Below are 108275 nucleotides of genomic sequence, written 5' to 3'. Positions count from 1 at the left end.
TTCGCTGAGAGGTAGTACAGCGGACAAAGCGAGCTCAGTGTGGCGCGCTCAACCTGAATACATGGCAGGCGATTCGAAGAGGTAGCGCATGCGCACAGAGTGATGACTCATTCGGCGTTCCTCCTTGCAACACAACGCAACTAGTACGTCTCACGTCTCACGTTTTTAGTGAAATTCATATTATAAATAATCATAATATTGGTGAAAGAATATATTTATAAGTTATACATGAAGAGATTCAAAGACAGGTAGAAAAATTATTTTATTCTTTTCAAGATTTTTCACATCATCTTCAATCAAGGATAAAACTTCTATGAACTGTTCGTGACTCAATCTAAAATAATTTTTAAATTTCTGTTTGTCCAGCTCCAAATCTTGAAAAAGGTGATGAAATTCCCCATACGTTCCTCTATTCTGATTGATTGGGTGTACCCATTCTGTCCTCTTGCTGGCAGAGTAGAGCATCACCAGTTCCTCATCACTGTCGGAACTGCTGGTGTCCCAAGGTATTTTAATTGACATTGTTAATTAATATTGCTAATTGACACTGTAATTAATATTGCTAGTTGATCAGTGCTAGCTCGACTGAACAACTTGCGTGAATGCGTACTTGCTTGAGTTGCCGAGTACAGTGCTGAGTGCTGTAGTCACGCCCTCCCCCCACTAATAGACTCACTACTCGGAGACTACCGCTAGCGGACGTTTTTTGGTGTGGCGTGCTCAGCCGAGGAAACTACCACCAGCGGTACTACCTCGGCGGTACTGGCGAGCTTGGTGTGGCGAGTCCTTAAAATGGAACATATCTTCTCTCTCGCCTGAGTTGCACAGTGAGCATGTTCCACCCCTTCCCTCTATCCACGGCCTGTCATTCAAGTACAGCATTTCCCCTCTCACTTTCATTATCCACCTGATATCTGGCAATGCAAATCCTTCCTTCAGGTAGCCTTCATCTTCCAAATTCACACTTCTAAGCCTTTTATAAATTCTGTGGTATCTGGCTGTATTTGCTGCACTTTTGAACTCCTCCAAATCTTTCAACTTTCTCTGCTTCCAAAGATTATTGAGTTCATTTTTCCAGTTAGCCAAATTGTTTAGACTTAGGTCGACATCAGCATTCAGCCCTTGCGCCTTATCTAGCCAGCTCTTATACCAGAATACTCTACTTTTCACAACATCCGCTGCTAGCAGCTTTGGTAGGCGCCAATCTTGCATTGCCATCACCTTATTTATGTAATTGAAATGTAATCGGAGCATGTATTCGTGAAGTGGTGGCTCTCCCGTTTCCAAAAATAAAATATAACTGGGCATATTGTAGGGGAAGTTAAACGGCCGCTCAACAAAGAAACGCCATAACTTTTCTACTTGCTCGTATCTTCTGAATCCCCACACCTGAGCAGCGTATACCATGATTGCTCGTGATACACTTCTGTATAGAGCCCATTTAGCCGAAAACGGAACCTTCTTATTGTTTATTAACTGTTCCCAGCCAGCATTTAAACCCGCCTTAGCACTTCTTAGTTTTTCTTCCAGATGTGGGGTCATAGTCAGCGACGGTGTTATTAATACTCCCAAGTATCTATATTCATTCACCCTCTCTGTCCTATCTCCCTCAAAAAAAAAAACAATTTTCCCGACTTCCTTGTTTCACACCTTTTTTGAAAACCATTACTTTTGATTTATTTAAGTTTACTCTCAGGTTCCACCGTTTGCAGTAAACTTCTAAACTGGAAATCATATTTTGTAGTTCTCTTTCCGATTCAGCAAGTAACACGATATCATCAGTGTACATGAGAAGTTTAATCTGAATATTACCAACTCTTGCCCCTCCTCCCAATTCTCCCTCCAAATCATTTAAAAAAAGAGAGAACAAAAGTGGGCTCATCTGACAACCCTGTTTTAGGCCTACCCCTGCACCAAACTCTTCCGTCAGCCCATTCTCACTCCATACTCGTGCAGTGGTTCCGTTATTTCCGCAATACATATTTCTAATCATCTTTATAAACTTTGATGATATCCCCATGCACGAGAGTTTGTAGAAAAGCGACCGTCTATCCACCGTGTCGAACGCGGCCGAAAAGTCGACATAGAAACAGAAGAGTTTACCTCGTTTTCTACTAATTTTCAAGTTGGCTATTGATAGTAAATTGAAAATGTTTTCTACCGTGCAATATCCCTTCCTGAAGCCAGCCTGATATTCGTTCAGTATTTTATTCGTGTGTACCCACTTCTCTAGCCTCATCAGTAAAGTTCCTGGAAAGAGTTTTGCTACGGCGTCTATAAAAGCTATTCCTCTGAAATTCATTGCTTGATTTACATCTCCTTTTTTATGTAGGGGAAAAACTATTGATCTTTGAAAAGAATCAGGTACATTTGCTGTTCTGTAGATTCATCTGTGCCGTTTTTATAAAACTCATAGGGAATACCATCTTGACCTGCTGCTTTGTTATTTTTTGTTTTTCACAAGACTGATTTTAACTCTCCCAATTCGAAATCTTTGTCCAGCATATCATTTAGTACCAACGGTACTGCGTACAAGACTGGATCGGCGCTGACTGGTGGATTCAGTAGCTCTTTAAAATGTTTCACCCAATCATCTGGGCTTATACTATTTGCTATCCACCTGACCGGTTTTTTAAATAATCTAATCGCGCTCCAGAATCTCTTTGTATCATTGGCATTGTTCAACTCTTCATAAATATTCGCATAATACGTTTCTCGTTTAGTTTGACATAATTTTCTGTAAATCTTTTTCTCTTCGATATACATATTCTTCACAGTAGCGGTATTACATTTCCTGAATAAATTCAAGAGGCCAAACATCTTATCTCGTGCTCTTTTACAGTCGTTATCGAACCAACGCTGTTTAAAGTTAACATGACCTTGACCGTGAACGAATGATGAGCTCGCTGCCTTTTCTATGAAATTACAAATTTCTCTTATCGCAATCTGATTGTTGTTATCAATATCATTGCCAGATTCTCGCATACTTTCCGTTAATCTATCCTTATAAAATCTTTCGTCATTTCTTCCCCATATAAGTTTTTTCGGCAAAATCTCGCAGTTGTCCCTCTCATAGTCTATCGCTACATTTCTAAGCTGCAAACTAAGTGGCATATGATCTGAGTATGGCTCTTTTCTGACTCTAAAATCATTAACTAAATCCAACACATTTCCTGCAACCGCAACCAAATCATTGACTGCAACTCCCATACCTCCAATAAACGTTAATTCACCCAACCTATCACTTGGCGTTCTCCCATTAAGAATAACCAAATTATAATCAGCACAAAGTTCTAAAAAATCTTCGCCCCCTATTGTTTAGATCTTTATCTTTAGAGACTCTGTTGTATGCAAACCTCCCGTTATCAAATGTTGTAAAAAACAGGGTTTTCGCGATTTTCTCGAAAACGGCTCCAACGATTTTGATAAAAGTTATACCTAGAACTGTGCTAGAACTGTCAGCAGAGCATCTCCAATCTTCAACCTCATGGTTCCAGGCAAATCGCTTTCAGTTGAATGAGAACAAGACACAAAACATAATCTGCAGTTTGTCTCGCAGCCTGCCAGCTGAACAGAACCCTGTAAAGCTGTTAGGGTTTGTCTTGGACTCAAAACTGAACTGGGCTAGCCACATCCAACAAGTGACCAGGAGGCTGTCGCGAATTTGTTTCTTGTTGCTGAAGCTGAGGGGACATGTGACAGAGGCATATCTGGTAATGACTTACCATGCACTTTTCCACTGCCATATCTCCTATGGTCTGCTCATGTGGGGTCATTCAGCAAGGGTGGTGGAAGTACTTAAGCTGCAGAAACGGGCTGCACGGATTATAACTGCTAGCGAACATCGAGCACACTGCAAGCCCCTTTTTGTAAGACTGGGTATTATGACAGTTGTCAGCCACTTCCTTCTTCTCTGCCTGCTGCATGTCAAGAAGAGTCAGCATGGTTTGTTGACTCGGAATGATGTGCACCATCACAACACTAGGCATCGAGAGCTGCTTGACATCCCGAGGGTACGTCTTCAGAGGTCGCAGGTGTGTTATGGGAGTGCAGCATTACGCTACTTCAATAGACTGCCTGCAGGAGTGAAGCAGTTGGATTTGCGTGATTTTGAGAGAGTGGTGACCGGATTTATAAGAGTCAGAGCCTACTATGAAGTGCGTGAATACATGAGTGATGATCTGACTCAAATTTCAACTACTTAGTCACTTTCTGCCATCTTGATCTTGACTTGAGTATGAAAGTGTTGTTTTTATTGAATAATGACGCCATCAATCCCACAGATGTGGGTAATGGATGAAGAAGGAGGTATATAAGGTATATAAGGTATACCTAAAATAGTCATCGAGAAGCTCTATCAACTGCCACAAGTCCAATATTTGGAAGTTTTTCAAATAGGATACTGTTCCATTTCTTAGCAGTCTCTGCCACTTCTCTCTCAATTCTTCAGTCGGTTTTTTACATAAGACAAATAATAATGGAATCGACCAGTCATTAACTGAATGACCAATTGGTTTTAGTGCTGCAATATACTCAGCTAAATGAGTGATGAATTTTCGTAGCGATTCTGGTTGCTTATTAACTGCTGGCATATCAAAAATTGCTTGCAAGTATGCGTCAGTCAGCTTGTAAGAGTCATTGTAGCGATTCAATGATATTTTCCATGCCTCAGCATAATGATCACTTGTCAATAGGACTACAGAAATGACTGACTGTGCATCGCCTCTCAGTACAGACCAAAGATACATATGTTTTTGTATGTCAGCAATTTGACCATTATTATGAACCGTGGCTTTGAATAAATCTTTAAATTGACTCCAAATTTTCAAATCGCCGTCAAAAGTCATTAAAGGAAGCTTAGGTAGGGCAACTGACAAGATATTTCCAGTTGTAGGTGAAGAAGCTACATTGGAAGAACTAATATTCAAATTTGTTTGAGTGGATGGTAAGGTTTCGAGAATAGCCTTGACATTGAAATAAATCTCATCAAATTCGCTCATCAGTGTTTCAAGTTCAGTTGTTTCCAATTGAGGATTTTGTTTGTTATAGTAGCTCAGCATCTTATCTATTATATCATTGAACTCCACCTGGTGGTGATCGATATGCTCACCCATAACTTTCAATAAATTCTTCATTTTTTTATTTTTTGGATCCTTTTCAACAGCTTCGGCAATTTCATTAATCTGTTTTATTTTACGAATTAATGCATCTCTTTGAAATGTCAAGTCTTTGATAACACCCATAGTGAGGCGATAACAGTGAGCACTTGTCGAGAGAGAGAGTGAGACAAAGAGCCAAACAAGAGTAACAGGGAAAACAATGAGAGCAGGTGCCACAATGAAGTAGCCTACTGTAACAAGCAATGGCTAGCTTATCTAATCATACAAGCAAAGCCAGCACTTCAAGTTATGCTCGGTAGAGAATGATCAGTTACAAGGCTAATAATACTGTATCAATACTCATTGGAACAAACAATAACTGCTATTAATAATGAAGTAATGACAATAATCAATGCAAATAACTGCAAGTATCCTTTGAAAAAAATAACAGTTCCAGTTACTGTAACAGCTAGACGATGTATAAATCTTTCTCTACTTATCGACACAAACTTGCCAGTCCAGCCTTGTAGCGCCAATGCAACAATCTTATGCAATAATACTACAACACAATTATTTACGAAAATATTACTTGTTCTACTCAATTTCCACCTTAAATTGAGTCAAAATTTCTAAAGAATACCACAAATAAACTGTATATTCGTCTATGATGAAAAAACAAGCCATATACACAGAAAAACCAAGAATAAAATAGGCATAAAAAATGACAAACCTATTAGATGATATTTCAAACTTATGTCCTATTCAAATTTGATTAACAAATCAATCCGGCCTGGAGGACCATGTTTATTCAACAGAGGCTGGCTCAAACAGCACTCTGGTTTGTGGACTGTATCAATTACCTCGGGAACATTTTTGGGTTGTCTGGCGTCAGGTAGCATGTGGAACAATTTAAATGGCTAAGTGCATAATAACATAGGCCTACCTTCAAGTCCAAACCCTCCTTGCTTCCAGGATCCCGGGTCCAGATCACGATACAAGATGAGACGACACTTGTAATAAATCACAATAAAATCACTTTGCAAAAATCAACATTACGAGAAGTAAGCTGTTCGATTGGCTGGCAGTCGGCAACTGGCACGTATTATGCTATGCGCATCACCCTTTGATTGCCCCCTCCACCACACACCGCCAGACAACAAAGGGGAACATTGATATAACATCCAAACACTTCTTGTGTCCAATAGATTAAGTATGAAGTAGGTGTCCTAAGTATGGTCCCAGTATTGAACACTGAGGCACTCCAAAATTCACAGGGAGTGAAGAGAAGGCTGCCCCACCCAAAGACACCACCTGTGCCCTCCCAGTCAGGTAAGGCTGGCCACTAGCGGCAACAATTTAGCCGCCATTCATTTTTCAAAGTTTATTCATTCCTAAAGTGTGCAAGACATTTCTTATGCCACTGATTATGAATACTATCCTACATAGGTTATTGAAGGGGTTTTACTTCAATTTCGTAGTGTCATATAGCTTATAATTATCCTTTGAAAAACCATGTATCTCAAGCACTTTAAATTGATTATACTGGTGTTAGATTATAACAAGCCTGTATTAGGTATCCATTATCATTATATTATATGCCATTCATATAACTATCCACACATTGTTCAAGTAGTAATATTTGGCCATTCTTGAAATTATTTACATCACAGGTATTTTATAATTATTGATTTTTACTTTCCTTGCCCTATAAACATAATCTAATCCACTTCCATGTCTTCATGTGATTGTACGCATTTATAGCATTCTAGGACAGGATGAATGAAGCTTACTAACATTATTTTGCAAAATTTCAAGTGAAAACATCCTCATTTATAAGCGCTTGCGACAGACGGCAGATTGACCGCTCACCAGACTTCACTTGTTATAATTTAGTCCTATGCTCAAATGAGTAATTAACTGAAGTGGACAAAGGCTAGAAAAGTGAGGAGAGATATTGAAAGAAGAATACTTACTGGACTAACACCAAACTCTAATCGACATAATAGAAAATAAAAAATCTTGGGGGGCACTTCAGTTTTTGTAAAGACCGCTATTTTGCTGCCTGCATAAGCGGAAGAAAGGTAAAAAGGTTAACTTAGTGATTGATGATGACTGTCTAATTAGTTATAGAAAGATTATCTTTAAATAGAAACGTAGAGAAATATGAACTTCCTACCTGCTAATTCAGGCTATAGGCTATTCGACTTGAATTTCAATAACAGCACAATTTTGTGGTTGAGGATTCCCAGTAGCATCCATTTGAACAAATAAAAACTTATATCAGAAAGTTTTCCAATTCAGATTTTAACAAAAGTATTAACACTTCAATAAGATTTTATTTGTTAATAAGAAAATACTGCACATGTAAGCAACGCATAAAATACACATTATTTTCATATTGATAAGCAATAGTAAAAATGAGAAAATAGACCTTCGCAAACAGACCGCATGATTGCATACCAGTCAGAATCATCAACCACATGATACCATATGCAAATGAGGCAAAATATGTGCCATTACTCTGGATGCCAAGCTTCGGTGGAGAAACCATGTTAAGAAAAAGTTGGATGAGCTCAACTACAAGTACAGTATCGTAGAATGTATTGGCTGATAGGAAGGAATTCAAGCTTATCAACCTACAATACAGACAAATTCTAAGGCCTGTCTGGTTGTATGGTGCACAACTGTGGGGCTGTACAACAGAGAGCAATATTGGCATCATCCATCGATTCCAAAACAAGTTTCTTTGAAACGCTGTCAATTCTCCATATTTCATCAGGAACGCCGACCTTCATAGAGACCTTCAGGTGGAGACAGTCAAGGAGATGATTGTAAAAACAGCAAGGACCTATGAAGAGGCTCTAAATGACCACCAAAATGTTGAGGCAATCCAGCTTTTGGACAACTCAACATTAATGAGGAGATTGAAAAGGAAGAAGCCAACAGATCTGGTGTAAACCACCAGGAGTGCTTAGTGAAAGTGGAAAAAATTAACATATCTATTTAGTGCAGTTATTATGAATGAGCTAATTTATAACAAGGAGAAGCTATTACAAAACTCTTCTTGTAAAATGAATTGAAGTAATTATTTAGGATAGAAATAAACTGATCTTTATTCTATTTTATTCTTATTAATATTTTGGAGAAAAAAAATTAAATACCCAATTACAAATTTTCCATGTGACAATTGCAACAAGCAGCGTTTGTGTTGGTAGTGACACTAAACAAAAACAAACAAAAAAAACACAACATGAACATAACCTAACATAATTGTATGTGAGTTTCCGTTGATAATAATTGCAACATTTATTAATTTATTAAGTATTTTTCAAACAGTTTTTATATTATTTCATAAATAATGTTAGTATGCGTTTTAGAATGATAATTTTAACTACATAAGAGGATGATGAAATCTTATTCAGCAACTCAACTATTTGTTTTTAATAGAACGGTACCTACGATAGGCTATTGATTGATTTAATAAACTTTACTAAGAAAGTTTAATTACATATTTTTTATAATATTAAAAACATATTCTAATGGCAAAAACTGTAAAGAAAAGCTGTACGTCTTGTGGGATACAGGTAATTTCTTTTTTCCATACATAATGTAATTAAATATAAACTAGGACTCTTATTCATGAAATCTACAAATTATTAGCAAATAGATTGTATGATGTTCTACAAATAAATATCCAAAGTCGTAATCAGGGCCAGGTCTTCCTGGATAGATCGTGTCAATTAAACATGGTACATAAAACTGTAGGCAGCGTCACAGTCCAGCAATGCTTTCGCCGAAAAAATCCTCTAACCGGTAGAAGCTCCTTCCAACAAGCCACTTTGACAATGAGCTTCTGAACACATTGACTGGGCGTGCCCTAACCGAGTTCGGCAGGCAGTTGAACATTCGTACCGCAAAACAGGAAAACTGTCATTCACTCTTGACAGGTGACAGCGCGGCACATCCAAGTCAACCCCCCTTCGAGTTCCATGTGAGTGCACTTCCTCCCTTCTAGCAAACGTGTAGATGTTTCTCCTGACGTGTCGGAGCGATGACAATACGTACATGCCATGAACTGTATGGATGCCCAAACGTTGGAATGTGGGCTGACAGTGTGCATCATACTCGCTAAACGTCATTACACGAAGTGCCTTTTTCTGGAGCAGGAGTATGTCCTTCACATGCGCCGAATGTCCCCATATCAAGATGCCATACTGTATGTGGCTGGCAAATACAGCATGGTACAGCATCAACAGGCGTTCAACAGTAAGTAGTCTTCTCATCTTCCGAAGCAGATAAATCACTCTTGAGAGCCTCCTGCAGACTTTGGAAATATGAGACTCCCATGACAATTTTTTATCAACACAAAAACCGAGTAAGGAAACAGCTTCAAGAATCTCTATTCTACTTAGGGTAGGCTACAGACAATCCCCTGAGTCTTGGTCTCATTCAATTTCAGCTTGTTATTGGAGAACCACTTCTTAGCCTCAGAAAAGAGCTCCTGTGCTTCGAATTTGGCATCATGGGGCCGTCTGCCCTGACCAATGATGGTGGTGTCATCAGCAAAAAGCAAGCTGGAACCATCCAGGTGCAAATCGTTTATCAATAGCAGGAACAGCAGCGGGCCAAGTACTGAACCTTGTGGAACCCCATGTGGTACATTTCCTTCATTTGATGACTTACCCATTATAGAAACTACCTATCTTCTATCCTGGAGGTAGTCAGCAACCATCTTCCATGCCGGTCCCTCAAAGCCATATCTAGCCAGCTTCCTCAACAAGATAACATGAGACACGCAATCAAAGGCCTTGTAAGCCTCCTGTATCCTCCAAACAAGTGAAAGCACAGCCGATGTAGTGGACCTGCCCCCTCTAAAACCATGTTGCATATCGCCCAGGAGGTTATTATGTTCCAGATACTTGCTCATTTGCCTCAACATAGCAGTCTCTATGATTTTACCAATGATTGGCACAATGGAAACTGGCCTGAAATTGCTAATATCATCAGGGTTGCCTTTTTTAAATATGGACACAGTTCTAGCAACCTTGAGGCAGTCTGGGAATACTCCATCAGTGAGGCAGGAATTTACCAACAGGAGGAGAGGACTAACCAATACACCGATAACCTTCTTGAGAACATATGTCGATAGGCCATAGATGTCTTGTCTGTAGGTGATTTTAAAACTCTCTACAATATTCACCAGCTCAATGGCATTTAATGGCCTGAAACAATGAAACACATGTGGAGTCTCAGGCACGGATGAAGCTGGATCATGACCCGAATCTGGAATGCCATCCACTATCTCAACCACAGTATTCAGAAAAGCCCTGTTGGCCTCATCAGGACTAGACCTACACTTTAACACTGTGTCCACCTTGCAAGAGTCCTTGATGAGATTCCATGCTGCTTTTGTGGGATTATGGGATCTGTCAATAAATCCGGCATTGAAGTCCTTCTTTGCCGCAGTACTAAACGCAGTACTATAAATCAACGTAGTACTTATTGTTAACCCAAATAACAACGTATTATTGCAAATTCAAATGACTTTGACAGTTCCATATCTGGTGTAGCCTACGTATTATTTAGTAGCTTAGCCAGTAGATTTTGAAATGGAGGGGGTTGACCAAAAATTTGAGACTTTACCTAGTGTAATTTAATAATTAGTGAGCGGAGTGTTATCGTGGATGTTTGGGCTCATGTGGGTGTTGTAACCTGGAACCCCTAGGTCTGAAAATTTGTGACGATAATTTTACTGTTGACCTATCTAACTTAATACTTGAAAAGTTACTGTATATAATACCAATTAGGTTATGTCAATGTTTAAGTTGAATAATGAATATAAATTATAGCCTACTCTATTTCTCTATTTGTTGCTCTGGCTTTCAACAGCCTATAGGTAGTCTTTACTTTTTATAGGTTACTGTACTTGAATAGAGTGGTCGGGCGTTTTGAAAGGGCGCTTCTGACCTTCTGATTGATTTTGTGAAAACTACATTTAATTCTGAATGAGGAATCAATTTTTATCTTTTAAAACTTCCATGACTACATATATTGATCTTGAATTGGTAAAAAATGTGTTGAATAATTATATTTTTACAAAATGTAGCCTATCCAGCAATTGCTAATCATTAATAAAATCTTTTCTATTACTGAATCTTAATGCTACCCAAGAAATAGATAGCATACAGTATCAGAATGATGGCTACAGAAAAAATAAATATTTATAAACGAATAAACGTATCAGACACATTAATTTAATGACATTTTCAGACTCATAATTAGGATTGTTGCATAAATTAGAATTAGTACCGGTTTGGGCTTCAACCTTTCAAGTTGTCTGATTCTGAATGATTGAATAAAAATAAATTATCACCATTCTCAGACACATTATTACCTCATAAACATTATTTATTGGATTTATTATAAAACCTGAAGGATGAAAAACGTTTTTCTTAATTTTTGAAAGGTTGCCGTTGCTTGCAAGACATGCCCTGGCTGCAAAAACTTGTTCATAACTCCAAGGCGGGCTCTGGAGCTGAGCGGGGCTTCAGGTAGCTCGGACGATCCGCCGGCCGCCGGGAGTAGACGACGGACTGAGAGGGTCAAACGAGTCAAGCCCAACTATTATGACGCCTCCGAATTCGAAAAGAAAACTACTAAAAAGGTTAGTCGACATTTCCTTACTAGAAATCAGTCTAATTACTAACAGGTTCAGTGGTAGTGCAATAGTTTTCAGGTTGCACCTGATCAGTTTTAGGGAATTAACATGACTGAACTCTGATTTTAGATAGCCGGAACTAACGGCTATTCCAGTTTTAAATTAAGTGGCTTTAAAGTTATTTCAAGTATGTAAAAGATAAAGATGAATAAGTACCACTACCTCCCTTACCTCAGAAAATGTTGCTTCAAGCCATTTTCTGTGATGACGCAACGATGTATAACGACTTGTGTATCATGCATGTCGTTAGTGGTCAGCTTAAGGGCTATATTCTAACACTACGTTTAACACTAAACCACGTTTACTTGTAGATATGGTTTGCATTTACCATAATGTGTTTCATACGGGGTTACAACGAACAGCTGTTATTTCTCCGTTGAAACTGATTATCTGCATTCGGGCCCAAGTGGGGTTAACACCAAAGCTGGGCCGGGCCGGGCCGAGCAGAGCGGAATCCGCTTACGCGCTAAATATGCAGGATTTAGACGGGAGCATTCAAATCAACGCCGGGCGATGCCGGGCCGAGCCGAGCGGATTTGTACAGTCGGCTTGACGGCCAAGCGGATTCTGCCTTCTTTCAGTTTAGTTCGATCTTCCCACGTAGTGAGTTGCGCAGTACCTATTTGGTATTTTTAACTTTAAAAATCTTTTAAAAAGTGAATCGGCATTGAGAATGCAGGCAGATTCCGCTCGGCCCGGCACCGCTCGGCATTGCATTGCTCGGCTCGGCCCGGCCCGGCCCAGCTTTGGTGTGAAGTCCGCCTTAGGCTGGTATTACATTAAGCCACCAGTCTCGGTAACCAGTGAATCCGAGCAATTCGGATGCGTAAGTTCTTATTGCGCTGATTGCACTAGGCTTGCCTGGGGTAAGCTTGACCCGCTCGGATCATCAGCCCGGTAGCCAATCCTGGTGTCCCAGCAAGTTCTACAGTCGGCTGCCATTGGTAACTCGCTGGCGATCCTCTGGACGCTGAAACTGGTGGTTTATTGTTATACCAGTCTGAAACCATAACTTATACCAAATTGCCGTTGAGAGAGTAACTCTGACATTGTAGCAGAAAGTAAGTCTAGTTTCTTGGTTGGTAATAACTTGGATTGAAAATTTTAGATATAAGCTGTCAGGCTAACAAAGCTCTGAAATTTAGCCGGCCAGGTAGCCGAGTTGACTAAGGCGTTGCACCCTTCAGTCTGCTAGTGCTACCTGGTCGCGGGTTCGAATCCCGTTAAATTTCATCGAATAGGCATGGGCGTTTGATCATCTCTTAATCCACCCTCGCACTTCCCATCACCCACGTACAAGCAAATAGCTCATTTGGGCATCACCCTAATAAAAAAACCTGTTTCTACTTCAATTCCACACATTGAATTCAAGTTACTGCATCACCAACTCATTTTCATAATTCTTTTCACCTTGTGATGCTTATTATTTTCCGCATCCAAAAACCATGTGCAATATTTCAAACTATATGATTTTTATATTTAATCCCTTTCAAGATGGAATTCTCAACGAGTTTTTTCTTGATGTAGGTAATTTTTGTTATACAATAGCTCAAAACTTGTGTATAATCTAATTAAGATGATTAAAATTATGTAATTTATCAAATCTTTCGCTAATTCAATTAAAAGTGATGAAGCTTCTAAATGTCTATAACTTGTTTATCGATATTTATAGAGTAGTTTATTATTATCATTATTAAACGAAAATCCTTATTAAATGCTGCAATTCACCCCGAAGACTTCTGCTACTGCAAATATTGTCAACAGGGTAAACAGCTAGATGGAAATTCGATGAGCGCTACTATTCAAAAATTATCGTTTAATGATAATAATAATTAATTCATTAGCATCTGAATAATTGCAATATCTCAGTAACTTCCATCTGTAGAGTTTATTATTAATTTATTTTCATCCCTGTTCTTATAAAAACTGTATCGTAATCGATTATTTATTCATAATTATAGAAACGAATGGAACGAGGAACAATCGGCAGGGGACGTCCTCCGAAACCAGCACATTTGAAAAAGACGAAAAAGAAAAAATCTAAATCACAGAACGATGGAGAGGAGGACTTGACCGCCATGCTTACTCCTGAAAAGACATTACAGTGTTCTATAATTCTAGCTGAACTAAATAGGAAATTTTCTAGTTCAACATGGAAAGCATAGTAATGACGTGTGTGTTTTCAAATTGTAAGCTATACTATCAACTTAAAACGTTGCCTACAGTCTGTGGGTGAGTTGAAAATTACCAATTTATTGTATTATCCCCTTTGTGTTCTGCTAATATATTTTTATGCTCAAGTAAATAACATGGAAACATTCTATTTACTCAATATATATTTTTTAAATTAGTTTTAGCTCAATTATTATCTTCCTGCGTTTACTGTAAATTAATTTTTGTGAACTCTTTAAACAAATATTTTGATTCTCAATACTCCGTAATTCCAACTCATTTATACTCTTCCAGTGGAGGCATTAGCCCAACTAATATGTATATGTACTAAAGTGACAACTACATTTATGCTGCTTTGCTTGACTAGAATTTAATTATGTTTCGTTTAATTAGTTCATATAAATTAACGTATTTCGATTGTGCCAAATTATTCTATAAACTTACTTTTATCACTGTCAGCTACATACTTTTCGCGAAGTTACTGGTATCTAGATTTTATTCAGTGTGCTTCTTGACGTATTCAACTTTACTATACAAAGAAAATTTTCAATATTGTCATTACAGTATGTATATACTGTAATAAGTATGTATATATACTGTATGTATGTATATACTGTCATATCAGTATGTATATTTTGAAGAATATCAAAAAATAAACATAAAAATATAAATATATAAGAATATCAAGAGAAATTTGTACTCATACATTTGGAAAAAGTTTCAACATAAATTAATTTCCACTTGCCTTGGTACACATCAATGTAATAATAATAACCTAAAAATAATTTCGTTCAAAAATACAATATCACGTGATCAGTCAATGATAATTAATTCTCACTACAATGATTGAAAATTTTGACTTTCTTGCTAATCACTCTGTAAGGAATTAAACAAATCAGATAGAAAATTGACTTTTATTCAAAGACTGTACACAATATTATTTTTCATAGCTATTTATAACGTAATAATATATAACAATAATATCATATTCAAGCATAAAAATTATCACCGTACAGTATATACATGATATGTGATTTCGTTATTCTATAATATAAAAATAAATTTATTTCTTTTAATAAAAGCTAACATTTTACAATAATTAACTCTAGTTGAACTTTGAAAACAAAGTTTTCTAAAACCAGGATATATCAACTTTTCATAAAATTCTAGAATTATTATATAATTCTATTAGTACAGTAACAGTAAATGATTACAGGAGTGAAACTAGCTTCAATCTGCATAAATAAAAACCTTTTTTTCAGGTTGTTTCAAGAGAACAGTAAAATTTCTTAATTTATTCAAAGAGAATACCGCGATCACAATTTACTAAATAGTTGAGAAGAATTGCTTGTTTTACAATTTATCAATACTATTTCTTAAAATTAAAGAGTTGATAGACTCTGCATCAAATTAAGTTTAAGTTATGGTTTCTCTTAACATTTAATAGCCTACAATCAGAAAAACAATATTATTCATACTAAGACTATGGCAATCATACTTGTTTATTATTCACTTATATTTTGTACCAAACTCCAACTCTTAAATACTAAGTAATATTTGGTCATACAGCGTATCAAACAATAGATTACTGGTCGAAAATAACTTCCTTCTGTTTATATACAATACCATAAAACTTGACAACAAACTTCAAATTTCACCCCAAATAGAGTAATAAAATTCCTATCACATGGACGACAGTCTGCATGATTCTAATTCATTAGCCTATTTCATTACCAATTCGCATAAAAAATTGTAATATTTATTAATATTACAATATTTTGTAATTATGATGTTGATCACATTTCTTTCGTGATCACGAATAAGTACTAAGTTCCAAATCAAGAATTTCATCCCCTATCCTATTTTTTTTTGTACAAGATATACTAGTTATGGATTGAAGAGAGCATATAAAGACATTCTTTATTGGAAATAAAATTCTAAAGAGTGGTGTCAGATTATTTTCAAGAATATTCACAAATTGATTGGAGGGTAGGTGTTTTTAATATAAAAATCTAGGATAACAATTATATTCATTCAATTATTTTTAATTCACTGTTCATTCATATTTGATTGCGATACATTCAATCACAGTAGATTCACTGTAGAACTGAAATTTATCTGAATTGATTGAGGTCAGGTTGATTCTTATGTTGAAAAATTAGGATAACTATTAAATGGCAAATATAATTTTTCTCAGTTCCTTACCCATCTAGTTAAGTTTAGTTCAATAATCTGTAATTGGATGCATTGATGAATAAGTTGACACATTGATGCTTGAAGACTGCAAAACATACGTTAATAAACAGGTTTAAAGAACTTTCTTAGCTTATGACGCTTTGGCTGCCTAGTAACAAAAAATATAAACCAATCAAAATCGTTAAAACAAGTTTTAAAGACGTTATAATTGTTTTACTGGAAATTTTTCAATAATCGTTCAAAAGGACGGCCCCCAGTCTTCTAAGAATACGCTGAATAATTAAATCTTATAGCAACACTCATGAATAATTTCTTTATTCAAAATTGGTTGGTTAACATTGAGGATTGAATATTCTAGTATTTGATTGATGAATTTATGTTTATTGTAGTCTATCATGTGTAGTAGAGTTAATCAGTGCAGTGAATTAATGTCATCGTAGAATATATAAAAGAGCAGTCAAAGTCGTTCAAGACTTGCTTCAATTTTTCTTTAAATTCAATTTTCTAAAATATATCATTTCTTTGTGTCTTTCTTGACAAAAGGCAGCAATCCCCATACACTGGCTCCAATAATAAGCGAACAGCCCAAAGCGCTGAATATGTAATTGTAGGAGCCCATCTTTTCATATGCAGCTCCACACAGTGGAGGTCCTATCAATTGTAGTACTCCATTAACAAACAACGATATACCATAAGAAGATGCCAGTCGATCCTCCCCAAGCGAATCGACAATTATCACAGCAGTTATGCCCACATAAGTACCAGAAGCTAAGCCAAAAATACCGCAGAACACCGAGATTCCTTGATAGGAGTTGGCAAATGGAAGCACAGACAGAGACAGCCCAGAAACTAGAAGTCCCCCCACGAAGTACACTTTCTTGTCAATAGGGAGCCAATCGGACAACGCCGATCCTCCAACTCGACCTATCAAATCAAACACCGCAACTACTGACAGTAATAGAGACGCCTTCGATTTGTCAAAGCCCATAGAAACAGCATACGCTGGCAGTAGGATTGTGAAATTCGTGTAACCGATAGCGTTGGATGCATTCGATACCAAAATGATGAGGAAGACTGGATCCCGCAACAAACTGGACAAACTATTAGGATCCGTTTTGTTGATTGTAGTTTGTGAAACAGTTTTCGTCGATCGTTTATCGCTGCAACAAACACAACAGTCAAACGGTTTCGCAACGGATTTGATGGTGAGTTGTGAAGAAAACTCAGGATTTAGGCCTACTAGAGTACTGCCATGAAACGCGGTACTCACATATCTGAAAGATGAGGTTGAAACGTTGGATATAACACTGATCTTTCGGCTCATTTGAGTAGCGCTTCCTACCCGAGGCATTTGACGAGAAATGATGCTTGGTTTTCTAGATATCTGGCCAGTACTCCCCACTATCATACCAGGTCTACCGCCGATAGTCGAACATGATCCAATTTTCCTAGTGAGATGTCCTGTGCTGCCAATACTGAACACAGATTTCCCGAGGTTTGAAGTGGGACTGATTTTGCGGTTGAGTTGGTTACAACTTTCAACATTCAACAGAGGTTGATTGACATCTTTGAAAGTGTCGCCAAGTACAAGACTCTCGGGTGAATCCAGGATCTTGGCATCAACTTCATCGACCCCAACGGTATCTAGTATTACCACATCGGGGAATGCGTTATCTTCCAATTCCAGATTCTTGTTGAGTTGATCGTCAGCGTCCAATTGAGGTTGTTGTTTGCGTACTTTTTTGAGGTGATACTGAACTGGCTCGTACAACATGGCACCGACCCACACGTTCAATGTAAGGCCCCCCATTATCAGCACTGCACCCCTGAAACCACAAATTCCAAGTTATCATTGCCGTAATTCATTATCACTCTTTAAAAAATGATATCTATCATTCATAGGATATTTGTAAATGGTTAAAGTTAAGGAGGGCTCTACTCTACTTTATGAAGCACTTTTATACATTATGAAGTGTACAAATAAAAGACAATTGACTATCTATCTCATGGCTACCTGAGATCGTTACTAGATGAGTTTTGTAAGTGTTTTGTTACTAATCATAGCAGGATAAACCTATCAATTCATCTATAACTGCATGATTCAAGTTTTAATAAGCCAATTCAATTTATTTTATTACGCGTATCCCACTACACCTTTTCCAATTTTATTTGAGAAAGTATCAAGTTAATTTGAGAAATTATCAATTGTATTTGAGAACAGTCACTTGTAATTGAGAGAATGCCAGATGTAGATGAGACTAGTCAATTGTATTTGCGAAGTCATCACATGTAATTGAGAAAAGTGAATTGTATTTGAGAAATTGTCAAATGTAAATGAGAAGATATCAAGTGAAAATGAGAAAATTTTCCAATTGACATGTCGTGACTCTTCTGTAGCCTACAGTACAGGTTTGATTTAAGCAGGATAGGATACTGTACTACATACACAGTATTCCAATTAGTCAATTACTATCATAGGCTTTGCATGGGGAAAATTAATATTTTCAATGATGAAATTATTTCCCCTGTACTGTTTACGAATGATTAATGAGAATTATTTCTATGTATGTATTGGCAACGCGATTTTTGTCTCCAAACATTTTGTGAAACATTGCACTTGATGAAGATCAAATTCTCTATGTTTATGGCGCAATTGAACTTTATCATCAATCAATTGAATCTCTTGATCAAACAATTTAACAATTCTTCAATAGATTTTGGGGCTTGAAAATAATGTTTTATTCAAAAACTAAACGTTTTATTGGAATATTAAATACATTATCATATTATTTTATATGAGTACAGTTATGAAAAATTTCAAGTACTGGAAGTACTGGTTTTTCAAAATCATTTCCCAATTAAAACTGACAACTTCTCGATTTCAAATCGTATGTTCTCAAATTGAATTGATACTTTCTCAAATAAAATTCACTATTCTCTAATAAATTCACTATTACAAGTGATGACTTCTCAAATCCAATTTACTATTCTCATTTACATCTGACGTTTTCTCAATTACAATTGATACTTTCTCAAATACAGTTGGAAAAGGTGTCTGAATTACTATTCAGACATTTTCTAGAAATTCATTAAGAAAATGCGTGAATGCCATCAATCTTTTTTCGTTGTGAATTGACTACAATTTCTTAAAATTATTATTTATTCAAGTTCTTCAACGAAAAATCAATTTTGTGATCTCTTGCAACCAAAATTCCAATACATCAGATTAAATCTGTCTGAATCAATCATATAATATTTAATCCTATTTAAACCATTTATTCAGTCATAAGTACTGTAAGTATGTTGAAGAATCAAATCAAAAGAATCAGTGGGTAGCTAACTATTATGTGAAGATAATAAATTTTAACCAAGTACCTAATATTCTATTGTCATTCAAATTAAAAAAAAAAATAACAAATATATTTTAATCCTGAAAACGAACCAAGATATTTCCAAATTAGGTATTCTAATCTATTTTTTTGTTACTTATGAAATTATTTCTTAATAAATTTTATTCTAATGAGCTTTTATAAAACAGATGGATAATAATAAATTAGATGATTCATTCAAATTAGAAGTTTCAACATTACAAGTGTTTGAATTAGTTTTGGATGCGATGAAATGAATATATATAAAAGTAGATAGGTACATACATATCAAAATAAAAAGGAAGGTTGTCATGATATTGATACTTGGTTAATTATTTTTGAGAATGTCATTACAGCAAATTTAATTGAGTTGTTTATTATGAACATTTTTGGTGAACAATCATTAAAAGAGGATAATCGTTCCCATTTCTCATCCTTTTCTATCAACAAGAATAGATTCTACACATACGGTACTCTGTAACAGTAATTATGTTTTATTTGAAAATAAAAACGTACTTTGTACAAGTCATTCACATGAAAAATCCCTACCCGGTGTTCAAATTTTAATTTTTTTCATTTTATATTTTATCGCTATTTCTCCTCATAATATCAAGCACAAGTATTGGGCTCATGATGGCGGCATTATCTTCAGCAAAAAATATCTCAACTATTTACGATAACTCAGCGGCTATATCAGATTGTTTCAGTAAATTATTCATCAGGAAATATATTTTTATTTATTTATTGACAATCACAAATCATTATTACAATATAATACCTCAGTATTATATTAGCATCACCTTCAGTATTATTATTACAGTATATGATTGGGAGAAGACAAAAGGCATAGCCCAAAACTGTCTTTCTCCCAAATTTTTATGAATAGATGTTCTGAAAAAAGTATGAGATTTATTAAAAGATGCTGGCTATAATACCATAAATAGACTATAATCCTTATACAACTTTGGGGAAATGTTCCTATATTAATCTCGTGATGTTTCGTTGGTAAAAATGGCATTCCTTCTCAAGTCCCTCGAAAACCTTCATACAGGTTATCGGTATGTACGCGAAAAAAACTTCCATTTGACTAATCTGGTAGGTAAGGGAAAAAATATGTTTTTCAAGTATTAGAATATTTTCCATTTTTATCCTGTAGATGAAGATTTAGTTCAGGCTTTAAAAGTATGTTATTCAAGTCTTTCATTGTGTTTACCAATACCCAACATGCAATAGAAGAATTGCAGATGCAGATATCGAACAACATTAGCATTACATGAGTAAAATTGAACAGAGAGAATGTTATTGACATTCAAAACATGGACAAACATTGCTGATGGACATGAGTGTTTGTCAAGATTAGCATCATTGAATTGTTATTTACACTGAAAAAACATGGACATGAACATTTTTGAGGTTGTCCTTGTGCACACAACACTCACCTGTACCCATAAGTTTCTAACAAGAATCTTAGAAAAGGAGGCAAAATGATAGATCCGAGTGCACTCCCCGATATGGCAATGCCATTGGCTAGTCCTCGCAATTTCACGAAGTAGGATGTCACAATGAAAATTCCCGGTGGAAACGAAAGACCTGCTCCTGTGCCCACCAGAATACCATAACTGGAACACACACATCACCAGCCATGGTACCATACCACAATTCACACAACAACAGATAGCCCTACCCTACCATTCCCTATTTCACAGTGGCTACTCAACACGTACACTAGGTAATCAGGTCACACTAACAAACGTTTGACAACATTCTAGCTTATTATTTTTTATACAGTATTCATATTAGAATCATAAAACTATACTACTCATTTTAACCATCCTACTTTTCTCATTGTTTAAATTTTGAAATCATTAAATTCCCAACAGAAATCGGTCAGTTGAAAAAAGTATTCATGTAGTCAATTTGGTGTCCATTTTATAAAATTGATTCACCAAAGCCAACAATCATCTCACATTTTGTAACTCCTATTGATGGTGTTGTATCGTCTAAATAGAAAGTTGAAACAATAAATGTATAGGTGGATGAAAATTAACACATATATTGTTTTACATAATTATTGTTTTCCATGAGCTAGTGATGAATAACACGTTTCATTTAATAGACACGTGGATATTGTGAATACAGTAATGCTTTTTTATTGTAGGCCACTTTTCAGAGAATAATCATTGAACTTGATGAGTACTGTGAGTTACTGATTTATTCCGAAACCGTTCAATTACTAGTGTAGATTTTTTGATTTGCAACAAAATTTGAAATTTGTTCTGCAGTAATGGAATTCTGATTTCAAGTGTATTTTTAATTTTTTCCCCTTAAAATTCATGAACTGTCAATTCCTCTTCCAACTATCCATGTGCTTGGAAGATTTAGCCGAAACAATATTTCAAGATTTGCTTTTTAGAAGTGAAATAAACATTTCAATTGCATAATAATTTATGTAGGTAGGCCTATATAGTAAAAAACACAATTTTCCTATCATAATCTTCATGTCTGTTGCATGATATAATGGGCTTCAAAGTAGACTCACATGAAATTCTCAATACTATTCTAGAGGTTCTATTATTTCTATTTCACAATAGGCCACCTATCAATTGAAAAAGAATATATCTATAGACACTACACAATAGTAAGTAGGGATGGGAAATATGAAACTCAAAAATATTAACAGTGAATCTCTTATCAAACATTATAGTTTATGCTGTTGTAATAGAAAGCAATGAAGCATACTCACTAATAGTTATAATTAAAGATAATTCATTTCAAGCAATTGGAATGTTTGGTATTTTTGTTTGGACATCTTCATGTTTGTCTTTGGCAGGCAAAGAAGTAGCCTATTGCCTATATGAAAAGTGAATATGTGATCATTATGTGATTTTAAGGAGATTGGAATTTATGGGTTTTTTGAATAGTAGCATAGGCCTTGATTATCATGCTAAAACTGGGATTAATAATGAATATTTTTCGGTTGCACAATATCAATAGACTTTATCAGTTTAATCAACACAGTGACAGAAAATATTCGGTCGATTGATTAGTATATTTCTTTGCAAATCCAGTTCAACCAAGTTTCATCCGAAATCTAGAATTTCCGATCTAGATGAAAGTCTCTGATATGCTAGTTAGTAATCTCAACAACTATTCTGTAGTATTAGCCTACTAATTTTCATGTAGTTTAACTATAAACTCTTAAATGAATCTGAACATTAATCTCATGATTTGAAAAAATCTATGTCAAGCTAGAATTAGTTACGAGAAGGAGATGCAAAAGTTAAAAAATTCAAATTTAGTTTTGAAATAATCTTTAAAAAATGTATCATTAATTCACATATAAGGCGAGGTTTAAAGAGTTTCATGATGTAGCTACAAATTTGTTTTCTATTTTTCAAATACTTGTATTTAATGTTTCATATTTTTTATATTTTTTCACTCACCTAACATATAAATAGGTGATAGAGTTGGCAAAAAAGCTGAGAATCATGCCCAATCCAGCGCATGTTCCTCCAATCAAGGTAACAGTTCTGTAGCCCAATTTTCCAGATAAGTAGCTGGCCAATGGTCCTGAAAAACAAATCGAGATATAACGGATTTTAAAATTAAATGGTGCTAGTTAATAGCCTTAGTTATAGTAAACCTAAAATTATATTTTTACAGCAATAAGGAAGAAAGTGTGTCATTATCTCAATCTGTTCGGTAAAATATTTGTCTGGCCACTTTTTTTCTTGATCTCTTTGAATCAAGGAATTTTGAATATTAATTACTAATCACCTCATATTGATGGAAAAGAATATATTATCACCAATTCACTATAAATGTCGCATTAAATATTATGATTTTGGAATCATTTCGTTGACCAAGCAAATCGTATCCGTTGATCATATCCGTTGACCCATCACAATAAAAATATCAACCATGGTTCTTACCCAAAGGCTAGGGAATTACAAAAAGCATTTGTTTGCATGAAATACTTCATAAATATGTTTGATAATGAAAAAAAGGCGTCTTCAATTCACTATAATATAAATAATATTGTTTGATTTTACAAACATTTAATGAAGATTTGTAATGACTGAACAATAGCGCCTTCAATTCACTATAATGATGAAAATAATATAGTTTCCTGGGAGGGTGTATTTCCTACAATTTAACTTGAAACTGATATCTTGAAATTGAGTTATTTCCCAATATCGATTTCTAAAAATTAATGAAAAAAGATTGATATCGTCAAGATACTTATCACACTACAAAGTGTACAGGCATTATACAGTTAAGTATAATATAATACAATAATAGCTTTAAAAGGCATATCAGTTTCAAAGTGTACAGGCATTATACAGTTAAGTATAATATAATACAATAATAGCTTTAAAATATTGATAATGATTTATACGCAAAAATAAAATTTAGTAGGCTACTTGCGAAGGAAAATGACCCTGCAAAGGTTTCTGAGCGCAGAGATGATTTAATTCAATTAATTATGCATGCATATTATTGCGAGCATTAATTAGCATCCGAATAAAACGTTCGTACTCTAAGTACCGTATAATAGTTCTGAGGCCCAAAAGATAGAATAGGAAGATATCTCATAGTATAGGGCGTTTATGTTCTAAATTTCAAATTCAAACATTTCACTTTTAACTCAAGACGATAGTCCAGTAGTGATTGTACGTGAAGCTAAATAACGTTGGTAGTTCTCATAATGTGTCATTCTAACTCCATTTATCACCAGGCCTAAACAGTAATAATAGACCGTTATCGACAGTTATAGGCTAGAGTTGACAAAAATCAGCTTGAAATTTGGAACATAAACGACCTATACCATGTGATTCTATCTTTTCTCTATGGTGAGACCCTCCCGTAAGGGATCCACCAACAAAAGTCGTACGGTACCGTAAGAATATTTGTTTACCTAAAGAGCAGTAAAGGAAGTAGCAAAGAGCAGGTATCCATGACGCAGCCACAGCCGAAGCATTGAAAATCTCAAGGAACTCTATGAACAGGACGCCGAAAGATTTTATCGTTCCGGGTATAAGGAGATTGATAAGCACTGTGCCTCCCAGCACCAACCACCCCCACCCCCCGTCCGGCGGAACGTACTCGTATTCTTCATCTCTGCCCTCGCACTCCGCTATCGCAACTGCAACAACGAAAAAGAAACTCACATTAATCAATCTAATTATCACTTATTATAATTTCTAAAAGGACACTTAAAATAGTTGAAATAAGGATAATGTATACCTACTAGTAATTAATAATAACAATATAAAAATCTTGTAGTACCCTTTATTTTTTAATATAGTTCAACAACTAGTTTCAAGTTGAAAATGACCTAAGTTAGGGTCGAAACTAGTTGTTGAACTATTTTAAAGTTTTTAAAAAAATAAAGGGTACTACAAGATTTTTATATTGTTTTTACTAATTTGTTAAAAAGTAGCCCATGTGAGTGAAGTGTTTCTACTAGTAATTCTATCAAAAAAATTAATTATCACTCTTTTCTTGATTAAACTCGGCAATTATGGAAAAGAGAATACCTACTAGTAATTCTATAAAAAATAAATAAATACTCATTTCTTGATTAAAATTTACAATTATGGAAAAGAGAATGCAGGCTTCAACACTCAATATCTTCATCTCTGAAATAATTCAATTTATTCAATTTCACTAGACATTTACTATTTTAAACTTCCACTTGGAAATATTTCCAGCTTTCATAAAAAATATTGTGTAGTCCAAAAAGGACAAGCCATAAGGATACTGACACCTTTCGCATTTTTTCGGAGTTCTGAATGTTTAATTTTATAGATGGAATCATTTACAATATTCACTTTCTTGGTGAGGGCTACGCGTATTTATGAGAAAATTGAAAAATCCAAGTAGGTACCCTTTTTTCAACTTACAGCATTTTTCGACTTTCATTTACAAGTGAGTAAAATAAATTAATAAGAGTGATAGTATTTATTTAATGTTATTTATTTCATTCACTCACTTGAAAATGACATAAGTCGAAACATGTTGTGAGAAAAAAAGTTGAAAAAGGGTACTTTGATTTTTACATGTAATCGTTTTTTTTATTTCAAATAAAGTGAATAAAGCCTTGAGCTTTCAAATAGTATGATAATGCATCCTTATAATCATATCCTAATACGTTGAGCACAGCTTATAAAATGTATTTTCTGTAGAAATGATTATTAAAAAAAAATTAAAATCAAGTTATAATATTACAGCATAGGCTATTTATCATTCTTCACAAATACTAGAATAATATTTTGAAATCTTCAATTTGATTATTATTTTTGTGCTGGAAACATGGTGTATGGTGCATTCCATAAACATGTATTATGCATAATACATCAAAGATAATTTTTCAATCTCTTTGCAGGTTGACCTTGTGTGATTCACTGAGTTTTCCAATTTGATTATAACAAAAATAATTTCTACAATGGAAACAAAGAGATAATCATTTCGACAAAGAAAAACTCTCGTAATTAAATTCTATATATAAAGCAAATAGCTAACAAATAGCGTTTAATCTTGCTAATAGGAAAGTGAACGCAAGTAGTCTCTAGAGCTGTACTTTTCAGCTCAGTACTTTCAGGTTGACATTGGTGCAGCTGCAATTAGCTTCGTTGTAATAGCAGTTTCTTTATTATGTAATTGAAAGCAGTAATTTTCCAATACTTCATTTTAAAACAGGTTATAAAGCGATAGTCATGTTTAACTCAATGCTTGAATACACATTGACACATGGCATAAAAAGAGCATTCGTAATGTAAAAACACCGTTTCCCGTTTCTTAACATGCGTGCTTCTAAGTGACATTAAACATTCATTTCATTTTTCATTAATGTTCTTGTATTAAACTTTGATAAAAAATAAAAACTAAGGAACGCTTGTGGAAATCAAGGCACACCTACTGGTCAATAGAAACTCTGATAAGAAAAGAATAATAATATTGCAACTTTCTACAGAATTGAAATAAATAAGTATTTACAACCCAATATTTTAATAAACTTTGGTTTAAAGAACCCAACTCACTTGAGATAGGTAGTTTTGAATGTTCTATTATGATTGCAATTAAATGCCACGTCTATCAGTTGATATGAAATATGATTGAAATAGAAATAATAATTATTGTAATTGCGATGTTTTTATTATATGAATATTGCTATTTTGATACAATCACACAATTGAAATATGAGAGAATTGTGAATGGAAAATCCTAGAAATAGTTTCAATTCATTCACGATTTTGAATTTCATCTTTATCAAAAACTAGAGAATCCTGGAGTTAGGTTTTCTCAATTTTTTCCATGGTCTCAAAACATTTCTTCAATATGATCCTGTGTTTCATTGTTTTTCAGTATGTGAGATATCATACTGCGTAACAAATGAAAAAATATATTAAAAAATCCATTGATGTAAATCATGAAAAAATATCCACTATATAATAATGGAAAATCATTCACACAAATAATTGAGATCAATTGATTTTTTCTAGGTCAAGTTAAAAAAAGCTCAAAATCAATGTCACATTTTCCAAAGATGAAATAGAATGCTATTAATAGGGAAAAATAAGAAATAACGCACGCTATTTTAAAATATGCTCATCGACATTTTTCCAATTATTTTTATAACAAATACATTTCTCATCTATTTTCCTGCAAAATCAGATATTTTACAATATCGTACGATTTTAAAAATCAAATTCAGCAGAGAATATAGGATGAATATAATTATTGATCCCAATAATTATCGATTCATTTTAATGAAAATAAAATTATCACAATATTATGAATTACTTATACTCCTATAATTTGACCTAAAAGAAATATATGAATTAGAACAAATAAATTACGCACTCATAGATTTGATCTAATTAAAATAAATAAAATAAAATAAATAATAATCCAATTAATATAAAAAGTAGATGATTAATCAAGCTTAGGATGTGGAAGATTTTCATTAAGCTTCCAAAAACCCCAACAAAATGTTTTATTTTGAAGAGTGGAAAATTGAAAGCGAGGGAGCTACACAGTGAGGGGCGCTCAAACTCAAGCTAAATATAGTAAGTTATAAAAATTGCAATAAGCAATTGTAAGTTACACAATTTCATGAGTTTCCTAATGAACTGTACAGACATCGTAAAAAAATATTACTCAACTCCCAAACAAACCTAATAATGTTACGGTATAGTAATGATAGGTCAGTTACTGCCAGTAAAATCTTCTTTACTAAATATAAAAAATCTTCGTATTTTACACTAGGTCAAACTGCAAGTGCATAGGTACTAACTTTCATGAACGTTGGATTTTCATACTGCAAGTATGCTATTACTTTCAAAACTGCAATATACTATTTCTATGCATAAATGGTATTCTCGTATTCATTATCTGGAAAAACTAAAAATACCCGAATTAGTGGCACACTATTTTTATTATTTTGAACAAAATTGGAGGAATAAAAAATATAAATTGGGAAAATGAAAACAAATGTAAGAAACGAAAATTAGAATGATATTCTATGGTAAACCCCAGTTTTCCATTATTCTGAATAAAATATGGAGGCAGAAATAATATATCAAAATGAATTAATATTTTTGATGCGTCAATAAATTATTGGCAAGTTTAAAAACTGAAACCCAGCCAAGAAATTAGAACCTCTTAAACTATGTGAAGCATAACATCAAGACTGACAACCAGGAAATTGCCTATTACCAGAAGTATCAATTAGCTGAGAGAAAGAGGAAATTGATGTTGGAAGGCAAAGTATCGTCCCATGTTACAAGTTTGTAAAGGTGAAAGTTGATTGGAAATTAGTTTGTTCAAAACAAATTTCTTCTAAATACTAAATAGTAGTCTGTCTATTTACTATCGGGTATTTGAGAACCTATATGTAGTGAATGTCGTGTTATTTTCGAACGTGTCAAAGTAGCCTATTAATAAATGATCACCTTCAACGCCTGTTATAAGAGTAGCCTACTATTACTCATTTTATATAGCCTGCTATATCTTTGTATTTTAAAACATTTTCAAAAATCATTCGATAAGAAAGTTATTATTATAGTAGTAATTATTCTCCATTTATTAATATTCTGCATAGTACAGTAATCACAGTATAACAGTGAAATGCACTACTTCATCACTACGTCATTCTTCTAGATGTTTTCAACGATCGATATCATAAGAAAGAAGCTGTAGAGAGCAGAAAAGAGAGGTAGTGCACTGAGATGCGTTCAAGGGTGGAATTCATTAAATTTTCAGTTTGCTAAGAGCTGAACGTTAAAAGCTGAGAGAATAATTGTCAGCAGTTAGCTAGAGCTTCATTAATTTCACGTTTTACCTCGCTTACATGAAATGAGCTCTTCTTTCAACGTTTGTAGTCTAACATATATTTTTGTGTTTAAATCTATTTTAAAACTTATATACAGTATTCAATTATATTCATGTTTTTGTGAATATTTTAGTCGGTTTAATCTATCTCATGTGAAAAACATTTAAAAAAATTATCAGAGAACATAGCCTATATACGGTGTCTTTTTGAGTCTTTCTGCTTTATGATGTTGTGAAAGGTTCCATATCGAAGCAAAATTCATTTAGTTTGTTTTTATTTCCATTAAAATCAAGTTAACTTTCAAGTATTTAAGTTACTACTTAAATTAATAGGAATAAATTAATAAAGGAAACTCTTATTTTTCAAATTTAATTTTTAAAGCAAAAATAAATTTATTTGTAGCCTATAATCGAGTGTAGGATGATATATCCGGTTGAATTTATGGTTCATTAATAGTTAATAATGGTCCAAAGTTCTATAAAAGTATTAAAACATATTCTAATAAGACGTCTAATTAATTTACCAATTCTATTTACTATTAATACATAAACAAATAAAAAACAATAAAAAATACCAATTTTAAATTTAGTCAACGCGGAGAACCTTAAATTTAAAAAATATATATCTGCGTCAGGTAATAAGTTATTTTGAAATTTAAATTTTAATCTTAAGATGACTTAATTTTTATAACTAACTATTAATACTTTTTGCCATGGAGAATACCACCCAGATGCTAGAGATTACTTTATTTTTGCATTGAGTACCTAATAATTTATGCGTTTAATCCATTTGACTTTATTCTACATTTTATAACATCCATTAATTGATTTGAAATTCAAATTGAGCACGTATTCCTCTTTTTCTAAATGTTATAGGGAAGTAAATGGACAGTATTTATAATAATAAGTACTCCATAAATTGCTAGTGTCTGATTTTAAAACAGCGATGTTACATAACCCGCAATGAATGCTTTCTACTACCACTTGTGACACTTGTTTTTATTTATACTGTCATTAATAAACAATAAATGTTTTTACGACGGCTAGTAGACACTGTTAACTTACGTATTCAAGTGGAAGATAAATAATGACATTCAATACATCGTACGATTTCATTGTATACATTATAATGAAAACTAGTTCTGCCTCGTTGAGAGCGGTTGTTCAGAGAAGATTGATTCGAGAGTATATTTTATAGTCGTCAATCTTTGCTTCTCTTCGATGACATTTGAAGGCCTGTAGGATAACTGTCAAGTGCCTTGAGAGGTTGAAAAACTTACCGGTACTATAGAAACTGTACTACAATAATGTATGTGTACTGTGTGATTTTGTTACTGAATAGAAATGCAATGCAGGACAACTGCATGAAGGCTACAAAGGAGAGGAGATTCAATGTAGTGAGTATAATATGACATTGAAACAACAAAGCAATTGCTAGTAGGTGGGAACTGAAATGAATATAAATATATATAATTATTTGTTTTCAAGGAAGAGCATCAAGCAACTTTTTTTAGTATGGTAGACGGTAGGCCTACAGATAGCAACAACTTAAAACAATGGATGGTAGGTACATTGTTTCAAATGTCACAATTGGAAAAGTTGTAGTGTAATAAAGGACTACCGTACTTAATTGTGATGGAGTAAAGTTTTTCTGTTGATCGATCATCGATCGAACTGATGTTATGGAGTTGGAAAGCGGATTTGGAGATAGTTTCAAGTGTGAAACAATCAAAAGATGATTGACTGGAAAAGTGAGTTTGTCCTCCAGATCTTAGAAGGCCTTTTTGTTTCCTATTTTTCAATCCCTTTTTCTACTTTAGGGAATTTTCCGTTCTATTTTTGGTGATTTGGTATCCTTTCTGGATGGCTAATCATTTAAGATCATGGAAAACTAATTTTCAGTTTTGCTTCAAGAGTTGATAGCTGATAGCTAAAATTCAAATATAATTTTCAGAAGACATTGATAAAATTGAATGTATTTTTCAACTCCCAACAGTCAAAAAGTATGAGGAAACTACATTTTCAACTGGGAAAACCTGATATTAGGATCAAGAAACAAATGTTGAAAAAAGTGATAGCTAAATTGCATGACCTATGCCTATATTGCTAATTTTTAAGGGAGTCATTGAAAAATCCAATGTATTTCCCAACTCCCAACTGTCCAAAAAGTATGAGGAAACCATAATTTCAAATGAGAGAAGGTCAAATAAAAACAAATATGATGGATAAACCAAAAATAAATAAGATATTTGTAAGCTTTAATTGAAAATCCTTTCTTGCTATTGTGAGAATTGTTATATTTGTTATATGACTGATAAAATGAATTGTAAACTTCAATCATAACAAATTAGGCTACAATAATTATCTGCTCCATGATTTTAATAATAAAATTGCACCATTACACTTTCAATGAACTTTGGTTGGTTTATCTCGTTTTGTATTTCCTTCCCCGAGTGAAGTCAGTTTTCACTGATAAAGTTGAAAGGAAAACTTGAAAACTTGCTGATTCATTTAACGTAGAATCACTAAATGTAACAATAACAATTAGTTACAATCACAAACTCCACCGCCCACAAATTAGGCTTGCAAGATAGCTTTTATTATGAACCTTGCAATGATGCAATCATCCAAATCACAAAAGAGTTGCTTTAGCTGAGATTTCACTGTCATTATCTGTTTTTATGATGGATTGAAATATAATAGCCGGAATTTTTAATTGAAAAAATTGCTGAATTTCATCAGTGAGTTTAGGATAATTTATTGTTAATTGGAAATTTTTAAATCGAGTCATGAGTTTTCAACAATAGGTGGCTTGTGCAATGGTAAATTCCATATGAACTATAAATCGACATAAAATAAAAATCCACATGGGCTATCGAACTAAAGATTCAGTTTAAACTTTATGTCAATTTCTGCAACAAATGTAGCCTATCATATTTTAAGGAATCTCAAGCTTCAATCATGTTTGTTTTCTCCATTATTGACCTACAAAGTAATAGCTTGTTATCTGAATAATAATAGCTCAAGTTATCTGATACATTAGAAATTGGAGAAAAAGTTCGACCATAGACAGTAGACAATTTAAAAAAATGTTTTTGATAAAAATCACTCAATTCCCAATATTTTTCAGAACAACTTGAGAGAATCTAGAGCTTTGTGAGAGTGAGTCATACCTCTGGTCAATGAACCTCCTTTGACTCATGTTTGCTAAAAAGTTGAATATATTGAGTTGTAAACTCACTTTACATGGTAATAAAATACGTTGGGAAAATGCTAATTACTCACTCCATGAACATTGAAGTGAGTTGTTTTTATGAATTGATGTAACTCTTGGTCAAGGGCAACTGTAATATTCCTTTCTTCTTCTACAAAAAATATTATGCTAACTCTTTCAAATTCAAATAGTAAACTCTAGTTAACAGTAAAAGTGAATCCTCTTTTAGTCTCCATGCCAGTAAATTATTGAACTGACATGCAATAGTCTTACTTGGTGAGTGAATTATTAAGATATTAAAGGTGATTCACCAAGACTCTTTAGAAACAAAGGTATAAGGTTATTAACTGCGCTTAGCCTTGAAATTATACAGGCATAGAGCATATAAATGTATATTATACATTATGAAATATTGACTGTGTGCAACAGTAGAATTAGTCTGATGCCTATAAAACTGGCAAATAGTACTTCTAATGCCTCAATTCAATTACAGTACTAGAAAATCAGAGAGGAAGTTTTTATCAAAAAAGAGTTATACAGTAGCCTACTCAAGTTTATCTATATTTAGAATAAAATAATATTTTATTTTAATCTTCTGAAGGATTTTTGGTAATTATCAATTACAGAGTTATAAAAACTCTACTCCCATCTTTTTAACAGTCATTTTCAAAGGGATAAAATCTATATAGAAAATCTCCATTTTGCAATTTCTTTGCATATCAAATTGACGCTTCTGATAAAATTGGATTGAGAAGAGCTACCGTAAAAGTTTCATTGAAATCTATACGGAAAGTAAATGAGGACAATAAAACTTAAAAGCTAGGTACGGTGATAAAATAGGGATAAGTGGTTATCATGCCTACTTTAAAAAGAGATGGAGTTAAGGCTACTGCGAAGAATCGCTGGGGATGCCTGATGGAAAAATGAGTGGAATAAGAAAAGAGAGAATCGTGATTTCTCGTTTTTCAACGACCTGACTCAATCTTGCCTCCTTATTTTCATCTCATTTTTGCGTCAAATCCGGCACGTAATATGAACTTTACCTCACAAAAAGTTCTCGACCCGCATTTACAATATTGATCCACTAAAACCAACGCAATCTTACTTATTTCGGAATCTGACGTTAATAGAAGAAATAAAAATACACATCCTCAAGACTCATAAACTCTTGAAATAGCAGATTATTGAACTCTAGGCTTTTCCTTCGGGATAACAAATAATTTCATTGACAGCAAAATACCAAAATTATTACTATATTACTAAAAACAGTCTATAATGAACACATTACTGAACAGAATTACTGTATAGTAATAAATTATAAATAATTTCAAAGTAATATGCGATTGTCGTCAAGTAGACCCATCTACATTATAATTCTTAGTATGTTACAAATAATAATAATCTTAGAGGAATTTGATAGGTAGTCCAACATTTTAAATATTTCATCTCCTCTCCAAATTATAGTAGATACCTTTTTAAATTCGGTAAGCTTTTCACTTCTACCAGTTTTACTTCCTCTAAAATACTGAACAAATAGAATATGCTGCTCCAATTAAGAACTATAAATAATATATTTTCTAAATGGATCGAATGAAAGCAAATCAATAATTTGAATGGTTCCATCTTTCACACAATGCAACAATAAGGCTATTTGCCAATAATTACCGCACTCAGTAAATTCTGACGTCAATGCTTCAACCGCAGTATAGAGCTAAATAAAGCTTATCGTATAGGTACTTTACTATTGTTATAGTTGAAGAAAGAGTTCATCTTGTATCTTGTAAAAGATTTAAATGAGATCTGTCAAATAGGAAAAGGTACAATCAAATCAAGAATGTTGAAGAATGACTTCAAGAGATGTAAATACAAAATTCTCTAGCCTATTTCAAGTGGCAGTCTTATTTATCTCATTTACTCTCATCATGTTCTTATAATTTTAAATTACTACAATCTGTTCCATGTGTAGGCCTAATCCGAAAGCACGTGTACTTCAAGTGTCAATACAGACGCGAGGCGACTTTCCATTCTGGTCTACAAAATATGACTCATCCATAAAATTGATGAAGATTTCAAAGTTCTGCGAAAATTCCTGCTTGTATGGATTCTAATCTTGTTTAACATTTAAAAGACAAGGTTAGAATAATTTCTTTGAACAGAGAAAAGATTTTACAAATAATAGAAAAAAGAGGAAAACGTAATAGATTCTTAGTAGATATTTAAATGACGTTAGCATTCTCAATGATTTTCCTCGTACGTGGTATTATTTCTTATTAAAGGTCTAAACGGTTATTTATCATTGAATGTATCTACTGTACTTGGAATTAAAAATAGTTAAATGTACATGTACTCACATAATAGCTAGTTATTGAATACGCCCAGACAATTAAAAGAACCAAATGGATGAAATTAAAAGCATAATATTTCTTAGAAGTGTTGAAAACATACAATTTTCCTTTTCTGAGAATTTCAATAATTCTTTTTCAAATTAGACTTCTATAATATATTGAAGTTTATCAAGGCTTTGCTCATCGGCTTGTATCACACATAATATTAGCCTAATAAATTAATTTTTATTCCAAAGGCTCGTAAACGTAAAAAAAAACAAACAAATTGTTACTTTGCTTTCCAGTATGTCATGCTCCAATAATGATTTTCAAAAGTTCTTTCGAATTATCTTATGACCGGTGAGTGGATAATGGACTCGTATAATTAATTCTTCAATTAAAGAGAACTATTCAAATTTATTTTGTTATAATTATTTTCAAATTATAAAATGAACCTTTTGCTTTATCGTAATATGTATTATTTTTGCCAACCCTTTTTTATCACCTCACAAATTGTAATATTCCCTATTTATTTTTTGTTGTATTTTGTTTTCAATTGTTTCTTCTGTGTTTTCTTTTGTTTTTATGTAATATCTCCTATTCAAATTTATTTTGTTATAATTATTTTCAAATTATAAAATGAACCTTCTGCTTTATCGTAAGATGTATTATTTTTGTCAACCCTTTTTTATTCCCTCACAAATTGTAATATTCCCCTATATTTTCTGCTGTGACAGGTAATTTGATAATGACCACGAAGGCTTACATTATTCTAATCATCCAATTCCTTCACTATGATAGCAAAAACTCAACAAATTATCTTATTAATCAAGTTCTACCCTTGCTTTGTTGTGACAGGTAAGTAGGCCTATCTAACGCTATAACGAGAACACCAGGCACATTTTGATCACGTAGGCCTAGGCCCATTTTCACGGATGGTTAGAGTTTGGCCAGAGCGATAGGCCTGAAAAAACTGGTGTTACATCTCACAACCTTGACCCGCTATCAGCCTTTATCGGAGAGTATCAAAGGAGATAGAAAGCACAGTGCCAATTCTATCTTCCAGGCTATTCATGTGTCACACAGCCCACCCTTTCACCACCCCCACCCCCACAGAATGGAACTGTATATAATATGCACATAGAACCATGTTCCACCTCAGAGCCCTGAACCAATTGTATAAATATATATACAGTACAATAGAGCATGCTATATAGTTCTATGCATATAGAACTAGAGAACATATATATATAGGGCCTACAATTCTGTGCCTCAGAGCAGAGCTTCTCCTCAACAGAATAGAGCGTGAAATGGATTTTCCACCTCACTCACTCAGAAACGTCTGTTCTGAGGCGTTTTTCTGATAACACGAGTTGCTAATACTTCAACTGAGATTGATGGATGTGAAATGCTTTGAAAAGATGGATAGAATCAGATTTGAAAGAAGTTTGCTCTGCTTTCGTTTCTGCGAAGGTGATGAATCACTACGGTAATTGTATTTGAGTGTTATTGTTGGGAGCAATACAATATACAATATACCTAGTTGAGTATAATAAGGTGTGGATAGATACTATTTATACCTTCTTATATCGTATAACCTTTACAGGGGCGTATATCTATAAAGCGTGAAGCGTCTGCGAACATTTCAGGAAGAGATAGAGCTAGATAACACTTCTTTTTCTTAGTCATAACTTAGTTGTTATAACTATTGATGCACGGTTGAATAGGTAAAAAGGTACTTTAGAAAGTTTGTATGAAAGGTTCTATTTGAATTGTAGATACAAAATCGATAACACATCAAGAAATTAATAATTTATTGAGAGCATCTTCTATTGAAGCTTTATTAAATTCGAATTGTTATAAATGAGGGGGGCAATTCTATTTTGAATTTAGGAACAGAGTAGCCTTTCAGTGTACAACTACCAGAGAATTACTGTTAGAAGCTTTCAGAAAAAATAAGTATACCGTACTATATTAAGGGAGTACATATTATATATCAATTGATAATGGCGTAATAGCCAAAACTACAGTAACTATATTACCCAAATATAGGGTAATATAGTTATTGTAGCCAAAACTAGTATCCCTTCACTCTATAAATAAGTTTTTATGACAATTTCAAGAGTAAATAATGTAGAAGGTGTTCAGAAAAATAATTACTATATTATAGAGAATGATTATAATGCAACAGCCAAACTAATTTACCATTACTAAATTATAATAATTATAATTTTCATTTTAAAATGAAATCAACTGTGAAAATATGTATAGTGAGGTCCACGTTATAATGGCAGTGTTTGATAAGCAATAGTATTGCCATCCCTGTCTATCATTCAACTCAATAGATAAGTTGTGACAAATTCGAGAACCTACTAGTATTCAATATGGATACCTACCATACCTACTTTTAAAACTAGAAAAATGGATTCTAGGTGCTCTAATACAAAAGGGAGATGGCTGTTTCATTCTGGATGGTGTAAAGATGTTTAGCGGAAACTTTAACGGGGATAATTTGAAATTCTAATTGATTGGGCCTCAGTCTAGGTCACACAATAATTCATTTACATTATTGTGATTTTTTTCAATTTTTCGAAACTCCCAATTATCATCAAAACGCGTATGACTTGAAAACCAATTGTGTTATAATTTATGATTGATGCAACGCTTTTGGTGTAGGCCTACTACTCATTACAAATTTACAATAAACTCTCAATTAGGTACACCTTTTATTTATGGTTATTACTGTTATCTTAGATTTGGATTGAACTCATTACACTTTACTCAATAAACTCACATAATTGAATATATTTTCTATTTAAATAATTAGTATTCTGTAACTCTAGATAAACAGATAGAAATATATCATATGGAAAATGTCATTTGTCACTTGACACTACAGTATTACTAGATGACAATAATTTATTAGTCATTGGAACAGAACTTGATAGCATTTATATGTAGCATTAGTCAGGGGGAAGTGGTTCTGAAATGAGATTTTTAAAGTATGAGAAATTGCACAGAGAAGAGGAGATTTTTCTCAGAGGAAATGAATAAGATAAAGCTGATATTATATATATTGATGTTTTGAGTAGCTGCATTATCATTTTACTGAGAACTTCACTTCTCAAAATAAGAAGTTAGGTGTAGGATTTCAAGATATTTTTCACTAGAAAATGCGTGATATCTTGTCGGTAGCATGAGATGATTACAAAGTAATTAAATAAGATTTAATTTTTACACCATACCTTTAATTAACTATAAAATCTTGATTTCACAATGATTGGAACTAACCATTTATAATAATATCAATATATACATTTCAATATATTCAAGTATTACATTTTTTCAATCATTTCGAATAATCATACATATCTATAGGCACTTGAAAAAACCAATTATTGAAAAATCATCCAAATTGTCATTTTTGACAATGAGATTGATCATAGTAGTGGAAGATCGCAGTAACTTGATTGACCGAGCGAAGTGAGGTCTAAGATTCAAGTCGACGGTTTGGCATTTCTCTTAATGTTTATATGTTGCGCATTTACGTCGAAACGCGGTAATTTCCATGAAATTTGACAGGTATGTTCCTTTTTTAATTGCGCTTCGACGTATATACAAGGTTTTTGGAAATTTTGCATTTCAAGGATAATATAAAAGGAAAAAGGAGCCTCCTTCATACGCCAATATTAGAGTAAAAATTGGACTATACAATTATTCATCATAAATCAGCTGACAAGTGATTACACAGATGTGTGGAGAAGCCAGTCTATTGCTGTATTTCCATAAGGTCTATAGTTTCAATCAGGTACTTGTGGATGAGAATAATTAATACTGCGTGAGGTCTACTGTTCACAGAACTACTAGGCTACTGAGGCATTTTTTTATAAAAAAAGTTCAATTTTCTCTCACTGTGTCATGCAGAAGAAGTCACGTGGGTATTTCATCCCTAGTAAAAATACATATGAATATTTCATATTGCAAAAAAATCATGAATTTCATATTCATATAGATTGAGTAAGTTATTAACATTATTAAAATTAAATTGTTACAACAGATATCATTTAGATTGAATATTTAATTCATAATAAATAAAATAATTCAAGTCATTAAATATATGTTTTAAAATTCTATTATTAGTAATGGTACACTTCAAAAATATATATTTTTTTAATTTACAAGGTGTTTAAGATTGTTTCTACATCTTCAATTGCCCTGCCATGAGGTTTGAGGTTTAAGCACTATTTTCACGTTCATGTTAATGCAATGTTTAATGACATTTGATATCAAAATTACTGACAAAACTGTAATGTTTACTGTTAGGGTCTCTTAGAAGAAAAATAAAATAAGAATGGCAAAATAATGCAGATATGATAACATGAAGGTAATACAAATTACATCAGTATTGCAAAGACAAAATACGAAATGTTGAAAAAGTGTTCTTACCTTTCTGATTACTTGTTTTAGCAGGTGGACCCGACTGTGCTGAAGTATTGCTCTCGCATTGGCATTTGGTCATGATGAACTCGTTTATCCATCACAGGGATGGATCACAGGTTTGAAGTCAATCAGGATTCATAAGCAGAAGCCGGTAGTCTGGCAATGCAACCGGCGACAAGGTGGTAGCACAGTTCATAAAAAGAACACTCATAGTCGAGATATTCATCTGTAGAACAGCTTTTTTGACGACTTTAAAAAAATTACGACTAAAAAAAATAATCGAATTTCACAATTTACACAAAGGAAAAAGTACTCTGAAAACAATTATATATACACATATACAGAGGTCTGATCGTAGTTTCAAATATGAGCAAGGAAAGTTTTGTGAGTGTACCACACCACATTTTTGGGTGTTGGTCTGTTGTGTGTGTGTGTGTGTGTGTGTGTATGTGTATGTGTATGTGTGTGTGTGTGTGTGTGTGTGTGTGTTGTGTGTGTGTGTGTGTGTGTGTGTGTCTGTGAACACGATAACTCCATTCCTAATTAACCGATTGACTTGAAATTTTAAACTTAAGGTCCTTATACCATGAGGATCCGACAATAAGAAATTCAATAAAATTCAATTCAAGATGGCGGATAATTACTAAAAACCATGTTTTCCACGTTTTTCTCGAAAACGGCTCTAACGATTTTCTTCAAATTTATACCATGGATAGCTATTTATAAGCCCTATCAACTGGCATTTTTGGGAGTCTCATTTTTGGGAAAATTCCAGGAGCTCCGTAATATTCTTGAGAAAAATGGAGGATAATGGCTAAAAAACCATGTTTTTCACGGTTTTCTCGAAAACAGCTCTAATGATTTTCTTCAAATTTATACCATGGATAGCTATTCATAAGCCCTATCAACTGGCATGAGTCTCATTTCTGGGAAAATTTCAGGAGCTCCGAAATATTCTTGAGAAAAATGGCGGATAATGACTAAAAAACCGTTTTCTCGAAAATGGCTCTAACGATTTTCTTCAAATTTATACCATGGATGGCTATTCATAAGCCCTATCAACTGACATGAGTCTCATTTCTGGAAAAATTGCAGGAGCTCCTTAATATTCTTGAGAAAAATGACAGTTACTGAAAAACCATGTTTTTCACGATTTTCTCAAAAACGGCTCTAAAGATTTTTTTCAAATTCATACCCTGTATAGTTATTTATCAGCTCTATCAACTGGCATGAGTCTTTTTCCTGAGAAACTAATGGGGGGTCCACCCCATCCTTGAGAAATGGACTTTGTAACCCCCTTCTCGTGCATGAGGTAGGTAGGTAGAGCAGTTTATAAAAAGAACACAGTCATAGTCAAGATATTTCATCTGTAGAACAGCTGTTTTGACGACTTTCAAAAAAATCATCGAATTTCACAATTTACACAAAGGAAAAAGTATTCTGAAAACAATTACACACATATACAACAGTAGTCTGATCGTAGATTGAATATTTAATTCATAATAAATAAAATAATTCAATGTTAATGCAATGTTTAATGACATTTGATATCAAAATTACTGACAAAACTGTAATGTTTACTGTTAGGGTCTCTTAGAAGAAAAATAAAATAAGAATGGCAAAATAATGCAGATATGATAACATGAAGGTAATACAAATTACATCAGTATTGCAAAGACAAAATACGAAATGTTGAAAAAGTGTTCTTACCTTTCTGATTACTTGTTTTAGCAGGTGGACCCGACTGTGCTGAAGTATTGCTCTCGCATTGGCATTTGGTCATGATGAACTCGTTTATCCATCACAGGGATGGATCACAGGTTTGAAGTCAATCAGGATTCATAAGCAGAAGCCGGTAGTCTGGCAGTGCAACCGGCGACAAGGTGATAGTACCCTAGCGAAATAACAACCACACTGGCCAACTGACGACATATTATTGTATTATTCTATCAGTTATGTAGTCAACTATTTTAGTGTTGACAGATTCGTACCGCGTTATTTGGCACTACTAAATAAATGTGCACGCGTCTCATCATGAGATAGACTGCTTGACGTTGTAATAGTGTTATGTGAGCTACACAAAGGAACGTCTTTGGATACAAAAGTCACCCGTTGCATCATCTACGGTAGTTGATTCACCTAGTAACCTACTTTTTTGGCAGATAAAAAATAAAATTAGATGACACCGGTCCAACATCGTTGGACAAGTAATCGGAAAGTGATTGGTCCTCTTCATGGGTGATTGCATCTTCTCCTTCCTGTATATTGTATTTGTTTTGCCTCATACAATAATCAGGACGTTGTAATCATGACTTTCTGTATTAAGTAGGTATTGCTAATAATGATAATTGAAGATCAGATCATCTCAGATTCAAAATAAACTTGCATCATTAGTTCCACAATAACATAGGCCTACAGAAATTTGTTATCAAAGCCCACTTCTGTAAATACTGCAGTCTCCTATGTAATCAAAAAGTTCTGTGTACCGTATCTCCCGTTTTATTTTCCTTCAACACTTATAAAGAACATCATAATCTCACTAAAAATGCGTTTTTAATAATCACATAGCCATAAATTGAGCAATTTCCTTAGTTATTATTTATGATGTCTTACACATTTTGAAATACAAAGTTTCCTATTTCTCAGCTCGTTTCTTAATCAGCTCAAGACTCTTGTTGACATGAAATTCCACACGACTCCTTAATTTATAAATCAGCAGAAATTTATCAATAGGCCTACCTTATAAATAGTTTCTCATATACCTTACAAATAATTACGTGTGTAATTCGATTGACTTTAAAATACTGTAGCCTACATTGTGAACAAAAAAATCTTTACAAAGCAACAATATTATTCAATTCAATTTCACTCACAGTTATTTACTTTCAAACCATTTATGAGTGAAATTTACTTCCAATTGTGAATGAAACTGAATTCCATTATATAGTCACTTGGTCCAGATTTTTCTCAGTAGCACAGTTCATAATGTACAGTATTGTAAGTCAACCAAATTATACACAAGACTGAAATTGATACATTTGTAAGAGTGTTGCAAATGTGAAATGAGAATCCTTTGGGCAAGCGTTGACTTGACCGCAGTGCGTCAAGGCTCTCTGAGCTAGGTCAGCGCTAGTCTGCCAGCTGTTGCTCTGCTGCCATGGCAACCGACGCCACGTCACTCTGTGACGTCACCGCCCATTTGCAACGCTTTGCTCTACCGTTGCATATTATTCGATCTAATATAGAATCATGAAAAAACTGAAGGAAATAATAGCATTATAGTATAATAATTATTTTAAATACCCAATGAAAACTATATAAATATAACTATAAATAGAAGCTATATAAGGACTTCTGCTATCTGCTACTGCAAATATTGACCGAATAACTGAATAGCAGAAGGAAATAGAATAATTATTCTATTAGGAAATAATAGAAGGAAAAAGAATAACAGAAAAATTCGAATAAGATAAAACAAAATTAGTAAAAAGGTTTAGGAAAACAATAATTTCTATAACTAAACGAATAACGGCCAGCGGTTCAGTTCTTATCAGACCGTCGACGCGATGGTTTCATGTTGAAATACCATATTATGTTGAATTTCATAGCTGGAGGCAACATCCACAAAAACACTTCAAATAATATTTTCCACAGGAAAATAATATAACACCAAATAGGTGCTATATAATGGGCGATAAGAAAAGACTAACCAATGTAAAAAATTGTTTATTATAGGAAATCAATGGTGTAAATATCATGGGGACAACTTAAAATTTGTTCTTGCAAAAAATTAATTTGAGTTTTAAAGCTAGAAGACATACATCTTCAAGAATATGCCATAGAATGGATACTACACAGGAAGTAGGTACTAATCTTGAATCTAACAGTGTGAAAAAATTGAGGAAATGTAGTATTGATATAATTTGAGTAGGCATATCGTGAAAAATTGACCCTGCTGAAAATTAAAAAAAAAACATAGAGTTTAGAGCTGAAGAGAGAAAATCATCAAGAATAATCCATGAAAATAGGTACAATACAAGAAGTGGATTTACCAACATTAGAATACAACAGGGAAGAAATAAAGATTAATACTGAAATAAGTTACAGTGGGTATCTTGAGCCTGGATTTTTCCTAGATTTCCATTCTAATTTTTATCCAGTGTATTCAATCTCCAAAATTCAGAGCCGACTCTTCCTCAATAAAGAACCCAAAACGCTGAGTATCTCAATAGATTATTTATAGATTCACAGCTTGAATTCAACGTAGAACTAGCTTTCCTTCACAATAATTATCTAGATTTAAAAAAAAGTTTATACAGTACAGTATGGAAAGTGACAATAGATTATTATTGATAATAATGTCTAATGAAAAAATTAATATTTTTTATTAGAAATAGTTCTCAATTTTCGTTAGTTTCTGAACCTATAACTCTTGAAATTTCAATCCAAATAATTTTTTTTCCATGTAAAATGTTCATCTTTAAAGAACAAGTAATGGTGGTTAACTAACAGTGTTTGTTGACTACACGAAGAAAGCTAGCCCTAATTGCCAGTAATTGAAGTTAATGAGCAAAAATTGACATACAAACACAATTAATTTGCTGTCATAGATTTCATAGTTTCGCATCAACCCTGACCTTGTATTCATTCATAGAGTCAAGTGATAACTAGTGCTCTACATTGTTTATACTGTGTTATCTCTTTTTGAGCTGTCATATTTTACATGCATCCACGCACTGCTCGAGTAAGAATGGTAAAAATAACGCAACAAAAGATTATTTAAGAGCAGACAAATAGAATTGTTTGTTTCATTGTGTGAGATCAATGGAAAGTTGAATGCAAAAGTTTATAGGGGCAAGGGCGAAATTTGTTTACTTGTATCGCCAAATAAGAGTAAATGGTTACTCTACTGAATGCAGTTGAAAATTGAATTATGTTCCACGACCGATAGAGAATAATCATTTGACAGAAAAAGTGTGTGCTCTTTGTAATGTATGTTGTAAAAACCACCTCTCCTACACTTTATTGATATTATTCGATTAATTATAAAAGTACTTCGACCTGGTTAGTGTTTTCAGCGATATACTACATTAATCAATCTGAGGACTAGTTCCACAGATTGAATTGAGTGGAACTGATAGCTAAGTTGAAGGAGCTATCACAGGATAGATGAACAAATTAGTAGATAATTTGAATGAAACTTTAATATGGAATATGATCGCCCATTATTATTTTTCAAGAGAAATATTACATTTTTCAATTTTTAATTGTTTGTGAACGGTTGGTTAATAATTGAATGCTATTCCTGTAAGCTGAAGATGGGCGGAGCATAGATCCTTGGAACGCGTCCGGAATCACCAGGATAAGTTACGACTGTACTGCAGATACTACATCTAAGTATCAATCTTCTGTTGATGGAATAGGCTATCAATTATTATTCAATTGATAATCTATGGGCGTAGCTTACTACTGAAATGAGTAATGAATTGTACCAATACTGTTGAATATACCATCAATTTCAATATTCTTTGAAACTCAGTAAATCTATCTATAAATAATTCAAATTTGAAGTGCGTAGCATTTTATTATAGAAAATTAGTAAAAAATAATATAAATCACAACATTACAACGTTATTTTCCTATTGCAAAGGAATGGTAATCAAGAATGCTTAGAATTTGCCCACTTACAATTTCTAGATAATATAGCTACCTAATAATTGTGAGTCTGTGATAATTGGTGTTAAACTTTGAAGCTTCATATAAATTTATATATTATTGTTTCAACAGCTATAAACAAAGGATATGATGGTTAGTATTTAGAAGTCCAAATCTGAGTCATCAGAGTCAGAGTCATTTCTGCCTCTTATAGTCTTCTTTTGCAGCAGGTTTTTCTTTTCTACTTTCTTGGCGTCGGGTGGGTTGAGCAGGTCTCCATTGTACTCAATGGCGCCGCTCTGGGCGATGCGCCACTCCAGCATTTCAGTTGTGAAATCATCGCAGTTGCCGAGCTCAGTGAAACCAACAACAAAGTCCTTTGTTTTGCTGTCCTTCACCAGCGCTATCGTTGGAATCACTCGTATCCTTAGCCTCTCTGTCAAAATTAAAAAAAAAAGAAAACTCGAATTTAAACGAGCACTGTACAATCTCTGCATAATGAAAATTAAATGGAAAAAGCTTTATTTGGCGGAGTTGGGACTTTCAAGTCCTCTCTATCACTCAACCTCGACTTTACAGATACAATAAAATAAATAGAATATAAATAAATAAGAATAACTTACTACAATAAATAAACATTTGCTGCATAATGAGATAAGAGAAACACAATATAGTGTGTTTTAAGCCAATTGATTTTTACATTAGCTGTAAAAATACAACGAATATGAATTTATATATTACTTATTTGTTCATAGAGGTTCAAATTTATATATTTTCTACTGGGATAGTTTTGACATCTACAATTTCTGAGTTTCAAAAATTTGAGTTACGATACTTAAGTTGACATCACAGTTAGTTGAAGCATAAAATAGGAACAGAGTATGATAGTAGTCTAACTAAGTTTTCTGTATAGTTATAGGTTCACTTGAAACTGAATTTAACTGGAATTACAACTTACGATGATGACATCATCTAGAATTTTGTGTAAATAAAACTAAATACATAAATACTAAAAAGCTTATGCTGTTAGGGGTATTGGGGTGTTGAATAATAATGTAATGAGAATCCTCAATCCATTCAGTTTGATTGTACATTATCACTTTAGTAGGAATAGAAGTATTGATACTATTAACACTATTATTGTTCAGTTTATTATTTTTTTGTAAGGAATTTTGTTTATTTTAATTGATTGTAATTCATTCCATTTGTGTTGTATAGTTGAAGTGTGTGTACATAGTGAAAATTAAAATTCTAATTTGAATTTGAAATTTGAGATACAACATCTTGTGTATCTATCTCATATATAATTACTTCCAGCTCCATCCAATATAGCCATTGCATTATATAAAATATAATCAATATAGGCTACTGCAATATTTGCTAAATATAAAAATATTGCTGGGAAGGTTATTTCGTTTAATTTTTTTTTCAAGATGAATTACATACAGGTTCAAATCCGAGGCTGGCCACTAAAGGTAGGACATGCATGTATCATGCACACACATATTTTCATAATGCATATTTTGCAATCAGCAAGGCTTCTAACAGAAAATAAACCACTGGAGATTTTTTTTTGTGTAGTTGAGAAATTGATATTGTGGTAATTATTCATATTGAATGAAAAAGACTAAGAAATTGTCAAAAAACCACTGATTTATTGATAATTAGAAAGACCGGTTTCGGTTATTACACCATTGTCAATCTCTGATAAACTAAAACTAAATACAAGAGCAGCAGAATTTATACTAGTAGGCGAGTACTGCTATTGGTCGAGGGCATGAACGCCTGCCATTGGCCTAGCTAGACAGTCTCCTCCCCCTCAACGGTGTGACAAAATGGCGGCTTAAGCAACAGAATCGCCATGATAATAAAATTTACTTTTACAGTAGTAGAAAAAAAGAACCAAGAAAACAAGTGTGAAAGATAATAAAGCAAATACGTAAATGGAAAAACTATTGACTAATGTAAGCTTACAATTTCATGATAAAACTAAATTCGTAGTGTTGTATTGGTTGAAATGAATCTGGTCATTTAAACTATACTGGGAATTTTCCTTAATTACTCTTGTTATTTCTAAAGCCTCTAAAATATTCAAAGATCTGCCTTTGTTATTAACATGCAGAAACTCAACATTCTCCTTAACAGTGAACTTGTGATTATTTGTTATCAAATGTTCTGCAATGTTAGATTCCCCATTTTGTTTATTCCAATCTCTGATGTGTTCATTTGAAACTTCTACCAGTCTGACCCACATAACAAGCATTACAATCACCACATTTAAGTTTGTACATCCCGCTTTTATCCCAAATATCAATTTTGTCTTTACTCCAGCTAAATAGACTATTTAAAATCGGTTTTGTCATGAAAGCAACATGAAATCCATTCCTCTTCAATTCCCTACCTATCTTATCAGATACAAGGCCTAAATATGGGATTGTTATCCAAGTCTTCTCCTCACAGTTTGAGCCTACAAAGCTAGAATTGATTGAAATTTGTCTATTAATTTTACTCAATAATCGTCCACCATACTTTCTTCATACCCATTTGTGACAGCTATCTGTTTAATTTTAGTGATCTCAATATCAAAATCATGATGGCTCATAGGTATTGTTAGTGCTCTATAGACCATGCTATTGAAAGCAGCAAGTTTGTGAGAAATAGGATGACAAGAATGAAGAGGAATGATAACATCAGTATGGGTTGGTTTTCTGAAAATAGAAAACTTGTGAAAACCAGTGCTATGATCTATTCTTAAATCTAGAAAATTCAATACAGCTTACATTAGTCAATAGTTTTTCCATTTACATATTTGTTTTATTATCTTTCACACTTGTTTTCTTGGTTCTTTTTTTTGTACTAAAAGTAAATTTTATTATCATGGCGATTCTGTTGCTTAAGCCGCCATTTTGTCACACCGTTGAGGGGGAGGAGACTGTCTAGCTAGGCCAATGGCAGGCGTTCATGCCCTCGACCAATAGCAGTACTCGCCTACTAGTATGAATTCTGCTGCTCTTGTATTTAGTTTTAGTTTATCAGAGATTGACAATGGTGTAATAACCGAAACCGGTCTTTCTAACTATCAATAAATCAGTGGTTTTTTGACAATTTCTTTTTCATTCACTGGAAAATTACAAATTATAATGATAAAAAGATAATTTAACCTCAAATAGAGCAGAGAAAATAAAATTAACAAAAGGAATTGGAGTTGAAAAATCTAAAGCTGGGTTTACAACGGACTGAATAACAAAAGTTTTCAACATTTTTGTTAGTAACTGATGTTAATAACAAAAGTCGTTAACATAATTATGTTAAAAACAAGGATTTTTCTGTTAAAAACACGAGTTATTGACTTTTGTTAAGATAAATTTTTGACAATTCAGTCAAGTTAATAACGTTTTGTTAATAACTCGTGTTAACTCCGGTGTAAACGCAGCTTTACCTCAAAACATTTTGCTCGAAGCATTTCACTGTGATGAGACAACAATGTATGACGATATGATGTGTATCATGCATTTTTATCACGCATGTACCACCGTTAGTGGCCACCCTAAAGTTACATTTACACCAAATTTATTAACAAAATTTCAATAACTTAATTCTTATAGATTCTATTAGATATATCCAAGTTATCTATTGTTTTCGTCTTCTACGTCTGATTGTAATTCTCTTACCATCAGAGTAAATATGAATAATTCTAACATTATTATAAATGTTGTATACTTTCGACCAGGATGTGATAAACAAGTTTATTTTGATTTTTTTCCATGCTTGAGAATGAAATATTTTTTAATGATAATTTTAAATATATTTTTCTAGGGGATTATAATTTAATACATTTTTATCGTTGGAATAATAGTGATGATCCAGAATTTATAGATAACAAACTGATAGCATTATCTCATTTGATGAATTTATTAAATTTACAATCGTTTAATAATATAGTGAATTCGACTGGCAGAGTGTTTGATCTTGTTTTTTCAAGTATAGGAGTTGAAGTTCATCAGGAATCAGATGCTTTAGTAGCTGTTGATTCTGTTGTATCATCCTCCATTGAATATTGTAGTTGGGATACCAAAGAGCTGTTTTATAGTTGCTAGGCGTGAAAATGTGCCTCAAAAAGATAAATATTATGTATTTAGAAGAGCTAATACGTCAGAACTTAAAAAATTATTGAATGAATTAGACTGGAGTCAGTTATATTAATTAGATGATTTAGATATAGCAGTTGGATATTTTTATAAAATTTTGTTAGAATTTTTTGATATGTGTATACCATTGAAAGTACTAAGCCCTGAAAAGAAATATCCAATTTCTCACGAAATAATAAGGCTTTGCAAGAAGAATATATTAGCTAAAAAAAGGAAGAGATCACATTTTTTAATGAAGTTTTCAAAGAAGTTCGTGCAGATCTTAAAATAAAAATTAAAGTGGCATATATAAAATATATTTGGAATGTGGAGAATTCAGTTTCTAGAAATGTGAATTCTTTCTGGACATATGTAAAATTTTTGAAGTCTAAAACAAAATTTTGAATGAGATGACATATTGTAATGTTAAATATGAAGGTTAAAACATTCCAGATACTTTTGTCAATTTTTTCATATCAGTTTACAGGGAGGAAGATTTTAAATATAATATTGAAGATTTTTCCAAACAACATGGTTTTTATCCACAGCGATCTACAGAATCAAACTTATTATGTTTTTCATATTTTGTGAATAAGGCTCTCGATAATAAGGGTATTGTTGATGTAGTGTACACTGACTTTGAAAAAGCGTTTGATTCTCTCTCTTGAAACTCTCCAACAATGCATCATAAAAACTGATGCTTTTGTAGGTTTGTAGAGCATTGAATTCTCTTTGGAATGATGTATTATTTCACTATTCCAAGTTTACCTTTTATTGTTATAGCAGCTTCAATGTAGGGGGTGAAATTTTCATTGCTGCAACAAGTGTCAACTCAGCGGTTCCACACCTTCAACAAAGGGGATAAAGATCCGCACTTTTGTTCACCTACTAACTAGTCCAAATCAAGCTGCAAAGTCAAAAATTGTATCACAGACACCCCCTTCAAATGTCATTGTCAAACGATCAATTGTTGCAGCAATGAAAATTTCACCCCCCAGATTGAAGCTGCTATAACAATGAAAGGAAAACTTGGAAGAGTGAAATAAAACATCATTTCAAAGAGAATTCAATGCTCTACAAACCTACAAAAACATCAGTTTTTATGATGCATTGTTAAAGAGTTATAAGCCAAAAAAGAGGGAAAAATTGGATAAAACCTGATATTTTAACAATTACACACCTTCAAGAGCGAATATCTCGGGACTCTTGGGAATATCACACAATTCCACTGAACAAAAAGTGTAGAGAATTTATCAAGCTTCATTTTTGGATAGCTAGTTATGTCTGTTGAACACATTGTTCTCAAGATATGAGCGTGGAAGCAAAACGCTAAAAAATGCAACTTTTAAACCACCCTCATCCCCTTAGCACATAAGTGGAGAATGGGGACTTTTGATATGTTCTCCTTCTATGTCGAAAATTTTGTTTAACACATTGCCTCCGAATTCCTTTGTCAATTGGTCTATTGTTGCAAAAATGGAGATTTCATACTAAACAATAAAGCTGTTGCAAAAGGTGAAGGGAAATTCGTAAATGCGTGAAATTATGCATCAAATTGAAGAGAATTTAATGCCTTATAAGCTCAAAATCAGCATGGATTTTTCCCATCGATTTTTAAAAAGTTATGAGAAAAATTGGTGGCAAACGTGTTTTCATCAAAAATGTCACACCTTCAAGAGCGAATATCACGAAAACTGGAGGAGATGTAAAAAAAGTGTAGAATGAACTTTGTAGGAAATTATGTAAGCTTTAATTTGTTATATGACAGTCAAGTCCTTAGGATATGCGTTTTTTGAGTTTTATGCGAGAAACCAAAAAATGGTACCTTTAAACCATCTCCACCCCCTTAGCATAGGGGATAGGGGTGGGGACTTTTGATATGTTTACCTCCTTACTACCCTAAACAGAACTGAGGGGTCAAAAATTGTCTTCCCAACTCTTCCCTCTATAACCTTTCCTTGACTGGACTAAAACTTCAATAGTCTAACAAAATTAAGAAACCTTATTGATAGTGATACAGAGTGATTCTATAGACTGATTGAGTAATGTCAAGTTATTTCAGTGTTAGCACACAGTCTTGAAAATATTTATAAATCTTACATTTGAGAAGAAACATTAAAACTGAATTGTCCAGAAAAGTATTTTCAATCACTAGCTAAATTTCATATTGACCATTTGGCTACTATCCATGAAGGACAATAGATTCTGAAAATAAAATAAAATAAGTAGGCCTACCATGCAAAATTAAATAAAAATTATGATTTTTAGTACACAATAATTTTAGAGGGACATTTGGAGAATAAAAAATATTAAGCTGAAGTTACCTGTGAGGAAAGGACATCTTTCAACATTCAGTTTTAAGAACTTGGCTTCAAGATGCTTCTTGGCGAGGATTTTCAAGTGATGATCCACAATTTTACATCTAGGGGTGTCGTCTTTGTAGAAATGAACCACCATATCTGGTGATTTCTTTGTTGCATTGAAAAATTCCTTTTCCTCAGCAAGCTCTTCGTATTCACCATGACCCTGCAAAATGTGTTTGATGATTGGATTACGATTTCAATATTCAACTCCAATTTGTTATTTATCACCCATTTTAGCAAATATATTAAGTTCAATGTTAAAACTGCAATACTGGGGTGCCTATGTTAGAATGAAAACGTTTAGGCCTCCTTGCAACTGTATCAAGTTCAAACAAAGCAGGTTCAAACTGCATTAGTGAGCTTTATTATAATGTTAACAATTAGGCACTGTTGGAAATTTTGAGCAAGACGAATTCCACATTGTTATGAAAATGTAATTTAAAAAAGTTTAAGCCAGCCACTAACGTAACGTTTCATCAAACAAGTTCGACTGGTCAGCCCTACTGTGTAGCGTAACGTGAATTCAACTGGCAATCGCTTTCGACAATATCCAACATAATGGTCCATATTACATTAGGCCACCAGGCTGGGTCGTCAGTGGGACGGACATCATAGATCCAACAGTAGTGGCCGAGTGTAATAAAGCTTGCTGGGACACCATAGACCCACCAGTGGTGGCCGAGTGTAATAAAGCTTGCTGGGACACCATAGACCCACCTGTGGTGGCCGAGTGTAAAGCAAGCTGGGACACCATAAATCCACCAGTAGTGACCGAGTGTAATAAAGCTTGCTGGGACACCATAGACCCACCAGTGGTGGCCGAGTGTAAAGCAAGCTGGGACACCATAGACCCACCTGTGGTGGCCGAGTGTAGAGCAAGCTGGGACACCATAAATCCACCAGTAGTGGCCGAGTGTAATAAAGCTTGCTGGGACACCATAGACCCACCAGTGGTGGCCGAGTGTAAAGCAAGCTGGGACACCATAGACCCACCTGTGGTGGCCGAGTGTAAAGCAAGCTGGGACACCATAGATCCACCAGTAGTGGCCGAGTGTAATAAAGCTTGCTGGGACACCATAGACCCACCTGTGGTGGCCGAGTGTAAAGCAAGCTGGGACACCATAGATCCACCAGTGGTGGCCGAGTGTAAAGCAAGCTGGGACACCATAGATCCACCAGTGGTGGCCGAGTGTAAAGCAAGCTGGGACACCATAGATCCACCAGTGGTGGCCGTGTGTAAAGCAAGCTGGGACACCATAGACCCACCAGTGGCGGCCGAGTGTAAAGCAAGCTGGTACACCAGTGAGATGCCAGTAATTGTGACTGGACTGGCAACCCGAGTGATACACCAGCCTGACGCCAGAATATGGCGACCGACCGCCAGAATCTGGTGTCTCTGCTGGCGACCCTAGTGGAATGAGCGCAATAACAACTTATGCTCCAAGACTCGCTCAGACACTTGGTGTCTCACTGGTCGACAAATTTATATTGCAAACAACATAATCGTCAAATTTATTTGAAAATTAGATGAAAGATAAGATACATATTATTACAATATTGAACTTCCAATATTAATTGTTTTTTTTTATTGACAGAAAATGTAGAGCTGGCACGTTGCATGCCTCACGTACATATACTAACCCAATAAGAACTGGAGGTAACAGTGATTAAAACCAGCCAAGCTAGACGAAAAACAGCTTCCTCAATCACTGTTGCCTCCAGTTTTTATTGAGCTCAGTATGTAGGTAAGAGCCGCATGAAACGTGCCAGCTATACATTTTCTGTCAATAAGCCCCTTAAGGTATGGGCGGCAGCTACTGTATTGAATGATAAATACACAACAATTGAAAATTAAATTTCAAATATTAAAAAAATAACACATTACGCTATAAAAAACTATACAATAAATCATTGCGCTATAAAAGCTATACAATAAATACAAGCTGGAATAGCAACTTCTACATTGTGTGCTGAATACTGTAAACAAAAATCAAAATAGAGTTCATAATAAAATCCAATTGACGAGTACATACGTTTGAAAGCCATATTTGTTTCTGTTTAGCATGTTCTTTCAACTGTTTGAGCCTCTGCTGTCTCAACTGTTCGATTCCATCACTATCCAATTCGTCAAGTCTTTGAAGCTCTGAATCCAAATGTTTTTCAACCTGTTCAGCAACTTGAAGTACTTGATTTTTAATTATACTCTCCATATCTCAACTGGAATGAATAAGACACATTACATCATCATACAAACGCTTATAAAAATTTAAAAAATTATGATCAACATTATGTAGGCTTAAACATACTTCATGTATTTGAGACATGGTTTTGGCCTACAAGAAATTATATAGGTATTTTATAAATATATATCATTATAACATAAATAATAATGAACGATTAGTAGAGGTATTACTTTAGAAAATCAATTTATATTTGATAAAGCCTCAGTTTTGGATAGGGGATGGAACAAAGTGACGTACAATATTATAGTAAAAATGTAAAATTGGAAATGAAAAACTTCAACAGACCACTCTCTCAAAGGTCGTTTTTAAAAACAATAATTTATCGCCGATATAACACTGAAACTATACCTAGAATGTCCCCCGATTGGTTGTGATTAAGTTGGCCAACCTACAATCAAAAGACATTCTGGGTATTTACTGGGCGAGAAATCGGTGTTTGTGGAAACAACCAATGACATACCATACACTCGATGGAACACAACCTACAAATCACTCAAACATTGAGTTGAACAAGGATTATTGTGAATAGAAATGCTGGCGGACTTCAGATTCATTATATTCAACTGGGGGCCACGAGAATAGTTTCGCCCCCTGTCCCCAAGCTGGAAGTGAGCAGATAAAAATGGGGCCAAATTTCTCACTCGCACATATCATTTTCCCTCCCTTTACATGCCTACTATAAAAAAGTGCTTAGAATAAAATAGAAACATCAGTCGGAGACAAGAAGAGGACTTACTTTACCCTAATCTCAACAATTCCAGCAGCATGTAGGGAAGACAAGGGCCAGAACTATTTTCAAGGCCTCTAATGAGGCTGTTTTATACCAAACCAACGGTCGTTCAAATTAATTTGAAGCGGTTGAATATACCAGCATTCAACTCAAGACTTGAAAGTTGGCTTGGGAGAAAGCTATTTTATTCCATTCAGGTATATTTTCTGGACGACTTGGTAGGTCTTGTTTAATTCATGCTGCCATCTCGGTAGTTATAATGTAGAAAGTTATAATAATAATAAATCATTTTATTCGTACACGGTATAATCAAAAGAATGAGTTGAGTATAACAAATTCTAACAATGACTAACTTATACTACGTAAACAAAATGTTTGACAATAGATTAAACTAACAAGAGTTGGCTCTTGAAGATGCAAGGTAATTCCTCATCAATAAATTTGATAGATTCAACACATTCAGTAACTTAAATTCATTCAACACGTTCAACAAATTCAGTCACTTCAGCAAATCCAATACATTTAATACATTAGACAAATCCAATAAATTTAACAATTCCAGTTAACTTAATTAACTCAATTAGTTTACAGACTTCACTTTCAATAGAAAGAACCTACTCAATCAACAATAATCATTTTAAAATATTTCCATGTAAATTTCCATTTCTATCGAATAGAATCATTATTGATTATGTAGCCCTAACGATTTCAGAGACCATGGCATCCATTCTTGCGATTGCCTTCGTAGTATACTGATCCTGAGGTTTTCGTAAGAGGGACGAATAAGAAGAAAATGCAGCATTGTTTCTAAGTGTTATTCACATATACGGGGCATATTTTTTGCAGGTCAATTTTGATACCTCTTACCATTAATTTGAATAAATGTACCTTTTGCCGATAATCTCAATTGTGTTATGCACCAAATCATTCGAATTGGCTGTTGAAAAGTAAGCTCTTATTCCAGTACCAAATCAGGATTGAACATTCTATACAAAGACATTTGAGAACTGTCAGACCCACATCTATCCTCCTCTATCATCCTCCCTGAATACGCTTCCAGGATTCTATATCTGTTGTTCAACAGATCCACTGCATGAAATCCATATTCCGGCCATAAATCCCAAACTGAACAGATTCTAACTCCCTCTTTATATAAGACGTCCCATTACTGTCAAAGCTTGTTTTTAATAGAAGACGATAACACACATGAGGGTACCTAGACTCTGCCATGTTTACAATTTTGATCAACCATGACAGGCATCTTTCAAAGACATGAAGCTAGAGTTTCGGCCTACCAGTCTCCAATCTGACACTCTGCCAACTCGGCGTCGACCGAATCAGCAGCAGCAGACGCATCAATAAAAATAACTGTGCTACCTCTATTGCTTTTTTATAACCCAAACCCCAAACCTCTGTACCATAAAGGCAGGATGGAATAACAACGATATCAAATAACTTCATCCTTTCTATCCATTTCTCTGATCTGACTCTAGATAAAACATTTATCGCCACTGTTGATTCATGTATTAAGATCGTAATGCGCGACTTTATCACTCGCGCAAAACAATTTTGCAAGAGCGATAAAGAAGCATTACGCACGAATTACATACAATATTTTTTTTCTAAAAATGCGTGTAAAAAAAGAATTTACATACTCAATTCTCCTCGTAAAACAGCTTATTTCTGAGGAGAATCTACTTTTTCGCTTGCTAACCATCCGCGCATGCGCAGTAAATTTTTTTACGCTTGCAAATCATTCGCGCATGCGCAGAAGAGTTTATTTACACTCGCCAATCAGCTGATGGTAAGCAGCTCGCCAAAAGGTCAGATCTTACCTAAAAAGTCGGTAATTGTAACTCCGCCGATATAAGTAATTTAACAGGTTTGGACAGTTGTAGAAAAAATTTTGTATGTAATTCGTGCGTAATGCTTCTTTATCGCTCTTGCAAAATTATCACGCTCTGCTTTGTGTCACGTGATAACTGTTTTACGCGAGCGATAAAGTCGCGCATTACGCTCTTAATACATAAATAGCTATTCTATAACTGCAAAAACCTGTTAAATTACTTATATCTGGAGGAGTTAATAATAATTCGTCTACACTGATATCCAACATGGCTGCAGAACTGGTTCAATTACTGACTTTTTAGGACTCTCCTCAGAAATAAGCTGTTTTACAAGGAGAATTGAGTATGTAAATTCTCGTTTCATGCGCAGTTGTAGAAAAATAATTATACTGGCAAATTATTTCTATTCTTTCCTCCCCGAGCTTGAAATTGAATTTATGACATTTGCTTAATAGACCCCTATGAAATGTCAATTTTTTGGTTTTTTAGCATTCACCTTGAAACCTACTCCTGCACTGTATTGGTTCAAACATTTCAATCTATTTCACAGGCCATGCAATCATCTCTCTCTGAAAAACGACTCTATCAGAGCGAGAGGGCGAAGAAGAGGGGACTGGCAGGGTCCCCTTGCAACACGACTCTAGTCATTGCTAATGGCTCAGAATAAACCCCTTTGGACCTATTTTCAACTAGGTCTACTAAAGTTAAGTTACAATACAGGTTTTGAAAGATTTTAATAATTCTCCTACTTATTACAAGTGTTCTCAATTTTTGCCAAAGGCGATCATGAGGGACGGAGTCGAAAGTGGATTCATAATCAATGAAAATAGTGTACTTTCCTTTTTTAAATTGCATATAATATTTAACTATTCTGTCTAGTACAAAAATATTGCCAATGCATGAACGACCTTTACGAAATCCCGACTGACTCTCCTCCATCATTCCACACTCATCCGCCCACAGTGCCAATCTGTCCGTTATTATGCCGGTGAAAAGTTTGAGGATACAATTTCCAATAGCTATACCTCTGCAGTTCTTGTTGAAAGTTGCCATATCAGTCTAATCAAATCTATGAATTCTCGAAGTTTATTGCTGTCATTGCTGCTAACATCAGTAGAAGTACTTTCTTTTAATCCCAGGATTATGCTGAATTTGTCTGTGATGCTGGATTCATAAATTATAGGTAATACTTGCTTCTCAAAATTAATCATAATATGCCGAATCATAATCATGAAGCTGCCTCTCCAGTAGACCTTGCAGCTTTTTTGATACAATGTCTAAGACCATATTTGCCCCCTGAGGGTTAGGGGAGCTTTGAGTCCAACATTGTACTCGAGAATATGTTGAAAACCAGAATTCACCCACAGTATCCCTGCTTGTCGTAGGAGGCGACTAAAAGGGACCCCCCCTTTCCAAAGCCATTCTTCTCCTTCTTAATATTCTTTGGAACTTTACATTTCTAGAATGGCACTTTTCCATTGACTTAGCTTTGTGCCATTCTTTTTCTATCTGTCGGTCTTCCTTGGCCATATTCTTACTTCTTCTTAGGCCAACCCAAGGTGTTATGTGGACCGTGCTGATGGGTGGTACTTTTATAAGGTGTGTCTAACGGTGCCTGCAGGATACCAGATGCCCTCCTGTAGTATTTAGCCTTGCCTGGACATGCGGGGCTCTGTCTGGGTTGACTCCACTACCCTAGCTGTTCGTGGGAGCCACATGAACAAACCAAACACCAGTTAACTCTAACTGTTTCCTAGCCTTCATACCCACGGGATCTGCCCCTTCAGGGCAGTTTCGGAGGGGCAAAACGAAAAACCCAAGAAACCAGAGATGGGTAAAACTCCAAGCACAAATGTAGGTCAAGAGGTTGAGTCGAGGGTGACCAGGCGACCCATCCTTCAGCGGAAGGACCTACAAAAAGGCCAGGAGTGGAACTCACGTAATAAACACTAAGGAATTTCAACTTCAAATGCCCTGAATTTATTCATTTTGCTGTTATATTTTACGCCATAAGAGACAATGCAGAGCTAACGAGCAAAAAGACCTCTGCGCGTCTAAAGGTATAATTCCTTAACCTTCTGCCAGTCGCGCTGTTGTAAAAAGTACAACAGTGTCAGTTTTTTTTGCTGCATGAAAGTATTGAATGGAGTGGTGTCAGTGAATGAATCACCTATGCATTCCAAACCATTCCCCCCATCACTCCCCTGAGTTGCAGTATCAACAAGGCAATGGTTCAGTGACTGAACTTCAGTCTTTAGGTGCCATTTAGTCGCGACAGTGCATAAGTCGCACTGTGCATAAGATAGAGAAAGACTGTATACGGGGACTGTAAACGAACCAATAACACAGAATTGATGGCTTTGCTTGATGTACCTTATTGGGCTATGAAATGGTAATGATCCAAATGTTCATAGGCGTAAAATAATTTAAGAAGATGGAAAAAGTAATTATACAATTAATTAATTAATATGTTTTGAAAGTAAACAGAGTACATAACACTTGGAAAATTGGATGTTCTACAAAATACAACACGCGACTGCTCGTGTGATTGACTACCGGAAGGTTAACGACGACAAGAGGCTAAGGACAACTTGAGCACAATACCTACTGTAGGCTATAAATATATTTATTTTTATACCCTTATCTGGTTCTCAATAAAAATTATTAAAATAAAGCCACTCAAGAGTCCTAAAGGTACATAAATTTGGTATTAGGACGGATTTGTTTGGTACTATGTTGGTTGCAAGGTTAAGGTTGCTTCCATGCTGAAAAAACATGCCTGTGCAAACGAGAAAAATGTAGTGAATAGTAAAAGTAAGTTAAATAAAAGTATTGAAAACGTAAATCTCAGCTTAATTCTTGACGAGCTCGAACAATTGAGTATAAACTATGTAGCTTTAAATAGTAGGCTAGAATCTGTTGAAAAGAAAAGTGATTTGTGTCAGCATGTAGATTTAACCTGTAGTGACAAAGTTCACGAAGTGCTGATAATTCGGTAAGTGAAAAAAATATTCTACTAAACATGCATGATTCATCTCAGGATAAAAGGCCAGCCAAACAAGTTAAACTGTACAGCAGTGCAGTAAAAACTGTAAATTCTAATAAATCAAGTTAGCAGACTTTATTGTTGAATAATGTTTGATTGATGAATGTTATGTGGGATCTGTTATGTTGAAATATGAGGGATGGTAGATATTAGATTAAACTTTGACGTGTCATATACTGCGGGATCGTTGCTCCCTTAATGCAGTTTAATAATTGTGACGAACAAGAAAAGTAAAGTAAGTAAAGTAATCAGTGAAAGAACAAACAATTCTTGAAAATAAAAAATCCAGATCAATAAGCACTGCAAATCAAAAAGTGAATAGGACTAAGACTAGATCAACTGATCAATCAAGTACTACCAAATCTAAATTTATTACAGGTAGCTCTAAGGCAGTGCATAACTTAACCACAGTAGGAAGAAAAGATTTTCTGTTTGTCTCTCGGTTTGGACCAAATACTAAGGACTCTGATGTTAAGGAATTTATGAATGAAAAAATACCAGCAGATTATGTCGTTGAAAGGTTGTCATCTAAATTCCCAGATGAGTACTCATCATTTAAAATAGGAGTCCCATCCCAGATACTGAGCGAGATGTATTCGGCTGACTTTTGGCCTAGCAATGTTTTTGTTTCTACATTTTTTAATGGAATACAAAAACAGACTAGAATGAAAACTTTTGATTCAAGTGATTTAAACTTAAATGGTCAGAGTCCGAGAGATTAACCATGACTCACTCTAACAAATGTATCACTGGTGAAAAACTAAAGACAATCTTTGTAAATGTTCAGTGTCTTAGAACAAAAATTAACTTGGTCTCACTTTTCGTTCATAACATGTGTCCTGACATACTGTGCATTAGTGAACATCATCTAAAAATTCAAGAACAGGAATACTTCAATGTAATAGAAAATTTAAAATTTGCTACTGGATTTTTTCGCATAACTCACAGGAATGGAGGAACTGCGATATACCTGAGGGAGAATTTAAGTTTTGATCGTCTGGATCTGAGTACCTTCAGTGCTGAGCTAGATATTGAACTTGCAGGAGTAAAGATTGATGAGTATTCTGTTATTATCGTCTCAGTCTATCGCTCTCCAAATGGCAATATTGAACATTTTTTCAATGCTATGGACAAATGTCTTTCAAGTTTAAGTAATTTGCACTTGCCTATTGTACTTGGTGGTGATTTGAATATCCAGTTAAATGTTAATGACAGTATCTATCACACATTTAGGTGTATTCTCCAAAGTCATGGAATGTACATTACAAATCATGCGCCCACACGAGGAAATAATTGCTTGGATACTGTTGCTACTTCTCTTGACACTTGGAGCTATAATGTAGTTGTTCAGGACCCTTTGATTGCCGATCACGATGCAGTGGTGATAGATGTTTGGCGGAGCGTGATGAGTGACACCCCCCATACCTTGCCATGGCACAATCTTTATAAAAAATCAGTGAGAAAAATCGATCCTGATAAGTTTCCACTATTGAAGATGGCATTAGCTAATGTGAACTGGACAATGATACTTTCTGGCTGTACGGATAACCCTGGAGAGTTATTTGATACATTTTTCAAAAAATTCACAGAAGTATTTGAAAACATTTTTCCTTCAAGACCACAGAAGCTACAAAGTTACCAGACTCATAATTAAAGGAAAAATAAGTGATGGTACACACCTAGACTTCAATTGCTCAAGAATATTGTTCTGTCACTAAACTATCAGAGCAGGGCTAGCCTCAATGATGAGGATAAAAAGAAATATAATGAGCAATATCTCAGGGCAAAACAAATATATAGACAAGAAGTAGATCTAGCTAAACGGGAGGCCAACATAAGTACAATTAACCAAGCCTCTAATAAGTGTAAGGCAGCTTGGAACCTGGTCAGGTCCATCACTGGGTCTGCTTGTCGGAGGGTGAGGCCTAAAGTCACTGCCAGCCCCGATGAGTTCAATCATTTTCTCATTCAGCAGGTCGAGAGGATAGTAGAGTCGATTCCAGGGAGAAGTGAAGCAGATGAAGACTTCCACGTGCCAGGAAATCACAACACAGTCTTTGATAGGTGGGACCCAGTAACAGCAGACGATATCATTCTGATGGTAAAGAGTTTCAAAGGTAAAAGTACCCAGGATATATATGGTGTGTCAGTTGACCTATTGAAAGCTATTATTGAGGAGATTGCTCACCCCCTCAGCATTGTCTTGAACTACTGCCTAGAGGCAGGCTATTTCCCTTCTGATCTGAAGCTTGCCAGAACTGTACATGTCTTCAAGAAGGGAGATCCATCAGACATGGGTAGCTACAGGCCCATCTCAATTATTCCAGCTCTGGCAAAGATTTTTGAGGTGTGCATGAAGAAGCAGCTGGTTCTCTACTTTGAAAGAAGAGACCTATTTACAAACGCCCAGCATGGATTCAGGCAGGGAAAGTCAACGGTCACTGCGGTATCACAGCTAGTTGCTGAGATCCTCAACTCTTTTGAGGCGGGTGACTCAGTGTCTCTTGCTCTGGCGGACTTGAGCAAGGCTTTTGAGTGTGTTTCACACGATATTCTCCTCAAGAAACTGGCTGCTTATGGAGTGCGCGGTCCAGTCCTTGCCACCTTCAGAGCCTACCTTTCTGATAGGAGGCAGGTTCTTACCTTTGATGGAGCGAACTCAGGTCCACTACGGGTTTGTCACGGAGTGCCACAAGGTTCAGTGATTGGTCCTGTTCTGTTCCTGGTAATGATAAATGACCTTGGATTTATGGGCAACATCCTCATGTTTGCTGACGATGCCACTATTTTCGCAAGGGGTAGAGCACCAGATTTGTCCAAGAGGTTGGCAGCAGATATTTTTGAGCAGGCGAAGCAGTGGTTCACCAGCAACGAGCTGATGCTTAATGAAAGCAAAACCCAGGAGACAACATGCACTCTTGTTCGGGAGCAGCTTGACGATCTCACAGAAGTGAAGCTACTGGGTTTTACACTGGATGCTAAACTTGGCTGGAGTAGCCACATTGATAACATCTGTAGGAAACTAGCCAGAGTGATGTACCTACTGAGACGTCTGAAGCCATTAATCTCCAGGAAGCATCTGGTGGAGGTGTATTTTGCTGTTTCATAGCCATATCAACTATGGACTTCAGTTATGGGGGCATGCTCCAGGCTGTAAAGATGTACTGCTCCAGCAGAAGAAGGCTCTAAGGATCCTAGATTCGGCGGGATACTTGGACCACTGCCGATCCATCTTTATCAAGCTGAGAATACTCACGGTATACAATCAATATATCTGGATCTCCCTGTTGCACGCAAGGGATAATTTCACAAGAAGAGAAGACAGACACTCCTACAACACCAGAGGAAAAGCGAAAATAGACATCCCTTTCTGCAGACTGCGTAAGAAGAAGGATTGTTTCCCAATACTAGCCCTGAGGATTTACAACGCCTTATCTGACAGTGTGAAGAACTTGGACGACAGGAGCTTCAGAACAAAAATCAAAAACTGGTTAATAGAGTCTCCATTCTGTTCAGTGGAGGAATACTTTGAAGCCACTAGAAACATCAGCTAACGTCGAGTGATAATTAATGTAATGCATACAGGCAAGGTCATCTTGAAAAAGTTTAAATATTACTATTCTTAAATGTTTTTTATATGTTTGACTAAGTTTATAAACGTAAATAAGGGTTTATTACGAACATAGTTATATGTCAACTCTACGACAAGGACCAAGTCAGGTCTACTTTCTGACACAGTCAATCCAGTTATCTGGTCATGACTAAGGAGAGAAGTAAGTAAGTATGAAGTAATTTTGTTAAACAAAGTTATTTACACAGCGGTCTTTATTATCCTCAATAACCTAACGTTGCCTACTGTATAAAGGAAAGAAAGTAGGGCTATTCAAATTACATTAGTTTAGTATAAAAATAGAACTAGGCCTACCTTCAGATCAAATTAGTTATCTGAACTGAATATTCTTTCTAGCAGAATAATTTTAGGTAACTTCGATACTATAAAACATACAAATTTTAACGAAAACCAGTAAAAATGTTACACATGTTCATAGCAATAATAGCAACCCACGTAAAATGAGTGGTTTGTTCTAGATTCAACATTTAACTTGTAAAAGTAGTAAGCAATTAAATTAAATTTCTAGTTTTACATTTATATTTAAGAAATAAAATGAATGTACGTACGTTGAACACTCAATTTATAAATAATTAATTTTCTTTCAAAATCTAGAATGTTATTTTTTTCAAAATAACCTAAAATCTCACAACACTACAACACGGAACACGAACAAAACCTAGAAATCTCGATTTCAAGTTCTTTTGTTTTCGACTTTTTGAACATCGATATCAAGAATAGAATAGAATCGATATCAAGAGCTCGACGGAGCTGACAAATATTTCAATAACTTGATTGAATCAATCAAATAATTATCATTTTTATCAATATTGGCAGGATAAATAATAATTTGATTTCATTATATAAATTTCGAACAGCAAGCAATATTCATTGTATATATAATAATTTTGTCCTCAATAATGATATTTACTGTCAATGTCTTTGAATCGCTACTTGATACTCTTATCATCGATAAAAAAATTTCCGATTTTTCTGCTATCGATGTGAAAGGATCGATGGTCATTTACGGCTGAATATTGACAAAATAATAATACTGGAAAGGTTATTTTAGGTATTATCAGAGAAAACTCCTATAATTATTGTTTATAACCTACTGCTATTATTAATTCTGTGGTATTATGCAACGTGTTTGTTATGTTACTTATTGTTTGTAGGTTTAATCATTAACACAAAGTTTAATTCACCAAGATATATTTATTTCAGTAAGCACTAAGCATAACTCACAAGCACACGAAATACAAGTTCATGATTCGAGAGTCGATACAAAACATACTCGATAGTTACATCAATATATCGATATCACAGTATCGATATATATATTATCATGACATCTCCCTTTTTCAAAAGCAAAATTCATTCAATTCATTTTTCAATTAAACACAATATTGCAAGTGAAATTTATATCATAAACATAATTTTCTTACATAATATAATCAATAAAATACTTTTACAAAACATAATCTTTCAAATATTTAGGAGCTTTAATATTTCTTTTTGGACGTTCACTCACCTTACTATTATCAGTTTCATCAATTCTATCATCAGCAACATCATAAGCAAATGGGATGATTTCATTTTCGTTTGTATTCATATCTGAATTTTCATTATTATTTTCTGAATTATAGATATCATCATTGGCATGCAAATAAAATGGAGTATTTGATTTGAAAGAATTCAAATGTTTTCTGTTTCTTTCAACCCTTTGTCCTGACTCTAACTGAACTTGATATGATCTTGGTCTATCAGCTAATCCTAATACCAATCCTTTTTCCCTTTCCTTAGAAGAATTTTTATTCACAAAAACTTGGTCTCCAATGTTCAATGGTTTTTTTATTCCTCGCTCCTCTATCATAATAATATTTTTGACGTTCCTGACTTTCTTTCAACTTATCTCTAACATGTTTGAACTTATCTCTATTTACAAATTGATTCAAATTAGGCATCAAATGATCGATTTTTCTACCCATCAATAACTCTGAGGGGGATTGCAAACTGGCTGATAACGGTGTGCATCTATATTCTAGTAATGCTAAGTAGGGATCTTTACCATCATAGATAGCTTTTTTCAACATTTTCTTTACAATTCCTACTTGTCTTTCAATCATACCATTTGATTGAGGATATTCAGGACTTGACGTTTTATGTACAAATTTCCATTCATCGACAAATTTATTAAATATAGTATTATTCAACTTCAATTGTGGACCATTGTCACTCCATACAATTTTTGGTATGCCATGTCTAGCAAAAGCAGATTTCATGATTGTAATTACAGATTCAGTTGATAAGTCTTGTAATAATCCTATCTCTACATATTTGGAAAAATAATCAACAATTAAAACATAATTTTTTCCTTGAAGTTTGAAAAGATCCATTCCTACCTCTTGCCATGGACTATCAGGAATTTCTCTACTTACAAATGACTCTTTTCTGTTACAATTATTAAATTTTGCGCAAGATTCACAAGTAGAAATCATATTACTGATGTCATTAGACATTCCAGGCCAAAATATACTATTCCTAGCTCTTAACTTACATTTTTCTATGCCCATATGATTATAATGCAAAATATTCAACATTTCCTTTCTCATATTTGTTGGAACAACAATACCATCATTTTTGAATAGTAAATCGTTAGCTATATACAAATCTTCTCTATATCTGAAGTAAGATTGACAATCAGAAGGTACCTGTTTGATACTGTCAGGCCATCCCTTATTTACCATATCCTTTACTTTACACAAAGTTTCATCTTTAGCTGTTTCAATCACTAACTTATCATAATAGTTTTGGACAAATTCATTATTCTCAGTTAATACACATATTTGATACTCAATTTCGTCACTAAGAGAATCATCTTCATAAGCATTGAAATGTGTTCTAGACAAACAATCTGCTATAAGTAAATCCTTACCAGGTTTGTACACAATAGTAAAATCATACTGCAATAGTCTCAAACGAATTCTCTGCAATCTAGCAGGACACTCACTAAGTGGTTTTTTGAAAATACTCTCAAGAGGTTTATGATCACTCTCTATAGTTACATGTTTACCAAAAATATACTGATGGAAACGTTCACATGCAAACAGAATAGCTAATGTTTCTTTTTCTATGATTGCATAATTTTGTTGAGTGCTGTTCAATGACTTGGATGCATATTCAACCGGTAAATTATTTTGAAGTAATACACAACCTAATCCATCCTTGCATGCATCTACAGACAATACTATTTCCTTGTTGGGATCAAAAAATTGAAGAACTGGTTTACAAGTTAATATGCTTATCAACTCATCATATGCCTTGTCATGCTCAGAAGTCCAATGCCAAATAACATCTTTCTTTAGTAATTTTCTCAAAATTGAAGTTTTGTTTGACAAATTCGGGATAAATTTAGAAATGTATGTAATCATACCTAAGAATGTTTCTAAAGTTTTCACATTAGTAGGTTTTTTCATTTCAACAATAGCTTTGATTTTCTTATCATCTATTTTTACACCATCTTTTGATATAATATGACCCATGTAATTGACTTGTTGTAATTTAAATTTACATTTGTTTGCATTGAATGTTACATTAAATTCTCTAGCTCTTTGTAATACAACTTGCAATATTTCATCGTGCTCTTTTTCAGACTTACCGTAAATAATTAGGTCATCAATGAAAATTGAAACACCGGGGATATCACCAAAGATTTTAGAAAAACATCTATGAAATATTTCTGATGCCACGGACACACCATATGGCATTCGCAAGAAACAAAATCGACCATATTTTGTATTAAAAGTAGTATATTTACTACTGTCATCACTAAGTTTTAGTTGATAGAAAGCCTGATTAGCGTCCAATGTACTAAACATGACAGATCCACTTAGTTTTCTAGCTAATTCTTCAAATGTTGGCAAGTAAAAACGTTCTCTTAATAGATTTTTATTTAAATTCTGAGGATCGAGACAAATGCGAATTTCATTATTGGGTTTTTTCACCAAGACAATACTATTCACCCACTCAGTAGGTTCAACTACTTCCCTAATGATTTCATCATTTACCATTTTGTCAATTTCCTGTTTGAATTTTTCCTCTAAATAAATAGGAACTTTTCTGGTAGCTTCTACTTTAGGATTAGCATTTTCTTTCAAATTCAATGTACATTCAAAATCTTTAATTTTACCAAGACCTTCAAAGATATCTTTATTTTGTTCAATTACGTTATTAGGCTTACTATTTGTAGAAACTGTATCCATTCTTTTGATTAAATTCAGTTCTTCACAAGCTTCTCTACCTAGGATAGGAGGTGCTCTTATGTCTACTATTTGGAAAATGAATGATTTCTTTACATTATTTTCAGCTTTACAAGATACTTTACACTCACCAAGAACTTTTATTTTTGAATTATCATAGTTGAATAGAGTATTATTCGACTTGCAAATTGAAGTACCCAAATTCAATTTTTTATACTCAGATATTGGAAGACAATTACACTGAGCTCCAGTGTCTAACTTGAAATTGACCTTTTTATTTTCATTCAAAGTAATTGTTGCATACCAGTCTTTACCTTTACAGTAAGTTAATGTTCCACAAAATAAATTGTTTTCAGAATTTGTACTCACCGTACTGATATTATTCTTCTTATTTCTACATTTTACCGCATAATGTCCTCTTTTCTTGCATACCGCGCACTGCCTGTTGAATGCAGGACAATTTCGCTCTGGGTGATCCTGGCCACATCTACTGCAATCTCGGATAGTTCTGCGTTGACTTTGGTTTCCCATCTTGAAGCCATCTCTAGGTTGATCATTTCTTTTGTTTGACTCATGCTGCTGGAACTTCTGGGTTGATTTGTAGTTAGGTACATTTTCGGAACGATTCTGGTTGTAGTTTTTATTCTTCTCACGATGTACAATGTTCACTGCAGCTACACTTTCATTGAGAGTTTTCAACTGTTCATTAGCAAGTTCAGCTGTTCTGCACATTTTCACGCACTTTTCCAATGTGAGTTCTTCTTCACGTAGAAGTCGATCTTGGAGGTTTTTATTTTTTATTCCACCAATTATTCTATCTTTCAAAAGACTGTCCAGCATAATCCCAAAACCCACATGATGCACTAAGTTTACGCAAGGAAGTATAGAAATCATCGAAGGATTCATGTTCATTTTGGGTTCTAGCACAGAGAAGAGATCAGAGAACTCATCTAATGTTTCGCTTAATGGGTGACCAGCAGTGTGGAGTGGGTGTGGAGGGGGGTAAAATGGGTGACTAACAGTTAGTTCTTCAACTCGCTACGAGAGATCAGTACCATCGACAGGCCTTCCCCGCTAATTCAGAAATCCCCCTCCAACAGTTGTAGTACTCTGTCACCTACTCCCCTTGCTCCGCTATTATCATTCCACATCCACATTCAACAAAATAAAAACAAGTCACGATTGGCAATTATCCAATATTACTAGTAGATGATCGGCTTGCTCTGCTCTGCTATCTTTTCAATTTTATGAAGCGCATACACGCACACATGCACACACCATACAGTGAATCACACACTAGTACAGTAACTTCTCAGAGAGGAGAAAGGAAAATATATTTTCTGTGTGATACTACAGTACTCCATAATTTCCCTCTCAGTATTATCTCATGCTGCTGATATCAACATAAAAGCTGTTGTTCCTTTTCCAATATAATTCCTAATAAGTTTGGAATTATTTTATTTCTATGAATGCATAAATAAATAAATAAATGAGTCAATTCTATTACACATTGTTAAATAATCTGATAATGAGATCCTTCCAGATTAATTTTTATCATGATTAAATTGAGGCTCCATCAATTATTGTTATACTTTTTTTTCAATTCAAAGTGAAACTTCAAATCAAATAATTTATTATTAAATCACCATACCATCTATTCATATGATTGGTCCATTAATAAAATTAAAGTCAAATAAAATTATTCTTTATATCTTCTGGATTAATTGTAACTTACTGGAAACTGGGTATACAGAAAAAATATTTCATGCTTTTTTCTATTTTTGACTACTTGCTAGACAGCCATATTTATTTCTGAGTACAAAATTCATAAACTCAAATAATGAATAGATCACGAAGAAAACAGAAACCTTCATAATTTATTTCCTTTCAATAATATATTTTATAGAAAAGAAATATAAAGTAATAAATTTGTTGACAGTGTGTGACATAATATATCCCAGAATGACGATTCAATTTAATTCAATGGAATTGATGAATGCAAATTATATAAAAATCTGCATAATAAATAATTTACACATTCTATGAAACTTATTTAGTAATAGGCTATTTCAAATAATAAATAGTCTATTATTATTATTGCAATTACTATAACCACTATTAGCTATCACTATATGAAAAATTACTAATAACTACTGATACTATTCTAGCATATTATGATAATATACGGTTAAAAGAATTTATCTTTTTTCTATCTGTATGAACTTGTGACCCCCGTGGTTCAGAGAACTCGTTCAAGAACTGTTTTGCATTGTAATCTTTGAAACCCTCAACTTTTGATTATACAGAGTTTATGAAAATTACTAAAGCTGCTAAATATTTCTCTTACAATAATAATTTGACAGCAGTTTCCATTGGGAATGTTATTTGAAATGAAAAATTACTCTAAAAATATTACTCTGTCGCTTCAACATCTTTGACACTCAAAGATTTTTTTAAATGTTTGATACATGATTTCGATACATAGTTCCAAGAGAAAATAAATAGCCAAAACCGCAAATTGATAATTATATCAACCCATATCATTTTGTTGATACAAAAGTTGTAAAGTATAATGAACCAGCTAAAATCATATTATGTCAGTGTGTGTGATTGCTCCCAAATCAACGTTAGTAGACAGTCTACTAACTTTGCTCCCAAATAACCTCAGATGATGATACGAATAAATGAATGGAAAAACTGTAGTAATTGCATGCAAAGAATTCTTCAGCTGACCAAATGATAGATCATAACAATTTTTTTCTAATGCACTTTCAATGTTATTTTTATATCCTGAAAAAGGACAAAAGAGTGAGTTGTCCAATTTGTTGTCCAACAAACTTGACCTGTAAAAGGGTTCGGAGAATACGTGTTCATAATTTGAGAAGATTGATCAATTCTTTTTAAAGTTATTGTAGAACATACAAACAGACGGACAACGACTTTGTCCTTCAGTAAGTCAAAAGTTAAAACTCACGCTAGTTCAATAATTATTCTATACAAAACCACTATAAATGAACAAAATATATTTACCAAGCTTAATTTATCATGAATACCAATAGAATATATGAGCCCAATGTTAAACAATAATATTCAACATTCCATAATAACATCTATATTCACAACCAGAATAGAAAATACTTCGAAATCATCAGTCCTTTATGTTACGAAAAGCAATACTATGAAAATGAAAATACAGTCGAACCTCTGTATAACGAAGTCGATTATCCCGAGAAAAAATTCGCTGCTGAGAGGTATTCGTTATTGAGAGGTTCTGTCAAGAAAACTGCCACGATCCTATGGATCTATAATATCGTACCACCCTATCTTCTTCCTACCTGAATTGCCATTATTTTTAGTCTATTGACCTTTCTGCTGAAACTAAAGAATTCCTTGAAAATGACCGTCTGCTTCCTATACACACTACACTTTGTATGTTGAAGTCAAGAAGAAACTTTGTTGTTGAGAGGTCCGAAATTCGTTAAATAGAGGTAAATAAGCAGCAAAAACTCTAAAATGTCATGGGACCAGGTAAAAATTCGTCGTGTAGAGGATTTCGTTAGCTGGAGGTTTGTTATAGAGAGGTTCGACTGTATATTAGTTTGTTCAACATCCTACAGTTTATAATAGACAAGCCCTTATTGACAATTACTTGTGAATAGCTCCTCGAATAACAATGTTTTGAAATACTATTGTTCACGTAGGCTTCAGCAACACCTTTCTGCAAGAAGGGCGTTGGCAGTTGTGCGTGTGTCAAACTGGTTGGAATCTACAATCTACAAATTGACACCCTGGCTCACTAGAGCAACTGTTCAAAGGTAGTTTACAAAGAATAGCTGTCACGAAAGGCAATTCATTCATTTTAAACAAAGACAGCTCATTATTTGACATTGCAGTTGAGAGCGTATTGGAATATCAACATACAATATGATAAACAATATAAAACTAAATTTCGTATTAGGTGGATAAAACAATTCTTTTAGACTCAGTATGAGAAGCAGAAGGTGATATAATGAAAAATAAAATATCCCTAATTCCAGGTGCTAAAAATTTTATTGTCTAGGCCTACTAGGAGTGGATGCGTTTGTAATCATGTTATCATGGTTCACTGCAGTTATCCTACAAAACTTGTCCTGCACACTTGCACAAGCGCCAATTACAGAGCGGAGGTGCTCAATTAATTAAATTATTAATTAATTAATTCACACCTAATTTGCTAAATTATTAATAAATTATTTATAATCAATTAATTAAATTGAGGTGACATGGTCAATCACTTTATTATAAATTTTCGTTTGGAAAACTATTTATAATCCTTGAAGATAACAGTAAATCTTTTAATTACCATTGTATCATAAAATCAGGAAACGGGTATTCTACTTTATATGGTTATGAAATGTTTCATAACTATTAGTTCGGAGAACAGTAGAACTCGCTACACTCACTAACATTAAATTTATACTCACACACGTCTGCCTATTCACACACAAACACACATACATACACACAGATGTGACTCACGTTATAACATTATAATTAGTCCAGTCAATTTAGACATGAAAAAGAGGCAATATTTTATATTCATTGTAGTTCTGATTTTTTAGGGTTTGTATGCATAAGAGAAGTCCAGAACCAATTTTCGCATGCAAAATTTCCTTGTACAGAGTGGCCCAAATACCTAATATGTCTGGTTCATTTTCCAGTTCTGAGCTATTACAATAAAATCCAGTCATTGGACAAAAAAAATCCTCTCTCTCCTTTTTTACTGTACATAAAATTCAGAATAAAATGAAATCATTCAGACCTCTCTAACTTCAATCAGTTCTATCCTACAGTTTTTCCAAAACGAGTAAAATTTCATGGAAAAATCAATTTTGATAAATCTTATAGTATTTAATCAACAATATCTTCCGATTGTCACAATTCAAAAATGTATAATTCAACATCCTACTAGGCGTAATTTTGTGCTCTACAATCTGAGAACAGGTAGAACGCTCTATCTCAAAGATTTTCAGGACACCTCAAGGATCGAAATTTCATTCATAACTTTTGATACAATTTTCGGATCTTCCCGTACGCTCTTTCTTTTCGGCTTGTCAAGGTAGTTGGAAATCATATATCATGAGTCAAGTTCCCAAGAGAAATGGGAAATTTTTTGTTGAGTGTACACTGTACTTCAACCCATATTCCATACACAAAATAATGACAATTTATTTATTCAATGCTGCATATCTTATGAAATAATTCAGATATAAAATCAAAATCTAGTCAAGGATGTGAGGAATTTCCTCCTCTTCTCACTCCAATCAACAATACTTTCGATTTCAATACCATTAGAAAGTTGCAACCGATTGAAAAAGTGACGATTAAAGTTTTACCATTTTTTCGCAATTCCACTGTTAATCAAGAGTCTCTTAAACGAGGATCATACATCATAGAAACTCATGATTGGTTCTAAATTTTATCCTATAGGAGCTCAGTTACCTTATTATTTATCTTCAACTACTGTTTTCCATCTTAGAACTACCGAGATCGTGAATATGAGGAGAATATCTTCAATCTCTTGATATTTTCAAGTGATTGAATTGTACCGTGCGTCCAAGTGAACTATGAATAAAAATGATAAAATCAACAGCATTTTTTGCGTTTCAAGTTTATCAACACGGTCGGAATTGATTAGCAGATTCAGCCACAAAGTTTCTTCTAAAAGGTCATGAAGATATTTCAAAATCGATTTACGATTTTAGTTTTGCTCTTTATTGCTCTACTTATAATTTTGTATTATATCAAGCAAAGGAAATACATTTACGACAAAAATACACATACATAATAACAGGGGTAGGTAAATCATTTTAAAGAGTATCAATCAATTTCCTCCTTATAATATACAATGAAACTGGATGTTATTTTACTGAATGCTAAGAAGATTATAACTCTTATAAGTTTATAATGAGAGAAATTCATTGAATTTTCAAATTACCGTACTCCCTCTTCCCCAATCTCCCGCTAGATGGCTAGCCTAACAGCATTTAGTTCATATGCAAAATTAGAACTTTCCACTATGGGTACAGTCCATGAAAAAGGTTGACAACCATTGGCTATTCAATGAAAACAAAAAGCAACTGAAATAATATTATTAAGGTTAACAATCTTTGGCTATTCGATGAAAAAAAGTAACTGAAACAATATTATTGTTAATGAGCAGTTTTGACATCATTTATTAAAATCATTTTAGAACAATAATAGAGAAATATAATGCTGCATTACACAGCACCTCAAGAACATGTCATGATTAAAATTATTCCATGCTCTTTCTCAATTTTTAAGTTCAAAATCGCAATATTATGGATTGATTTAAATTTTTTCAATTATTGAATTGAAGTACATAATGTAATAAAGTTTGGATTATATTATATTTTTATAATGGACAACAGTTTATCTGGCTACTCATTCACTTATTGTTTTCTAGTTCTTGTTGATTAGAAATAAAAATTAATCCTCTTTGTCACTGGAGACGCAGCATTCATGCGATCTGGAGAGTTGAGAGTAGCAAGTGATTAGAATAAGAAAAATGAATGTCTAGTCTATGTATTATTAGCAAAACAATGACATGCATGCATGCCTCAAGCCATAAATCCTGTCAGCAGTTGTTTTGTTGGGGGGAGAGAGTGGTGTGAACTGGTTTGTTGGAGAGGGAAGTGTAGGATGCCAATGACTCCCCACTACGTCCCCCTACAACAATACTAATCAAGCTCAGACAGAAATCGTCATTTGCGTATACAAGCGCTTTCTACCGGTATAAGTGATACTACACATTAGGCGAAAACAATAGTCGGTAAGAATGTTCCCTCTGATCCTTCTCTGTGGTTCTAGAGAAGAAAATGTGTCTTTCCACCGATTCGTTGCTTCTTGGGATGAAATAACTTTCAAAAATTTCCAAATGTCTTTTGTAGGATTTTTCTATCTGCTTCCGTCAATTGAAACGTATTGTATTTCTGAAGAGCTTCTTCTCCGATGCAATGTAGAAGAATGGCTATTTTTACTTCTTCGTCCTTGCCTTCGCCACCACTTGCAAGCATGTACAGTAGAAATTTTTGCTTCCAAATCTTCCAATTCTCAGCTAAGTTGCCTTGGAAACTAAAATATTTTGGAGGTTTCAACGATTCCATATCGAAAAAGTGAAATATTTACTCAAAGTTCACTAATTGAAGATCTGAATGAAAACGTGTTTGCAACTTCCGTTGAGGTTAGATTTGCGAACTTCATAACTGACAATTTTTTACTGGATTAATTACTAAGTATTTACTGGAACTCACTTTTCACCGACTGCGCCATGTTATGTTACTTATTGTTTGTAGGTTTAATCATTAACACAAAGTTTAATTCACCAAGATATATTTATTTCAGTAAGCACTAAAGCCGCGTTTACACCGGAGTTGGCAATAAAAAATTGCCAATTTCGATTGCAGACGCTAGTTGCCGATGGAAGTCTGCAACTTGTACTTGCAACCTGGGCACATAGTTTGTTTTTAGGTCTGCAACCTGCAACTTGCAACTAAACTTTACAGTATGTAGAAAATCAGACAGTATGTAGAATGTCGAGTGCTGAAGAGGTTGTTCTTGCTGCGGCAGCGTGTGTTATTTTATCAAAATGTAGAAAACCGAGAAGATACTGGGTTCGACCTTCATTGCAGGCAAGAGCAAAGTATAGCGGCAGCGATCTTTTAAATGATTTAAATCGAGATGATACAGATCCTTTGACGGGAGAATTGAGATGCGATGGCAGTGTAAAAACTTTTTAAGAATGTCAAGTGACGATTTTGAAAGTTTAATTGTTGGTATTGGACACATAATTAGTAAACAGGATACTAACTACAGGAAAGCAATTCCAGTGCGAGAAAGATTGGCTATTACATTGCGCTTTTTGGCGAGTGGCGACTCTTATACTAGTCTCAGTTATTGTTTAAAGTTTCCAAAAGTGCGATATCTATTTTAGTGCCAGAGGTTTGTGAGGCTGTTATAGGTTTCCTGAAGGATAACATACAGGTGAGCAAATAAAGAAAATTACTAAATAAATCTAGACAAAGTTAATTGTTAATAAATCTAGTTAATAAATCTAGACAAAAAAGTTGCAACCTGGTAGTGACTTGTTAATAAAATATGAACACAAAGTTAAGTTAATGTTCCAAAGTAACACAATTCATAAAATTGGAATAAATGTATACATAAAAAAACTCCAAATTAAACAAAGAACTCTATAGCTCAAGAAATATATAGCTTAGCTTGAGTAATGTATAGCTTAGCTTACATTATAGCTAAGTTATAAGTTAGTCAATGTATTGGCATCTTCATCACCCCCATAAAAGTCATCACCCCACGTGTCCACCACTGGGTTCAAGGTTGATGGGGAGTTTTCAAAGTTATCTTCCTGATTTCCAGCCGGGCATGAAGACGACTCCTGTAGGGACAGTGAACTGGAACAGCCAGAATTGATTGTGGGTGCCTATTAAATTCGTGCATTTCCACATCAAATAATATGTCACTAATTCTTCGCTTAGCAAGTGCTACATACCTTTTATCAGAACATTTACGTAATTCACAAGCAACAAGATCACCGAAAATGTCAAATTCGTCTTTTTTTCAAATTGCTCCCCATTTCCTTCATTACGGAATAAGCTTCTTCAGCCAACAGGCGGGAGGGGTAGCGGGGTAGTTGCAGACTCAAGTTGCAACTGAAGTTAGCGCTGCAACTCGCATTGCCAACCGGGGTTGGCAACCGCCTTTGATCTTTACCGACTCCGGTCGGAAAACCAAATTTCGATTGCCAACTCGCAAAATCGGTCTCCAACTACGGTTGGCAATGCGAGTTGCAGTTGTTTTAATGCGTGCAACTCAAAATTGCCGATAAATGTCGGCAATCATTGGTTGCCAACTCCGGTGTAAACGCGGCTTAAGCATAACTCACAAGCACACGAAATAAAAGTTCATGATTCGAGAGTCGATACAAAACATACTCGATAGTTACATCAATATATCGATATCACAGTATCGATATATATATATATTATCATGACAGTGTTGGCCTAATGTCATGCGTGGTTTCTCAACGCCGACCTTCATTGGGCAGTTGGGCACTGGTTAAATTGCAGGCTATTATAGGCCATCGACTGGCCACCAACATCAGGAATTAGGCACCTTTCAGCAGACTGGGACAATATAATTATGTAATGTATGTGGCATTTGGGAACCATTTAAGTTGGACCTAAGCACCAACCAGAAGTGAGAATCAATTTATCCCCTCATTCCCACTCACAAGATCTCATATTCATAGTAGGCCTATTAAGCCTACATTATTCTCAGAAATTCAGTCACTAGGGAATCAGAAGAGCGTCACCGTTATTCTAGTGATTAAAATTGCGAAGTTTAGTTTCAAATAAGACTTATCAACCTCACTGATTGGGAATTTTTCCATGGCCTAGAAATTTATCCTCTCTCCAGAATTCAAGCCATTTCTCGAAGTGGTTGAGGACACATTATATCCTCTATAAACCCTGTAGTCTTGAAGTGTCTTCATCCACTGTTTGATTTAAAAATGGCTTGAACTCTGGAGAGGATTAATTTCAAGCTAGCCTAACGATGGGAATACTTCGGTTCCATGCTATGTACTTAGTATACTAACACCCTGCAAAAATTCAGCTTTCCCCTAATTTGATGCACAAATCCCTGTTTTTCTCTATTCATTGACTGGGCTATTGTACTATCATTCTGATCGAATCCCACTTTTCAAAACTAAAACTTTAGTTAGGTACCTATATGCCAATTACATTCAACACTAGGAAGAAGTCAGGGTAAATTAATTGAATATACAATTTATTGATGAATAAAATAATAAATTTATTAAGAATAGAAATTCAAGATCCATTCAAAAGCATCTCTACTCATGCAATAGTCAAGATCCTACATTCTAATAAAAAACTAAACGAAAACTGTTTCAAGCAATTTTTTAACAAAATCAGATACAAAATATCCTCGAAATGAAATTCAATTAATACAGTTCAACTAAACTTGACGCTTCCGAATGAATCTTGCAGACAAATAAGCCTGCAAATGATGTTGAATCAGTAAACTGTTTCTACTACAAATAATCAGTCGACTCTGTATTAGTATTATCAATTTATCAAATGTAGCTAATTAAATTCAATAATCTGAATAAAAATGAATCCTCTCAACCCAAATACAAAGATAATCAAATTAAGTAAATAGATAAACAATAAATGATCAAGTGATGAATTGATTAGAATAAGCAGAGGCGTTTTTACTGATCAATTAAGTTCATATTCCTAATAAGTTTGGTACTGTATTTACAAATATGCTCTACATCTATATAATTAACACTCATTTTCTCATCAAGTGTAGGCTAATATTACAAGAAATAGAATAGAAAATTACAACTACTGTAGACGATTAAAATTCAGATAGAGGTCAACCCTTACAAAGTCTAATGTATTGAAATAACTGAGAATAGTAATGGAGGAATAGACGAGATTGGATGACTTGCAGATTCGATTTCAAAATTTTACTATTACACATACATTCATTAGGAATTGACACAAATTTCGTACAAATTACGTTTGTGATATTTCAATGATTGAAGAAAACAGTTTTAATGAAGTAAATAGTGAATATAAGAAGTTTGAAACTACTGATGCTTTCAAGCTAGAGTTGCTCTAATCTTGTTCGGAGGCACTTGCTTTACCCTCAAAGAAATAATATGAAAGTGAAATTTCAATGAGAAAAATCAAGATGAATACTGGAAAAGGCAGAATGTGTCTGAAAATACTCAACATATCTAATTGTTCTGATCAGAATTTTCATTCAAGTGTAAAATAAGTATTGAATGACAAAGTGGAATAGAAAAACTGAAGAGGACTTTCGTATAGTGGTATTCAATCTGCTATTGCTTTGCCTGGTCGTATCTATTTAGAAAAAGTCTCAAGTTGTGTATAATGGAGAAGGAAAATAAGAAGACTTTTACTTTTTTAAAGTACAGGCAATGGCTTGCTTACTTTCCTTTCTAGAAAACCGAATCAGATATATGATGCAGTATGAAAGCACCCACTTGAATGACTTTGATCACAACTATTGAAACTTGATGAAATAGTAATTCCGATTATGTTGAAGATAACACTCTATTAATACATCATCAAGTTAATGCATCAGAATACATTATTTAAGAGCTTGCACTGTTGTGCAGTATTCATCATGATTTTTCAACAGCCTCAGATTAATACTAAATACTTATACTAAAAACGTGTGTATTCTAAAAGTTCATTAGTGAACTCGTGTCTGCTAATCAAGAACCCTACAGTTCAAAGTGTCATTCTATTGAAACGTTATGCAAGTTGCGGCATAGGAAATGGAAACTGAAGAAGAATATTGATAACCACATCAAGAAGGCTGTGGTGGCATTTCACACACTTTGGGCCAAAGCCCTCATCTCAATGGACCCTTGCAACCAGCATTCTATTCTCCCCAACCAAATAAACTTACTTTATTCACTAACAGGTATTCAATTTATTATCGACCACTGATTCATCAAACATTATAATAATGGAGCTGAGAAATAACTGAGAATTGAAATTAACACATTGACATACATATATATATAAATAATGTACTTGTCAATTATTATTATTACATCATACATATTCACTCTCATTCATACACAATAATAAACTGAATTAGTAGCACATGCTGAACCCTCAATCATCTTTTGGTTCGGGTGAGTGGTCGCCGTTTCTCTCCGGCGATTGGCTTCTTGATTTGGACTTTTCCTTGCTCTGTGATCTGGACCTGTGCACAAAAACAAAAAATATTAATCTATGTTTTCCAACCAATACGATCTAATAACTAAGCATCATTTATATTAGATAATTTCGAATTCTAACTAATATATTAAATATAAACAAAAACGACCTTCCATCTTCAAATAGTTGAAAGTAAAGCATCTATTTCTTATAGACAGGGAATATAGAGACAAACAGTAATTGGGAGTCAATTATTGTCATTACATCGATTTCCATTCAATCGTTTCCGTTCAAACAGATGTTTGGTGAATGGGAATTTGCTCGAATTTACGTAATGGGAAGCACTGACAACCGCCATAATTTTACTAAATGCTCTGAATAAACCATATTAGTTAATCATTAATCAATGATGAATAGAATTTTGAAAAGCAATATCAATAGATTACTTTTGCCTAAATAGTGAAAGAGACCATTGTCAAAAATGTACTGTATAAATAGAATGATCATAGTTGAAATTCTAATTTGTATAGTTCTTAACTGGATATACCGTAGGTTTTGCCTTTTGAAGATGCTATATGAATAATCAGGCAAACTGAAAAATTATTCAAAAACATCAATTTTCAAACAAAAATTATATTTCAGCACAGCCATGGAGAATCTCAATGGAGAGATTTATATCTTACTAGTGATTAATTTAATAATAGACATTAGAAATTTGCAAAGAAATCACGAAATGGATTATAGTAGTTCCTACTAAGAAATTGATATTAATCCAAATAAAAAAAATATTATTTTCACAAAACATGCCTTCAGAAGATGCGTTTGATATCATAGCGTGCAACTGATTTATTCAAGTTTGAAATGAGATGGAATGTAGTTCGGTATGCTGATACTGTTGAAATAATGCTTGTCCATTAGAAGCAATGAAATTACTAAAATATGTTTAATTACTGGAATTACATAAACCAAGACATTATTAGCAATTGTGATGAAAATATCTAGACTTATGCTACTTATACTACTTATGAAACAATCTAGAATCCTTTAACCATATTATTTTTTCAAGTTGCAAGTTCAAGATAAGTTACGATGCGATAAGATAAAAACACAGATAATACCACCCACTCAATTATACCACCATTTCTATTTTTATTTACAAACAAAATTGAACCCACAATGAAAGTAAGACAATTGGGGCAGAATTTATAAGCTATTTCCAAGAACGCTCTTAGCCAAGCACGCTTGGCCAAGGAAGTTCTGAAGAATCGATTATATATGAGACCACCGAAAGCATTCTCACAAAAATTTCTAACATTCAACAGCAAATAGCCAAAAATAAATAAATTGTAATGGAAAAATAAAACCAAATGAATATGTATAACCCACTCTTGAATGAAATGAAGAAAATGAGATTTGAGAAACACACCAAGAATGTCCTGTTCATTTTGAAAGATAGTGAGAGGAAGTTTAAAATTAATATGAAGACATGTAGATGAATGATACTAGTTTGTATTAGTCATGAGTACCGTAACTTGACTTCGGAAGTCAACAGTGTGAAACTTGTTCCCATTTAGTAACTTTCCAGGCCGATTTGTTCCGAAAATTGTGTTAACATCCAAAGAAAAATCATTAGAACTTACTTTGAACTTCTGTTCACTTTAGAAACAGACTGAGATCTGGATTTAGATCTGGATTTGTTAGGTGTCTTTGACCGAGAGCGAGACCTACTATGTTCACGAGATCTGTAAAAAAAGTCCAAAGAAAAAATATGACATTTAAAAAAAGGGTTTATTGATTTCCTCCTGATTGGGAGCGATTAAAAAAAGTACCTGAAATGGTTGTCATGGGATTGAAAATTATGAAAAAAGCTTTTTACAGATATGTAGAACTCTACAGGACAACAAAAATGAAGATAACAAAACATGAAAAAATAAGATAAAAACGAACACAATGCTTCAAGCACAAAAATCTACGATTGGTGGGGTGAGAAATGTGAATGGATGACTTACTTGGAGCGAGATTTGGATCTGGATGCCGACTTGGAGCGAGCACGTGACTTGGAGCGGCTTCTTGAGCTCCTCGATTTCGAGCTGTGGCGACTTCTTGATCTAAAAATCATAGAAAACATATTAGTCGAATCATAATTATTGTAAAAATCTACAAGAAAATCAATAATAATCTACATGGAAAAACCTATCATAACAAATAATCTTATAACTTACAAATAAACATGATCACCATCTTCCCAGTCAATCAACTTTAGGACGGTTTCTTTTCATTAAATCGTGACCTAATACTCGAGTTCCACCCAACCATAATTAGAATAGCAAACTCTTCAATATTCCTACAAATAAAGCTTTAAGTACCGTTTACAAAAACTATTGTACAATTTTTGAATTCACTCAATTTCAAAATTTTAATTCCAATGACCTTCGAAAACTATACTTTGTTTCCAAGATAAGCGATTACGGTAACTTATAGCATTATCACCTCCTATCCCTCCTTATCTTACCCCTTCTTACATGTTATTTCAAGTCTTCAGCCTGCAAATAGTAGAACTTCACATTGCATTGTTGTATAATTTCAAAACTTAAATAATTGTACAATATGGAAAAATAAATAAACAAACTTGTTTAGGATTTTTAGAAAAGCATGCTTCAGTTGTGAAGCAGCAAATAAGAATCGTTCTGATTGGCCCGTATTTCCAGTATAACCACGAACACCAAGAGGTCCTTTTCATAGTTCAGTCACTTCTCATTCCTAAGAACCATCTTATTATCCCTATAATACAACTAAACACGTTCCTAAAATCAGATATATGCAAATAAAATTACGAATAAAAGAAGACAAATACAATGCGACGAGTTAGAATAGTCATTTCACAAGATGACTTGAACAGTTAGTAATACAAAAATTGAAAGCTTGTTCAGAATAGATTTCGTTTAAGCAAAGCAAGACCAAAACCAAAAACAAGGAGCAAACAAATCATGAATGAAGGCAAAGCAAAACATAACAGCAGATCAACGTATCAAACAATTTTTCAAGCCAAAAATCACATAAAATTGAAAGCGAAACATAAAATGCAACTAATTAATATTTTTGAAGGGTTTGGATAATAAGGATGTGCCTATTGCGTTTAGAAAAACACTCCAATTGAAACACGCAAATCTATTTGTTTCATACTGGAAATTATTATAAAAACTGGGGAAACCAAATTGAATCAATTTACAACAATCCCAGAAAAATATTAATTTTTGGATTTAGACAGGACTAAATTTACATGTAGTAATGCTAGTCAGCGAGACTTGATCAATGGAATAGAAAACTATTCCATGCATCTGCATGTAGTACAATTCCTGAATTGAGACAAAACTATTCAAAAAAATCACAGTACTCAAAAATGTCAGTTGAACCGAACATTCATGAGAGGAAATGTTAAAAATGCGTGGGATATTGAAGAAGAGCGGAGCACATTAATAAATGAAAGGGTAGGATCTCTTTCATCAAGGGATTACCACCTTTCATCTCTGCTGAAAACACTTCTGCTGACTCAAGAAGGAATGTAGAAGTTGGGGTGGAGAAAAAAATGAGAATTTATGGTAGGCCTAAATAGTGTAGGTTCCTAGCCGTTTAAAAAAAGCAACAGAGTAAAAACCAATGTAAGACGTGGTTGTGAGTTGACTCACCTCCGCTTCGACTCAGACTCAGTGACTGGCCGTGCGTGACTGAAACAACATTTAGTTCCACATTTGGCCATTTTTACAATTATTGTACATTAAATGCAATCATGTTCATAGTGACTGGTGATTAACTAACTTACACATCATTACATTTTATACGAAACCCATGTTGGAAATTTTTACAGATACAATCCAAAACTGAGACACCTCCCAATCGATCTTCAAGCTTGAAATGAGGGACGTTAGTTTTTCATGAAAATTGTTCTCAAGTATTACATTTTGCACGTGGCAATAATACATGCATGACTTCTATCTGTTGAAGAAAATCACAAAATTTCCACTCTCTGCTTATTTAGAAGAGCGTGTAAATAAGCGAATTGGAGTCGATGTAACTCTCTTTCAAGCAAATTATCTTACAGTTGTAAAAAAAGATTGATCGCCACGTTAATCATTTGAAAAGCCCTTGTTACACCTCAATAAGATGCAATATGAAGAGCATGCAAGATATTCGCACAAAAACCGAGACTAGTACCTCAATAAATAATTGGTTGTAACAGTTTCTAGTCATTTCAATGAATATACATGACCAAGAAAAATGAATCTAGCATCTCGATATTCCAATAAATAAATGATAGTGACAATGTCCATTCATTTTTTCACGGAAACGAATGGTAAGACTAACCAACTTCTAAATAGACTATTTCTTTCGAGTGAAAGTTGTGAAATGTAGTAAGTAAATAATGTTATAAATGTAGGTAGTACATAGCGAGATGGCGCCCAGTTTTCATAGTTTTGAATGAAAGCCAGGGAACACCTACTTCTGAGGTATATATGAAGAGTGGCCATGTTTATCATGTTTGGATAACATCACTTTCGGGCCCGTTTCTTTCTCTATTCAAATTTCGATAATACAAAACAAAACTTTGTCCCAACTTATGTCAAGTTTCCAACCCTAAATCGTTTAAAAATGAGAAAAATTCTGATAGCTATTCGATGAATTCTGATTTCGAAATATAGAACCACAACACAATATTCCTCATTAATTTACATTTTACAGTGATTAGGTTTTGGTTTAAATGTTGAAACCGGACGATAACTTTGAGCTGCTGGTAAACAACCCAAAGCTGATGACTAGTTTTTACGATTCCAGTAACGTTCTAGTTACTAATTAATAGTCCATTCTAATTTTTAGTTACTAATTAATTAATAGTAAAAACGTTCTAGTTACTAGTAAATTAATAACAGGTGTAATTTGAACCGTGTGGACACGTATTCGAACAGTTTACAGGTACAAGTACGAGTCTACACGGTCTAAGTAGCATGCTTCCAGTAACTAGAACATCTTACTTGAATCGTGAAAGCCAGGCACAATACTGAGTGGTTGTGACGAATACACCTCTTTTTATTTAATACTCATCAACGATAACAAATCGGTAAGACTAACATGAGAACTATTTCTTCCAAGATAAGTTCACAGATAAAGAACAACACAGTTAGTAGCTGCTGGGAGCATCTCAGCATGCATTGACTGCATTCAAATGTTTGAGCAATAATCACCTTGACTTTGACCTTGAGCGGCGACGCGACCGGGAGCGCGAGCGAGAGCGTGACCTTGAGCTGGAAGAGCGAGAGCGACGCGACCGCCGTTTGTCCTCCAACAGGCGGATGCGGCGTCCGTTCAGATCCGTGTCGTCCAGCTTGTCCAGGGCATTCTTCAGATCAGAGTAGGTGGCGAATTCCACCACACTGAAACACAAGTCAATGTCCATCAAACATCAAGTCGAACATTTTTCATCATTAGGTAGCGCGTCATTTGCTCAATTAATATTTGAACCTAATAGAGCAATCATCTTAATTTAACATCCTACAGTATTACACAAATGATAGAAGGGAAAGATGACCAATCCAAGGAAAAATCGGAGAAGATAAAACAAAGATAATTCAATAATTACAATCATACAGAAATGGCCAAAAAATAGTGGAGCGTCGAAGGCAGAGTGTAGCAGAGAAGGTAGCTGAGTTTTGAAAATAATGCATAATGCATCTAAATATTTCCACCTCCGCGTCCGGTCGTGTGTTCATTGCAAGCATATCATTTTATATCCTTCTCAGAGTCGTCAATTATTTGTTGAAACACCACCGATTATATAGTTACATCACAATATTAGATAATCGATATTCAAATTACATTAAATTTTCAATGTGATTATTCATTCATTTATTGTATAAAATACTATAATCATAATATAATTATGACATTGGAGGAAAAACTAGGCTGAGCCTGTACTATTCTCTCCAAAAATTTTGATAAAATGTTAATGTTGTCCAAAAGATAAGGTTATGTAATCACACACTGCTTCGTTACTTGATTTTCGGTCCAGGAATGATGATTTAAAATTTCGAATTTTGAAGGTTGATTTTATACTTTAAATGAATCACAGAATGTACCACAATAAATTAAAAACTTTAGAAATATTGCACTTATTTAAAAAAAATTAATACAAAATCAAAAACCTACTCACTATTTGTTATTCACAGCTGAGAATAATTTTCGATACTAGGTAAAATCGTTGAATAAATAGCTATACTGTCATTATTGTAAATTAGTTTATACGTCAGATTGTAACATACTTGAATGAATAACTTAATTATGATTTATAACTTATTTAATTAAATTAGATTCTTCAATCGATAATATAAATTCTCCAAGGTCACTTGAAATATTCAGTGAAATATAGATCCTAATCTAATCTTCCTTCTACTGTTAACCCTATCTTCGCCGCTCCACTATGTTCTGAAATATTTGAACAAAATCTATGAATGTTATATCCTTTAAAATACCAACAAGTAAACAATACATACATTACTTCCTTCTCCGCTCCTGTATGTTTCGACCCTCCCACATAAATTATATTATTGTGAAAAAATCAAGAAAAGATGTTTGATGACATAAAAACTATAGGTATTTCTCTTCACGTTCATCGATATGAATAATCCAAATTAAATCTATCAATGGTTGTGCAAGATAGTTTTGTTGGAAATTGGCTAATTGTATTCAAGTAACAAATAATGTAAAAGGGATAATATGTTCCACATGGATTCAGTTGAGAGTGAAGTGGGATAATGAGACTTTCATATGAATAAACAATTGACATACAGTATATGAAACTGTATAAATTGAATTATGAAATTATAGTTATAACATAATTCATTCATTTATTTATTTATAGACAATAGATACAATGCAGGTAGAAACAACAGGCATAATATGCAACATGTGAACACGTGATAATATTACAACACAAACGCATTTGAAGATCAGTAATTTTTAGATAAACAGATAGAATATCAAGTGAAACAAGAGTAAATGGTTACAATGAACTAAGACACTTGCGACTATTCAAAGCACATCAGAAATTCGAGATCTCACAGAGTTTAACATCAACAGTGGTCAGTTGTCCCTATCTGTTGGTTTCATCATGCGTGCTTTCAGTGAGTTTCAGAACATGACTGTGTTCTAGGAATATATTGAGAATAATTAATCAATTGCATGAATACATTGCTATCATCGAATGGGAAATTGTTACCACCGAAAGATTTGAGATAGAGACAGCTCACCTATTAAAATCAATTCTTTTACTTCTCCCGGAATGGGAGAATATTAATATTATGAGAGAATATTATCAATATTATGAAGAAAGTTGAGAAGTTGTCACAGACTCAAAGATGTAAGCATCATTCAAACTTCATAAAAAGAATCGCATAAATGATAATAAGTGGTAAGTTATCTTAATTACATTGAAAAACTCTGATCGACTTTTGTATAATGAAACATTCAAAGTAGCTTGCTTATTAGACTGAATATTTTTTTATTCTAATCGAATAAATAAAAAATAGTTTGTTCTAAAGAATACATTATATTTTCAATATTGAAGGAAAAAAATAGAGAAGAGTTATCAAAGTCCAATTAATTACTGAATGGAATTCTAAGAGACAAAGCGTTTGAAGTTAATCAGTCAAAAGATTGGCATCAGATGTTCTCAGACCCGAAAGATGTAAGCATCATTTCAACTTCATAGCAGTTATTATCAAATTTTCATAATTCATTAAGTCAATATTGTTCCCCAATTACATAGAATTCAGCAAAAGAAGCTTATCAGTTGAAAGGGTGTCATCAAATTAACTCAGACCCGAAAGATGTAAGCATCATTTAAGCTTCTCAAATAAATTTATTACAACATTGTTATCATAGATAATGCTATTTAGCCTGCTACAACTTCAATAATTATTAAAAAATAAAATTGAACAAATAGCACATCAGAAAATTAAGTTCTCAGATTTTGACATCAACTTGTTATCAGTTGTCCCTATCTGAAGGTTTCATCATATGTGCGTTAATTGCATTTTGAAGGGAATCGGTGTGAGTAATATAGTGGTTCGAGAACGAGCTTGTACTTTCCGAGTTCCTAACTAAATTTCAGAACAATCAATGAAGTTAATCAGTAGAACGGTTGTCATCAAATAAACTCCTCAGACCCGAAAGATGTAAATATCATTTTAGCTTCATAGACATAGGCATGTAATGATAATAAAATATAGTGGTTCGATTAGAATATGACTGTCATTTCTTATAGCACATCAGAACTTTAAAATCTCAGATTTTGACATCAACGTTAGTCAGTTGTCCCTATCTGATTATTTCATCATACGTGCATCAAAACTAAAACCTATGGACCTGCGTTCTTTTACAAATAAATGTTCATAGACTCAACAGCCATCAACTTAAATTTATTTAGAAAGAGTTGAGAAAATATAATTTATGAAATTAACCAGTTAAATAGGGTTTCTTCAAAATGAACTGACTCGAAAGATGTAAGCATCATTTCAACTTCATAAGCATTTATTACTGGCACATTGAGCAATTTCATTATTTATTATATTAAAATGCAATTTGAACTATCCTGAACCCTATTGTAAATGAGCACATCAGGAAATAAAAATCTCAGATTTTGACATCAAATTCAATCAGTTGTCCCTATCTGTTGATTTCATCATTGTGCTTTGATAAAATTGAAGTGAATAGTACAAATAATCTAATATGATTTTATCTACTAGGAGCCAGATATTCATATAATATATTGAATCCAAAACCTTATGTAGTTTAGTTAATCAGTTGAAAAGGTTGTCATCAAATTATTATCTTATATCCGAAGATGATAAGCATAATTTCAACTACTGTATCGACAGATAAGACTTCATAGCACTGCATATTTTGGTTCAATGACTGGCAATCAACCAATAGTGGACTTAAATAGATTTCAAGTAATATTTGTCAAATTTACTCAGCCAACATAATCTACCATTCCAGTTCATACACTTGAAAAATACAGAAGCTGACGCATATCAGATCATTTTCTCAGATTTTGACATCAAAATACAATCAGTTGTCCCTATCTGCGCTTTTCATAATTATTCAACAAGAACAATACAAAATGTTGGGTAGAATATTTTGAAATTTGAGAAAAAAAATTCTCAAGAGAAAGAAAGAGGAGTGAAAATCAAGATTGAAGCAAAAATTGTAACTATCTTGTTGCCGATGGCAATTATATGTTACAAGTATAACCTAAAAAATGCTAATATCACATGCAAATTGACAATGAAAAAATATCGAAGGAAAGCTCACCCTTCGTTCCTTCTATCCTTGTGTGCATCAGCATAGGTCACTTCACCAGCTTGCCGCATGAAATCTTTCAAATCCTATGAGCAAGACACAATAAACCGTTAGAAAAGATTTTGAATTCCAATTAAAACATAATCAAGAGGAATACGCAATTAGAGGATAAAGAACACCAATGTATCATTGTTGCTCAAAATCTTATTCATTCGAATACACATAAGGAATTCAATAATTAATGAAAACAACATCACCAGAATAAAGAGAGCACAAATAAATGCATTGCAAAATATTGCAAGATTTTTCAAGACAGAAAAAACTGTAAGTGTACATCTAAGAAAGAACCAGTAGATTAGTAAACTCAAAAGAGATTATAATAATATGCAAGATGTAAAAAGTTATTGACTTCCAACTGATTGTATTGAAAAATAAATATATAAAAATTTCAATGTCATTCTCAAATTTTGCACGTGTTGATCGAATTCAGATTTATAGGTTCAAAAGTAAAAAAAAACATTTTACAAGAAAATTTCTCATACTGAGAGACAAAACACAAATCCAAATAGACTCCTTAATAGACATGGGTATTAACCACTTGGGTAATATTCATTGAAAATCGATAACATAAACCATCTGTAGGAATTCAACAGAACTGATTATAAATGCCATATTAAAGTGTGCCTATCATTGAAATTCAATGGAATTCAGTCACTGATAATAAAAACCAACAGCAGCAAGAGTCTATATAGCTAATGGTACTTAGTACAGCTACAATATAGTCCAGTCAACGATGAGTTATAGAGGGAAAAGTTTGTAAGACAATTTTTAACCCCGCAGTTCTGTTTAGGGTTGTAAAGAGGTGAAAATTATCAAAAGTCCCCGCCCCTATCCACTGTGGTACAAACATATCAAAACACAGGGGTAGGGGTGCTGACTTTTGATATCCTCCATACTACCCTTAAAGAGAGCTGCTGGGTCAAAAATTATTGTCTTCCAAACTTTTCCCTCTACATCCTCTTATTTGACTGTAGCAATCATTGCCTGGACTGATATATTATATTATCCTAAAGAATGATCCTGATAATATAAAAAAACCACATATCATACAAGATACCTGCGCAAAGCTCCAGTGTCTAAAACAAAAAACCCAGTGCCATCAACTCATATTACTTACAGAGCTTAATGAAAAATTCATTCAAAAAAATCAGTTTATATATTTTACCAAATCAAACTCCTTTCAAGAAGATGCATAATTCGACTGAATTTTACAATTAACAGTATCTTGAATTTGCAACATGCTATTACCGTTTACAGATCTGAATTAAAGAGAATGTTGAATGTTCTGAGTGATTCTATTCAAATTTATTGTGAAATTATTTCAACTGTTTTTTCAGAGAATTAAAACTATAAAAAGTTATAAATAGTAATAATATTTGTAGAAAGTTAACAATAATAGTAATATTATTCAATGATAATGCATTTGCATTAGTTCACTGCATAAAACATAAATACTTTAGTAATCATATACGATTGTAGATAAAGTTCCTATGAATCTTCTTTATAGTTAATGACAAGCGAATTAAGATTTTGTTTCCCACATCATGGAGAATATAATATTAAAACGTTCAACTTTTTTAATTTTGAAAAATCAATCTACTTGGCTACATAATTATCAATGTATAAAATCGTAAAACAATTATTATTTATTCATTAGTTACTTAGTATTATAATTGGAAGTGACAGTTACAATTTATTCAGCTTATGGAACGTGAAAGCAATAAAATTCAGTAGGACAGTGAGTGAGAGCTGATATTTTCGGGATTATTCAAATTTATATAAGTAACTATTTTTATGACATAAAATGTTGAAACATTTTCAAACATTAATTCTTTGCTGAATTGGCAAGATATGAGTTACAAATTGTTTAATAGCACGAAAAAACTCCAATACTATCCAATCATCAACTTTTCATGATCCTCTTCTCATGCAGGTAGGAATCCATCCAAGCGTAGAACCAGAGGTAGAATTATTTGTCCGTGACTGCAGAATTTTCTCTTCATCTAAATTATCCTGATTGCGTTCATTCCACATCTCTGTTCGTTATCTTATCATTTGGTTCTGAAGATTTTTTCTGGATTCAAATCAATTTCCATACTGATTCACTTCTTTTCAAAATCCATCAACATCATCAGTTGCAAATCATCAGCAGTCCAAGATTTGTGAAAGAGAATTGCCATTTTGGTCGAACGTTCAGTAGAGATCATCATCTAAGAGGTTGGTGGTCCACATCCAGAGGCGAAACGAGCGATGACAAGAACGAACCATGGAATAGTTCAGACTGATAGAATTGGAATCAAATCATGTTAAGAAACAAAGTACTATGAACTAGTGTAGTGTTTTCATATTTCTTCATCATAGATTTCAAGAAATTCAACATTCTCTTTTCCCAGGCAGAATCTCATGATAGGTTCTTGCTAAGTTTATGACATATTTTCAACACAAATTTGAAAATGTTGTTATAGAATATTTGGAGTTCCAATTTGGACAAATATCATTCAATTTATGTACTTACAAAGGGAGGTTGTTAATATGTAATTGTAATATTCTAAAGAGGTTAGCTGTAGGAATCAGCACATTGGTACATGTTATGTTTAAAAAACCGTAGATATAAGTGGCACGCATTTGGAATTGAAACATTTTAAAAGAACAATATAACGCACAGAGAATTCAATTCAAAATTAATATTAGAACAATGGTTCTTGAAAATTATCATTAAAAAAGCCTATGGGCTTTTAGTAAAAATCTTTTCCAAGAATTTATTGAGCATGATTATGTAAATAATATTCAGTTAACCGAGAACCAATGTTTCAGGACTATCGAGTTATTGATTTATAGCTCGTTTTTTTCTTTGTAGAATATTTCAAGGGAAATAACGCCTAAGGGTGATGCCACTCTACATTTTACAAATATTGACGGAAAATGATTTCAAATACTTTAGAAAACTAGATGTTTTTTCTCAGATTTTCGACTATTATTTGAAATCGTCAAAATTTTAAATATTAAAACTTCAAAAAATTAATTCAAAGATTTATGAATATAAGCTGCATTCCCGAAAGTATCAATTAACTACTTCGAGTTTATTTTATTATTAACTACTTCGAAGAAATTTTATTCAAATGTGTTAGAAATTGGGTTTTTTCCAAATATAGCAAGTTTCATTCAACGTATGAGAATTCTGCATGAGAACAATTCAGTCCTAAAGATAGTTGAGGGATTTATGAAATGAATTTGTGAAGAATAGCAGCGGTAATTACCTTGAACCACTGGGGAGAGCGCACAGATAATGGAACGGGAACAGCACGCACGCACACAACAGGGGATTTGGATGAGGGACATCGTTTGAGGCTGAGTCCGCCTGCCTCAGCTCCAGCTCACAGTGAGTGAGTGAGTGAGGTTGCATCTCTTCAAGATAAGCCACGCCTTTAACCAGATTCGCTCACATGCCATTGGTTGCCACCTGTCTACTGACCCCACGCCCTAAAACCCTCGGCTGTGGTTGGTTGTCATCATCATCACGAGTCAATAATGGCAAGAGTGCCTGGAGGCGATGGCGCCAAGAGGACTAGGCTCTCTTCGGGAAAAAAATAGTGTCATGTTTATACAAATAAGCATCAATTCATCATCAGAAAGGATGAGATCAACACTGACAGATGTTAGCTAGGATTTTAATACTAGAGGCAGAGTAAGAATTAGGTTAGGTATCAGTCAAGGAAAGGTATCTGTGTTGTTTTCGAGGAAATTGGTTTCTGGTTGCAGATGTCTCTCGTTGGGTTGATCGGTACGTGCCACAAGAGACTCCTTGGGTTGTTTGATACGGTCCACAATAGAGGCGTTGACTCCTTGGGTTGTTCGGTACGTCATGCCGCGTGTCACACGTCTCAGGATTGTTCGTCCCCACGTCACTGACTCCACCACACCTCTCATCATCATCTAGTCCTTGTTTCACGCTGCAAAGGTAACGGGAAACAAGGAAGGAACAGTGCTTCTTTTCAAGGAAAGGAACAAAGGTTTCTAGGTTTAAAATGTGCAACTTATGAATGAATCATAGTGTGATATCTAGTCAATGAGATTTTCAAATGAATATCTATAACTGAACGAGTACTTAGTATAAATGTGAATTCAACGCTACACATATGATGGAGTTGATAGAACTTAGCAATTCCCCCGTAAAGGTTGGACTACGGAAATGTCTTCCTCCTCGCCGGATTCAATCCTAGTGCGCATTATCGTTCCATGTCCCTGCAGAGGTTACCAACATGTCAACGTATTTTTGGATCAACATCTTATGTACATCATCGTAATATTTGTAATCAACGTTGCTTCTAAAATCTCGCTTCCAACTTTAGTCTCTCACTCGTTCATTCAATTCTCATTTTCCATTCTGTGATTTCCCATCACAAAATACATCAATGCAGGCATCAATCACATCAAATGCTCATGGTCCAAGCTTCCTGGCGAGTCAAATCGCGATCTGCCTTTCTCCAAAACAATCTTCCTCAAAACAATAGAATCGTTTCCAATCCAAATTTCTCCAGAAGACGCCGGCTTGAAGGTAATTCTTGTGCTTCTGCGTTTTTCATTTGGCGCCCTATACAATCAGACTCCCTAGGCATGTATACGATCTCAGAGCAAAGCACTGGCGGTCGACGGTGGCAGGTCTTCACGTCGAATAGGAAAAATCCAAGTTCAATCAACATCCATCAATGTGAGAATAATTTTACGGTTTTTAATGACTGTGTGAAATTTTATTTTCCTAAAAAGCTAGTCAATCCATGTTTTGCATGCATTTGAATGATGAAATTTGATGATTCATATTTCTATAGAAATTTAAATATCCAATATGAAATGATGTGAATTGAGTAAGTTGTTCATACCTGCCAGCTGACTCTGCTCGACAAATTTTCCACAATCAAGCGGTATTCAGTTCTTGTCGGTGGTCCATATCTGAAACAAAATTTATGAATTAGATTCATTTCAAAATTATTCGGAAGATTTCGATTTATATTCATGGAACGGAAACGATTTCTTGCATTGATGACATTGGCAAACATTTACAGAAATAAATTACCGATTGGACAAAAACTAATGTATGAGACACTTAATCGAAGTCATGTTGAAGAAGTTCAATGATTGCAACGTTTGTTATTAGTTTCAAAAGGATCAGTTGATTATGATTACTGTGAATCTTATGGGCTTGATGATACTGCTCATCATGAACATATTAAACCCAAAACAAGTCCATACATACAAGATAATAGTAGTTATATTTTCCAAGGTACGACTAGATCATTACGGAAATTATATTATAATTACAATTGGTAAAAGTAATGAAAAGTACACATACCTATCTTGATAGCGGTGATCAGGCTCTCTGAAAGAAGAAAAAAAGAAGAAAATTGTTAGAAAATGCGTTCACAATAGACAGTGGTAACACAGATTATTATTCATATAGTTATAACACTTGCATATATTAAAAGTTGATTTAATACTTGGACAGACAAACGAATTTCTCTAGATTCATTTCCATTATGATTACAATAATTTCTTATGTGATTATCAAAGTTTTTACGTATGAGTCTTACCATGTTCTTTTCATAAAACTCTCCAAGAATTGCTCTAGTTATTATGGCTAGTTATCTAATTGTTTCCTAGGATTAGATATTGATGATAAAATCTTGAGCAAAACTAGCACAGACATAATTTCGTACCTGATTTTCATCACGTATTCGAATGGAGAAGTGAATAATCAAAAAACTATTTAGTTAAAGATTCCTTTTCAACAAATCGAAACTCACCATATAGATGATAAAGTTACAAATAGAATTTGAAAAATTAAACAAGCAAATCTGATATAAGCAATAAATCAGTTCGCAATGACTAACAATCATTTTCAATTTCTGTCAGAAGAAATATAGTTGGCCACTCAAATGGACAAAAAAGCACATTAAAATACTAGAAAATCAATATACATTTCAACAAACTTAAAACTAATAATATATTACCCCACAACCCACTTTCTTGGGAGGGATAAGCTCAAGTTAAATTGTTAAACACTTTATTGTTGTGGTATGGTAGAGGAATTTAACTAAAAAATTAGGATGTAATATTGAAAAAATATATAAAAACAGGTAGCATGTAAGGGGAGAGTATAAGGATTAGGGAAGCCCGAGATTTTACTAGATTAATCCTTTCATTCGAACTGCATAGACAGTTATCAGATGGATGTTTCAATATTTCAATGTTTGATTCACCATATCGAATGAATAATTATTATTATAAATCGATCAATCCTAGTCAATGAGAAGATTAGCTAACTAATTTTAATGACGACTTCAAGGAAAAACGAGATAAGCAAAAATCTTCTACTCTCGTCTGTCTCCTTGAAAAATAAAATCTATAATAATGACGCATTTCGAGTTATTGAACTAATAATGAAAATGTTAGTTTAGAATAGATTTTATTCAACTGAATCCTCAATATCAATACTGCAGTATTGAGATTTCTAATGAAATTGAGTAAGGATTAATCCTTTGTGCTATCACAATCGTTTTAAATCCTAGGAAATACTACAGTTTCGGTAGTTCAACTCATTCTAAATAATTATGTTACATCAAGCTATTTAATAGTTAAATAAATAATGTATAAGTCTAAATAGTGCTTAATGAGACGTTTACAAAGATACCAACAAATGATAACCTTCAGCTATGTTTGGAGGAAGTATCTTAGTCATAGCTTTAGTTTTTCTGCATTTGTTCAACAGATCAAACTTAGGCTATCTAATTTAATTCAATAGCACAACATAGAAATTAATAATGTAAAGTCGCTTTGCAATACTACGAAGTTCAATGGAAGAATCAAATTCAACAAGTTTTCAAAAATATCTAGTAAGTAGATGTTAAAATGACCAGGGATTGAATGTGTGCATCCCAGTCTTCATTCTAGTGTTACAATCTTCTGATCTGTAAACATCGAGATTTTGCGATATATTTCATATTTCCATTCGTTGATATAGAAATGGAGGCAGACACATTGATAAAAGTTTCCCTTAAAATTAATGTTCCCCTCAAAAGGAAAGTACCCAAAATATGTTATACTGTTTGCATTTAGCCATTATTGCAAATTGTATTGTTTAGGAAAATCTAAATGTATTACGAAATAACAATAAGAATAATTGATGTATTGTATTAAACTACCGAAACTATAGTATACTAGTGGGGTGTGGGGTGGGGTAGGTAGGGTGGTTTGGTGGCTAGGTACCTGTCCCCTCTTGATCCGCGCCGGGGACTGGGGGGACCGCGGCGTGAGGGTGGGCCCGAAATTCGACTGCGCCCCAGGCCCCTCCACACATCGCTGCCCCTAGGCGTGCCCCGCGCTCTCTCTACACAGACTCTGCAACACAACAGCGACACAGAGTGAGCGACAATGATCATCTACTTACTTGTCGTACCACGCGGATCGCGGTCGTCGACTTGATCCGTAGCGCTCTCCCCCGCCCCCGCGTCGCGCCGTGCCGCGCGCATGCTCCACTATTACCCTAGAACACCAACAACAAACGCCTCTAGTCCACAGCAGCCAGTCAACACTCCACGCGCAGCACAATAATACTAAAAACACACACTTCATTCCAAAACACCACAGCTCAAGTAGTGAAAAATATTCCTTTTAATAATAGTCATTATTTCCTTTCTATATTTCTTTTACAGAGGTTCAGTTTTAGAATAGATTCCTTTCAATAATCATCATTAGTTCCTTCCAATGCGAAAATTAATTTAATCACTATCTAAGGTATTACATAATGGGTCGATTGAATAAAAACTAGAACCTATTGACTAGCAACTAGTCATTGATTCTAGCTATACAATTACAATTATACTGCTGACTTGAATCATAGCATTTGCTTGAAAATTACTTGGAACTAGCAATTGCTGGCTTTCATTCAATTGACTTAATGAATCAACGAAATAATGATATTGTATTTTAAGAGTGTTTCGATCGTCAGTAAACAATAAACATCAAGTGTAATAAAAAAGTGGAAAAATTGATGATAAATTAATATCATCATTGGAACATAAGAATGCTGGTTGCACCAACCAAAATCAACTGTCTGGATGAATGTTATCTTGAACGAGTGGAATAAGCTCATTTATAATCAGGAATGTGCTGATACCGGAAATAATTAATGATGATTTTTTTCAATCCAATGATTCTATTATTGTGGTTTTATTATTATTAATGAATCAATAAATTTTTGGTGAAGCCCAGAGCAATACTGTATGAATATTAAATTTGGATGGGGTCATCAGAAAGTGAAAATAGTATCAACTACTTTTAATAATGTAAGATATGTGGAATGTAAAATTGATAGAGAAAAGTGAATGAAATGAAAATATTGAGACATCAAAATTAAATAAAAAACAAAAAACTATGGAATACAGTGATTTAGCATCATTCAATATAAAAGAAAAATCAAGTAGGCCTAAAACTTGAAAAATGTAAGAAGAAACTGGAATTTTCATAGAATGGATGAGTTTGTAAATCAGTTGTTTATGAGCCTTCAGATATGTTCTAGTACAATTAATGATTTTTTATGTAGAAAACTAATTTAAATCTCAATAGTTTCTACCAGAATAATGTCGAATAATAATAGGAACACGAGGGAAGCGGCAATATAACAATAATATATAATGGAATGATTATTGTGCTGCTATCACCTCAGAACACATTCGCTCCACCTTTCGCACAATACCCCGCTAATAGGCCTACTCATCGCAACGCAACGCCACGTCACCAGCATCTATCGTCATCTCATCAGACCAGATGCCCGCCCACAACCAGACAACAATTCTGACAATACTGCAACACTTTGTTACAACAATCTTTAATCAATCGACAATAATAAAAATTGTCATTAATACTTGAAAGCACGCACAAAAATTATTAAAACTGAAAACAAAATATTCTAATAATACAAGGTGGGGCAGAGTGGACTCCCTAGTTTCAATCAGTCACTGAAGAGTACGCGCGTGAGTTAGCGGAGTGGGAGAGGTTCCATGTGGTGGGGGAAAAGACGCCATTATTAGTAGACACCATGCCGTGGACTGGCGAGCATCGTGGTTTTGTAGTCGAAACGTTCTTTAAAAATAAGGATAGTGTGGTGGCGACCCAGCGTGCATTTCGTAGACGGTTTGGTTTGAATCGTCATGATAGTGTTCCCGATGCTAAAACCATAAAGAAATGGATTACAAGTGTACGGGCGACAGGATCTGCACTGCCTAGAAAACCAGTCGGACAACCAAAGAGTGTGAGGACACCATAGGCATAATTGGCCCCTACTTTTTTGAATCGGAAGGTGCAACCGTTACTGTGAACGCTGTGCGCTATTGTCAGATGTTGGAGAACTTTTTCTTCCCCAGAATTGAGGAGTATGGTGAGGAAAATAATTTGGAAGCCTTTTGGTTTCAACAGGATGGTGCCACGGCTCATACCGCCCGTCGCTCTCGCCAACTTCTGCAACAACGGTTTCCTGGCCGCTTGATCTCATTACGAGGGGATGTTTCATGGCCCCCTCGCTCCCCCGATCTAAGCCCATGCGATTATTTTCTTTGGGGTTACCTCAAATCTGAGGTTTACAAAGTTCGACCAAGGACCTTGGAAGCCCTTAAGGAAGCAATTGTTGATGTTATCACTGGAATAACGCCAGATATGCTGCGTAGAGTTTTTGAAAACTTCATGGAACGCCTGAATATGTGCATCGCTCGTCAAGGTCGTCACCTGGACGATATCATTTTTAAAACTTAATGAAAAATAAATTGAATTGTATTTATATTTCAGGAATAAAAAGCTTTTGTAATAATCTTGTATGGTTTTTATACAGTTAACCGATCATATCAGGGAGTCCACTCTGCCCCACCCTGTATTTTCGTAAGTATTTAAATTTAGTCGTGCGCTTCAAACAAGACATTGGTGCTTCGTGAAATTTTGAGAGTAGATTTGGTTTAGATGTGTTCAACTGAGATAATTTGGAGGTGAAGTTGCGTGATTAAATTGTACCAGAAAGAAATCCTAAGTAAAATATAGTTCTTAAATATTAACAATATTTTAAACTGACAACACAAATCATTAAAGGATTTAGGGAAACTTGCCTAGAAGTTTCAACTAGAAAAATTGCATACTATCGTTTGTTACAACAGCTTGTAAGGATTAGTTAAGTGACACGAGAAAATCTACTTTCAAGGAGCAATACTTCCTTAGCAACGAATCCAAGATTTTAGTCGCTCCAAGTCTGTAGTCTAAATAATTATATAGATAAATAGAGTTTATTATCCATAGATTACATAGAATCAGCCATGCGGCTAAAATCATAAGAGTCGTCGCTGAGGATTTGCACCTTTAATAAAAATAGTTTGGATAAGTACCAATTAGGGCACCCGTTTTATCAGAACTAAATCATTGTGTTATTTTTTTAGATTGTTAGGCTCTTCATAGTTTCTAGATAATTCAATACTATAACATTTATATAGTATAAAATGAATCAAAGAAATAATAAATATAAGTTTAATAACCCTGCTCAAACGCAATTTTATCAAACCGAAGAAATCAATAAATTTCCGGATCATCAAGTAATAAAACACTTCAGTAAAGTTGCATTTTTTGAGAAAATTAGGATAATCCCAATAATTAATACAGATAATTTCAGCCTAGAACCTGAATAAAAAAAATATTTTAAAAAATAATTTAATTCAATTACAAATTGGTCAGTTCCAAACTTGAAAAGTTCTCGTATCAATAACAATAAATAATTAATCAATTGGAAGATTACAGAACAATTAATAAATTACAAGATTACAACTGACATGGTACACATTATTGAACTGTACATAAAAGATTCATTAGTTCCAATACAGTCAGACTGCACTGCAATTAAAAGGAGAATAATATGGCAATTTAGTATTGATAAAAATAGAAACGATCAACTGTTTCAAATATTTTGGATTTAAATCATTTGTAATCAATATGAATTTCACGTTCAAGCAGAGTTATTAAAAACAAACAATCACCAAAAATAAATTTTCTACATTTTTGCTACATTAAGAGAAATAAATTATACAACTTCCAACTGATTTGTTACAAAATGCGGTGCCATTTTGATTTAGCACTGAGTTTCAAAAGAGGAAGAATACACTAGAAGAATCAGGAATTTGTTCCTGTTGGAAACTGCTGACATAATCATGACTGCTCTCATATAAATTTTCGTCCCAAAAAATGTTCAATAATTATGATAAAAATGATTTGTTCAGAAAATAATGGTCACGCATAATTTTAGTAGTGATATTGAATTTGATGATAACGTACCTTTCTCCAAGTAATTCTTTTCCATTCAATTCATATACCGCATCATCGGCATCTCTATAATCATCAAATTCCTGAAAAGAGAAAAATAAAACATTCAATATTTTTTTAGATTACGGACAAATTACTCAGATTTATTGATTTTGTAATATTTTTAATAATTATCTTATTTTATTGCACTAATCTGTTTAGAAACTCATTATTACATTACTATATCTTTGCGATTGTTTGATAAAGAGAAACAAAAGACGTTAACAATATTCAAGCAGTTGTAGTTCAAAATATCAAAATAATGGAAACGTTATTTTCATGAACATTTGCAGTGCATAAATTGTTAAAAATCATACATACTAATCTTATATCATCATTGAAAAATTTCAATCAATTCAAGATTTTAGTTAATCAATTTTATCCAATCTAAATTAGATAAAAATTTCTATTTTTCATGGTGACAAAAATTATTCAAATTGATAGTGTAATAAAACACGCATTCAATGTATTTACTGATAATAAACAATGAAATAAAATTAAATGTTAATGTTTTTTTGTTTATCACAAAATTTACAGTAGAAGGTCACACTAGCATGATCAACAATATAGCCTAGGATTAATACTAAACTATTATATTATTACGTAAATGGTAAATCATATTTAAAAAATAATTTACAGACATGCAAGAAAAGAATAATAATTCTAGTATTACTTTAGTAAAATGCCAGGTTTTTCCAATTCCTTAATTTAGAATTAGCAGTTAGACAGTTAGCAATTTGGAAAGTGAAGTAGAAAAAATAAATTTTAGTCCACAATTGTAGGTTGAAATATTTTTCAAACAGGTGTGAAAATAAACACTCAATGTAAAGATTCAAAGGACATATTTTTTAATAAAAACAACATGCAATATTAACGATTTACTTCATAGCTCAAAGTAAAAAAGGGAATTATAAATGCATTACGAACAATAATTGACATTGAGACTTTTAAAACTTTTCTAAAAGTTTTCTACGAGTTAAAAGTCAGTCAAGTCAAAGTAATAAACTGCATTCAATATAGCCTATAGCAATCTTTGCAAAGAACTTACAGTCCTCAAATGAGACTTTTAATATTCAAAAACGTTAGAAGAAATTGTCAGAATATTGAAGAAAATTCAATTAAGATTAAGCATTATTACAAGACTTAAAAATCGATTACTATAGAAATATAGTTGAAGACAAAAGTAGTCAAATTGGAGATCAAGGCTAAATTGCACTACAAAAAAGAAGAAAGAGAATCACCATGGTTGATTGCTCATTCATATGGCATACAGATGAAGAGAGCTGTATCGCATCGCATGTAGGCCTAGTAGGCTATAACTTACAAATTATTTTTCAATAAAAAATACTGTTCACAAAAATAAAATACAGACTAGCAATCTTTATGGAACTGTTATAAAAAATATTATGCTATCCAGATAATAAGAATAATGTTAATTTGGGATTTAAAACATTCATTTTGGTTGTTCAATTTCTAAAGGATTCAAGGGGAATTTATTTACTGAATGTAGGATAGTATCTACTGCAAAATGCAATAGTTAGTTCAAATTGACCCATTCCCAAATAAATTGCTGATGACATTTACGTAGATATATATGTAAAAATAGCAATTATTAGTACTTACAACGAAACCGTAACCGTTCTTGAGAAGAACATCGCGAGTTCGACCATATCCCTTGAAAAATTTCTCTAGATCTCTCTCTCTGACACCATATGGAAGGCCACCAACATACACTCGAGAACCTACCATGCTGCAATGAACAAAGGGTACGGTATAGAATGAGATGATTGTAATCCTTACAACTTACCACAAATGCAAATCCATTCTTCATGGCCACCTCCTTGATTCTACCATATTTCCGGAAGAATCTCTCAAGGTCGCGTTCTCGCACCCGGTAGCTTAGGCCACCAACGAATACTCTGGTGCCCATTCTTAAATGAAATAAAACAACTGTCAGCAATAACTAAGCTGCTCTTCGACACAACTCTTCCATTTCTATACTAAACAGCACACTTTAAGGCAGAAGGAAGGTAGGAGATTTGGAAGAAGATGAATATCGATGAAATGTAATAATAATAATACTCTTAAAATGCACCTAAAGTACACGTTCAAGAGTTTTTGAGAGTTTACTGAGTTAAAGGTAACTTGATTAATAGGCCTTAAAAAAGTGACTAGTACAAGTCATTGTTCAATCGAAAGGATGTTCAAAAATGTAAAGAAGTGTGTAAAGCTAGCCACTGAAGTAATGTTCAAGTTACGACTGAACAGTCAAAAACCTGAACAGCGACTGTTAGTGATAACGTGAGTTTTCAGGCAAAACCACTGCTATATAGGTGAACAGAGAAGACTCATTTGTTCGCCTGACAGTCTTAGCATGTGAAACATTAAGTTAGAGGCCAGCCTGATAAGTGCTTTGAGAAAATAAAATAGTAGGTAGAAAAACACGGAATCTTGAGATTTTTACTGAAAATTACTACGCTAATCTAAATTGCATACATTCTTCGTATAATACTACTGTATTACTTAATAAGATACTGCAGAAAAACTGAGGCGCAAAAATTGCCATTACGATTTGCGGTCTAAATAATCCGCATTTCATAACACGCTCATAAAAGCACATATCGCATTTCCTGAACTGAATTCAATAATATGGTCTTTTAAAAGCGTTTATAATTGCATTAAAAAGCTATTCGACAGTCAAGGACGGCATACCCAAGGTCCATAATTATAAATAGGCTTCCAATAGTTTTTAAACTAACTGCGATGCAGGCCGCACCAATAATCAATGTTGTAAACACTTATCCTTGAAGAACTTTTCTGAGCTGATGAAAGAGCGTTGACCCACATTATTTTATAAGAAAAATGCAAATTGCAGACAATTTTAGCGTCGCAGGTTTTTAGCAATAACTTGACATGAATAGATAGGGACAAAATATATTTTAAATTTGTAATGACAAAGCTGTAGTTCATTAAATTAAAGATATCTGAATTAATTAGCAGTATTACATTAATAACTCATAAAATCATAATTAAATTTAGATTCATTGAACTTTTGAACTCTAAAGTAGGTTATACAAATTACAAAAAAGAACTAAAAGGCGCTGTTCAAAAAAAATGCTATGGATATTAACAAATTCAAATGCCAAATTTAGAAAATCAACAGGATTATTATAAACCTTACTGAAAAAGTACCACGCCAGTAGCTACTGTAATTTTAGGCCTTGATTTCAATTCAAGAAATAAGTTATTGTAGCATCTCCTCTTAATCACCATAACAATGTATAATGTTTGTACCCAAGGCTAAGAGATTCATCTATTAAATCAAGTATTTCAATAATGCCACAAAGCAAATGTGCTGTTTTCAACAGCTATTAGAGCTGCTAATAATCTTATGTTAGAAATATTAAAATGGATGTCTCATTCAAGAAACTACAAAAAAACAAAAACATATTATTACCTTGTAATCAGTAGAAGATCTGTTGAGTTTTAAAGCAGCAACTAAATATACTATACATCAATAATGCACTCAATGAATTAAAGTACAACAGCCAACCTCACAAAATGGCTGCAATTGACCAAAGCTGCTACAGCTTTGCTTTTTCTTTCCTTGTGGAAATGCTTCTAAACAGGAAGTGAGTTGACGGAAAGGAAGTTCTACCACGGGGCTGACAGGACTGAAAACAGAGATTGTACTAGTTTCAGCACTAATAGTGTTGTTTAATTCTTGAAAAGAGTGATTCATAAAAACTTATATTTGATGATATTGGTGATAAAAGAATTGATGATTGCACAATTTTCATGGAATATGAAATTATATATAAGTGTGATACATTTTTTATGCTGCTGGCAGCCCTGTCGAAATTGATAGTCAAAGTGGGACAACATCAAAAGACGTTTTCACACTTCACCGACAGTACAAAACAGAAAATTTATTCTTGGCCCTTTCTTTTCTACAGCCAGAATCTTCTGATTGGTCGCTTTCACTCCTAATGACGATAATAATAATTATTGTTCAAGTAATGTGTGGTCTAAGATTCAAATCGACTGGTTTGCATTTCTCTTTATGTATGTATTTATTTATTAAATTTATGTATGTGTTTATATATATGTTTCACATTTAGCCTACAGCAAAACGCTGCAATAGATTATCATAAAATTTGACAGGTGAAAACATAAATTTCATAATGCTTTTTAAAATTTTGCATTTTAAGAATAATAAAACAGGAAAAGGAGTTTCCTTCATATGCTAATAATAATATTATAAAAATCAGACTATTGAATTATTCATAATAAATCAGTATGTACTTCTGTAGTCGAGTGGATTATCAATTGATATTGGCATGTGATGACACATGCAATAATTAATAACTCAAGGAACATTTATATAGATTTTCTCTCGACCTTTAACTGCTTTCAACTCGGGCTTAACAGTTGCAAATATGTCTTGAGATGAATTAGCTTTTGATCATAGTACTTGTTTATAAATACTTTTTTTAAGTACAACTTGTATTGTCAATACATCAACTCCAACAGCCGAGTTAGTCATTAGCCATTTTTACTTTCCTTGCCCTACTACCATAGGTAAGGAAAGTATTGCTTTCCAAAAAAAATTAAGGTACCCCAATTTCAAGTTTTCTATACGTTTTAAGGTCCTCTGAGTCCAAAAACATGATTTTTGGGTATTGGTCTGTGTGTGTGTATGTGTGTGTGTGTGTGTGTGTGTGGTGTGTGTGTGTGTGTGTGTGTGTGTGTGTGTGTGTGTGTGTGTATGTGTGTATGTCTGTGAACACGATAACTCCATTCCTGATTAACCGATTGACTTGAAATTTTAAACTTAAGGTCCTTATACCCTGAGGACCCGACAATAGGAAATTCAATAAAATTCAATTCAAGATGGCGGAAAAAATGGCGGATAATTACTGAAAAACCATGTTTTTCACGTTTTTCTCGAAAATGGCTCTAACGATTTTCTTCAAATTCATACCATGGATAGCTATTTATAAGCCCTATAAACTGGCATAAGTCTCATTTCAGGGAAAATTTCAGGAGCTCCGTAATATTCTTGAGAAAAATGGCGGATAATGACTAAAAAGCCATGTTTTTCTCGAAAACGGCTCCAACGATTTTCTTCAAATTTATACCATGGATAGCTATTCATAAGCCCTATCAACTGGCATGAGTCTCATTTCTGGGAAAATTTCAGGAGCTCCGTAATATTCTTGAGAAAAATGGCGGATACTGACTAAAAAGCCATGTTTTTCACGGTTTTCTCGAAAACGGCTCCAACGATTTTCTTCAAATTTATACCATGGATAGCTATTTATAAGCCCTATCAACTGACATTAGTCTCATTTCTGAGAAAATTGCAGGAGCTCCGTAATATTCTTGAGAAAAATGACTAAAAAACCATTTTTTCACGATTTTCTCAAAAACGGCTCTAACGAATTTTTTGAAATCCATACCCTGTGTAGTTATTTATTAGCTCTATCAACTGACATAAGTCTTTTTCCTGGGGTACTAATGAGGGGTCCACCCAATCCTTGAGAAATGGACTTTGTAACCTCCTTCTCGTGCATGAGGTAGGTTGGTACACGGTTTTTACTTTTTCTTCTTCCATATACCGTGGGTAGGTAGAGCAGTTTATGAAAAGAACACAGTCATAGTCAAGATATTTCATCTGTAGAACAGCTGTTTTGACGAATTTCAAAAAAAAATCATTGAATTTCACAATTTACATAAAGGAAAAAGTACTCTGAAAACAATTTTATATACATACCCTGTGTAGTTATTTATTAGCTCTATCAACTGACATAAGTCTTTTTCCTGGGGTACTAATGAGGGGTCCACCCAATCCTTGAGAAATGGACTTTGTAACCTCCTTCTCGTGCATGAGGTAGGTTGGTACACGGTTTTTACTTTTTCTTCTTCCATATACCGTGGGTAGGTAGAGCAGTTTATGAAAAGAACACAGTCATAGTCAAGATATTTCATCTGTAGAACAGCTGTTTTGACGAATTTCAAAAAAAAATCATTGAATTTCACAATTTACATAAAGGAAAAAGTACTCTGAAAACAATTTTATATACACATATCGTAGCTGCAAATATGTTGCCATCAATCGTCATTACCATATGTTATTCCCCTAAATTATTCTCGTTTGATAATGAGGCTTATAGTTCAATGAGCAAGGAAAGTTGTGTGAGTGTACCACACCAGATTTTTATTATATATTGCTGTCACAACACGACAGAGTTTACTTACTCTTATGGACAGTATTAGAGGAGGCTGTTGTTTATAACTGCGCGAGGTCTACTGATCACAGAACTACTGTTATTGAAGGTTGATAAGTATAATAGAATTATTGTTAAATAATTAAATAATCAATTCCAGGGAAGTAGGTACCCTACCTTGCAAACGCAAGGAAGTCCCTTTCAACCAACCAGGACTTCCTGGTTGATTGACAAAGAGGGCCCACTGGAGATGATGATGCGGACAGCTCTCTTCTGCACTATTAAAACTTTTTGGCAATCAGATGCATGACCCCAAAGCTGCAGCTCATAACCCACGATGCTGTGGAAGGGGGCATAGTAGACAACAATCGGTTAGGGTCTGCTCACCAGCTGTGTCAGCTTCTGTAGTACATAGGACACTCTTGCCAGCCTCTTACACAGTCCCTCAATATGTGGCAATTCCTTTTGAGCTTAGGATCGATGATAAATCCAAGTAGGGACACACTGTTATGATCAGGGCTATGTTGTGCCAATGAACAGAGAAGCCTCTGAGTGTTGCCAAGATTCAATTGGAGCTTATTTGTTTCCAGCCACATCCTAGCTTCTCCAAACACAACTTCTGCCACCTGTAGAGCCTGAGGTGGATTCAGTCTGTGATGATATGGTCTGGCGAGAAGCTCTAATATATAAAATGTTGCAAGTCATTCCATGTCAACATACAGTAAGGCTTGTAAACAATATGCTGAAAAAAACAGATCCTTCCCTCTTTTGATTGGGCATGAGATGAGTCCAACAAAAAGGCTTGACACTGGACTGCCACAAAGTTCTCTATTGGCTCCTCTCCTACCTGTCCTAGTATGATATGGTGCAGTGGGCAGAGACCTTGATGCAACTTCATTGTTTGCTGATGAAACGTCATTGCTTTCATTAGGCATTGACCTTCAGAGGTGTTGGAGATGTCAGCATAGCATCTGAGGAGTATTCAACCTCATGGTTCTTGGTAGGTATCATACCAATTTTATGAGAGCTTGACACAAAACATCATCTTGAGTTTGTTGCAAAGCCTGCCTTATGATCTGGAACCTGTTATGCTGCTGGGCTTTATCCTGGAGTCAATGCTTAGCTGGGCCAACCACATCCAACAAGAGACCAAGAAAATGAATCTATTTTTCGTTTTTTGCTGTTTTTTCGTCAAGCTTATGGGACATGTGATGGAAGCATATTTTCCACTACCACATCTCCTATGGTCTACTCTTTTGTGAGGTCATTCAGCCAAGTCTGTAAACATCTTGTATATAGCAAGCTCCTTTTTTGTTTGCAGCTCATTTGAGCTCTACAAACTCATTTGCCTTATATTTATCCTGAACTGCCGTTTTTCATCCAAAAACCGCCAATACCGTTATATCTGATGTAATGTAACAGTTTATAGTTTTTTTTAAATAATAAATTATACTTTATTCCTCAAGGAATACATTTTCAAATGATAGATTGATTAATTTTTATAATTGAGATTGGAGATTATCTTGTTGAATAATGATATTTCATTAGAAATACTTGACTTATATGGGCTACTTTATTCAAATTAATTGAAACTTGTAGTAGGTACCCTTTTATTAAAACATTTTAATGACTAGTTTCAACCTACTTTGGCCATTTTCAAGTTAAAATGTGAAAATGAACAAGTTGATACTAGGTAATATATTATGTTTATATGATTAAGAAGAATTTTATATCTTAAAAACTGCAAAATTGAGTAGGAATAATTTAATAAATATAATTCAATTTGACTTGGATAATCCTATTCTTGATAAAATTAAAAGTAAATATGATTAAAACCATGTAACTTCAACCAAAAAGAATGAATAAGGAAGAAATAAATCATATTGAAATAAGCATATGAGCATATACTATCTATTACCAACTTGTTTATTTTTTAAATTTCAAGTTGAAAATGGCCAAAGTAGGTCGAAACTAATCGTTTGAATGTTTTAATAAAAGGGAAATTCAATTTTCATAAATTTGATATTTCATTATAACTACATTGTTAAAAACCGATCTGGCAACATTTCAGAGCTAGAAAAAGAATATGCTATTTGCATTGTCAAATGATAGACAAGAATTAGCATCACCAATGTCAATCAAATACTTCCATAATAATGTACCTCACTTATTATAGGTGAGGTACACGTTATAATAGCAGTGATAATTAGCAATGGTATTGCTATCCTTGTCATCAAAGCGGATAGCTCAATCTCTCAACGTTTTTCTGCTATGGTATCTTCCTTACTACCGCTTTAACGTGAACCTCACTATAGATACGGGCTACCCAGGAATAAACTGAAACAAAAACTCCTCTAAGTTGAATAATATGTCCAGCATTGTCGTTGTCCCACTTTATCAATGATTTTCCCTGTTACTTAAAGCACAAAGTATTGATACTCGATAGCCATTATAGTGTCTTGTCTCGTTTCTAGTATCGATCTCTCGATACAACCTTATCAACAAAAAAAACATTGAATGATTGTCGTGATTTGAGTCTTCAATGATCATTATACTTATAAGAATAGACGACTATTACAAGGATTCTGATCGTGAGGATAGTCATTGACATTTTGACAATGAGAATAGCAATAGGAAATATCGAGACCATACTCAAAATTAATCGATATTTGCAAGATCGACAATCGACAAGTAAAATAGT

The 108275-nt window shown here is 33.8% G+C and overlaps 4 protein-coding genes across 33 annotated transcripts; 1 reads left to right on the top strand and 3 right to left on the bottom strand.

The window, feature by feature from the left end:
- Positions 1-8206: 8206 nt before the first annotated feature.
- Positions 8207-15437, top strand: LOC111053335 (UPF0547 protein C16orf87 homolog). The gene is made up of 3 exons (XM_022340202.2): positions 8207-8683; positions 11566-11763; positions 13779-15437. The coding sequence occupies exons 1-3, from the start codon at positions 8639-8641 to the stop codon at positions 13980-13982; spliced, it is 447 nt and encodes a 148-aa protein (XP_022195894.1). The 5' UTR covers positions 8207-8638; the 3' UTR covers positions 13983-15437.
- Positions 15438-15851: 414 nt separating this feature from the next.
- On the bottom strand, positions 15852-41990 carry LOC111053323 (monocarboxylate transporter 13). 4 transcript variants are annotated; one of them, XM_022340188.2, is made up of 5 exons: positions 40578-41990; positions 24472-24699; positions 22997-23123; positions 20993-21172; positions 15852-18011 (listed from the first exon to the last, which is right to left on the bottom strand). In XM_022340188.2, the coding sequence occupies exons 1-5, from the start codon at positions 40648-40650 to the stop codon at positions 16700-16702; spliced, it is 1920 nt and encodes a 639-aa protein (XP_022195880.1). In that variant the 5' UTR covers positions 40651-41990; the 3' UTR covers positions 15852-16699. The 4 variants fall into 4 exon arrangements, with proteins under 4 accessions (XP_022195880.1, XP_039288206.1, XP_022195886.1 ...); XM_039432272.1 differs by lacking the exon at positions 40578-41990 and adding an exon at positions 38874-39053; XM_022340194.2 differs by lacking the exon at positions 20993-21172.
- Positions 41991-44431: 2441 nt separating this feature from the next.
- On the bottom strand, positions 44432-63205 carry LOC111053342 (thioredoxin domain-containing protein 9). 2 transcript variants are annotated; one of them, XM_022340209.2, is made up of 4 exons: positions 63058-63205; positions 53046-53229; positions 50974-51175; positions 44432-44958 (listed from the first exon to the last, which is right to left on the bottom strand). In XM_022340209.2, the coding sequence occupies exons 2-4, from the start codon at positions 53220-53222 to the stop codon at positions 44684-44686; spliced, it is 654 nt and encodes a 217-aa protein (XP_022195901.1). In that variant the 5' UTR covers positions 53223-53229; positions 63058-63205; the 3' UTR covers positions 44432-44683. The 2 variants fall into 2 exon arrangements, with proteins under 2 accessions (XP_022195901.1, XP_022195907.1); XM_022340215.2 differs by having other exon boundaries at positions 62804-63176.
- A 13408-nt stretch (positions 63206-76613) lies between these two features.
- Positions 76614-103035, bottom strand: LOC111053358 (serine-arginine protein 55). 26 transcript variants are annotated; one of them, XM_022340257.2, is made up of 12 exons: positions 102802-102977; positions 101152-101275; positions 99318-99388; positions 95404-95499; positions 93310-93336; positions 92840-92909; positions 87915-87988; positions 83789-83977; positions 82238-82276; positions 80561-80659; positions 80192-80293; positions 76614-78597 (listed from the first exon to the last, which is right to left on the bottom strand). In XM_022340257.2, exons 2-12 carry the CDS (start codon positions 101272-101274, stop codon positions 78507-78509), a joined length of 981 nt encoding a protein of 326 aa, XP_022195949.1. In that variant the 5' UTR covers position 101275; positions 102802-102977; the 3' UTR covers positions 76614-78506. The 26 variants fall into 26 exon arrangements, with proteins under 26 accessions (XP_022195949.1, XP_022195925.1, XP_022195932.1 ...); XM_022340233.2 differs by lacking the exon at positions 95404-95499 and adding an exon at positions 95223-95354; XM_022340240.2 differs by lacking the exon at positions 95404-95499 and adding an exon at positions 95223-95354 and having other exon boundaries at positions 101152-101294; positions 102802-102974.
- Positions 103036-108275: the final 5240 nt, after the last annotated feature.

This window comes from Nilaparvata lugens, chromosome 7 (genome assembly GCF_014356525.2).
Source record: "Nilaparvata lugens isolate BPH chromosome 7, ASM1435652v1, whole genome shotgun sequence".
Classification (NCBI taxonomy): domain Eukaryota; kingdom Metazoa; phylum Arthropoda; class Insecta; order Hemiptera; family Delphacidae; genus Nilaparvata; species Nilaparvata lugens.
This window is presented reverse-complemented; position numbering and strand designations above follow the sequence as displayed.

Coding starts and splice junctions, on each gene's coding strand:
- LOC111053358 (XM_022340225.2), bottom strand. CDS start 101,093: ATGGTAGGTTCTCGAGTGTATGTTGGTGGCCTTCCATATGGTGTCAGA. Junction 95,355..99,317: donor AAAGAATTACTTGGAGAAAG/GTACGTTATCAT, acceptor GTTGTGTTGCAG/AGTCTGTGTAGAGAGAGCGC. Junction 80,294..80,560: donor AGATCCAAATCTCGCTCCAA/GTAAGTCATCCA, acceptor CTTTTTTTACAG/ATCTCGTGAACATAGTAGGT.
- LOC111053342 (XM_022340209.2), bottom strand. CDS start 53,222: ATGGAGAGTATAATTAAAAATCAAGTACTTCAAGTTGCTGAACAGGTT. Junction 51,176..53,045: donor AACAAATATGGCTTTCAAAC/GTATGTACTCGT, acceptor CACATTTTGCAG/GGTCATGGTGAATACGAAGA. Junction 44,959..50,973: donor AAGATGTCCTTTCCTCACAG/GTAACTTCAGCT, acceptor TAATTTTGACAG/AGAGGCTAAGGATACGAGTG.
- LOC111053323 (XM_022340188.2), bottom strand. CDS start 40,650: ATGACCAAATGCCAATGCGAGAGCAATACTTCAGCACAGTCGGGTCCA. Junction 23,124..24,471: donor CTTCCTTTACTGCTCTTTAG/GTAAACAAATAT, acceptor TTTGTTTTTCAG/GACCATTGGCCAGCTACTTA. Junction 18,012..20,992: donor TTAGAAACTTATGGGTACAG/GTGAGTGTTGTG, acceptor TTGTGGTTTCAG/GGGTGCAGTGCTGATAATGG.
- LOC111053335 (XM_022340202.2), top strand. CDS start 8,639: ATGGCAAAAACTGTAAAGAAAAGCTGTACGTCTTGTGGGATACAG. Junction 8,684..11,565: donor GTACGTCTTGTGGGATACAG/GTAATTTCTTTT, acceptor AATTTTTGAAAG/GTTGCCGTTGCTTGCAAGAC. Junction 11,764..13,778: donor AAAAGAAAACTACTAAAAAG/GTTAGTCGACAT, acceptor TCATAATTATAG/AAACGAATGGAACGAGGAAC.